Source organism: Leucoraja erinacea, chromosome 2 (genome assembly GCF_028641065.1).
Source record: "Leucoraja erinacea ecotype New England chromosome 2, Leri_hhj_1, whole genome shotgun sequence".
Taxonomy (NCBI): domain Eukaryota; kingdom Metazoa; phylum Chordata; class Chondrichthyes; order Rajiformes; family Rajidae; genus Leucoraja; species Leucoraja erinaceus.
In genome coordinates, this window is record NC_073378.1 from 75,226,144 (window position 1) to 75,347,656 (window position 121,513).

At 43.0% G+C, this 121,513-nt stretch overlaps 1 protein-coding gene across 4 annotated transcripts; it reads right to left on the reverse strand.

Annotated features, from left to right (window-relative positions):
• Window positions 1–575: 575 nt before the first annotated feature.
• On the reverse strand, window positions 576–87,193 carry lars2 (leucyl-tRNA synthetase 2, mitochondrial). 4 transcript variants are annotated; one of them, XM_055658747.1, is made up of 21 exons: window positions 86,902–87,193; window positions 83,649–83,902; window positions 80,215–80,343; window positions 66,420–66,511; window positions 61,982–62,042; window positions 58,853–58,942; window positions 56,595–56,738; window positions 52,964–53,071; window positions 52,532–52,691; window positions 49,883–49,987; window positions 47,340–47,455; window positions 45,934–46,217; window positions 43,372–43,470; window positions 40,999–41,136; window positions 37,885–37,988; window positions 36,000–36,182; window positions 34,385–34,554; window positions 32,425–32,502; window positions 22,775–22,886; window positions 5,659–5,786; window positions 576–1,659 (listed from the first exon to the last, which is right to left on the reverse strand). In XM_055658747.1, the coding sequence occupies exons 2-21, from the start codon at window positions 83,880–83,882 to the stop codon at window positions 1,483–1,485; spliced, it is 2,712 nt and encodes a 903-aa protein (XP_055514722.1). In that variant the 5' UTR covers window positions 83,883–83,902; window positions 86,902–87,193; the 3' UTR covers window positions 576–1,482. The 4 variants fall into 4 exon arrangements, with proteins under 4 accessions (XP_055514722.1, XP_055514731.1, XP_055514740.1 ...); XM_055658756.1 differs by having other exon boundaries at window positions 86,885–87,193; XM_055658765.1 differs by lacking the exon at window positions 86,902–87,193 and adding an exon at window positions 85,183–85,294.
• Between the last annotated feature and the right edge of the window lie 34,320 nt (window positions 87,194–121,513).

Below are 121,513 nucleotides of genomic sequence, written 5' to 3' on the forward strand. Positions count from 1 at the left end.
ATGATCTTATGATTGTCATCTGGGATGATTGAACTGACGGAGAATGGTAGGAACATTTAACAGTGTTTTACAGTAGAAAAATGGACGAAAGGATCATGTTTGGTATTCCAGGGATTCCCTAACAATCTATTGAATTCACATCAGTCATCAGAAAATGCCACGGTCAGATATAGATCAGTAAGAAAATGTTTATGTCACCCTCGGCTAAACACAGGAACATGAAACAACATTGAAATAAAGTAGTGGATATACTAAAGCAGTGGTCAGTCTAAAAAGAAGAGTCCTCAAACTGAAATGTTGCCTATCTATGTTTTCCTGAGATGCTGCCTGACCCCACCCCCCCCCCCCCCCCCCCCCCCCCCACCCCTGGCGCTACTCCAGGACTCAGTCTTCTTTTGGAAACCAGCATCTGCAGTTCCTGGTGAATATACTTAGCAGGTTAGGCAGTAATCTTCAGCAAGAGACAAAATAGATGATGTTTCACGGTCAATGCCCTGTCGTTTCATGCACTGTCCTGAACCATTAACTTCCATTCCTTTGAACCATTTTGATCCACAGATGCTGACAACTTGGTGTTTTGAGATTTTCTGTTTTTATTACCGATTTCTAGGACTTGTATTTCGTTTTTGTATAAAACACTGCTACATAAAACTTAAAACCAATTGGAGAGATGCAGTCTGAACTGCTGAGTTACTCCAGCTTTTTGTGTCTATCATCAGTTTATTTTAACCAGCATCTGCAGTTCCTTCCTACACAAATAATCACACATGTTATTTTTTCATTGAATGGGGAAAATGGGCTTGTTTGTGCATTATTACTTCTAAAAATTCCCGTCTTATTTTATTATCTATCTCATCATTAAACAAAAACTCCTGGGACTTTGTTTCGGTTGATGTTAATTCATTGCGTTTGCAAAATAATTGACGATGGATGGAACATAAAATGTGGAGAATTTTGACTTGGAGATCATATAACATTGTACAATATTTGTCCAAAACACTTTGATTACACAAACCAACAACTTCAGTTTTGTATATAAAGAATATACTCAGAAAAAAATCATTGATCTGAAACAGTAATGTTGCTTCTCTCTCCATTGTCACTTCCTGATATGCTGTGTTTATCCAGCCCTTTTCTGTTTTTTTATTTCAGATTTCGAGCATCTGTAATTGTTGACTTTCGAACTTCGGTCTTCTGTCCATTGCAGCAGTGTTCTATCACATGTCCTATACTCCAGCCAAGAGTGAATGATCAACATTATTATTGACAGCATTTCGTCAAGGAGATAAGGCATCATCTGTCTGCCTTGTAAGTCCCCACCTTTACTGAAGGTTTCCAGACTGGAGTAAGCAGCTGATAGCAACAATATACAAACCATCAAAACGACCTTGGTAATTTGAGGGTCCACCTCTTGATATCCTAGCAATGTTTAAAGTGACGACTTAACTCACACCTGTCACGAAGGTTGCATTCACAAGTTTATTATTCCACTAGAAAGTTGATGAGAGTGGCCCTGGGAGAAAGGATGGCTCTCTTGATGGGGCGACCCTGCAGCTGCCTGATCCCTAATTCACTCTGAAGGATCAGCTCTTGCACCCGCTCTGCATTCTTCACCACATGTTGGGGCACATTCACCGAGCCACAGACCTTGTTGTTGATCTGTTGGGGAAGAGTTGAGCAAAATTGGTCACAGACATACTTACATTGCATTATCACTCTTAACATCAGCAAATATAAATTAGATGTGAAAGATGCTTTTGAAATTATAGCCTTTTGCAGACAGATTTCTCCATGGATCATCAAAGCCACTTTCAAGATTCCCACTTTGTAACTATTTTGAGCAGGGCAGCTTTGAGGCCCAATTGTTGTGGTGGTCTAAGAGTTGGCTTTGGTGAATTTGAGCTCCGGTGAGGACGGCAAGCAGACACAGGTAAAGGCACAGTGGGTCTTTTTATTTTTCTCAGTTTTCTTCTAAGGGCAGTCAAGTTAGTCAGTGGAGTGGTGTGTACCTCCTGCCGGATGTGGGATATCAAGGACAAGTCAGGTGTCCCAGCCAACTCTTTTTGCAGGAAGTGTATCCAGCTGCAGCTCCTCTCAGACCCCATGGATCGGTTGGAGCACCAGTTGGTCACACTGAGCATTTAGGAGGCAGAGAGTAGTAGTATCAGGAAGGTGGTCACTTTGCAGGTTCAGTCAGGAAATTGGGTGACCATCAGAAGTAGGCAGATAGTGCAGGAGTCCTCTGTGGCTATACCCCTCTCAAGCAAGTACAGTAGTATCCAGTACCAGGAAATTGTTGGGGGAGTGAGAGGGGGAATAGCTTCAGGGGAAAATATCAGTAGCAGCGAGATCAATGGATCCATGTTTGGTTCTACGGTAAAACTGGGTAGAGCAAAGACTTGAAAAGCAATAATGATAGGGGAGTCTATGGTCATGGGAATAGATAGGAGATTCTGTGGCCATGAAAGAGACCATGTGTTGCTCCCTGGTGCCAAGGATGCCTCACAACTGGCCCAGGGCATTCTGAAAGGGAATGGTGAGCAGCAGAGGCTGTGGTCCATATGGGTACCAGCAACAGCGGTAGGAAGAGAGATGATGTCCCGTAAAGAGAATTTAGGGATTAGGTATGAAACTGATAAGCAGGATCTATAGGATTATAGACACAAAATGCTGGAGTAACTTAGCGGGTCAGGCAGCATCTCTGGAGAGAAGGAATGGGTGATGTTTCGGGTCGAGACCCTTCTCTCTAGGATTATTATCTCAGGATTACTCCCTGTGCCACGAGCTAGCAAAACCAAGGACAGGAAGATGCTACAAATATCAGCATGGCCAAGGAGCTAGTACAGAGGAGAAGGGGGGAGGGGGGGGGGGGGGGGAGTGGGGAGGCCTTCCCTCTCTCTCCCCCTGATGCCTATTATGAAATTAACACACAATAATATCTGTATCAGGATCTATTTCCACATGTGCCATACTATTGCTTTGCATCCCAACCCTTGCCAGACTACTATAAACCCTTCTGAGTACCTATCTTACTTGTGTTCTCTTTCAAGTAAGATATGATCTATACATGAGAATGGGTTGCATCTAAACAGGAACAACACCGATATCCTGGTGGTGAGATTTTCCAGTTGTACTCAGGTAGCTATTTTGAGTAGGGCAGCTTTGAGGCTATATGGGTCTGGGATATTATTGCCAGTAGAAACATGGATAGGAGAGGGGCAGAACTGGCAGCTCAGTGTTCCATCGGGCAGACACTACAAGATAGACAGAGTGGCAGGTAATAGAGGTGGCAGAGTTGTTTTTTTGATTTTGTGGAACATGACAGCAGCGCTTGGAAGGATATTTTTGGGAGATCGCCCAGTGAGGCAATATGAGTGACACTGATCATGACGTGTGCAGAGATGGCAAAGAGTTGATTATGCTTTGACGGGTTGAATCAAACTGTGGTGCAAAATGAGATGGTTGACGTCACGCTGGCAGTTAGAAATAAAGAGGTCTAGATAAGGTAGAAAGCCATTGTGGGGAGTCCCAGTGGAGACGGGAGAAGGGGTCATCACTGGGTGGTGACTCTTTTGAGGACCGACTTTTCCATATCGGAAAGGGGGTGGTCGGAGGGGCGATGGTTGGCGCTGCTCCCCATCTATATCTCTCGTTCCTCTCATCCCTAACCAGTCTGAAGACTGAGCTTTGCTGCCTTACAGCGCATGCAGCACCGGAGACCCGTGTTTGATCCTGACTATGGATGCTATCTGTACGGACTTTGTATGTTCTCTCTGTAACCTGCATGGGTTTTCTCTGAGATCTTTGGTTTCCTCCCACACTCCAAAAACGTGCAGCCTTGTCGGTTAATTGGCTTGGTGTATGCGTAAATTGTCCCTGATGTGTGTAGGATACTGTTAATGTGCGGGGATCACTCGTCGGTTTCCGCACTGTATCTCTAAACTAAACTAAAGGGTCTCGACCCGAAATGTCACCCATTCCTTCTCTCCAGAGATGCTGTCTATCTCTATTCTATAGTGTTTATAAGATTGAAATCTGTCCTCATTATCAATGGTGTAGATGCAGGAAGGAGTTTCGCATAGCTGAGGAGTCCAGAACTAGGGTCCAAAATTTCCAAAGAAGAGGGAAGCCATTTAGGACTGAATCAAGGGGCAGTACTGTTTTTCTGAGCAGAATTAATCTTTGTCATTCATTATCTCGATGTGCCGTGGAAGTATAGTAATTGATTTTACTGAAAACAAAGACACTAGATTTCTGGATTTTAGAGGACTATGAGGATAGAGCAGTAAAATAGTAATGATCAGCCACAATCGTACTGAATGTTGAAGCAGTCCTCTCGGGGCCATAAACGTCTGCTCCTGATTCTATTTCTTATGCTCTTGCAAAACCATATGGCGAGAAAATTAAATTCTGTCTGCTTCTGGTGATGTCGAAGCGACAATATTGGCAAAGACACTAGGTAGTACTCCCATGATATGCAAATAATGTCAAGGATATATTTAATATTCAAATGGGAGTCTTAAGTAGGGCCTTGGTTAAAAATGTCATCTGAAATATACCATTTGTGACAGCATGGTACTACCCTCCAGACTGCAGCAGAGCTCTGCCTGAATCTTGGACTCAAATCTCTCGATGGTGTCTTGAGGGAAATATTACTTTGATGCTCCTGGGGATTTACTAATTAACCCAACAAGTATATTTCTGTTGGTTTTAACCTCAAGTTTCTGACTTAAATGCCGAAAAGGAGTCCCATCTACTGACCCAGATAATACTTGGACCAAGGGAAGGGGCACTGTCAGCCACTACAGTTCAGAACTACAGCAGCAAAACTATATTTCCTTCCTATACTGAGAGAAAACTTACGAAAAAGCGATCTCCTTTCTCACTTTTCTTCCCAATTGCGATTATTACGATTCAAACAAAAAGTTACTTGCTCCATATTCTATTATGAGAATCAAATGGTGAATGAGAGCATTAGAAAATATCTATCTACTGTGTCTTAGAATCAGAGAATTGTGACCCACTCACTGATAGATCCGTGCCTCAATGTTTCCCTGTCTTCACAGAGACCCTCCACAGCAGGAAGATGGATATAGGAGGTTAGTCCATTGATCAACCATGGTAGAAAATGGATGAAATTAGAAATGAATGGCCTCTTCCAGTTACGCAAAGAAAAAATTGGTGCCAAAGACTTGTAGCTGTTAATGTCGGGCCCAATCTATCACCCACCTTGGAGATGCAAGGAGAAGACTGAGGTGAGAAAAAACGTTTTCACCCAGAGAGTTGTGAATTTATGGAATTTCCTGCCACAGAGGGCAGTGGAGGCCAAGTCACTGGATGGATTTAAGAGAGAGTTAGATAGAGTTCTAGGGGCTAGTGGAGTCAAAGGATATGGGGAGAAGGCAGGCACGGGTTATTAATTGGGCACGATCAGCCATGATCATAATGAATGGCGGCGCTGGCTCGAAGGGCCAAATGGCCTCCTCCTGCACCTATTTTCTATGTCTATGTCTATGGAACAAAATAAGTTGGAACGTTTCAAATATCCAAAGAAGAGCAATAAGTTCTGTGTAGTGGAAGAAAGAGGAATTGTACAAAAAGTAAGAGGTATATACGAGTATACCATGCGGAAGAGTTATTTCACATTTCTGCTCTTACCCTGACTATCATCTGCACAGTGTCTGGCTGCTGCATATACACTGGGTCCACCTTTGGCCATTGTTGAAGAAGTACATCAGTGTTCCATTGACAGAGAGTGGAAAACTTATTTTGAACACTGGAAAGACCTGAAAAGTAAAGAAACACGTTAATTTGTGCATTAATGTAAAGATAAAATTGTAATTCCCAAAAATACATCAGGTGGCGATGGTGGTGATGGCAACACCTTGAGGAAATGAATGTTTATTTGTCACAAGCCATGAGACAATGGAGAACCATGGTGCCAATCCCGTTCAACATTAGACAGAGAAATCCAGTCATATCAGGCTCTGAATTATGTGACTTTAATATAAATTATACTTTTGAGTGTTATCACAATTATAAAAGCAAAAACATACATTCCTTGAGTGCCTTTCATTATCTTTTACAGCCATGAAGTGCTTTTTATAAGAGAGTTGTTGCTGTAGACAGGAAATATAGCAGCTAATTTGCACAACACAAGCTTCCAGGTGGCATTGATTTATTAGCTTTTAATATTATTCCAAATAATAAACCAAAACTAACTGGTAGGATTGACCACTAAATTTCAGCAAACCAAATTTAGATATGACGCTCCAATAAGCATACCATTCACATGTTCCATGAACTATATTTTAGGATTCAGATAGGTGGATTTATATGCCCAATTGGGATAATATTTAAACATTTCTACTAAAACCTCACGTTAATTTCTTTGACCTCTATCTGCTTTACATTTTAGATTTATTTTTCACTCTTCAAAATGTCTCAGGTTTACTACGGTGAGGATGGCGCTGCAGGTAGGTTCTTTCAAGAAGTGGAAATTAAAATGGTAAATGTAGAGTTGTACTGCTTGAGTATTTACAAACCTCGTTTCCAGAGGAGTACCGGGAGGCAAGGTACAAGGTTTGCTGGAAGAGGCTACAGTGGGTGGGCATTTGTTTCCCACATAAAACATTCAGTGAACTATCTGAGCAATTCTCATCATCGATAAAATAAAAAGAGCAGCTGGAGGAATTCAGAGGGTCAGGCAACATATGTGGAGGGAAATGGACAGTTGTCATTTTGGGCCGATACCATTCATCTTGACTAAAGGATTATGGAGAAGTAGCCAGTATTAAACATAGAAACATAGAAAATAGGTGCAGGAGTAGGCCATTCGGCCCTTTGAGCCTGCACCGCCATTCAATATGATCATGCCTGATCATCCAACTCAGTATCCCGTACCTGCCTTCTCTCCATACCCCCTGATCCCTTTAGCCACAAGGGCCACATATAACTCACTCTTGAATATAGCCAATGAACTGGCCTCAATTATCTTCTGTGGCAGAGAATTCCAGAGATTCACCACTCTCTGTGTGAAAAATGTTTTTCTCATCTCGGTCCTAAAGAATTTCCCCTTTATCCTTAAACTGTGACCTTTTGTCCTGGACTTCCCTAACATCGGGAACAATCTTCCTGAGGAAATATTATGCAATAGAATTGCTCAGATAATAACTTTAGTGTGAGGAACTTATGTTGAGTCGCAAGAGAAGGGTTTGGGGTTTTCAGAAATACATGTCCCCACAAAGTAATAAAATACAAAGTACTCACAGGAGAACAGATGGCTTATCATAACATGGAAATGTTGATCTGAATAGGCATAGCTTTGTTTGCTTTGAAGCAGCTATAACGCTGTCAGAAGTTGTATTTGGTTTAGTTTGGTGTTTAGGTTGTTAATGGGGTCTCTTCCCAGGACATAGGCACCATTTGTTCTTTCTTTGTGACACATCTTTGAGCTCAAGTGCGTCACAAAGAAGGTTTGTGGTTGTTTATGTTGGGTCTTAGACAGCAAGGCTAGATAATCGTCTGTGATTTGGAGTCAGAGTTAAAGAGTTAAGTTATGGGTGATGGTTGTGTGACCTTTGTATAAGGATGATTTCTTATGTTTATAGAAAACTGAGAAAGTAACTCTGTTTTGATCTAAGCCAAACGATTTGGGTCTGCATATAGTAATCTTCCATTTGCTGCTGTGGAATGTTATTAATAAGAAGTCATAGAGAGGCCTTACATTCCAGAGATGAGCAAGGGGGAGGTTGTAATTCAGAATGAAACTAGACCCGAGCTTGGTAAGAAGCAATTATAATTTATCAAGTGTGACAAGTATATGGCCTTTGTGTGCTTGGAGTTGGGAATTGTGTGATTAGAAATAACTTAAGTCTTTACCACTTTGTAAGAATGGGGCAAAACTCATATTTAATCTTTGTAATCCATAAGTAATTGTATTTTAACTATGTAGTTGTAGGGAAATTATTTGTGTGTATGTAATGTGTGATTGCTGTATGATGTGTATTTTATATTCTGAGAGGTGGTCTTTGAGAATTGATTTAACATTTTTGTGGGTATACTTCATTGAAATAAAATTATTTTGAACAAAGAGGGTAACGTTAAACCACAGGCAAACGAAGGGTTGCAAAGAGGCCAGAAAAGGGAAAATCATGTGACTATATGTGTTGTCAATCACTGGAAAGGACTTAGTTGGTTAGTTAGTGCAAATAAGCTAATGTATGGTAAACCATAATGATTGGTTAATAGTTTGCCACACCTTCTGTACCATAATTGTCTAATACCTATATGATGCGTTAAGTTTGTACCAAAGTTACTAGTTCTTTGGATCTGTCCTGGAGCTTTCAGCTCTGTGTTGGAAGGTTTAGAGATTAGTCTCGGCGCTGAATAAAGAATCGATTTTAACAGCAACAATGGTTTGAATCAAGTTTTCTTGAATTAGACTGACAAAATAACTCAGTTTAACAATCTTTTTTGTGTCAATCTTCAGTTCAAAACTCTTTAGATTCTGGAGTCGTTCCTGAGGATTGGAGGGTAGCTAATGTAACCACACGCTAATGGAGGGAGAGAGAAAACGGGGAATAACAGACCAGTTAGTCTAACATCGGTAGTGGGGAAACTGCTAGAATCAGTTATTAAAGATGGGATAGCAGCACATTTGGAAAGTGGTGAAATCATTGGACAAAGTCAGCATGGATTTATGAAAGGTAAATCATGTCTGACGAATCTTATAGAATGTTTTGAGGATGTAACAAGTAGAATGGATAAGGGAGAACCAGTGGATGTGTTATATCTGGACTTCCAGAAGGCTTTCGACAAGGTCCCACATAAGAGATTAGTATGTAAACTTAAAGCACACGGTATTAGGGGTTCTGTATTGATGTGGATAGAGAATTGGCTGACAGACAGAAAGCAAATAGTAGGAGTAAACGGGTCTTTTTCAGAATGGCAGGCAGTGACTAGTGGGGTACCGCAAGGCTCAGTGCTGGGACCCCAGCTATTTACGATATATATTAATGATTTGGACGAGGGCATTGAATGCAACGTCTCCAAGTTTGCGGATGACACGAAGCTGGGGGGCAGTGTTAGCTATGAGGAGGATGCTAGGAGGCTGCAAGGTGACTTGGATAGGTTGGGTGAGTGGGCAAATGCATGGCAGATGCAGTATAATGTGGATAAATGTGAGGTTATCCACTTTGGTGGCAAGAACAGGAAAGTAGACTATTATCTGAATGGTGGATGATTAGGAAAAGGGGAGATGCAACGGGACCTGGGTGTCATGGTACACCCAGTCATTAAAAGTAGGCATGCAGGTGCAGCAGGCAGTGAAGAAAGCGAATGGTATGTTAGCATTCACAGCAAAAGGATTTGAGTATAGGAGCAGGGAGGTTCTACTGCAGTTGTACAGGGTCTTGGTGAGACCACACCTGGAGTATTGCGTACAGTTTTGGTCTCCTAATCTGAGGAAAGACATTCTTGCCATAGAGGGAGTACAGAGAAGGCTCACCAGACTAATTTCTGGGATGTCAGGACTTTCATATGAAGAAAGACTGGATAGACTCGGTTTGTACTCGCTAGAATTTAGAAGGTTGAGGGGGGATCTTATAGAAACTTACAAAATTCTTAAGGGGTTGGGCAGGCTAGATGCAGGAAGATTGTTCCCGATGTTGGGGAAGTCCAGAACAAAGGATCACAGTTTAAGGATAAGGGGGAAGTCTTTTAGGACCGAGATGAGAAAAACATTTTTCACACAGAGAGTGGCGAATCTGTGGAATTCTCTGCCACAGAAAGTAGTTGAGGCCAGTTCATTGGCTATATTTAAGAGGGAGTTAGATGTGGCCCTTGTGGCTAAAGGGATCAGGGGGTATGGAGAGAAGGCAGGTGCAGGATACTGAGTTGGATGATCAGCCATGATCATATTGAATGGCGGTGCAGGCTCGAAGGGCTGAATGGCCAACTCCTGCACCTATTTTCTATGTTTCTATATTTCTATGTTTAAACCAGCATCTGTAGTTCCTTCTTACACATAGTACCGTGGAACTGACAGGACGGACTTAAATCTCTGGGAAAAATTGAAAACCTGCACACTCAAGACAAGTTCCATGAGAGTGAATTTGCAAGTTTGCCACAATGAAACTACCTCATACTGGAAAGGGGCTCCTTGAAGCAAATATTATCGGAAAGGTAAGACGACAGTTGGATGCAATCCAGAAGAAGAAAAAGATGAGGATTCAAAGGCAGCCTTTTTGGATGTAATAGCATTGCTTCTATTGCCAATTATATTCTTGAACAGATTTGTGTCTTGTAACACTGCCTGAACTCAAGCATGGTGCTGAGTAAAATCTCTTTCAATATGCCTTGCAAAAGTAATTTGCAAAGCAGGATAGTATGATTATACAAGGTAGTGAAGGACATGAAATAATTGAAAGGAATAAATTCAGATTAGTTTATTGTTATATACACCAAGGTGCAATGAAATTCCTTGTGCACATGAAACTCAAAGTGAATGGCATCCACTAATGTCAGATACAACAATAAATAGAGCAAATGAAAAACAGTGTGAAGGTGGACGAGCCAGTCCTTACTGGATAGAGTTAAAACACATATTGGCTAATGGTTTAGCATTTTAGATATTCATTACTGGAAGGTCCAAATACTACTTCACAAATGCAAGGCACCAAGGCAGATTCCTTGTATGTATACATACTTGGCTAGTAAAATGGATTCAATTAAAAATATATATTCAATAAGCTTGATTTTCATAAGCAGCTTTGGCCTATCTAGCTATGTAGCTAGGCAACAGGGACTCGTACGTTAGACTATTCATCGACTATACTCTGCCTTCAACACCATAATCCAATCCAAACCTATCACACTAAATTATTAAACTCGACCTAGGTGACATGCTTCAATGACTACCCCCAACTGGTGGCACCACCATCTGTGTGATGAATTGCTTTGAGAGGTTGATTATGGTGCATATCAACTCTTACCACAATAAGTACAGGACACACATAATTTGTCTACAATAGATTAACTGGGAGGGAGGGAGGGAGGGAGGGAGGGAGGAGGGAGGGAGGGAGGGAGGGAGGGAGGGAGGGAGGGAGGGAGGGAGGGAGGGAGGGAGGGAGGGAGGGGGAGGGAGGGAGGGAGGGAGGGAGGGGGGGGGGGGAGTGCAATCTTGTTGGCTCTTCACTCTGCACTGGGCCAATTGGAAAATAAGAACGCGTAACGTCAGACAGGTGATGGCGCACATTAAATCCAGCCTTCCTTGATTCACTGCAGCTTGCTTACTGTCACAACATGTCCACAGCAGACATCATCCCCCCATCACTAGGAACGCCTAGGCAACAGGGACTCGTTAGACTCTTATTTATCGACTATACTCTGCCTTCAACACCATAATCCTGTCCAAACCTATCACTAAATTTCAGGACCTAGGAATCAACCCCACCTCTGCCACTGGATCCTCGACTTTCTGACCCACAGACCACAATCAGTGAGGATAGGTGACAACATCTGTTCCACAATAATTCTCCACACTGGTGCCTGAATAGGATGTATTTTCAGTCCCCAACAATACTCCCTATATACCCAAAACTGTACAGCTAAATTCGACTCCGATTCCATCTACACGTTTTCAGGTGACCCTGCTGCGGTGGGCAAAATCAGGAATGATGGGACGGAGTACAGGAAGGAGTTAGAGAACTTAGTAATGTGGTGTCAAGACAATAACCTCTGTTTCAATGTCAGCAAGATGAAGCAGATAATTATCGACTTCAGGAAGCATGGTGGGGTATAATCCCCAACCAGCATTAATGGTGCCAAAATGGTTGAGAGCTACAATTTCCCTGGCTTTAGTATTACCAACGATGTCGGGGACCAACCATATTAATACGATAACCAAGAAGGCCCACCAATGCTTCTACTTCAGATTCAGATTCAGATTAAGATTCAATTTTAATTGTCATTGTCAGTGTACAGTACAGAGACAACAAAATGCATTTGGCATCTCCCTGGAAGAGCGACAAAGCAAACTATTTGAATAAATAGGAATGGGGGGGGGGGGGGGGGGGGGGGATACAGAGATTAAGGTACGTTGTTGAGTAGAGTGAAAGCCGGGGAAGAAGCTGTCCTCGACCAAGGGTTCGGTCAAGGGAGAGTAGAATAGATCCTCCCGGATGGAGGAGGGTAAACAGTCCATGCTTGGGGTGAGAGCAGTCCTTGGCGATGCTGAGCGCCCTCCGTAGACAGCGCTTGCTTTGGACAGACTCAATGGAGGGGAGCGAGGAACCGGTGATGCGTTGGGCAATTTTCACCACCCTCTGCAATGCCTTCCGGTCGGAGACAGGGCAGTTGCCATACCATACTGTGATGCAGTTGGTAAGGATGCTCTCGATGGTGCAGCGGTAGAAGTTCACCAGGATCTGAGGAGACAGATGGACCTTCTTCAGTCTCCTCAGGAAGAAGAGACGCTGATGAGCCTTCTTGATCAGAATAGAGGTATTGTGGGTCCAAGAGAGGTCATCGGAGATGTTGACTCCCAGGAACCTGAAGCTAGAAACACGTTCCACCTCCGTCCCGTTAATGTGGATGGGGGTGTGCGTGCCGCCTCTGGACTTCCTGAAGTCTACAATGAGCTCCTTGGTCTTCTTGGGAGTTAAGGGCCGGGTTGTTGTCAGCGCACCATGCTGCTAAGTGCTGGACCTCCTCCCTGTAGGCCAGCTCATCGTTGTTGCTGATGAGGCCAATCACCGTTGTATCATCTGCATACTTGATGATGGTGTTAGTACCATGTACAGGTGTGCAGTCATAGGTGAAGAGGGAGTAGAGAAGGGGGCTCAGCACACAGCCCTGTGGAACACCGGTGTTCAGGGTGAGGGTTGAAGAGGTGTGCTTGTCTAACCTCACAGACTGGGGTCTGTTGGTTAGAAAGTCCAGTATCCAGTTGCAGAGGGAGGGGTCGATGCCCAGGTTACCGAGTTTGGTGATCAGTTTTGATGGTATAATGGTGTTGAATGCTGAGCTGTAATCGATGAACAGCATTCTTACTTCCTTGGCAGACTGAGGAAATTCAGCACATCTCCAATGCCCCATAGAAAACAAAGACACAAAATGCTGGAGTACCTTAGCATGACAAGCAGCACCTCTGGATAGAAGGAATGGGTCAGGGGAGAGGGAGATACAGAGATAAGGACGTGTGAGGTGTGAAAACGAGTCAAAGGGGATGAAGGTCAAGGAATATGTAGAATAAATCATTGTTAGCTTGGAGAATAACAACAAAGCAAACAAATAAAATGTAAATCAGGACAGTCAGACTACTTGGAAAAAACTGGGGGGGGGGGGGGTGGGGGGATGGAGCGGCAAGTGTTACTTGAAGTTAGAGAAGTCAATTTTTATACAGTGGTGTCAGCAGCCCAAGCGAAATATGAGATGCTGTTCCTCCAATTTACACTGGGCCTCACTCTAACAATGGAGGAGCCCCAGGACAGAAAGGTCAGTGTGGGAATGGGAGGGGGAGTTGAAGTGTTGAGCAACTGGGAGATCAGGTAGGTTTAAGCATACTGAGTGGATTCAGGTTGCATCATTGCTTGTTTAGATCAGTTCAAGACTGCTACAAAAATGCAGAGTTGTGGATGTAGCCCCAAACACATCACACCGACTGTTGACCACATCTACACTTTGCACTGCCTCTGAATAGCTACCAACATAATCAAATGCTTGTCCCATCCTGGTCATTCCTTCTTCTCCCTACTCCCATCAGGCAGAAGATACAAAAGCTTGAAAGCACGTCTCACCATACTCAGGAACATCTCCTTCCCCTCTGTTATCAGGCTCTGAACAGTTCTTCCATAAGGTTGGGTACAGCCCGATTTACCTCTACCCCATTGTGGACATTGGACTTTGTAAATGGAACTGATACACTACAATGCTGTGAACTATACTCCACACTCTGTCATCTTAGCCGTTGCTCAATCTATGGTACCTGAGTTTGGCCGGATTGTATTTATTGCGGTATCACGGTTGATGCCAGGTTCCACAACTCAGGTTTATTGATAGTGACAAGAAAGCCCACGTCCACATGGGGGTGCTGTCCGTCGTCGTCAGGGTGCATGTGAGGAGAAGCTGGCAATCTCGGGTTTGTCGCGGCACCTCATTCGTGGTCTCGAAGGAGGAAGCATGGAGATCTCGGGCTTCTCCCTGCAGTTCACCCTTGAGTGGCCATCTCAGGCTTGTCCTGGCAGTTCAGCTTCAGGGCTTCAAGAGGTCTCAGTCTTATCTTGGTGGCTCAATGTTTGCCTCTGTGTGGGCGCAGTGCTTCGTTGTCTGTGGGCAGGTAAGAGACACTAGCGGTCTTAGGCTTGCCCCGGCTGCTCAGTCTTGGCCTCAGCGGAGGCACTAGCTAGCTGTCTATGGCTTTTCCTGGCAGCTCAGTCTTGAACACACGGTGGTGTTGGTGGTCTTGGGTCTGTCCCAATGGTTTAGTCTTCCTCCAAACCTGCGACAGGGGAACACAGCTAGCAGGAAGCCACCCCACCCCACTTCTTTTTCTCTCCCTCTTTTTCGCTCCCTCTCTTTTTCACTCTCTCTCTCTCTCCCTTCCTTTCCTCTCTCCTGCTTCTCTCAAGTTCAATTTCAAATAAATTTGAACTCTCTCCCTCCCTCCCGTCCTTCCTTTCCTGTCTCCTGCTTCTCTCGCCCTTTCACTTCCCCCCTCTGGCTGGAACGCCTGCTTTTACAAACCAATATCAGTTAATTGCACACAGCTGTTACTTATATAATTGTGGCCTCAGCTCAAGGTTTGGCCTCTCCTGGCCTGTCTGGCAGTGATGGTGATCCGAGTGTCATCTGAGGGAGGGGGAGCTGTCACATTATAATATTACCTGATCTGATTACACAGCATGCAAAACAAAGCTTTTCACTGTATGTCAGTTCACATGACAATAATAATAAATCTGTTGTTCATCGATTACAGCTCAACGTTCAACACCATCATCCCCTCTAAACATATTATTCGATAAACTAAGGGAAAGGCACAAAATGCTGGAGTAACTCAGCGGGTCAAGCAGCCTCTCTGGAGAAAATGAATCGGTGACATTCTAAAAGTCCCGACCCAAAACGACACCTATACATTTCTCTTGAGATGCTGCCTGCCACGCTGAGTTACTCCAGCATTTTGTGCCTGTAAATTGCTCATTCTAAGCTTCCCCCCAGCCTAGTTTCAGTCAAAAACACTGAATCAAGCACTTGATCAACTAATCTTTATTTTGACGAAGCGCAATTACAGTTCAACTACTGTACCTATCCCACCGCAGGCTCGATCCTCGTATCAGCCTGATCAAGCCCTCTAGGCCTCGCTCAAACAGAGACACTCCAGAAGGTCGCGCAGTTCCAAGCGCTCTCCCAGAAGATCGTCGCTGGACCTCGTGGCAGCGGACTTTTATATGTCCCAGGACCTTGAGGGGCCGAACCACATCGGGGTGGTCTATTAATAATCCAATTACAGATATTGATTAACCCCATACATTACAGACATTTCCCTAACCCAATAATACAGCAGCTTAATACATTGTATTCAAACAGGACTTCTCAAGGAAGCCAACAGAAACATTTACCCTGATCTGCAAGAAACCCAGACAAGGCTCAATACCTCATCCAATCAACACTCGGCAATGTAGAACTCTGCAACATTATTTATAATTATTTACAAGGTGTATGTCTGGTTTGCAGCCATCCAATCCATTCAATGCATTTTGCACCTAATTGACAGGGTCTGCAGATGTTCTTATTCTTTTCTTGCAACTTGTATCTAGGCTCTCGACACAATGTCACCACTCCGCAGCTTGTCCCAGTTCTGCAGAGAGCAATTCCAAATTGACCAAATCTCCCAGCAGCCCTGAAGCTTTTACCCCATTTTAAAGTCCTAGCCTCTCCAATTTGGCCAGGATTAACATTCCCATCTGTGAACCAGCATCTGCAGTTCCTTTTTATTACATTAAACTAAAGGAACTGGGTCTCTTCTCATCCCCATGCAACTGGATCATTGACTTCCTTATCAGCAGACAACGACAAAGTACAAATGAGTATGAATTGACAACAATGTTTCCTCCTCAAAAAGGCAACTAATACCATCCTGTCTATGCGCAAGAAGGAACTGCAGATACTCTTTTAAACCGAAGATAGACACAAAAAACTGGAGTAACTCAGCGGGACAGACAGCATCTCTGGAGAGAAGGAATGGGTGACGTTTAGGGTTGAGACGCTTCTTCAGACTGGTTAGGATAAGGGGAACGAGAGATATAGACGGTTAAGTAGAGAGATAAAGAACAATGAATGAACGATATACACAAAAAGTAACAATGATAAGTAAACAGGCCATTGTAAGCTGTTTGTAGTGTGAAAATAAAAAGCTCGTGCGACTTGGGTGGGGGAGGGATAGAGAGAGAGGGAATGCCGGAGCTACCTAAAGTGGGGGAAATCAATATTCATACCCCTGGGCTGTAATATTCATACCTTGGCTGACACGATTGCCCAGTCTGCGTTTGGTCTCGCCGATGTATAAGAGTCCACATCTTGAACAACGGATACAGTGGATGAGGTTGGAAGAGGTGCAAGTGAACCTCTGCCTAACCTGAAAGGACTGTCGGGGTCCCTGGACAGAGTCGAGGGAGGAGGTATAGCGACAGGTGTTGCATCTTCTGCAGTTGCAAGGGTAGGTACCTGGGGAGGGGATGGTTTGGGTGGGAAGGGACGAGTTAACCAGGGAGTTGCGGAGGGAACGGTTTCTGCAGAAGGCGGAAAGGGCTGAGGATGGGAAAATGTGGCTAGTGGTGGGATCCCGTTGGAGGTGGCGGAAATTTCGGAGGATCATGTGTTGTATGTGACAGCAGATGGGGTGGAAGGTAAGAACTAGGGGGACTCTGTCTCTGTTACGACTAGGGGGAGGGGGATGGGGAGGAAGGGCGGAGCTGCGGGGTACTCAGGGCCTCATCTATGATGGGTGAGGGGAACCCAGGTTGCCTAAAGAATGAGGACATCTCGGATGTTCTAGCATGGAACACCTCATCTTGGGCGCAGATGCGGCGCAGATGAAGGAATTGGGAGTAAGGGTTAGAGTCTTTGCAGGAAGCAGGGTGGGAAGAAGTGAGGTCGAGATAGTTGTAGGAGTCAGTGGGTTTGTAATAGACGTCAGTCAATAGTCTATTGTGGTGGAGACTGTGAGATCAAGAAAGGGGAGGGAGGTGTCGGAGATGGTCCAAGTAAATTTGAGTGCAGGATGAAAATTGGTGGTGACGTAGATGAAGTCCGTGAGTTCTGGATCGGTGCCGGAGGTAGCACTGATGCAGTCATCAATGTAACGGAGATAGAGTTCGGCGATAAGGCCAGTGTACGCCTGGAACAGGGATTGTTCAACGTACCCTACAAAGAGCAGGCATAGCTGGGTCCCATGTTAGTGTCTATAGCTACACCTTGGACTCGGAGGAAGTGGGAGGAATCAAAGGAGAAGCTGGTGAGGGTGAGGACCAGCTCTGCTAGGCGGAGTAGACAGTTAGTAGAAGGAAATTAGATGGTTCTGCGGTCGAGGAAGAAACGGAGGGCCTTAAGGCCTTCGTGGTGGTGGATGGAGGTGTAGAGTGGCTGAATGTCCATAGTAAAGATGAGGGAGTGGGGGCTCGGAAAACGTAAGCCATTAAGGAGCCGAAGGGCATGTGAGGTATCTTGGACATAGGTCGGGAGAGATTGGACCAGGGGGGGATAGGATGGAGTCGAGGTACGTGGAAATCATTTCCGTGGGACAGGAGCAGGCAGAAACAATGGGTCTGCCAGGGCAGTTGTGCTTGTGGATTTTTGGGAGAAGGTAAAACCGGGCCGTGCGGGGCTGGGAAATGATAAGGTTTGAGGCTGTGGAAGGACAGAAGTGATTAAATCAGAAATGGAGTTTGAGATAATGGCCTGGTGCTAATCTGTGGGATCATGGTCCAAGGACAAGTACGAGGAGGAGTCTGAGAGTTGTCGCCTGGCCTCAGAGATCAGCGCGCCCGACTACCACGGCACCTCCCATGTCAACGGATTTGATTATAATGTCAGGGTTGTTGCAGAGTGAGTGGAGGGCTGTACGATCGGGGGGGGGGGGGGGGGGGGGGGGGGGGGGGGGGGGGGGAGGATGGAGTAAGTAAAGGGCCTGTCCCACTTTGGCGATTTATTTGGGCGACTACAGGCGACTGATGCAACATTTTCAACATGTTGAATATTTTTGGACGCCAGTGGTGACAATTGTTCTTGTCGTGGGTTGTCGTAGGTGGACGTAGGTGTTGTCGTGGGCGCTGTCGTCAGTTGTCGCCAGGTGTTGCAGGTGAATTCCATTAAAAGTAGTCCCTGGCAGTCGCCTAAGTGGGACAGGCCCTTAAAGGGAGTGGAAAAGGTTGATGTCACTGGAAATTAGAAATAAAGAGGTCTAGAGAGGGTAGAAGACAGTTCTGGGGAGTCCAAGAGGAGAGGGACTGGTGGAGATGGGGTCATCATTGGGTGGTGAGGACTCCTTCCCATAGAAAAAGGCACGGTGGAGGCGAAGGAAAAAAAACTCTACGTCGTGGTGGACCCGCAACTCGTTGAGGTTGGGGCGGAGGGGAACGAAGGTGAGGCCTCTGTTGAGGACAGACCATTCTGTATCAGAAAGGCGGAGGTCAGGGGGGATTGGGGTCAGTGGAGGTCCGGGGAGTGGACAAAGTCCGAGGCGAGATTTGGTGGGGGTGGGGGGGGGAGAAATGGTGGGTGCTCAGAGAGGGGGGGCGTGAGGACTATTGTATGGGTGGGGTGTGGTCAGGGTAACCTGGTTAAAAGAGGGAGAAGGGGAAGACCCAACACTACTGAAGTTCCCCGTAGGAGGGGGGAGTAGTAGGACCCAGCTGAGTCTGCATTGTGGAGACTGTGGGCCTGGTGCTGAGCCTGGGACTCAGGTGAGGCAATGGCTCCGGCACCGTTGGTGGGCGGTGAAGAGGCAAGGGTCGGTGTAATCGCTGGTGGAGGCCCGTGGGGGGCTGGAGTAGAGATACGGGTCGGTGGCAGCAGCATCGGTGGTCCCGGAGAAACAATGGAGGAGACCGAGAACAGGTGGTGATGAGAGTCGACGACAAAAGCGGTGGCCCCAGATGAGAGCCGGTGGCCGCGGCAGTTTTGGTGGTCTGGGCCTGGGTTTGGTCAGGAAGGCGGTGAAGTTCGGAGAGGCAGTGGAAATTGGTGCTGCTCCTTGTGGTAGCAATCTCAGCCTCACGGTGTTCGGGCAGGCGGCGTGGTCCAGCGGTGGGGACACAGGTCCGCGGGCGGCCGTGTCGAGGAGTGTCAGTGGAGGGACCGGTCTGGACACGGGCAAGCTTGTGATCCTTGGTAGAGACCAGGTAGGCGAGGAAGTGTTTGTTGAGGTTGTGGATCTGGCGTTGAATGAAGTACAGTTGGGGTCCATTGCAGGTGTGTGTGTGAGCGAGGCCCGGAGCTGCGGGAGAGGCACAGCAAGGGCCTGCTGGTGCCAGCGCATTGCAGCCAGTGTAGAATGCGGGGCACGGAAGGAGAACTGTTGCGAAAAGCGTCAAATTGACTGTCGGTACCTGTAATCTGGGTTGGGTCCGAGCTAGGTTGACTGGAACCAGAGCTGCAATCCCAGAGGTAGAAGATGGAGGCGCAGGCAAGCACCAACAAAACACACGTGGTTGTGGTAGCGAGTCTGGGTTAAAACGTGGTCATAGAGCAAGAGGAATCAGAGAGGGAGTAGCGAGAGAGGATGTTGCAGAATTGTCGTCAGAGAGAGGAGGAGAACGTCTTCAAAGTAGACACACCTTGAGGAGATTTTGCAGTGGAACAGACAAAATGAGTAAGAAGGAAATGCAGATGCTGGTTTAAACCGAAGATAGACTCAAAAGGAGTAACTCAGCAGCAGAATCCTGCCTGTGCTCTCATTTCACTCCTACCATCAGGATGAAGGTATAAAATCAGAAAGCTGTGACATCAAGTTCAAGAATTGCTTCTTCCCAATAACTATCAGGCTCTTGAACACTATACAACATTAAGCTATGAACAATGGCTGTCTTGTGTTGCACTAATGACTGGGCTTTTTGCACTACATTGAGACTTGATTTATCAAATTTTTGTTTATTACATATTATCAATGTGTATTTAGTTTACAGTCTTGTAATACTGCTGCAAATAAGAATTTAATTGTTCCATTGTAGTTATGACAATTAAACACTCATGACTCTTGAGAGTCATTTTTAAATAAGTATTTGGTGAACAAATGATTAGAACCTGTGCTCTTTAATTTTGATGATCACGCTAAGCCTATTAAATGTTCTTCAAATAATTAAAGCACGATTAACGGTTGGTAAATTACCAGGCTATTTGTGAAACAAAAGCACAGGTGATAGGAATATTCAAAAATTGAGTCTTCAGAAGAGATTGGGTAAACCTTATTGTCTCTTGATAAACTACTGATTAGTGAGGGTGTCAGGGGAGAAGGCAGGAGAATGGGGTTGAGAGGGAAAGATAGATCAGCCATGATTGAATGGCAGAGTAGACTTGATGGGCCAATTGGCCTTATTCTGCTCCTAGAACTCATGAACTACTGCAAACTATAAAAACACACGCTTGGACCGTGCTCCACTGGTGTGTCAACCTAGATTTTCTACTCAACTAAAGGCCAAGAATCAAGCTACACAGAAACAAAGTAACGTCCATGAATGAGCCTTAGCTAACACCTAATGGTGGTTGTTGCAGAAAGTATCTGAAACAAGCTGCCAGGGGGAGCTGTAGAAGCGGATACAATTACCAGTTTCAAAAGATATTTGGACAGATATATGGATTGGAAGAGTTGAGAAGAATGCGAGCTAAATGCAGGCAAATATGGCGAGCTCAGAATGCCAATTTGGTCAGCATGGACAAGTTGGGCTGAAGGGCTTGTTTTAATGTTGTATAACTAACTCTAGAACAAGATGTGTGGTTTAGAGAGAAAAGCTGTTCTATAATTTAATCAAGCAAATTGTCAAGTGATGCAAGGCAGACACTAAAATTGACCTTCAGTTACGAAGGAGGGAGGAAAATAAATAAATAAGCATTCATTGTTCCTGTTATTGTATGCTAGCCAGCAGCTGGAAGTCATCTGGAGAAACAATAGCCGTGATTGATTAATCTTAAGATAGTGTGGCTCCATTACGAGTTCATTAACATACAAGAAAATAATAAACACATGAATGTACCTCAGCACATATCACAGACCAACTCATACCAGCTATGGACTTAAATTTGTTCAGCATGGACTTGTGGACTGTAATTGTTATATGGTTATATGGTTAAAACGTATGTCCCTTCATCGTAATTGGGTCCAAATTCTAGAACACCCCAATGCAACAACTCTGTGGGAATACCTTCAACGTAGTGGATCAAAAGAAGGCTCAAATAGAAATGCAAAATAAATGCCAGGTTTACCATGAACAGCCACATCCAATGAAAAATACAGAAACTTGGGAGCAGGAAAAGGCCACCAACTTGGATGTGGAGAGGATTTTCCCATTGGTGGGTGAGTCTAGAACTAGCGGTCATAACCTCAGAATTAAAGGACATGCTTTTAGGAAGATGAGGAGGAATTTCTTTAGTCAGAGGGTGGTGATTCTGTGGAATTCTTTGCCACAAAATGTACCAGAGGCCAAGTCAGTAGATATTTTTAAGGCAGAGATAGATAGATTCTTGATTAGTACAGGTGTCATAGATTGTGGGGAGAAGGGGGCTAGGAGGGAGAGATAGATCAGCCATGATTGAATGGCTGAGTAGACTTGATGGGATGAATGGCCTCATTCTACTTCTATTCCTTATTACTTTAATTTATCAAATAGCATTCATGATTTCCATGACTGTAACGGCTTGTGTCTTTAGTAAATAGAACCCTTGACTGTCAACCCGAGTGTTTTTCTAGTTTAGTTTAAAGTATGAGCAGGCAAATTTACACTGCTGCACCAGCAAAAACATGTTTTGGTATGACCGTTGTCATTTCAATGCAGTATTCTTTATCATCATAGATTGTAAACACCTCGTAGCAATGAGAAACCAAATCCTTGCTGCTGCCGATAACATGAGAGCTTAATGCTCAACGTCAAAATGTCTAATCGGAACAGGTGTTTGGCATCCAATGGATTATCTCCCAATGCCTCAAAGACTTTTCACAATTCACATGGCGCAGGTCAGGTATGTAATAAAATAATCTTTGCATGCCTGGATGAGTGCAGTTCCAAAAACACGCAAAACACTCATCACCTTTTGGCATAAAGCAGCTCCCTTAATTGGACCCTCTTCAGCATCATTGACCTTCACACCCTTCAGTGCAGCTGCCAGAATGCAATATCTACTGAATCCACTGCATCAACTCTTTAATCTATTACTCAACATCGTGAGGTCTATCATCTGGAAGAAACAAAGGCAGCAGGTGCAAGGGGATCACCATCACCAACAATTTACCCTTCTTGTTGCACACGGTCCAACTTAGTAAATATTAATATTCTGTCATTATCACCGGATCAAAGTTCTGCAAATCCTTCTATATGCCACTGTTGGAGTATCTTCACCACACTGACTATAGAACATTATGAACGCAACTCAAAACCACCTTCACGATAATAGTTAGACAAATTCAAATTTCTCAGTGTTAAACTCAGTATTACTGTCATGGACTGGTTTTATAACACTTTTTGATCAACACGACAATTTTTTGTTGCAACACAAAAATTGATTTTACCTTTCCATAACTCTGATGCCAGATGTGGAGCCATAGGAGCCACCATAATGCACAAGGCCACTAGAGCCTCTTCATATTCCCTGCTATGGAGTATTACCCGAGGAGGAGCTTGCTGAAAGAAAGGTTAAGAGGAAGAAAAAAATAAAATCTTAATTTACAGCATGAATGGAGCCAATTCCTTCAAGAGCAGAAATCAGAGTTCACTACACAATAAACCGTAATTTTAATGGACTCCTTTATAACAGATTTTGATTCTAGGGGACGGACCTGTCGACACCAACCCAGCTCGCGTGGCTCCCCAGCCCTGGCTTCCAATGCCACGCCCGACTCACTCACCCTACAGTTTGATGTAATGAGGGTTAACTGTACTGCCCTTTCAGCCAGCTCTGTCTGCTACTTAGTAAGATCACAACTCATCTTCCACCTTCCTACCCATTTGCCATATCCTTTGATTACCTTGATGCTTAAAAAACAATTAATTTCAGAAATAAAAAGATTCATTGCCAGGATGTCGACGTAACTCAATGGTAGAATCTACAAAGATTTGGTACAATGGCAGAGCGGAAGAGTTGCTACCTTACAGCGCCAGAGACCCGGGTTCAATCCGGACTGTGGCTACTATCTGTATGGAGTTGTTGTTTGTAAATTGGTCCTTGTGAGTAGGACTAGTGTATATGTGATGGCTGGTTGGCATGGGCATAGTGGCCTGACAGGCCTGTATCTACGCTGTATCTCTAAATTAAAACTAGAATTTACAACACTTTCAATGAAGAATTTTACATTCTCTTGATTCCAAACACCTAAACCATTCATCTGAGATTCTCCACCCCCCACCACCCCCCTCATCCATCCATAACTAAAACTCTGATCTTGTTATCCTCCGGTTTGTGCGGTCTTTCTAGTTGCGCAAATACAGTTCACGTTAGTGCTACGATTTTTCGCCAGTTCACTCACCATTCTCCTATGCTGCGATTGCACCAAGTTTCATTCCGATCGGTTGAGTGTAGTAAAAGTTAGCGAGGTTTAAAAGGTCTTAAAAAACGCGCATGCGCAAATTGATCTCTTCTCCTGCTGTTCAGCGCCGAGCGGATTAGTGGCTTCCCCTATCACATCGTCTTTACTGGACCTGAAGATGGCCGGTGGAGGTTTCCAACCAGACACAATTTTCTGAGGGACCCGAAGCAGCCCAGCCCCAAATAGCCCAGCATCGGAGACCCAGCGTCGGAGACCCGGCCCAGCATCTGAGACCCTGCCCAGCCCATCCCAGCGTGGGAGACCCAGCCCTACATCGGAGACCCAGTCCAGCCCAGAGTCGGAGATGTCGCCGATGTCGCCAAACATAAAGCGGAGACTCTGATCCCGGTGGAGGAGAACTATCAGTGACCAGCGCCCGCTGTGAATCGCCATAGCACTGCCAATTCTAGTCACTACCCCTCTGGCCCCCCTCGTTGGCTCCTCCTCCCCTCCCCCGTAATACCCCCCTCTCGTCCATTGCTCTTCCCTGTCTTTTCTCCGAGCTCACTCCCCCCACAACTCCCCCCGCCCATAACTACCCCCCCCCCCCCCCCCCCCCCACAACCCCCCCCCCGCCGCCCCCCGCCCCTGCCTACACGGCAAATTTCCTGTCCTAATTAGAGCCAATTTTGCTTGTGTCAGCCCAATAACTCCAGAGTTGCCATTAATAACTAGCTTTATAATTCATGTTAATTCAATTATGTGAAGCAATTAATTGTGGGATTTCAACCTTATCCTCAGATTCTGAATTATTAGTTCCTTAACAACACCATAATTCTGCTGAAATATTAATCAATCTGCCCTGGTGCTAAAAACAGGGAATAGGATCATTTTCTTTGATTGTTAGGACAATTTCTGCACAGTAGGTGATGATTTTTCTAAGCTAATAATCCAATCAATCTCATTCTTTCACTCTTGGAGAGCCCTGCTAATTACTGCACTCCAGAAACAATTTCCTTTCTCTAGTCCTGATCAACTCTTCTTTGCTATTCTTGTAGACAGCAAGTTCTTAATCATAACCACTCACTTTTCTGCATCCTCCAATGGACTTTCACATCCAACTAAAGCAACTAGTACTGAATACTATTTCATTTGTGGCTAAATCAGTCTTTTATAAAGAATCTTTTTCTTTTGTATGCAATGCCATTATGTAGGCTATAATCCCAAACGCTTTATTATTTGCTCTCTCATCATTTTCAAAGATAAACATCGCAGGACCTGACTTCATATTACTTTCTTGTTCAGTTCCTGCAATTACACTCTTTGTTCACGTTGTCTTTTCTGGGGTCTTGTCTTTTGGATAATCGGGAGAATATTGTAATGTCAGAACCCACCCATTGCTGCTACTGATGAAGCAAAACCTTTGTACACGTGGCAATAAACTAAACTGCTCTGATACGTTGGGTTGCAGGGTAAATACAGTTCCCAGAGACTATTTTCACTTCACCGCCCCAACTATGCATATTACACCTGACACTGGTCCTATTGCCATCTTGTCCCTTGATCTTTTAGTGCCATTATTTGCAACACTTCATTCCAAAGATGGCCTCGATGCCCATACATTCTTCTCTAACTCTCCTTCTGTCATCTGTTTTATACTTAACCAAACACAATCCACCACCCTTCATCAACTCGTGTCATAATTTATTGCAAGGATGGAAGTGACTTGAGAGGCTGTTTGCTCCCTCTCTCAAAGTCTGCCGTCTTTATTGAAAGATTCAACTTTGTTTTTAAAAAGATGAAGATGTAGCGAGCAATATAGAGAGCCACGCATTGTGAATTAATGTAATCTTTATTGGCAAAATACAGAGAACAGCACACATGCGACTGGGGAGGGTACTCCCAGAGTTCTAAATATATATCAGGGCATACCCATAAACCATGACGACTCCTTCCTGCAAACAGTCACATGACCTTAAATACTGGTTCTGTTCTGTTGATCTGTTGTTTTGCACAATCCGCAGGCATTGCCACTTTCATTTCACTGCACATCTTGTATGTGTATGTGACAAATAAAGTTGACTTGACTTGAGTCCTAATGCCCAGGGTTCGCTCATTAAGTGGCCTAACCACAGGACCCCCCCCCACCAGAACCAGAGGCACGAAAACAAAACGGCAGACGAACGAGACGCTGCCTCCTCACATTCACCAACAGGGATTGAGTCCGGAGAAAATCGACACCTAACAACGGCTGGGAGTCATCGGTAACCGTAATGGTCCTGGTAAAATTACCGGGGCCAAAGATGCGTGGGACCGTACGAACCCTATACGTCCGGATGGAGCTACCATTTACTGCGGTCAGAGAGAGCCCCCGCTTGCCGGAACGAGTGTCGACCCCCAAGGTGCAAAATGCTAACCTCCGCACCTGTGTCAACGAGGAACTGTCGTCCCGAATGTCGGTCCCAAGCGCAGAGGCGGTGTTTCTGGCCGACTGCCGCAGCGACTACTGCCGGCCGGCCCCAGGCGTTTCCAGAATACAAGTAGGGCGGGCTGCACTGATGGGCCACGGGACCCCAGCACTGATGATAGTAACACCACTTCCCATTACCGGGGTCCCCTGGGACCGGCGGTGCAGTCGTGCTCCCGGTGGACGCAGGGCCTGGTCGCTGGGGTCTCCACCGCACCTCCGACACCCGATTGGTCGAAACGCCACCCTGCTGCTTAGACTGCCACAGGTCGTCCGCATGCTCCACAAGCTGCAGGGGGTCAGCAAAATCTTCACCCACGAGGAGCAGGTGGATGTCGCCGGCATCTGCTCTAGAAAGGCGCTGCGCGGTCACGACGGCCGAGCCCAAAGGTACGCAGGAGAAGCGCTTTGAGGCCCTCGTATTTGTCCTCATCCGGCAGTGCGCATAGGTAATTGACCAGGCGACCGGCCGTCTCCTGATCCAGTGCGCCGATCACATAATAATACTGGGTGTTATCAGCCGTGATGCGTCGGATGTGGAACTGGGCCTCGGCCTGCTGAAACCACACTTGAGGCTGTGATGTCCAGAACACGGGCAGCTTAAGAGAGACGGCATTCTGCTGGCATTATTCAAATCCAAAATAACCGTTGTGGATCGTCGGGGTCACCAATATAGCGAGCAATATAGCAAGCCAAGCATTGTGAATCAAAGTCATCTTTATTGGTAAAATGCAGAGAACAGCACAGACGCGACTGGCGAGGGTACTCCATAGTTCTGAATATATACCATGGCACACCCCTAAACCTCTTGACGATTCCTTCCCGCCAAACACAGTCACATGACCCTGCAGTCCTAGTGCCGAGGGTTCACTCAGTAAAAGCCTAACAACCAGGTGACGCCACAAAGAAATCATTTAGATCACAGAAAGAAATTACTTATCTGAATTTTCTCTAGCATTGTTCAGTCTGGAGACTACATTTCATTTGGAGACTACATTTCATTGGATTTTAAATGACTTTTCCCAAGCTGCAGTGGTGGTAAGTAATTGGTTCCAAAGTTAAAATTCAGCTGGTGTTTGCTGAAAACTGAAGTAACATTAAAAGACTGGCTGTTGTGATTAAGAAAGAACTGCAGATGCTGGAAAATCGAAGGTAGACAAAAATGCTGGAGAAACTAAGCGGGTGAGGCAGCATCTATGGAGCGAAGGAAATAGGCGCCATTTCGGGTCGAGACCCTACTTTGCTAAATCCAGTCTCTTTCTCACGCACAAGTTTATCTATTATTCCTTTAGTGTAATAAATTATTTGTACTGATTTAGACATAAAAATTACATCTGAGGTGTAGTGGGAATATTTATTTTCTTTCTCACAATGTAGCCTGTGTTTTTAATTAAACAATGATTTTCCTCCTCAGTTCAGCACTTCAAATTTGTCCTCTTGTATTCCAAAATCATTGGAAGAAGAGCTATTGAGCTGAAAGTGCTTGAAGCAAAAATGACTGAGCAGTGCAGATGGATCGAGGAGATTCAATGTGTTGCTAATTTTCAAACCGCACAATTTTGTATGGGTTGAAGCAAAAATATTCTCAATTTTAGGAAATGGATAATCTTTAAAAATATATAATGAAGGCAAGGCACAAAAAAATACAATGGTTTGATCAAAAAATATGAATGTATTTTTAACTTCAACCATGAAGGGATACTGGATATTTGAAATTCTTAATACAAAGCAAGAAATGGCAACAGACATTTTTGCGAGAAGCATTTTGATATTGTGGTCGGCTTTGACAATCTCAAAAGAATCTATTTATTGTAATGCAAAGTCCATTTAGGTACCACCCTGTGATAATTTAGAACAAAAGTTATCACCACAATGAAATAGGTTCTTCAGGTTGAGTTTTCAATGAAACAAATGTCCAAGGATTGAATTTAATAGGTACCTGAAAATTCAAAGGGGCACAGCACACTGGAAATCAAAGGCTACAGTTTTTATAGGGTCGGGAACATTTTGCCAAGTACAACACAAAAAATAATTGTTCTGTTAAATTGCAGAAATGTGTTCTCTTAGGGCCATAAAGTTTAACTCGTCTAATATAATTCATGTTTAAGAAGGAACCGCAGATGCTGGAAAATCGAAGGTAGACAAAAATGCTGATGAAACTCAACGGGTGCAGCAGCGTCTATGGAGCGAATGAAATAGGCAACGTTTCAGGTCGAAACATCTATGGAGCGAAGGAAATTGGCAACGTTTCAGGTCGAAACGTTGCCTATTTCCTTTGCTCCATAGATGCTGCTGCACCCGCTGAGTTTTTCCAGCATTTTTGTCTAATATAATTCATGAGTAAGTTCTGACCGAGGTCAATTCAATGGGGCAAGGAGGTCTGATGGATCTTACTTATCCAAGCGAAGAAAGAGGAAATGTATATTGGATTTGCGCTCAGTATAGGTAGAAAGTGAAAGACACAGTTGAAAATAGTTTTAAGATGGTTTGAGAGGAAGTGGCCAAGCAGAAGGAGCTTTGCAGTGTAAGGTGGAATAGTTTAACTTTGTGTCTTTAAAACCATGACCATCAGTGAAAAAGTGGAGAACCAAGGAGAAGCTAAATACAGAAATACAAAACAGACAGCACAGCACAACCATGGGAGATCGTATCAGTGAGACAGGACATAATCATGGGCGGGAGTGACGATCATTCAACTTGTCAACTTGTCAACTTGTTGGAGGTTATGGGGTACAGAGAGGAAAACAGTGAACACAAAATGTTGTCTGCAGTTTGAGCTATTCAAAATGAGTTAAATACAAAACAACACACTGCAATGTCCATCTTTGTACTTTCTCACAAAGAATGCTTCCTGTCTAAAAATAAATTATGTTTTCCCCCAGCAAGATCATGAAAACAACCCGTAGGAAATGGGACTTTGGAAAAATAATGAGGTTTGGCCTTAGGGAATGGGACTTGCATAAACGAGGATCTCTTCAAATAGAAACCAACTGAAAAAACTTGGAGAAACATATCAAAGGAGATTAGATCTAACAGCATCCACTGCAAAATGCCAATAGACATCATTAATGGCAACAGTCAGCTGTTCATTACCTACAGCTTTAATACTGCATCAAGGCCAGAAACCCAGTGCCTTGGAAATTTGTGAGAGGTTTCTTTAATTATTGTTGAAAAATCTAGTCATTATTCCTCAGACAGAAGCTAGTCCCAAATGACTACATGGCAGCAAATCAAAATTGCCTTTACAGATTTGTTTATTCAACTGCTGTGGTATTGATTGGGAAAGTAAACAAGGGTGCAGAAGATGCCAACATCGTTCTCATTACTTAGAACAGTAATTGTGTTGCAGCTTATTGCTAAGGCAACCACTTGAGCAATTTCCTTTTAAAGTGGCCCCTGAAAGCTGATAACTTTCAGCTCTATTGTGCATTACTCATAATGGAGAGCAAAACCTCAAAGGATATGGGGGAGATTTAAAGAATGAACCGGGGAAACATAGAGCAGGGGTTGGCAACCTCGTTCTGCATAGGGGTCAGGGCACATGTCTGTGAGCGGATGGCAGGCCATATGTATCACGTGTACACATTTTCCTGCCCCAGATGGCAGGCATCAAATCACGTGTTCACAGAAGGTACACAAAAATGCAGGAGAAATTCAGCGGGTGTGACAGCCTCATGCAATCCTTGCATGTCTCACCCGCTGAGTTTCTCCCGCATTTTTGTCTACTTTCGATGTTTCCAACATCTGCAGTTCTTTCTTAAACGTGTTCACAAAAGGTACGCAGCCGTGCCGGTCGCTTTGCGCAGGATGTGATGCAGCCAGAGCTCGGCGCCCAGTCGCTGCTGCTCGGGGCACTCGGCGGGCCGGATGATTACGGGGGAAAAAATCCACCTGCGGGCCGGATGATTTCAGTTTACGGGCCGCATTCAGCCCGGGGGCCGTAGGTTGCCGACCCCTGACATAGAGGAAAGAAAACAAAAGGCGTGCATAAACAACAGTGCAAGTTTCCTCCTAAAGTTGTTAAACTCACCCCTGAGAAAACTTCACTGAGTAATTAATTAACCCAAGATTAATTCCATCTGTTAATTTACAATTGGGTCAAATATAGCCACCACATGTGGCAAATACACCTGTAGGCAATTGCCTGAAAGGAGAACAAAGATAAACAGCATCAAACGGACTTTAGAAAAACAAAAGAGCAGAGGTCATAGAAACATAGAAAATAGGTGCAGGAGTAGGCCATTCGGCCCTTCGAGCCTGCACCGCCATTCAATATGATCATGGCTGATCATCCAACTCAGTATCCTGTACCTGCCTTCTCTCCATACCCCATAGGTCCAAACCGAAAGATCAATCAAAATGACAATAATTGAAATTGCAACTCAAGATTTTAAAAAACTGCAGAATGCAAGCTTTCTTTTATAATTCCAAAGCAGAAACACCAAAAAATAAATGAGAAGTTATTATAAAAGTCGATTTAAAAATGGATAGAATTTGCTCATTCAATAACAGATGTTCAGTCTTATATATTGAAGAAACTTGCTGTAAACAGAAAAGAAACTTACCAATGACAACTAATATTCTGCACATAACCGAGTTTAAATCAACTCAAATATTGTGCAGTTATGAAAAAGATATTTCACTTCTGAAATACATCAAATAAATCTTAATTTCTCCATTCCAGCCCATTCTTTCCTTTTAGACTTAAGTTTCGAGAGATCATAAGATCATATGAGATAGGAGCAGAATTAGGCCATTCAGCCCATCAAGTCATTCAATCATTGCTGACCTATCTCTACCTCCTATCCCCATTTTACTGCGCTCAACTCATAACCTCTGACACCGGTACTAATCAAGAATCTATCTATCTCTGCCTTAAAAATATCCACTGACTTTGCCTCCACAGCCATCTGTGGCAAAGAATTCCACAAATTCACCACCCTCTGACGAAAGAAATTCCTTCTCATCCAAAAAGAACTGCCTTTAATTGTGAGACTATGACCTCTAGTCCTAGATTTTCTCACTGGTGGAAACATCCTCCCCACATCCACTCGATCCTAGCCTTTCACTATGTGGGGGGACCTCACATCCAAATGTGAGGTCCCCCCACATTGGGATGGGTTTGATTTAAGGTGGGTGAAGGGAGAAACGGTGAAGAAGAGCATGACTTATAGAAGCTTAATTCTCAATCATTCTCATCACTTCACTAACACTGAACTCTGGACCTACGACTCTTTTCTGCATTTTCCTGTCCATTCATTTCAGAGATGCTGCCTTACCTGCTGAGTTACTCCAGCAGTCTGTGTTTTACTCAAGATTCCAGCATTCGCAGTTCCTTGCATCAGCATTTTCCTTTTGCTATCCTCTCCTCATTCCCATTGCTACCTCCAGTTCCTTTAGTTTGAGCTATCTACATAATGGGAATGATATCAGCATGTATTGGTTCCACCCAAAGATTATCAGGAAGACTCTTATCTAAACATGTATAACCTCTGCACCCTCTTTTTACTTACTTTACTTATCTTTACCCTCCATCGACTAACTTCAATCACACTCGGCTGGGACCAAACGCAAGACAGATGGTGAGTATGGTTGGGAATGTGGGGAGAGTGAAATGGGTTTTGTGTAAATGGATGCTAAACACGAAGTGTGGATTCGATGTATCAAAGAGCCTCTGTATGGCATGAATCTATCTCCCTCCCCCATCTCTATTCTTACTGGTCTGAAAGGTTTCTATTTTCTTTCAAAATTAAACTTGCTGGGCTCCTTAAAATTAATTCTGATTAAGTGCATTTTTGTATCTGCTACTGGTCACCTTCTTAACAACCTAGCAAAAGTTAGATGATTGAAAACAGTTCTTGCGTCACGTTCTCTTATAACGCTGCTGCAAGATCTATCACCTCCTGTTCCTCCATGTGGGAAGTTCCTGGCTCCCATTTGGCAAACAAAACATTGTTTACAGATCTGCACTGACAAAAGTACAAAGGTCATAACGCCATTCACTTCTGAAGTGCAAGTTATTTGACAACTATAAAAAGTGTTAAGAAATAAATTCATAAAAATGTAATTTAAATTCAGCACTAAATATTCTAGTTCTTAATGATATGAATATGCAAAGCTGCCCGACAGATGTTCTGTGCTTTCCCTGGCTGACTGAGATACTTGAAGCCCGTTGTACTCAGTAACTTCCTGTTTCTTAATGCTTAGAGATTTGTGGAACTGCACTTACTGATAAAGTGTTTGTAAGACCCATTAGCCGAGATATTGCAGCGTTCAGCAGGAAATCCTTGGTCAAGTAGCTGGTTACCTAAACACATTTAAGCAAGGGAAATAAGATTAAAAACAATTGTTGCAATACTTGGCTAGCCAAGTGAAAATTGCAGTCGGCAATCCTCTGATCGAGAAACAAAGGCACACATTTGGTGCAGTTTTACCTTGGTAACGAGATTTAAAATAATAGCGCTTGGTGTCAGCTGTGGCACACTTGGCAGCAGTCCCGGAGCTCCCGCAACGCGACTTCTCCAGCCGGTGTCACGGGGTTGGAACAACCCGGACCGGGACAGTACATCACCCGGCACGGCTTCATGGCCGTGGGACTCACCATCGCCCGTGGGGGTTCCAACCTTGGACTTTCAGACCGGGAGCGGGGCCGTAAATCGCCCCGCGCGGCCTAAAATGGGACATCATTTTTGGCATCGGGAGATATGGTAGAACAGGGGAGAGAAAATGCCTTCCATCACCTTCACTGTGATGGATGTTTGTGTGAATTTAAAATGTCCGAGGTCGTTTGTATCAGGAAAAACTATCGTTTGAGTTGTTGCCAATGATAATAAATTTGTATTGTATTGTATTGTATTGTATTGTATTGTTGGAATAAGAAAACGGATTTCTTAAATACCCTTCCAGAGAACAAAGACTGCACTGCTGGAATGACATTTTTTGTGAGGACTTGCCACATGTAAATGTCCAAGAAAGTCTTACTGCGTTTGTGAGGACTTGCCACATGTAAATTGTCTACTGCATTTTCTAAATTACAGTGGAATTCTCCAATTCCAAAGTTATTAATCGATTGTGAAACTCACAAGATCAAACTGTGGTTATGAAAGATTTTTTCGAAATGCAATTAAAAAGAGAATTGCATGTCGGAATGTGGAGCTTAGTTCACAAATATAACACAAACAAAACTTGAGCAGTTAATCGTTGCTCACAAGAACACAGATATTACAACTTCAGCTTGCTTAAGATTTTGGATGCTATTAACTTCTGTTTTGCATAATTCAGAGCAAGCTTCACCACTGACAAACAACTATTTATCCATAAATAGACACAAAATGCTGGAGTAACTCAGCGGGACAGGCGGCATCTCTGGAGAGAAGGAAAGGGTGACGTTTTGGGTTGAGTATGAAGAAGGGTTTCGACCCGAAACGTCATCTCTCCAGAGATGCTGCCTTTCCGCTGAGTTACTCCAGCATTTTGTGTCTGTCTTTGGATTAAACCAGCATCTGCAATTCCTTCCTACACTAACTAATTATCCATAAACTCTTAGCTAAAGGATCAAGGATCACAAATGATCAATGATTACCCCAATTTTTCCTCACTGTGTGATTTTTTTTCTATTACAAATCTCAAATGGTGGAGTACAGAAGCAAGTAAATAAATGATGGGTCTTTGTCCCACTGTATTTGCTTGGTAAAGAATAGTTCAAGACAGAATGAAAGCAGCCAACACACAAGTATCCCACACAGCTCCAATTTGTGCCTCATCACTGGGAATACACTGACAAGACCGAACTGATCGGCCCTAACCATAAGGAATAGCAGGAGAAGGACATTGTGTATTCATCTCAGTAAGCCAGTGGCTGATCCATTGCCTCCACATGATTTCCAAACATACATCAATCTCAACTCTGAAAAGTCAACAACTGAACATCCGCAGATGTGGTGGTGAGAAAATCCAAAGATTCATGGCACTGTCATTGAAAAGTTAAGATCGATTTCTTGCTAAGAGTGATTACACTCAAATAGAGAGAGATTTTACATGGAATTTCAACACTTATTTACCTAACAATTTACAGGCTTTTCAGCACAGAAAAATAATTGATCACCAATTGAAGGAGATGTCCCTTAACCATTCTGTTTCACACAAACCATATGAATTGCTATCTCACCCAGCAAAACACACGTACTTACTTGAGAAATGGCGTAGTTTTTGCTCTGCCACATCCTTTTGGCTTCTGATGTCTCCTTTTCATTAAGTAGGTCCGGATAGGGCAGTGCACCAGCGTTCCGAGCATCAATCAACTTTGTAACCAGGGCCCAGAGCCGCACTTGCCACCTCAGGACACCAGGAATGGCATCCGCTGAGGATACAAAGAGACAAACCAATAAGCAGCCTGCAGCATCTAGCACTCTCAGGGTCTGCTCACCATCCCTTTGCTGGATGCCATGCTGAGCCACAAAGTAGTTTTTAATTACTACTCTGGGAACTCATTACTGATGGAATAAGCTTTTAGCAAATTATCAGACTGAACGAGCCAGGTCCTGACAATCTCTTGAGTGCAGAAAGTTTTTTTCATCAGTCACCAATGACTCTCACTCTTCACATTCACATATTTGCATCTCCTCAAGTAACATCATCTGCAACTAATAAAACCTTTATCATCCCCTATCAGCCTCCAATGTGTTGTTTTATCTTGTGCCAAGTCAGAGATATTCAGTCTGAAGAAGGGTCTCAACCCGAAACATCACCCATTCCTACTCTGCAGAGATGCTGCCTGTCCCCCGTTCAGTTACTCCAGCATTTTGTGTCTACCTCAGAGATATTTGCCCTTTCACCTTCCCCCTTCTCTGCAACTTAAAACAATGTTTGATATTTAATTTTGCTCAATTGTGATAAAAGGTCAGCAATCTGAAATGCAAAATAGTTTTGTTCTTCAGAGATGGTCTGATCTGCTGAGCATTTCCTGGTTTATTTCAGACTTCCTAGAATTGGCAGTTTTTGTTTTTTTTTTGTCGATTTTGTGAGTCCGTGACTACTCTCATTATCCTCTCAAATCTAACCAAATCTACATATTTAATTCCCAACAATTTGCGGGATGGGAGAGTCACCAGCAAAAGCTGCTCATCCCTAAATGTTCTCAAGGTCGTGGTGTTGCATCTTCTTGAACTTTTTCCCTACTCTTGAACTCTTGCAGTCTGTGAAGATACAAATACATTCTTGTGATGAACTAATAAATTGTGACAACTGGCAATTGATTTCCTACTGATGTTGGTGTGTGATTTGGAGGACAACTTGCAATGTGTTCCCAGTCAACTGTTTGGTGTTCCTTTAGGTGGCAGAGATCACTGATTTGGAGGAGATCCTGTTAAAGTAGCCTTGATCTGAGGCAGCACAATGGCACAGTGGTAGAGTCCCTACTTTACAGCGCCAGAGACCCCGGTTCGATCCTGTCTACGGGTGCTGTCTGTATGGAGTTTGTACCTTCTCCCAGTGATCTGCGTGGGTTTTCTCTCCCACTCCACAGACCTACAGGTTTGCAGGCTAATTGGCTTGGTAAAATTGTAAATTGTCTGTAGTATGTGTAGGATAATGTTAGTGCACTGGGATCGTGGTCAGCACAGACTCAGTGGGCCAAAGGTCCGCGCTGTGTCTCTAAACTAATCTAATGCATTTTGCAGACAATACACACTATGGCCAAAGTAGTATGGTGGAGAGAGTGAGTGACATTTAAAGTGAGGGGATGTTCTGTGCTGGAAGATCTCAAGCATATAAAGAGTAATAAGTCGCTTGAGTTAAGTCACTTACTTTTAATGTCCCATAGAATGTCTTGCTCAGGAGGGGCAGCGTACAGAATGTACAGGCGCACGGTATCAATTCCATACTGCTGGACTACTATTGCTGGATCAACGCCATTATATTTGGATTTGCTCATCTTTTCCCAGGTGATCTGGAGTTTCTCAGAGGTCTGAGCATGGACTGGATCAGGGCCTTGAAAGAAAAATGAAAACAGTTAAATGTTAATTTTCCAAGCTCACTTTGTAATGTGCAAAAATGTGAAGGGTTTGGTTTAATTCATCGTCAAAGCCATCATATTGATTAGTAGGACTGGATGTTACAATCCCTAAGGTTTTTCACTACAATAGACATTTGGTATTCTTGGGGATGACCACTAGGTGATTTTGCTACCAATCAGACACATCTTCAGTTGAATTAACCATGAACAGAATGGCTTGTTTGGCCTTTTCAGAAGAATGGTCTGAGTCAACCATATTGCTGTGGTTTGGAATTACATGAAGGCCTAACAAGTAAAGGTGATGGATTTCCTTCATTAAAGAACATCTGTGAAACTATTTGATTTCTAAGATCATCCAATTAATACATGGTCACTGCAACTGACACTAATTTTTCAATTTAGGAAGATACATGTAATTAACAATATTTGACTTTGCCAAGTGCTGTGATGAGATTTTAGTTTCCGTCCCTTGCCCAGTTACATTACCACAATGTTTCATTCCACCTTTTCATGATGAAACAGAACTGGGTTGATGAATTACCATGGAACCAAATACTGTAGGTACACACATCTTAAGTAATACTGCTCAAACACACTTGAAAAATAGATAGTTTTTCAGGAAAAGTCAATTCAATTGGTTATATCATTATTCTTCAAGCCGACATAATGTATAGGTCATTCTCCCCTCTAAGCTTGCTTCTCAACAGCAGCAGACTAATGATGAGAACATTTATTTGTAAACACTTATTTATACTGGTTGTGAAATTGAACAGATCACAGCGGGGATAGCAATAAATAGAGCTGCTGGATACATCTGTCTGGAGGATGAAAACAGCTTTGGTAAAACAGGGGATCAGTCAAAGTCTCCATAGCTGTTCTTTCACTACGCGGAATCTGTAGCATAATCAAATCCAGTTGCCTTTGCTCCTTTGGCATTTAAACACTATCAATTCTATCAAAGTCTGTCAATTTTAGCAAAGTTGGGGGCAACCAATGGAGAGTGAAATATCATTTACAACAAAAATGTGTTAATTATTTAAAACAAATGCTTTTTGCCGTAGTCCAAACTGTTCAATACGAGCCTTGCACAACTGTATATTCAAATGCTCCTGATTGAGTAGCATCGTCATTTCAAGTTTTCGTCCTTATTTTTAAATTTCTCCATTATAGTGTCTTTTTTTCTTGTCTAATATTCACCTCCATCCCTGCAACTTTCCAATATTTCTTTTTTTTTCTAATTCTGGCCTCTTTAAGCAACCCTGAACTTAATTGTTTCTCCATTGACAGCCATGCCTTCAGCTGCCAAGATCCCAAGCTCAGGAATTTCTTGTTAAAGCCTCTCTGTCTAATTACATCTCCTTCCTCCTTTAGGATGCTTTTTAAAACCTACCATTAATCTAATATTTTTACACATCTTATGACGTTATATGGTATGGCATCAAATTCTGTGTTTGATAAACTTGAGAAGTTCCTTAGGATCTTTTTTCCTTCATGGTTTGTATTATATAAATCAAAGCAGTTGTCAAAATAACCTTAAACCATTCAGGCAATAGAAAATGATATGTCAGCGAGGAGCCAGTAATTTAATCTTATCCGTAATTTTAATTTTCTTTTAATTTGAATCTAATCAGTAATTTTCCTTATCCACCTTTTGGTACGTTCCAACTTGCTACCTACCACTGAAACTTATTTCTTCGTTTTTCAGATACCGGCCATTCGATGGCAATCGATATGTCTTCCCCTTCATAAGTCCATGAACAAGGAGTTTATGGAAAGGTTCCCTACAGACAGATCAGAGAATAGGAAAGCTCAGATTATGCAAAAGGAATCAAACAACCGGAGAGTGACAGATGTATTTACTGAAACTCCGCGGCAAGTACGAACACAGACCAAAAAACAAAACAATTACCCCCACTATGAAAAGTTGGTATTGGAATTGATTTTGTGTGAAGGAGATCAGTGCCAAAATAAATTAAATTTGAATAAGTTTGAACTGCACTTCTTTCAGCTAAAATCACCAGCAATGCATCCTTTCAGGTCTGCCCCTTTAGTTCCCCCTCCATTTCTCTGCATCTTAGACATTGTTTCATAGAAACAGTTTCCAATAAAAGATAGAAATTCTGTTGCAGGAGTACAGGTGCTGCCATTCGGCCCTTCGAGTAATTGCACCGCCATTTTTATATGATCACATTGTGGACTGATCATCCAACTCCATCGTATCGCCGTACCTGCCTTTCTCCATACCCCCTGATCCCCGTTAGCCACAAGGGCCACATCTAACTCCCTCTTAAATATAGCCAATGAACTGGCCTCAACTACCTAAGCTGGGTGGCAGAGAGGAGGATGCTAGGGATTCACCACTCTCTGTGTGAAAAAAGTTTGGCAGATTCTAAATGCATCTCATTTTTGGCAAAAAGGAAAGCAGACCCCCTTATCCTTAGGAAAAGCTGTGACCCCTTGTCCTGGACTTCATGGTACAACAGTCATTGAAAGTAATCATTCCTGCATCTAGCCTGTCTTTCAAGCCCCTTAAGAATTTTGTAAGGGATTTCTATAAGATCCCCTCTCAATCTTCTAAATTCTAGAGAGTATAAACCAAGTCTATCCAGTCTTTCTTCACATGAAAGTCCTGACATCCCAGGAATCAGTCTGGTGAACCGTCTCTGCACTCCCTCTAGGGCAATAATGTCCTTCCTCAGATTTGGAGACCAAAACTGTACGCAATACTCCAGGTGTGGTCTCACCAAGACCCTGTACAACTGCAGTAGAACCTCCCTGCTCCTATACTCAAATCCTTTTGCAATGAAAGTTAACATACCATTCGCTTTCTTCACTGCCTGCTGCACCTGCATGCCTACTTTCAATGACTGGTGTACCATGACACCCAGGTCTCGCTGCATCTCCTCCTTTCCCAATCGGCCACCACTGATTTTTCCCAGTTCCAATAAAAGATCCTCATTCTGAAACATTAACTCTGTTTCTCTCTCCACAGGTGCTACCTACACCGCTGAGTAATTCCAACATCCATGTTATTTGCAGACTCTTATACATTGTCAAGACCAAACACAGACTGGGCCATCGTTTTGCGGAACACCTTCGCTCAGCCCGCGTCAGAGGGTGAACCAACCTGATCTCCCGTTTGCTGGACACTTTAATTCTCCTTCCCATTCCTACACAGACTAATTTCTATGTTTCTGTCCTCAGTCTCCTCCATTATCAGAGTGAGGCTAAACGCAAATTGGAGGAATAGCATCTCATATTTCGCTTGGGCAGCTTACAGCCCAGTGGTATGAATTGTGATTTCTCTCACATCAGGTAGCCCCGGCATTCCCCCTCTCACTATCCCTCCCCCACCCAAGTCGCACAAGCTTCTCATTTTCACCCTACAAATGGCTTGTTTCCCTTATCATCTTTACTTTTTTGCAAATCTTTCATTCATTGTTCTTTATCTTCTATCTCTCATTTCCCTTATCGCTAACCAGTCTGAAGAATGGTCTCGACCTGAAACGTCACCCATTCCTTCTATCCATAGATGCTGCCTGTCCCACTGAGTTACTCCAGCTTTGTGTCTTTCCATGTTATTTTTCTTTCTTTCGCTTTGGCTTTCCACTTTTTAACTAATTCATTTATCAGTCTTGGCAGTGGCCAGAGATAGAATGGACAATTCCTTCGAGCATGGAAGGAAAACAAGGAGTCACTGGTTTGAGGCATTCTTTGGTCCTCAACACTTTTATACACTGCTCTAAAAAATGGTCTAAGTTTGTTATGTGGCTAAAGCAGAGAACAGCAGAAAAAGTAACCAAGCTTTTATTTTTAAATAACCTTCATCGTCATCAAATGGTCCAGTTTAAAAAAAAACATAATTTGTTTAAGTTAGAACTTCCTGTAAAGTTAAACTCCAACCAGATGAGCTGAGACATCAGAGTGCAACCTGTAGAGGTAGTGTACCTGGGTTTCCCCGTTCCATTTATTCAACAAAGTACCATGTAAAAGGCTGGTGCAGAAGTTTACAATTCATGGCACTGGGTGAAGTGTGCAAACATGAATTGAAAATCAAAGGAAACTGCAAACGCTAAAATCTTATCTCAAAACACTTTTGCCTGGGAGGGTTAGTGTGTTTGATAATCAGCACGGTCTCGGAGAGCCTGTTTCCATGCCGTGCTATCCTCTGGTTCTATGGCTCTTGAGAGCAGATTGAGCCTTATTTCATCTGAAAAAAGGTACTTCCTGCAGTGCAGCAGTCATTCATAAGTGACCATTAGTGCTAGCCAAGTGCTAGCCAAGAATATTATGCTAAATTTGTAGTCAATTGGAGCCCTCTTCCATCAGATAATCATCCTGCTGTTTATAGTGCCTCGTCAACAGGTGTTCAATTCATCCTGTGCTAATTTTAAAAGTTTATATTAGCCAAGGTCATGGCTGTTGAAAAAGGCACGCCCAAGATTTGTTTTGTCAGAAAATGAAAGGTCACTGCCAAATCATATCCAGAAGGACATCCATCTTCCCACTGGAAGGAACTTGTGGACATACAGCTCAACTTCCCTGCCTAGGGGACAAATGCCTGCTACTGCTACTACTAGAGAATTTAGTCCAAGCATACCACACTGACTCACACAATAACAAATTATCCTCTTGACACATCATGGTAGCTTAAAAAGAACACAGGCTCAATTCCAATGGCCTAGTGTGACACATGGGTTATTAAAATACTATAAAACCACTGGGGAAAGAAAACAATTACAGAGGCAAACATTTTTGGTGCTTGCATCTTTTCAGTAGAGATGGACTTGCCTGTATTTGACCATGTTTTGATCATTGCAGAAGTGACTTATGAATCTTGCATAGTATAGATGCATGACAGCGTGCTCTTTCCCTCCAATGTACAGATCTACAGGCATCCAGAAGTCCGCTAATAAGGTGTCAAAGGGCCTTGAAAGCAAGTAGTTAAAGACAGTTATATTCATAATAAAGTAATAATCAGATATGTGTTATTAAATTCTCATCCCGTTGCTTGGCAACCAAATATCCCAGAAAATTTGAGGTTGGGCAAGAAGTTGGGTCTGAAGAAGAGTTTCGACCCGAAATGTTGCCCATTTCCTTCACTCCATAGATGCTGCCTTACCCGCTGAGTTTCTCCAGCATTTTTGTCTACCTTTGATTTTCCAGCATCTGCAGTTCCTACTTAAACACTTCATAACAAAGGCATTGTTTTCCAAGTATACCTGCATTCATACGGCATATTCATTCCTTGGTTAAGCCAAACATCTTTTATTTACATTGCCCAGCCTCAAATTTTCCGGGATAATTGGTTCCCAAGCAACGAGATGAGAATTTAATAACACATATCTGATTATTACTGCTGTTGTTGTCTTTAGCGGGACATCCATTATATGTATTGTAATTGAATACATTTTACTGCATTGCCATTATACTTAAAAGAGATTTCAGGGAGGAAATTCATCTGCACCTAATATGACTTTAAGTATATCCACTTTGAAACCCAACAACACACAAGTGCCTAACCCATTCCCTAACCAAACACACAAGAATAAACGCCTCACCATTCCTCATTCAGAGCTCAGTAAATTATAGCGCTTCCTTTCAAGATAAAGACTCAAATGTAACCGAGAAACTAAAATGGACTTTCCTTTAACAGTTGGCACATCATTGGTTATCATTCAAGGAGGAGACCCCCCACATTTCTATCTTTCCCAACAATGTAAAGAGTTACTCTCTTATCCATCCTATCAGTTCTTTCTGATGCCTTGAAACTTTGATCAAACCACTTTGATCTTCCTCTACACCATCCCCCATCTACGCAGTCAACATAAAGGAACACTCACACCATTGTTTATTTGTTCTTCTCTCATCTTACAAAATATTTAAAAGCCTGAAAGCACGCACCGCCAGATTCAAGACAACTTTCCCCCCCACTGTTATCAGATTCTTGAATGAACCTCTAATATACTAAGGATGTATTCCCAACCAATCCACCCAAGTGTGGCTCATGCACTTTTTCTGTAGGTGTAACACTATATTCTCTTTTTGCACTACTTTACTCACGTATGGTGTACTATGATTTGCCTGAATAACGCAAAACAAAGTGCATGTGACGGTAATAAATAAATATCTAAATTTTAGGATATGTGTACTTTGTGTAATCTTTCTTCTTGCGATAGCCTTTGAAGTTGAGAATCATTTCAGTAAAACCGCCACAGACACTCCAATGAAAATATGCCCTCACTATGGTCTAACTTGACAATTGTAAGAAAAGAATAATATTGAATTATTTGATTCATACTGAAAAAATGCCCAATATGAATACTTTAAAGAGTGTCAGAAACAGGCTACTTTACTACTTTACAGGGACCACATCACCCCGATCCTGGCCTCTCTCCACTGGCTCCCTGTGCGGTTCCATATACACTTCAAGATCCTCCTCTATGTCTACAAAGCCCTCAATGGGCTTGCCCCCTCCTACATTAAAAGTCTTCTCACCCACCACTCCACCTCCAGGTCCCTCAGATCGGCCGACTTGGGCCTGCTGAATATCCCGTGGTCTAGGCATAAGCTTAGGGGGCGACCGCGCCTTTGCGGTTGCAGCTCCTAGAATGTGGAACAGCATCCCCCTCCCCATCAGAACTGCCCCCTCCATCGACTCCTTTAAGTCAAGACTAAAATCTTATCTATGCTCCCAAGCCTTTCCTGACGTCCACTGAGCGAGGGCTATATGTATATATGTATGTAGTTTGTTTGTTTATGCTATTCTTATAACAAATGTAAAGCACTTTGGCCAACGAGAGTAGTTTTTTAAATGTGCTATATAAATAAATGTGACTTGACTTGACAATGCGATAAAGGTTGTGCAGAATTTGCAGACTACATATGGAGTTCTGAACACCACACTTTGGTCAGTAATGAGTTAAATCATGGAACTCACTATCTGATAGAGTCTGGAGGCAAATCCTCACGACATTTTAAAGAAATCAACAGGTTTTGATCCATTTTAATTTTCAATTTAATTTCCATTTAAACATAGTCTCTTCTTGTGCTGTAAATTTTTATGATTCAACATTGACCTTGAATATTTACAGTACTAGCAAGGATGGTGGCAAAAGAGGGAAAATATATTTCATAATATAAGGATAGTCATTTCAAACTCACTTCTGACTGTTATGAGGATCAGTGTATCTGTAGTAATACCAGGCTGAATCCACAAATGTATCCATGGTGTCGGTCTCTCGTTTGGCAGCGCCCTTACACCTGCACAAGAAGAGACAAGTTGTAAGCTCTGCAAGTTTTGCAGCCAGCAGCAAACGGGGAAGAGTGCTAACTGAACTAAGCAACATTACGAGCTATGCAGCATCTCAGCATGAATGATAACTGTTCTGCTTTTGACCAACTTAACCTGCAGTGAATGATGAACACAGCCCAGTCCATCACAGACTCATCACTCTCTTCCATTCAGTCATCTTCACATGCTTTGCGAAGGCTGGAAGTATTGTCAAGAATACCTGCCACCCTGGCCATTCCCTCTTCTCTCCTCTACCTTGTGGGAGACATCCAGACTTGAAAACTGTTGCTGCCCAGAGTAGATGAATCGAGAACCAGAGAACATATGTTTAAGGTGGAGAAAAGATTTACTAAGAATCTGAGAGGTAACTTTATCATACAAAGGGTGGTGGGTGTATGGAATTAGGTGCCAGAGGAGGTAGTTGACGCAGGGACTATCGTAACATTTAGAAACAATTAGACATGTACATGGATAGGATAGGTTTAGAGTGATATGGGCACACAGGTCGGACTAGTGGAGATGGGACACATTGGTCAGCGTGAGCACATTGGGCCAAAGGGCCTGTTTCCATGCTGTATGTATTGCTATCAGACTTCTGAATCACCTTTCACTGCCCCTTTTCCAGGGTTGCTGCTCCTGCATTCAATTGTGCCATCATTGGATTTTAACATTTTTTGCAATGCTTCAGATTGCACTACAATGCTGCACTATTCTGCTGTTTTGTACTTGTCACATTTATCATAACTATATGGATACTGTTTACTCTGTGAGATTGATGTGAACAAGGAATATTATTGCATGTGGTGTTTATGACAACAAACTCATCTAAACCTGCAGCAGCAAGCGCCATAGAAAAGGTGGCAAATGATTGGGTCATTCACTTCTGAAAAGGAACATCTATTTAGAGCCAGAATCATCTCCAACAAAGATCCTTTATTTGTTACACTATTCAAATGCTCTCCAGTAATCAAATGTACTCAAAGAAAATAGCAATTTATACTTGCAGGACAATTCAAATAACTTGTTATCTGAAAATCCTGTTGATTTGACACCTGGCTGATTGGGTGCTGATTCCTGCATCTATTTTCACTCCCTCATAGGCCCCTGTTCCCACCCTCCTTTCCAGTAACAGGGTCCCACTTCCCTTCCATTACCAGGGCCCCACCTCAACACTTCCCTTCACTCGCCAAGGTCCAGACTGTTACGGAATAGCACACAGCCAGAGCTATACCCTTCTTAACAAATGGGTTGTGATTAGTTTTAAAAGACAGATGTGCAAGTCAGCAATCCCGAGGCTTGGTTTAGTGGGAGCAAGTTGCATTTGCAGGGTAGTACAGGAATCTGGGTGAGGTTAATTTGATGGCAAAATAATTACAGGCACTCATCCTCACTGGGGTTGTTGCCAGGTTTTAACTGTGCACCCAAGCTGACCTCTAAGCCAACCTTATTTCTTATAAAGTGGTGCAGTAACCAGTAGGTCAGGCAGCATCTGGGGTGGAAGAATGCAACCTTCACATGGCCGCCCTGTTTCGGCAAATGCAATCAACCCGGAGTGCACAAACAAATAAGATCAAATAGAACAAGTTGTCCTACAACTTTAGGCTGTGCAGGCCATACACAAGAAGAAGAAGGCAGCATCTCTGGAGAACATGGATAATTGACGTTTCGGGTCGAGACCCTTCTTCAGACGAGACACGTTCTGCAGGGATGCTGCCTGTTCCGATTAGTTACTCCAGAACTTTGTGCCTTTTTTTGTAAGTCATTATCTGCAGTTCCTTGTTTTCATCTATTTCTCAATAGCTATTTAATTTATTCTGCAAATCCTTTTAAAAATGATGGAGGACATGGTTTTAGCATCTATTACAGTTTCCAGTAAGACATTTCATTTGCTAACAATCTTAAGTATTTAAAAAAAAAATCAAATTTCCCTCTTTCAGCTTTTGATGAAGATTTTAAAACATTATACCCTCTAATTATTAATTCTTTAACCAGTGATAACACATATCTGCATATCCTCCAATGTCACTGAATAAGAATCTATTCTTGTTTAGGTACAACTTAGATTTTACTCCATACTTTCAGAATGTTCCAATTAAAAATTAAATAAGTTTAGTCAATGTCCAATGAGACAGGATGGCCATGAAGATAAGATTGTGTTTAGTTTTGGTTATAAAATTGTGTTTTGTTTTGGTTAATGACTTGATTTCCAAGCAAGCATCGTCAATAAACTGGCTATCTGACAATGTACCTCATGCAAAGTAAAATATTTTAATAAAATCATTTCACATTTGATGCCATGAGCAATCTTCTACTATCGATATTTTTTTACTTAATGCACCTGCTATGCATTTCAGCAATTCGTTCTTTTTATTTCAATAAACTATTATAGCAATTTGAAGCGAAACTTTTGAGGAAACAAAAAAAATACTTACTTAGGACATGTACAATTAAACCATTCGGAGGCTGTAGATAGTGGGGAAGTTCCTTTGGCTGTAAATGACTTGAGTTTGGGCAGAGGTACAGGAAGTTCTTCATAAGGAACTGGCACAGTGCCGCAAGACGGGCAATGGATGATGGGAATAGGCGTCCCCCAGTAACGTTGCCGGGATATCAACCAGTCACGCATTTTTGTACTCGTAAAATGGCCACCAATTCCAAGGTCCCTTGCATGCTTTAGTATGGCATGAATTGCAGATCGTCTATCTAGTCCTGTGAACTAAAGATAAAATAGTCTAATTTAACTAGAAATTTGTATGATTTTTTTTTTTTCCCCCAGTATCTGTGGTTACCCAATTTTTCCCCCATCTCTAATTGTTTTCAAGAATGTGGCATCTATGGAGAGAAATGGACAGGTGACGTTTCAGGTCAGAACCCTTCTTCAGACCAACGGAGTAGAGGGGAGAAAGCTGGCAGAAAGAGGTGAGGGAATAGAATGGACAATATGGACAAAATGGACAAAACGGTACAAGAACTGTTCGAGAGCCGCTGTCTGAAGAAAGCACAGAGAATTGCCAAGGACAAACTGCACCCCCTCCACGCACACCTGGATCTCCTGCCATCAGGCAAGAGATATCGAAGCATCAAAGCCCGGACTACGAGGCTGCTAAACAGCTTCCTACCACAGGCTGTGAGGCTGCTAAACAGTCAATCTGCACCCACAGTCACTTGACTTGACTCTGCGGCTGGCACGGACACTTTAATACTGGCACTGGCCACTCAAATCAGCGGCCCCGGACATTTTTTATGATTGGTTTATTGAATTTTAACATTGTGTTTTTTTACCTGCTTTTAACTATTTATACTGTTCCATCAGGGACTGGATTGTTTTTAGTGTTATTATGTGTGAAGTGTTTAAATTTCATGTGCGATGCTCCGCTATTCACTGGGAAACGTCTTTTCATTTTGCACTGTAACAACTGTTGCTTGCAAGATGACAATAAAGGTTGATTGATTGATTGATTGATATTCCCCATATTTGTCCAATATTCTCCGACTTCAAGGCTACTATGAAATCCACGTGATACCTTATCAATCAGTATCTGATTTAGTATCAGTATCCGTATCTGATCAGTAAACTCTAAATGTACATTGTATAAAATATATTTCCTTCTGCTGCTTCCAGATCTTTTAATGAAAACCTTAATCTGTGCCCTGCGCTCTTCCTCCGCTGCTAAAAATCGTTTCTTCAAACTGTACATATTTTTTTGGCAGAGAAATCTTCACATCACTGGTATATTGATGAAACTTTAAGCACTCATCCTTGGAAGCATTCTTGTAAATTTGTTCGGAACGCAGTTACAAGTACCACAAACACAGCAGGCTCAGCTGCAGCACTAACCTCACCAGAATTCCGTAATATTTCTGTACCATCAGGTAAAGTCTCAAAGACCTCTCTCCACTGCAGATCCAACTTTTGTGCAACTGCAGAATCTTCTGGATTTACACATGGAATACCTTTGTTAAAAAAAAAAACAGAAGGATTAACTGGACTATATATTAAGAAATATATTTGCTGCCATTTTTCTGCTGTGTAAATAGCTGCCACATCTCTTCACTTTGAACCACAAGACAACGGCATTGGTCGTGACCCAAGGCTCAGTCAGTAGTACTCCCACCCCTTTTAAATCAGAAGGCTGTGGTGTGAAATCCGACTCTGGAGACGCATATATAACCATATAACAATTACAGCACAGAAACAGGCCATCTCGGCCCTACAAGTCCGTGCCAAGCACTTATTTTCCCCTAGTCCCATCTACCTGCACTCAGACCATAACCCTCCATTCCTTTCCCATCCATATACCTATCCAATTTATTTATAAATGATAAAATCGAACCTGCCTCCACCACTTCCACTGGAAGCTCATTCCACACAGCTATCACTCTCTGAATAAAGAAGTTCCCCCTCATGTTACCCCTAAACTTCTGTCCCTTAATTCTGAAATAATGTCCTGTTTGAATCTTCCCTACTCTCAATGGGAAAAGCTTATCCACGTCAACTCTATCTATCCCTCCCAAGCAGGTGATTTTCTAATGAGACTCCAATACAGTATTGAAGGTGAACTGTTCTATCATAGGTGCCATCTATTGGTAAACAAGGACCCCATGAGTTTACCAAATGAGTTAAAAGACCCATGGGATTATGTCAGTAAAGGTAGAGGAGTCCTCCTCAACATCTCTGCCAATATGTATTCCTCACTCAATATTTCTGCAGCAATTATGTGATCAACATCACATTGTGGGTTACCAACCATAAATCAATTATTACAATTATAGACCTTGAGGTTAGCTGAACAATGCTATAGAAATGTAAATCACTCTTGTTCATTCCAACTGGCCACAGTATAATTAAGAACTCTGCAGTTAATGGGATTAGGCCATTTGCTCCTGTGGCTCTAAACACGCTAACAGAGGTGCTCAATGGTAACAAAGAATGACTCTCTTTCCTTAAGCCCCATGCCTGTCACAAGGGAAGCATCTTATTGTACTTAATGACTTCATACGTTCTCACAGTTCTTTCACAAAATGGATTGTTATGGACATTAGTGCTGCAAACAGACCATTCATTCTTCATTTCAAATTCCTCCATGGCCCTGTCCCTCCAAACCTCTAATTTCACCCAGACTTGCAACCAATCAGGATTTAAGCACTCAAACAATTCTGGCCTCTTGCGCATCTCCAAATTTTACTCTCCCCACCCTTGGAGGTCAAATTTGCAATGTTCAATCAACGGTTTCTTAACTGTCACGTACACCGGGTACAGTGACATACATTTTTTCATACTGATCAGCAAGACTATTCCCTACATAACTGTGTATATATGTACAAATTTCTGTGGATATTCCCTACATAAATGTGTATTCCCCCCCCCCGGTTCCTCTCACTGGGCCCTTCGATTCCTCCAGCGTCCGCCGCCATCAGTGTCTCCTTCCATAAGTTCATGTGAAAGGAGCAGAATTAGGCCATTTGGCCCATCAAGTCTATTCAATCATGGCTGATCTATCTCTCCCGCCTAACCCCATTCTCCTGCCTTCTCCCCATAATGCCTGTCGCTCGTACTATTCAAGAATCTATCTGTCTCTGCCGTAAAATATCGATTGAGTTGGTCTCCACAGCCTTCTGTGGCAATTAATTCTATAGATTCACCACCCTCTGGCTAAAATAAAGAAATATCCTTTAATTCTGGGGCTACGACCTCTGGTCCTAGACTCGCCCACTAGTGGAAACATCCTCTCCACATCCACTCTACACAAGCCTTTCACTATTCGGTACATTTCAATGAGAACCCCCCTTATCCTTCTAAATTCCAGCAAGTAGAGGCCCAGTGCCATCAAACGCTCATCATATGTTAATCCCCTCATTCTCGTAATCCTCCTCTGGACCAGAGGTCATCTCCAGAGACAGCATATCCTTCCTCAGATATGGGGCCCAAAATTGCTAACAATTTCTTCCACCCCTTCACCGATTCCCGATTCACAAAGCGAGCAGGGCCGGGGTCGGCGGTCTTTCCTCTCCGATGGAGCGGGGCTTGCAGTTGGGATAAAGCCTGCTGCTGCTGGGCCTCCAGTGGCCCTGTCTGCCGTCTAGGCCCTGGCCTGTTCCCGCTACCGGTCCGCTTAACGACCCTCGGTTCGACCTCCTCGTCTCTGGGCCCGTATGGGGTGAGCAGAGGCCGGGCACGGCAGCAACCTCTCTGGGCCCGTTCTTGTTGCTGCGACAGCGCGACACAGCTCGTTGGGAGGTGACCTTCTGCCGCGCGGCCCGCCCGCTTAGATAAACTACATTCAAAAATGATACAGGTCATCTAAGAAATTTACTGGAGATAAAACAACCTGGAACACATTACCTGATCAGAGAAAATTGAAGCAGAAACATATGCTTTACCTATGACAGTGTCGAGACGATCTTCAAACTCTTCCTTGGCTGAAATTATAAGAGGAATTTCTTGACCATTTAAAAGGTTTACAGCAGTCACTGGAGTTCGGCAATCTAGAATTCAATTAGTAATGAATTATGGTTAGGTCCTTATAAATCAATTTTTTATCCAGTAAGTATAGAACTGTGTTTCCATGAGTGGACCTCCTCAGAATCAAGTAGTTCTAGCTTTCAATAAATTAAAAGACTTTTGTTTCCCTTTGCAGACATACTGCTTCTATAAAAGTACATACTACTTCTATAGAACAAAACAACATTAAAATATGATCAGCCATTGAGAGTTGATGCCTTACGGCGAATGCAGCGCCGGAGACCCAGGTTTGATCCTGACTACGGATGCTGTCTGTACGAAGTTTGTACGTACTCCCCGTGACCTGTGTGAGTTTTCTCCGAGATCTTCAGTTTCCTCCCACACTCCAAAGATGCACAGGTTTGCTGGTTAATTGGCTTGGTAAATGTAAAAAAATATTGTCTCTATTGGGTGTAGGATAGTGTTAATGTGCGGGGATCGCTGGTCGGCGCGGACCCGGTGGGCCGAAGAGTCTGTTTCCGCGCTGTCTCTCTAAAACAGAAATATTTATGACTATACTGTAGTTTGACTGTCCCAAAGATTAGGGCCACTGGATTTTTTTTGGAAAATGGAAACCAATGCTAATTTGAACTGATCATCAAAAGTACATATAATCAGAATGGAATTTGACCCATTTAATCGTGTTGAGGCAGTAGCCAGAATACAGGAATAACAGATCTTTTATATGTTATATACAAAGTGACTAGCTTTACAGTGCCACAAAAACAGAAAGAAACTTGTAATGAGATGTGTAAAACACTGGCAAAATTTCCACAATCCAATGCAGATGCATTGTCTGTAGTTTGTTAATATGTGAGCAAAGACAATGTGGTGAATTACACGATGAGAAAGATTGCTGAAATTGTTTATAGGCAAATTTCACTTGGCTGATGTAAATATTCTGACAGGATGTTTTCACGGACCTCACAGGATGAAAGTAATTTTTAAAAGGTGCAGTCTGGGAAAACAGATTTCAGTTTGGTTATTTTTTCTGTCTGAACCATCCTGCTGGGACTGGAAAATGAATGCAGCTGCCGGTTATGGGAAAGCACATTACGGCATTGCCTTCCAAAGACGCAGAAGTACATTTCTATCAAAGGCACTTCCTGATGAAGACACATCTTGTGACAAGATTTCCTTCAGTTCCATATTTAGAGGGGAAAAAATGCATCATTTTTGGACAGTAAATTCTATTACAGGGAAACAGACACAATTGGAATTTACTGCTAAAACAACATAACCTTGTAAACATAACCTTGTTTCTAATTCTCACCCAGTGAATGGTATGACACATAGTTTCTTATATTAGCAGCCTTATTGTTCAATGCTTAGGAAAAAGTTGACTCAATGCTAAACAACTTTTCACCTACAAATCAAATGCCATCCGAGGGGCATTTTGTTGTCTCTGTACTGTACACTGCACAATGACAATAAAGTTGAATCTGAATCTGAATGGAATCTGAGTTCTTAGCATTCTAACCAAGTCAGTCCCTATAATATGCTAGAGAACTGTGAGCAAAAATCCTGGCCTGCTCGTCAGCACGATGTGTCACACTGTCAGATTTTCATCAACTAAGCTGCGGCCGCGTCTGTTTTTTCAGGTGCAAAGATCAAGGGAAATGTCACCAGTGTCCTGGAGTATTTTGTGTGTTACTTGTGCAGTAGGAGGTGCAGCAAAATCATCTATTGCATAAGGTGGTCACCTCCATGTCAGTAAGACCAAGTGCAGACTAGGCAACTACTTTGTCATGGCCACATTGAGCTCCCAATTCCCACACCACAACCTATCTGCCATTGGCCTCCTCTATTCCCCAAACTCCTCACTTTTTCATACTGGCGACCTCTTCGGCACTATTTCAGTCCAGAGGAAAGATCCCAACCTGAAACGCCAAATATCCATTCCCCTCTACAGATGATGCCTGACACTTTGAGATTGAGAGGGGATCTTATAGAAACTTACAAAATTCTTAAGGGGTTGGACAGGCTAGATGCAGGAAGATTGTTTCCGATGTTGGGGAAGTCCAGGACAAGGGGTCACAGCTTAAGGATAAGGGGGAAATCCTTTAAAACCGAGATGAGGAGAACTTTTTTCACACAGAGAGTGGTGAATCTCTGGAACTCTCTGCCACAGAGGGTAGTTGAGGCCAGTTCATTGGCTATATTTAAAAGGGAGTTAGATGTGGCCCTTGTGGCTAAGGGGATCAGAGGGTATGGAGAGAAGGCAGGTACAGGATACTGAGTTGATGATCAGCCATGATCATATTGCATGGCGGTGCAGGCTCGAAGGGCCGAATGGCCTACTCCTGCACCTAATTTCTATGTTTCTATGTTTCTATCCTCCAGCAATTGTTTTTATTGCAATATTTACAGTCCTTTGTGTCTTCGCAATCATTTTCCAGCTGATTTCACCTTCCCCAACTCTTAAGCAGCTTGGGGGTTACCAAGTCTAATTGTAGAGTCCCGGACCTGGGACAATAATAAATAAATTAAACAGTTCAGCTAACAAAAATATTTCCAGAAAACCTTACCCGTATCAGATATGAATTGCTCATGAAGCAGATGTCTCAGCTTACTGTCGCTATGTAGCAATCTATGACTAGGCAAGATGGATAGATGGGACGCTCCATAAACGGCCTCTGGAACGAAGGCATATGCAGCAAGCTTTTCACCAACCTTTTCACCATTCACCTAGGTAGCAAGATTCACACTGTTTGAATAATACAGTAACTGGGAACCTCACAGCTGCAAGCCACATTTAAATGTTTTACATTTCTATAGTCAATCCCCTTCCAATACCATAAAATGGCATTAATTCAACAGTTTTTACATGTATAAAACAAGCCCAAGATTCCCACAGCTGCAATACCCAGCCTATGATTTTCTATTTCTTGCGGTAAAATAATAAAAAACTTCAGGTGGGCAAACAAGAAAATGGAGGAACAGCCCAAAGTTGTTTATACCTTTAACTCAAAGTCAAAATAGCATCCAGTACAAGCACCAATCCAGTTTGCTTGCATTTCTTTGACACCGTACCAATCAGGAAGGCCTTCCAGGGCATCCAGCAAAGACTGTAAAACATAAAAGCCTGCTGAAATAACAGTTTGTAAAATAACAAATCACATACATTAACCACCAGCCCATCCTTGACCATGCCTTACCCCACATTTCTGGCCAAAGTAAAAATTCAATTTCAAATATATTCTATTAACAAGGGCCCTATTCAATTAAAAGCAGTCAAAAACTCAGATTTCATAAGAGGAAAGAGTAGTCTGGGGATTTGGAGATAAAAATGTAGATCTTGTAGACATAAGATCTTGTAGACACAAGATGTAGATACAAACAATCTTCCTGATGTACTAGTGGCCAGAGGATCTGGGGTGACGGAAGAACTGAAGGAAATCCACATTAGGCAGGAAATGGTGTTGGATAGACTGATGAGACTGAAGGCTGATAACTCCCCAGGGCCTGATGCTCTGCATCCTAGGGTACTTAAGGAAGTGGCTCTAGAAATCGTGGATGCATTGGTGATAATTTTCCAATGTTCTCTAGACTCAGGATCAGTTCCTGTGGATTGGAGGGGAGCTAATGTTATCCCACTTTTTAAGAATGGCGGGAGAGAGAAAACAGAGAATTATAGACCAGTTAGCCTGACATCGGTGGTGGGGAAGATGCTGGAGTCAATTATAAAAGATGAGATAGCCGAACATTTGGATAGCAGTAACAGGATCGGTCCGAGTCAGCATGGATTTACGAAGGGGAAATCATGTTTGACTAATCTTCTGGAATTTTTTGAAGATGTAACCAGGGAAATGGACAAGTGGATGTAGTGTACATGGACTTTCAGAAAGCATTTGATAAGTTCCCACATAGGAGATTAGTGGGCAAAAATAGGGCACATGGTATTGGGGGTAGAATGCTGACATTGATAGAGAAGTGGTTGGCAGTCAGGAAACAAAGAGTAGGGATTAACGCGTCCCTTTCAGAATGGCAGGCAGTGACTAGTGGGGTACCGCAAGGCTCGGTGCTGGAACCGCAGCTATTTACAATATGCATCAATGATTTGGATGAAGGGATTCAAAGTAACATTAGCAAATTTGCAGATGACACAAAGCTGCGTGGCAGTGTGAACTGTGAGGAGGATGCTATGAGAATGCAGGGTGACTTGGACAGGTTGGGGGAGTGGGCAGATGAATGGCAGATGAAGTTTAATGCGGATAAATGTGAGGTTATCCACTTTGGTAGCAAAAACAGGAAGGCAGATTACTATCCAAATGGCGTCAAGTTGGGAAAAGGGGATGTACTACGGGATCTGGGGGTCCTTGTACATCAGTCTATGAAAGTAAGCATGCAGGTACACCAGGCAGTGAAGAAAGCGAATGGCATGTTGGCCTTATAACAAGAGGAATTGATTATAGGTGCAAAGAGGGGTCCTTCTGCAGTTGTACAGAGCCCTAGTGAGACCACACCTAGAATATTGTGTGCAGTTGTGGTCCCCTAATTTTGAGGTTACGGAGGACAGCGTCTTGCTATGGATGGGAAGTGCAGCTGGAGTTTAGAAGGATGAGAGGATATCTCATTGAAACATATGATTGTTTGCAAGATGGGGGAGTCCAGAACCAGGGGCCACAGTTTAAGAATAAGGAGTAAGCCATTTAGAACCGAGAGTGGCGAGTCTGCGGGAATTCTCTGCCTCAGATGCTGAGAGTTCTATGGATGCTTTCAAGAGAGAGCTAGATAGGGACTTATACACTCTGGAGTTTAGAAGGATGAGAGGATATCTCATTGAAACATATAAGATTGTTAAGGGTTTGGACACACTAGAGGCAGGAACATGTTCCCGATTTTGTTGGGGGAGTCCAGAAGCTGTGATCTAGGGGCCACAGTTTATCTTACTGGAGATTGTATAATTACTAGATTTCTTAATAATGATTAACAGTGTCCAAATAATATTATAAACAATAAAACATGAGACAACTTCAATTTATAGGCCAAATGGAAGGAATTTAGTGTTCACTGTTTTTCCCATCAGAGTGAGTGAACGCGCTGGTTTAGAACATTTCATTGTGGATTTGCCCTCAAATGAAAAACCTACGGGATATAAAGAGGGCGAAAACTTTATATACAGGGAGAAGCCCCTTTTAATGGTACATACCTTTCTGGTTTGCTTTAAAACCCTGGGGCTGCGAGAGGTCGCGGGTTTAGAGAGTGATTTTTAAACTACTATAACTATTATACAAGGCCATAAAAACTAATAATACCTTTTGCGACGGGGTCTTTCAGCGATTTTTCGTTAATGGGATTGGAAAGGCAGGCCAAAACGCGCACACGGTACTGATTTCAGCGACGATTGGAGGTTTTGCAACATAGCTACTGATGGATGATCAGCCATGATCACATTGAATGGAGGTGCTGGCTCGAAGGGCCGAATGGCCTACTCCTGCACCTATTGTTTATTGTCTATTGTAGGATAAATGGGACTTAGTTAGCGGACTGGCTGTAGAGTTGGTCGATCATACGTATACAGTAAATATAATGCAAAAGCCAACTAAACGCATTTGGTGACAAACAAATCTAAAGATAACAAAAGCATAGAACAACATTTCAGCAGATGAGCCGAAATGGAGTGCAATGTCACTAAGATAGCAACAGTGAAAAACATCAGTGGATCCAAGTACTTGCGCAGTCATTGCCTGCAGCTCTTCTAAAGGTTCAATATGTATTAAGATATTGAGCAGCTTGGTTCCATTTTAGAAGGAGAGCAGGTGATAGGAAGGTGACAGTTTATATTGGGACTGTGGGGAAAAAAACTGTTCTTCCCTGCTGTTATCAGACTATTGAGCAGTCCTCTCATATACAGGTATACTCACAATCTCCCAATACACCTGTTTGCGGCCCTTGCACTTTCATACAAATCTGCGTCTTCTCTTTAGCTGTAACACTATAATCTGCACTCCGATATTTTACTCTATGAACTACTTATTGAACTCACGTATGGCTTGATTGAACACATATATACTATGATTTGACTGGACAAAATGTTTTTCACTATATCTCGGCATATGTGATAATTATTAATCAACGTTTAGGTGCTGAGAATCCATCCTTACTTATTGAGAATTATAGTGAAGGATGTTTTGCTGACTTAAGTTTAAGGTCTTGTATGTATATTCACCTGAGAGGGCACAGGACTTTAAATTTATCATCACAGGAATACTCAATGGTCTAACAGTGTCAGTCAAGAGTTTGTGCTCAATAACCTTTTTATTCAGAGGGAGAGCACTGTGAGGACCACCAGAAAATGTAGCAACAAAATATTGTGAAGACAAAATAAATATTTAATGCACATATACATATACTTTAGCTATTGTGTAGTCTGGATTATCATTCAGATTACTCAACACAAATTGTCTTAATTCACATGATTCAAAAAGATTACCCAATTGCAACTTTATTGTTCAAACCATAAGAAGGAATTTTGTGATCATTTCAAAAACAGCTGTTTTAAAAATAGTAAAAGGCAACTTGCAATGTAGTGGTGTTTATTCTGAGTTATCCTGGAACATTGCATCTTTGTCCCCATGATATGCTCACCTTGGCATAGTTTGTTGTCCTGATGAACCACTGTTTGAGGTACTTTTGTTCAACCTTTGCTCCAGAGCGCCAGGAGCAGCCATTTTCATCGACCTGCTCATCTGCCAACACTGTCTGATCCACTGGGTCCCAGTTGACCAGTCCCTGAAGAGCAATGGAAAATGCATTACAACATGTTGAGATTGAACACATAACTCATCCACACGCAATGAATTCAGTTCACTGACAACAAACATGTGCAAGTGGTAGGCAACCCGTGCTATGTGCAAGGATATTTTTTCCTCTCATAGGGAAAGGAATAAAATGAAAGGGTGGAGAGAATTTTACCATATATTTTATTTACACAGAATTTGCTAACATCAACCAATCCAGCAATGGTCAGGAGGCTATTCTGATCATTGCTGGTCTAACTATTATTAAATCCGCAATTCGTCTTATAATAGTTTGACCAATAGCTTTCACCCTGGCACTGCTATTCAGCTGTTTGCTTAGAGACAACAACATTTGCTGTTCAAATAGCGGTGGCGATCTGGAAGGTCTTTAAAGGCGGAACATTTTATCATTTGTTAAAACATTTTAACAAAATGGATGAACCTTGTTGCATTGTGGTTTCCAAGGCTATATATTTAAATCGGGGAACTGGGATGTCCTAGTTTTGTTCAACTGTGTGGACATGATGTGCTTTCCTTCCCTTCATGCCATAGGTTTCTAGTAACACGATGCATACTTTTAAATTTAAGATGACATTGGATTGATCCCCAGATGTGGATATTTTAATTTCAACCACTTATACATTGTCAAGATCACTTACAACAATCTCTGCCAAGCAGGTGAAATGTTTACCTTCCTAATTTTTATGTGTCTGTGTCTTGATGGCAACATTATGATTCATCAACACAGACATTACGACCCAATATATGCTGCACCAGCGGCCACTTGCAATTGCACGAATGATCCCTGAGATATACAACACTATCACAATGAGTCACAGATCATCCATCTGCTCTGCAATAACTAAGATGTGTTGAAAGATTTCAAAGATATAAATAACTTGAGTATTGGTTATGTTATATTTGCGTCACTCCTTTGGAAGTTACTGAACAAGTAGCCTGAGGAATGGATTTTAATACAAAACTACAAGATCAAATCTCACCACTGCAGATGGAGAATTATGTTATCGGCGTTGGCGGCACGACCGACGTCGCAGCGGCCTCTGCAGTCCGTCTGTTTTTTTTATTTTATTGTCCTGTTGAGTGTATAGTTTGTGGTGGGTTTTTGACTGTGTATGTGTGGGGGGCGGAGGGGTGGGTGGGGGAAACTTTTAGATCTCTTCCCTGTACGGGGACCCGACCGTTTCCCTGTCAGGTCTCTGTTGCCGTTGGGGCCTAGCACCATGGAGCGGCCTCCAACTGGAACCACCTGGGGGCTCAAGTCACGGAGCCTGTGGATCTGCGGACCTACCATCGTGGAGCTGGCTGGCTTCGGAGCGTAGACAGCTGCGGTGGCGCGCTGCTGCGACCCGACTCCGGTGGATGGTGACACCGGGAGCTCGCGGGTCCCCGGTGGGAGACTGGTTTGCGGGGCACCGGCAACGGCGACTTCTCTCGCTCGAATTGCGGGGTTGAGAGTGACCTGGAGCGGGGCCTTGCATCGCCCGGCGCGGCTTTAAATGGTCGCGGACTTGCTAGCGCCCGCCGGGGGCTCTGACATCGGGATGTGGAGCAGGGCCTTACACCGCCCGGAGCGGCTTTAAGTGGCCGTGGGACTTGCTAGCGCCCGCCGGGGCCTTTGACTTTGACTTCGGGAGAGGAATGGAGAGCAGGGAAGAGACAAGACTTTGTCTTCCATCACAGTGAGGAGGAGATTCACTGTGATGGATGTTTGTGTAAATTGTGTTGGGTGTGGGTCTTGGTTCTTTTCTTGTATGACTGCAGAAATCAAATTTCGTTTGAACTTCATGTGAGGTTCAAATGACAAATAAATGGTATTGTATTGTATTGTATTATAATTCCTAATTCAATAAATCAGGAATAAGAAGCCACCATCAGAAATTATTACCAAAAAAATGGTTTTCTAATTGCCACTGCGATTCCTCATGCCTTTTAGAAAAGGAAATATACAATTTTTTCAGCCCTGCCAGTGGTTGACTATTCTGAGGAGAAATGCCAAGTAACTTAATGCATGAGCAATTAGGGGGAAGATAATGAACCATTTGATTACAATCAAAGGTCAAATTTCATTAATCAATAAAAACTCACTTCTTTTTGGTAAGCCATGCCAGCCACAAACAGCTTGAGAAAGAGGAATTGTGTCCACTTGTAATAGTCAGACTGGCAAGTGGTCACTTCCTAATAGGAGAAAGAGAAGAACAGATCAAAATACAAGGAAAAAAAATGACAACCTCTTTCAAATTACATTGTTTAGTTTAGTGTAGATACAGCGCGGAAACAGGCTGTTCGGTCCACCGAATCCGCACCAACCAGCAATCCTGCATACTAATACTATCCCACACACACTAGGGACAATTTTACATTTATACCATCCAATGAGCCTACTAACTTACACGTCTTTGGAGTGTGGGTGGAAACCGAAGGTCTCGGAAAAAACCCACACGGTCACAGGGAGAACAAACAAACTCTGTACAGACAGCATCCATAGTCATCCATAGATTGAACCCAGGTATCTGGCGTTGTAAGGTAGCAACTCTACCGCTGCGCCACCGTGTCACCCATGTATCCACTTGACAATCCTAGTAAAATCATCTTCCAGCAAAAAATAAATTTCACCCATTACTTTCAAGCTGGCTTTTTGAAATAGCTCCTTGTCAGCTGTGCCTCAGTGGTAAACCTCCCCTTTGTCAGAGGGTAAGTATTTAAATCTCACTCCAATGAAGAAGAACAAAAATGTAAGCTGGCATTTGGGTATAGCGCTGAGATAGTGCAGTATTATCTATTAGCTGAGTGTCTTACTGAGACATCTTCAAATCACTCAGGAAAATAGTGACACATTCTATGGCAGAATAAATAAATATGTCTCTGTTCTATAAAGAATAGACATATATTGGTATCCAATGTTTACCCATCATTCAACAATTTTAAAATAAAAACTGTCAAGCAATTTGTGCTGGCAATTAATTTGTAGTGTAGATTTCGAGCATTATTGAGTGAATACAGAAGTCTGGAACTGTCGTCTGCTCCAAAAATAAACATTTAAAGTTTTCAATCCAGAAATGACCACTAGAATCCAAAGAGTAACATATGGTTCTAATCAGATTCCTATAGATTGCTAGCTTTTATCTATACATAACTAAAACTCTGATCTTGTTATCTTCTGGTTTGCGCGGTCATTCTATTTGCGCAAAATCGGTACACGATAGCACTACGATTTTCGCCAGCTTACTCAGTTTTCCTCTGCCGCGATTGCACCAAGTTTCGTTCCAATCGGGGGTCAAATGTAAAAGTTAGCAAGGTTTAAAAATCACGCGTGCACAGATCGATCTACTCTCCTGCCAGTTGGAGCCGCGTGGATTGGTCTTTTATCCTGTCACTCCGCGGTAGGCTCAGCCCCTTCCTGCACCATTGCGTCTTTACGGGAGCTGAGGGTGTCCGGCGGAGGTCTCCAACCAGACACAATTTTCGGAGGGACCGGAAGCGGCCCAACCCGGCGCGGAGTCAGAGGTGTTGCCAAACGGAAACTCTGATCCTGGCGGAGGAGAACGTCCAGAGACCAGAGCCCACTGTGAGTCCACATCGCCCGCTGTGAGTCCTCCAGTCCTTTCCCCTCTGGTCCCCCTTGCTGGCTCCTGCCCCCTTCCCCCGTGATACCCCGCTCTCCCCCACGACCCCCGTCTTTTCTCCAAGCTCTCTCCCCACACCCCCCACCTCCACACCCCCCCCCTCCTCTCCCGAAAGGAAACTGCCCCCACCCCACACATCACCCCTCTCCGGCTCCACAACGCTCATTGCTCCCCTCCCGCAAAATCCCCACTACCACCCACCCACCGCCAACCCGCTCCCCCCCAACGTACCCCACTCCTCACCCACCCCCCACACACACCCTGCCCCCATAACCCCCCCCAAATTACTATTGCCCCATATCTTGTAATAGTTCCGTAAACACCCCACACTACACATTTCCCCCCCCACACCCCTCCTCCCTGCTAGGAGACCCCTCATCTCCTCACAAACCCCCCTTACCCCCCACCTCCACCCATACAATTGCCCCGCCCACACCCCCTCACCAAACACCCCCCGCCTCCAACAAGCCCCCCACCCACGTCCTCCCCCTGCCCACACTCCCCTCCCCAAACCACCTCCGCCCACATACGCGTTGGGAATATTGCGTTGGGGAATGGGTTGCGTTGGGGGACCAGGCCTCCCGTGTGACTGGGACCCAACAGGTCCGACTTAGTCTAGTAATCTATATATGTGAGCATTAAGATCCTACACTGTTTTTCCATTATCTATCCTGTATGCTTAAAATAATTCAGAGTTGTACTTTTGTTTGTGGTTTTACACCATTTGCACCACAGTAATATATTAACGTCGTGGAAATTACATTTGAATAACTCAGCATGGCATCAAACCAGAAAATCGAGAAAGCAGCATCACGAGGCCACTCCTGTAAGTTTTACACTGGATTCGCAATTTTCATCATTTATTCTTCTTTTTTAAATTTATTTATTTATTTATTTTAAAAAAATTATTAGAAGTACAGTAAATTACAGTAATACACATCACATACATTACATTTTGTTGTACCATTTCATTTTTCGAGCTTTAAAAAAGGTAGAAATAAAAGAAGTAAGGAAAGTGAGCAAGAATCGTGAAGGTGCAGGAAAGTGTTGGGAGAAGAAAGCCCCTTAGGGAAGAAATTAGAGAAGGAAGTAAAGGAAATAAGACCCTAGAAAGAAAAGAAAAAAGGAAAAACAATCGCTTTCGAACATGTTTGAAATCCACATTTTTATTGTTGGTATTGGAGCATTTTTCCAAAATTTGAGTATAAGCATTATTAGCCCGTAATTAATTAAGTTCTTTTCCCGAAACACATTTAATTCGGGGTTACCTTCCGATATTCCAAAAATGATCCATTCTGCTTTTGGTACAAGTTTTATTTTAAATAATTTTGTGAAGATTTCAAATATTTAATTCCAGAATTTTTGAATTTTTATACAGAAAACAAAAGAGTGCGCTATGTTAGCTTCTTGTGACTGACATTTATCACAAATGGGTGAGACATTGGGAAATTTTTTATTTATTTTAGTTTTTGAATAATATAGTCTATGTAAAGTTTTATATTGAATTAGAGTACGTTGATCGAGCATTTATGCACATATCATCATTTATTCTTAAATAACAATTTCAAAACTAACTGTAACCAACGCTCACCTTATTCCAATCAAAGCACAGACCAAGTCTATGAAGTTGCTCTTTCATGTGTGCAATGTTACTGGAAGGAAACAGATCATATTTATTTAAAGTACAGTAATATTTTTTGTCAGAGTATATCCAAAGATACTTTGTTGCATGATGTAGAAATTAAAATTTAAATTTTAGATAATCTGGCACGTATTGAGTATTTCTTTAAAAGACAAACAACCAAACATAAACATAATGAACAGGAGACGCCCAACTGCTTCTGACTAGCTCCATTATGCACCTTAAGAACCCTTTTCCAACATTTCCTAGAACCATAATTCCCAGAGAAGCCAACGGAATATTTTTTGACCAGTCAGAGTTAGGGGAGTCCAAAGGTTCTGGGAAGATTTACAATCCTCCGAGTGAAGATCAATCTTTTCATTAAAAAAACAGGCACCAAGTAAGTGTGTTACGTCAGGATTGAGACTTGGGTAGGTTTAACCCCCTTGTCCCACTTTCCCGAGTTACTCACAAATTCTCCCGAGTTTTCCCCTCAATTCAAACTCGGTAAATGTCTGTAGCGAGTATCCGTAGGAGTCCGTAGCGAGTCCATAGATATTTCGTAGCAGCTCGTAATGCCAGCCGTAGGTTCTCGGGGCATCAGGTAAGTCGGGACGTTTTTTCAGCATGTTGAAAAATGTCCACGAGTAAAGAAAATAGCCCCGAGTACCTACGGCTGGCTATTACCGTAAATCTCAGAGTTTGAATCAAGGGGAAAACTCGGGAGAATTTGTGGTAACTCAGTAAAGTGGGACAGGGGCTTTACTGGTTAAGGAACCTATATAAACATATGCTGAAATCCACACATCCCAAATTAGGATAATTAAAGCCATGGATTTCCTTTAGCGTTAAATCAGTACACATCAATATTTGGCATTCTGCAGTGCATTACTTCCCTCTCAACTCCCGAGAGCCTTCCTTCTAACTGTAACACAGAAATTAGCATAGTGGGAAATATTCTTTGTTGACATGCTTGAGTGCAACAGCAACAACATTCAAGTAGTTTGACAGCGTTCAGAGCACTCCAGTCTGCTTCTCCCGCTAATCTAACTATTAACTGTTTAATATGTCTAAAATCGTAGCCGCAGTGTGAACTATCTAAAGGATGTGCTGTAAAAACTCAACAAAGCTTCCTGTGCCTTTTCTTAATGGATTGACTGGGCTTATATTCATTGGAATTAATGGATCGACTGAGCTTATATTCACTGGAATTTAGGATGAATGGGGATCTTATAGAAACGTATAAAATTCTTAAGGGATTGGACAGGCTAGATGTAGGAAACATGTTCCCGAACTTGTGGGAGTCCAGAACCAGGGGTCACTGTTTAAGAATAAGGAGTAGGCCATTTAGGACTGAGATGAAGTAAAAACCTTTTCACTCAAAATGTTGCAAATCTGTGGAATGTTCTGCCACAGAAGGCAGTGGAGGGCAATTCACAAAGCAGGAACAGGGTACTGATTCTGGATGATCACCAGTCTGAAGACTTGACATGCTGTCTCATCTAAAAGTTTGGTTTGTCCTTTTATTATACATTTCTTCTGTTTTCCTCACGTTTTAAACTGAACTTACAATCTTAAAACCCATCTCTTCTCCGTGACCTTTGATACCCGGTAAGATGTCGACTTTATTTACTTGATTTAATTTCTTATTTTGATTGCTTATTTGCGTGGTTATTATTTTTACTCATGTTTTATGTCTTTTAATTTATTGTTGTATTTCATATGTAATTTTTGCACTTTATGTGAGCTGTTATGTTATGTTCTGTTATGTTGTCTGTTTATGATGTATTGTTTATTCTTCTGTACAGCACTTTGGTCAACATTGGTTGTCTTAAAGTGCTTAACAAATAAAGTTGGATTGGATTGAATTGAACTGAAAACCAGGAAACACTAAGCAGCTCATGGCTGAATTATTGGTGAATCTTTTTTGAATGTGTGCTTGGTATACTTTTAGGATCACGGGGAAGCTTAATCCCCTGACTTTATGGTTATCTTATGCTTTTGCAATGTGCTATACTTGAAAGTAACTTGCAAGTAACTACACAGCAGAGGTGGTAAAACCAGCTGTCTGCACCTTGTTTTAAAAATTCATTCTGTCACTGCCTCGTTACACAACCTTTCATTATGTAAACTAGCTGGACGTGGCTCATTGGCAACAGCTAGATTTTTTAAATACTATCGAATGTCATGAAAATTATTCATTTGGGAGTCTATAAATGGTCATGTCACAACAAGATCATGCAGCAGACATTACAGTAATGTCATGAACATCTTTAGTTCGTTTTTTTTGGTCACGTGTACCGAGGTACAGTGAAAAGCTTTTGTTGCGTGCTAACCAGTCAGCAGAAAGACAATACGTGATTACAATCGATTCATTTACAGTGTATAGGGACACATGATAAGGGAATAATGTTTAGTGCGAGGTGAAGCTAGCAAAGTCCGATCAAGAATAGTTCAAGGATCACCAAAGAGGTTGAGAATAGTTGTATCTTTAATATCGGCTTCTGCTCTCTGTCTAATTACAATTCTTGCTCTTTTCTTATCTTTGCCATCAACATGCTGGAATAGTCTGCAGCTTTGTGCTCAGCTTACGTGTACATGTTGATGCCAAATAGAAATATTTAGACAAAGGTGAATCAGAAGTGAAAGGATCGCTGGCCTTGTCCAAGGCCTTGATTTCTGCTTCCCATCCTGTACATTTCATTGAAATATAGTATCTGGGCTTGGAGTGCACCAAGAATGTCATTTTCATTGTCATGCAGCACAGAAACAGGCTCTTCTTCAGCCCAACTCGAACATGACAATTACGATACTTCATCTAAACTAGTCCCACGTTTGGCCCATATCCCTCTAAAACATTCCTATCCATGTAAACTCATTCCTATCCTGTACATATCGTACAGGATAGGAATGAGATGTAATGTTATTTATTTGGACCACATTTCTCAGGTAGATAACTGTACAAAAATAGTGATTTACGTCTTCATCCGGATTTATCTTAACATACCCTGTAAAAAGTGCTAAGAAATGTCTTTGCTCTTGAACTCCAGCTGCAGTACACTAATCTATTCGGTAACCTTTTAAAACATCCACTAAATGATCAATTAAGGCAGCACATGGTCATGATGTACTTATTACAATGGCCTACGTTTAGTAAAGGTCCTGGTGGCACCAGTATCAATTATTGTGAGGAAATGCAGCTCTGCTAAGCATCTAACCAGAACTGATGTTTAGTTCATAGCTCAAGGTCACAGCTCACAAAAGCAATTTCCCCCACACAGCCAGAGGCAACAATGCATGCACAAGATTGCAACCAAGGGACTCCCTTCTTTTTGTGATCAGAGATGGAATGAGTCCTCCAACAGAGGAGCCTTCATCTTTGAATGGATTGAAAACGGGGAGGTGGTTGAATAATATGTGCAGCGAGGTCAGGCACATTATGTGGAATTTACAGCAGAGAAACAAAAACATTCAGCCCAAAAGATCATCTCAAGAGTCTGCTCACACAAACCTTTGAAATATCCGTCCATCACAAACAGAAAATGCTGGGGATACTTAGCAAAAAAGGCAGTGAGAAAAAGAGTTAACATTCACTAGAATTCTTGCTCTTTCCACATTACTGCCTGACCTGCTACATAACCTCAGCATGTTCTGTCTTTATTACAGATTTTCAGCATCTCCATTTTTTTTTGCTTTTTGACATATCCTTCCATTCCTGCATCATTCATACACGTCATCTCTGGAGAAAAGGAATAGGTGACATTTCGGGTTGAAATCAAAGTTTCTCAACACAAAATGGCACCTGTTCCTTTTCTCCAGAGATGCTGCTTGACCCGCTGAGTTACTCCAGCATTTTGTGTCCATCTTCGATGTAACCCAGCATCTGCAGTTCCTTCTTACTCATTCATACGCATGTTCGGCTTCACCATAAATGCATCAGTACTACTGTCACCAAGCAACTGCCAAAAGTTGCACCCTCTACTGAGAAGGACCAGGGCAGCTGATGCCTGGGCTGTAAACCCCCCTCAAAGACATGTATCATTATGTTGTTCAAGAGGGAACTGCAGATGCTGGAAGATCGAAGGTACACAAAATTGCTGGAGAAACTCAGCGGGTGCAGCAGCATCTATGGAGCGAAGGAAATAGGCGACGTTTCGGGCCGAAACCCTTCTTCAGACTGACATGTATCATTATCATCTTTTCATTGCCGCAGGATAAAAATTCTGGGAAATCCATTCCCAACCTTTGAGACCCTTTGCCCGACAGGAAAAAATGTCAAGGTGACAACTTATTGTAACATTGTTTCAAAGAGAATATACTGAAAATCTTATCATAAAACAGAAAATGGGGAATAGCTCCCCAAATATATTTTCGTACTAATTTATGCAATTTTATACACTTGCTTTACCTTTTTGTCCACTCTTCTGGATCCAAGCCACGCTCAATTGCAGCATTTTCTGCCGGCAAGCCAAATGCATCCCATCCCATTGGATGCAAGACCTACAATTGACACAACCAAGTTACAATCCCTTAGAGTTATTGAAGTAAGTAATGCTTTTCTTTTAAATGTCTTTGCAGTTCTCTGTGATGTACACAATTACAGCCAAGTTCTTTTACGAGAGTTTTATTGCTAAGATATTCTACACGAACCATATACACCCTTGAGTGAAGGAAATATGCTGTCCTTCCTCAGTCTGATCTACTTTGACACCATATCCATAGCAACAAGGCCAACTCTTAACTATCCTCTGAAACGACCTTCAATTCAAGAGAAATTACAGATGGAAAATAAGTATTGACCTTATTGGTTATGCCAACATTATACGAAGAACATTTTCAAAAGATCAAAATCTTTTAAAATGAAATTAAAACATTGCCTCAGACTTCACAGTATGATCAATATTTTCTTGCATGTAAATTTTGAATTCCAGAAATATGTATGCTTGGATGTGTTTTTACATGACAACTGTTGTATAAACAGAAGACAAATAATGGATTCCATGTTAATATGAGAGAGCAATTTTCTATTAATTACATCTATATGCGTTTCATTTAAGGGGAAGCACGGTGGCACAGCGGTAGAGTTGCTGCCTTACAACGAATGAAGCGCCGGAGATCCGGGGGAAGTGGGGCGGGGGGGAAATGGAACTTCGAAGGGCTCCAGGGGTCCTGCGATGTGTGTGAAGGAGGAAGTGTAGAAACAGCTGTTATATCTCCTGCAGTTGCAAATAGTAGTTTAGTTTAGAGATACAGCGTGGAAACAGGTCCTTTGGCCCACCCTGTCTGTACTGAGCAATGATCACCCACACACAAGCTCTAGCCTACACACTGGGGACAATTTATAGAGGCCAATTAACCTATAAAACCGGCACGTCTTTGGAATGTGGAAGGAAACCGGAGCGCTCAATGCGGTCACAGGGAGAACGTACAAACTCCACACAGACAGGACTCGTCAGGATCGAACCCGGGTTTCTGGTGCTCTAAAGGCATCAACTCTACTGCTGCGCCATTATTCAGCAGATGGTACAAAAACCACGGAAGGATCTTCACAGTGCACAGTGGGAGTGTTGTAGGGCAGAGGAGAGGAATATAAATACACAGTCTGAAGAAGGGTCTCGACCCAAAACGATTCAATTTCATTGTTGTAAGCTGCCCAAGCGAAATACGAGGTGCCGTTCCTCCAATTTATGTTTGGCCTCACTCTGACAGTGCAGGAGGCCCAGGGCAAAATGGTCAGTATGGGAATGGGAAGGGGAGTTAAAGTGCTTGGCAACCAGGAGATCGCATAGGCCAAGACGAACTGAGCGGAGGTGTACAGCAAAATGATCGCCCAGATACCGCTTGGTCTCGCCGATATATAGGAGTCCACACCTAGAACAGCTGTGGCAGTAGATGAGGTTGGCGGAGGTGCAAGTGAACCTCTGCCTCACCTGAAAGGACTGTCGGGGTCCCTGGATGGAATCGAAGGGAGGACAAAAAGGGACAGGTGTAGCATCTAATGTGGTTGCAGGGGAAATGTGTAAGAAGGAATTGCAGATGCTGGTTTGAACCAAAGATAGACACAAAATGCTGGAGTAACTCAGCAGGACAGGCAGCATCTCTGGAGAGAAGGAATGGGTGAAATAGGGTCTCAACCCAAAACATCGCCCATTCCTTCTCTCCAGAGATGCTGCCTGTCCCGCGGAGTTACTCCAGCTTTTTGTGTCTATGTTTGGTTGCAGGGGAAAGCGCTTGGGGAGATGGGGGTGATTTGGGTTGGAAGTGATGAGTGCACCAGAGAGTTGTGGGTGGAACCGTCTCTGTGGAAAGTGGAGAGTTGGAGATGGGGAGATGTGACAAGTGGTGGGATCCGTTGGAGGTGGCGAAAATGGAGGAGGGGAAACATAATCCTTTGACTGATCCTCACAAATAGTGAAAGGCCTGGAGAGAGTGCATGTGGAGAGGATGTTTCCACTAGTGGGGGAGTCTAAGACCAGAGGTCATAACCTCCGAATTAAAGGACTTTCCTTCAGGGTGGAGATGAGGAGAAATTTCTTTAATTAGAGGATGGTAAATCTCTGTGGAATTCATTGCCATAGAAGGCTGTGGAGGCTGTCATTGGATATTTTAAAAGCAGAGATAGATAGATTCTTGATTATAGAAGTATAGAAAATAGGTGCAGGAGTAGGCCATTCGGCCCTTCGAGCCTGCATCGCCATTCAATATGATCATGGCTGATCATCCAACTCAGTATCCTGTACCTGCTTTCTCTCCAGACCCCCTGATCCCTTTGGCCACAAGGGCCACATCTAACTACCTCTTAAATATAGCCAATGAACTGGCCTCAACTACATTGGATTAGTACTGATGTCAGGGGATAGGGGGAAAGGCAAGAGAGTGGGGTTAGGAAGGAGAGAGAGAGATCAGCCATGATTGAATGGTGGAGTAGACTAGTTGGTCCGAATGGCCTAATTCTGCTCCTATCACATGAGCATGACATTTTCGCCACCTCCAAAAGACACCTTTATATCTTGATTAAGAAAGCTTTTTTGGACACATTTAATAAATTCTACCCCATCCATGCCCTTTACATTATGGATGATCTCGTTAATATAAAGAAAATTGAAACCTCTCACTAATACGATCCTATTACTTTCACAGCTATCTGCAACCTCCCTACACATTGTTTCCTCTGATTTACGCTGACGATTGTGAGGCCTATAATATTATCGCATTAATGTAATTATTCCCTATTTCTATGTTCTATCCATATAGCCTCACTGGATGATTCTCAGAGAATATCCTTTCTGATACTTAGTTACTGTATGTCCTCCCTATCAAATAGGCACCCCCTGTTTCCTCCTCTATCTCTATGTGATGCATCTCTATCACATCTGTAGTATCTATACCCTGGAATATTGAGGTGCCATCCATGCCCTTCTCTCAACCATGTTTCTGTTACAGCTATAATAAAAAAACTACGTTAAAACTTAGAATAGAGTGGTATGGATCAGGTGCAGGCAGATGAGATTAGCATCATCTTCGACACAGACATTGTAAACTGAAGGCCGTGTACCCATGCTGTACATTTTCTATGTTATACAGTGCTGTCCATAATGTTTAGGACAAAGACACATCATTCATTTATTGGCCTCTGTACTCCACAATTTGAGATTTGTAATAGAAAAAAAATCACATGGTTAAAGTGCACATTGTCAGATTTTATTAAAGGCCATTTTTATACATTTTGGTTTCACCATGTAGAAATTACAGCTGTGTTTATACATAGTCCCCCCCCCATTTCAGGGCACCATAATGTTTGGGACACATGGCTTCACATGCGTCTGTAATTGCTCAGGTGTGTTTAAATGCCTCCTTAATGCAGGTATTAATGAAGCACCTAGTCTTCCTTCCAGTCTTTCCATCATCTTTGGAAACTTTTATTGCTGTTTATCAACATGAGGACCAAAGTTGTGCAATGAAAGTCAAATAAGCCATTATGATACTGAGAAACAAGAATAAAACTGTTAGAGATATCAGGCAAACCTTAGGCTTACCAAAAGCAACTGTTTGGAACATCATTAAGAAGAAAGAGAGCACTGGTGAGCTTACCAATCACAAAGGGAATTGCAGGCCAAGGAAGACCTCCACAGCTGATGACAGAAGAATTATCACTATAATAAAGGAAAATCCCCAAACATCTGTCCGACAGATCAGAAACAACTCTTCAGGAGATAGGTGTGGATTTGTCAATGACCATTGTCTGCAGAAGACTTCAAGAACAGAAATACAGAGGCTACACTGCAAGATGCAACCAACTGGTTAGCTGCAAAAAATATGATGGCCAGGTTATAGTTTACCAAGAGGTGCTTAAATGAGCAACCACAGTTCTGGAAAAAGGTCTTGTGGACCAAACAAATGCCTCAAAACTAATTAGCTGGCGTTTCATGCTACAGCAAGACAATGATCCCAAACCTACTGCTAAAGCAACAAAGGAGTTTTTCAAAGCTAAAAAATGGTAATTCTTGAGTGGCCAAGTCAATCACCCGATCTGAACCCAATTGAACATGCCTTTTATATGCTGAAGAGAAAACTGAAGGTGCCTAGCCCCCAAAACAAATATAGGCTAAAGATGGCTGCAATACAGGCCTGGCAGAGCATCACCAGAGAAGACACCCAGCAACTGGTGATGTCCATGAATCGCAGACTTCAAGCAGTCATTGCATGCAAAGGATATGCAACAAAATACAAAACATGACTACTTTAATTCACATGACATTGCTGTGTCCCAAACATTATGGTGCCCTGAAATGGGGGGACTATGTATAAACACTGCTGCAATTTATACATGTTGAAACCAAAATGTATAAAAATGGCTTTTATTAAAATCTGACCATGTGCACTTTAACCACATGTGATTTTTTCTATTACAAATCTCAAATTGTGGAGTACAGAGGCAAATAAATAAATTATGGGTCTTTGTCCCAAACATTATGTAGGGCACTGTATAGTCTGTGAAATTATTATAGAGGTGATCTGCTGATCAGATTGCAACAGAAAGGGACTCCAAGAAATAAGGAGATGTTTTTTTATTTTTTTAAGATGGCTATTTTAGCCTCCCCCTTTGTGGTTGCCTCTGCCAAACACCTCAGTATGAAGGTCCAGAAATTGGAAAGGTTGCTGGTCTCCGGAAATAAAAATTGTTGGGGAGGTTTCAAGCATCATAATGACAATTATACGTCACTATCCATGAAATTAGGTAGACTTTATAACCTGGTTACATCCAAATGTTGGATTTAGTACCACCTCCTGAAATTACTGACTAAGGAAGATAGTTACTGAAAAGATATTTTAAAATTGCTTGCATATACAGCTAAGCCTGTGCAGCATACAATAACATTAGCAATCAGCGCAAAAATGTGGCCAGATTCTCTGCAGATTATATCCTTTTGTTTTCCTCATTCTTAATAAACTCATTACACATATCCTTTCATTATCAAGCCAAGAGGCTTTCAATGCCTCTTGGCTTGAGGAATATGTTCTAACTTAAGCATTATTTATCATTTGGACCTGGCACAAATAATAAAGACAGAAATGAAAACAGCCTGAAGGCAAGTGAAGGCCATTGAGAGCCAGAGATTTCAAATGGTTGATTGACATTAATCCATATTATTAAGAATGATGCTAGATTACTTATAGTGCATTAAAGGTTGATGATATCATCCAATAAGCATGTTCATGTCATCAGAGTAGATTTAGGATCATCGAGTCTACTCCCCCATTCAATCATGACTAATCTTTCTTTCCCTCTCAACTCCATTCTCTTGTCTTCTCTGCATAACCTTTAACAGCCTTACTGATCAAAAATCTGTCAATCTCCGCTTTAAAAATACGCAATGACGGCCTCCACAATTGTCTGTGGCAATGAATTCCACAGATTCACCACCCTCTGACTAAAGGACTTCTTCCCCATCTCTTTTCTAAAGGTACGTCCTTTTATTTGGTGGCTTTTGGTCCTAGACTCTCCCACTAGTGAAAACATCATCTCCAGAGAATTGCTATCAAAAGTGCTACCCTTATCCAAGCACTCATACACCTCATCTCTGTGAGGCCATAAATAGGACAGTAGTTTTAATGCGCTCCTGACAATGACATAGAGGCAGGAAGGAGAATATTTAAATTACATTTTCTAATTTTTACATTTTTGCATATTACGTCTTGCAGTAATCTGCTGAATTGGTCATGGAGATTCAGCGACATGTACTGTTGTTTATTCCCTTCCTTCCTGTCAACAGTTTTAGTTAGCTTCCTATTGATAATCATTTGGGGTTTGGCATTGCAGTATTCTTGCTATAATACTTATCCATGCTAAAAACCATCCACTGCGTGCAGATATCCACTTTCAGAGCTAGCACTGCCCGCCATTTGTTTTTAATCACACAAGTTTGCAATAGCTGAACATGTCTTTTGCACACCCTTATAGTTTCTGCCAGCACATATGTCTATTTGCCTTAATTTTCCTACCTCCGCAGATAAGTTACTGGATTGAGATACACATTATCAGTGGGCATCCTCATTGGACAAATTACTGATAAATATGAAGCACAATAGCCAACATTGACTTTTGCTGGATTGCATTTGCAGTTGCTCCTCACATAAAACTAGGAGCCATAAAGCCATACAACATGGAAACAGGCCCTTCGGCCCAACTTGCTGATGCCGACCAAGACCTGCCCATGTTTGGTTCATGTCCTTCTAAGCCTTTCCTGTTCAAATGTCTTTTAAATGTTGTTCTAATGCCTGTCACACCTATCTCCTCTGGCAGCTCGTTCTGTATCCCCACCACCTTCTGTGTGAACAGGTTGCCCTTCAGGTTTCTAATAAATCTATCATAAACCGATTATCTCTGGTGCTTGATTCCCCTTCTCTGGGTAAGACTGTGCGTTTACCATATCTATTCCCCTCTTGATCATATATACCCTCTATAAGATCAGCCTCAGCCTCCTAGTCTCCAGAGAATAAAGTCCGTATCTGCCCAACGTCTCCCTATAGCTCAAGACCTCAAGTTCTGACAACATCATTGTAAAGCTTCTCTGCACTCATTCTAGCTTAACAACATCCTTCCTATAGCAGGGTGAACCCACTACTCTAAATGTAGCCTCACCAATATCTTGTACAACTTCTACTCAACCTAACCCAACTTCCATACTCACTACCCTTACTAATGAAGGCCAATGTACCAAAAGCTTTTTTGACAACCCGATCTACCTATGACACAACTTGCAAGGAATAATGTACCTGCACTCCTAGATTCTTCTGCTCCACAACACTCCTGAGGGCCCTGCCATTCCCTGTAAAGGCTATGCCCTTATTTAACTTCCAAAAATGCAGTGCCTCGCATGAGAATTCTGTTCTATCCACAAGAAATAAATCAGTTTCACATCCAGCCAAGAACTTCATTGGCAATCTAAAAAGCTTGGATTTTTCGTGTTCACCTTTGTGTGGAAAACAACTTAAGATCCCCAGCAAGTATAGACTATAGGAATAAGTGGTTTGCAAGGTGTGGATCCATTTCCTTTCAGTTTAAACTATACAACCTAATTTTTCTTGAGTTAATTAATGGAAACCTACTTGCATATGCAACTGTTTGATAAAATAGGCCAATGTCAGCAAGGATCTTTGAAGGGGAAATGCTTTGGAATTCTTTGAGAAAGTAAATAACAGGATGGACAAAGGAGAGTCAGTGGATGTTGTTTACCTGAAGGCCTTTGATAAAGCACGTGAGGCAGCTAAAGAAGATGAGAGCCCATTAGCGGGATGATACTAGCCTGGACAGAAGGTTGGCCGAATGGCAGAAGGCAAAGAGTGGCAATAAAGGGGTCTTTATGTGGTTGGTTGCCCATAACTAGAGATGTTCTGCAGGGGTCGGTGTTGGGGCTGCTACTATTCATGTAGTATATAAATGATTTTGATGAAACAATTGAAGGCTTTGTGGTCAAGTTTGCGAATGATAAGATAGGAGGAGGAGCAGGTAGTGTGGAGGAGGCAGGTACTCTGCAGAAGGACTTGGTCAGGCTGGGAGTGCGGGCAAATAAAATTGCAGATGGAATACAGTATAGCAAAGTGTGCAGCCATGCATAGACTATTTTCTAAATAGGAAGAGGATTCAGAAATCAGAGAAAAATCTATCCACACTTTATAGCTCTGTGAATCTATGATTCTAATCTAAAACCAAATTCTTAGAGATAATGTAGAATAATAAAATGTACAGATAATTCAATAACATTTATTAAGCAAAATTATACAAAAATGTTGGGCTGCATATCTTGATTCTACATAAACTTACACTAAAACTATGAGCGAAAAGCAAAAGTGCAGATCGTAGACATCTGAAAATATTTAGATGTTTACTCAAAATATTTAGCAGGCCAGGTGCTGTATGTGGAGTGTGTATCAGGGGCTTTCATTAGAACTAGGTAATGTTAGAAATCAAAAATGTTTTAAAATACAGAGAAGGGGAAGGATGAGTCCAAAAGAGATTGAATGACAAGGCATACAATGTCAGTCAATAAACTTCAGCTTATTTGAGCTGATCAGCTTCGTGCGATTTAGTCATAGTCATCGTGACATGGAGCATGGAAAGAGACCCTTCGGCCCAACTTGCTCATGCTGACCAAGATATCCCATCTACAATAGTTTCACCTGCCATATGCCTCTAAACCTCCCCAATCCAAGTAACTGTCCAAATATCTTTTAAATATTGTTATAGTACTTGCCTCAACTACTTTCTCTGGCAGCTCGTTCCATATACTCACCATTCTCTGTGTTAATATGTTGCTCCTCGGATTCTTATTAAATCTTTCCCCTGTCACCTTAAACCTATATCTTCTGGTTCTTTATTTCTCTACCCTGGGTAAAAGACATGATCGTATACACCTCTTTCAGATCCCCCCTCAGCCCCCTGCAAGCCAAGGAATAAAGTTTTAGCCCACCTCGCCTCTCCCTAGGTCTCAGGCCCTCAAGTCCTAGCACCATCCTCGTAAATCCGCTCTGCACCCTTTTCAGCTAAACAACATCTTCCCAATAGCAAGGTGACCAAAACTGAACACAATACCCCAAATGTGGCCTCGTCAATGTCTTGTACCATTGCAACACATCCCAATTTTTATACTCATTACTTTGGCTGATGAAGGACAATGTGCCAAAACCCTCCTTGACCACCCTATCTACCTGCGACACCACTTTCAAGGAACTATGTACCGGCACTCCTAGATGGCTCTGCTCGACAACACTTCCCATCAATGTGAGGGTCCTACCTTTGTTTGACTTCTCAAAATGCAACACCTCGCACTTATCTACATTAAACTCCAGTAACCATTCCTCAGCCCAGTTGCCCAAGTGATCAAGATCTTACTGTAATATCCGATAAAAGTCTTCACTAAGCCCTTTAGTGTCATCTGTAAACTTACTAATCATGCCTTGTGCATTCTCATGCAAATCATTGATCTTAACCACTAAATCCCCTGTCCCACTTAGGAAACTTGAACGGAAACCTCTGGCGATCCGTGAGGTTCCCGGAGGTTTTTGTCACTCTCCCTAATGGTCGAAAGTGGTTTCCGCGTAGTCGAGCTTCTTCTGTTCCAGTGATTATTTCAAAAAATTCAAAACCGGTCTCGACTAAAAATAGGTTTCCGTTTTTAAAATCGGTAATTTTTTATTTGAAGCCGGTTGCGAAGCTAGTTGAAGGTGGTTACTGGAGGTTGCAGGTAGTGGAAGGTAAGACCTCCCTGGTGGAATAAAACTGGGTGAAAAAAAGGTTAATATTAACATAAGCATGTGACCTCTGTCACTCCTGGGCGTGCTCAATCATAGTTGAAGAGTTCTTTTAGCAGAGAAAAGTTGTTTTTTCTTACAATAAAATGCCTCCCAGTTTGTTTAAAAAAAAAAATCATTCTGAACCATGAGAGCAGGGAAGGAACAAGTTAGGTGGATGTTACTAAAAGTACCTACTGCTGTCAGCAACAGCCCTTTTGCTTCATCAGCCTTTCAAGAAAGGCAGAAGGGAAAGCACAAGGGTGAAGAGGAAGCAGAAGAGGTGTCAGTGGGTGAAGCCCTTCTTGCAAAGAAGATTGATGCTTGGACAGTATGATAACCTGATGAATGTGCTGCAAGAGGAGGATTTGTCTGCATTTAAAAACTTTCTACGAATCACACCCGAGCTGTTTAATGAGCTGAAAGAAACTGTGGGTCCCCTGCTGGAAATAAAGGAGACCAATATGAGGAAGCCACTGGAACCAGGACTGCGCCTAGCCATCACACTCCGCTATTTGGCATCAGGGGATTCTTACAAGAGCCTCAGCTACAACTTTCTTGTAGCCCACAACACTATCAGTAAGATTTTACGAGAGACCTGTGAAGCAATCATTGACATATATGGGGATAATGTGATCGACTGCCCCAGAATACCAAATGATGTTCTGTGTGATGAAAGGCTGATGAAGCAAAAGGGCTGCTGCTGACAGCAGTAGATGTACTTTTAGTAACATCCACCTAACTTGTTCCTTCCCTGCTCTCATGGTTCAGAATTATTATTTTTTTAAACCTGGGACAAAAAAATTACCGATTTTTAAAACGGCAACCTATTTTTAGTCGAGGCCGGTTTTGAATTTTTTTAAATAATCGCCGGAACATAGAAGAAGCTCGACTACGCGGAAACCACTTACGACCATTAGGGAGAGTGACAAAAACCTCCGGGAACCTCACGGAAACCTTGGGTGGGGCGTAAGGTCTCCAGAGGTTTCCGTTCAGGTTTCCTAAGTGTGACAGGGGCTTTACAGCAATGGGCGCAGCACCGACTCCTGAAGCATACCACTAGTCACAGGCCTACGGTCCAAAAAAAACCTTCCACCATCACCTTTTGAAGAAGGGTCCCGACCCGAAGCATCACCCAACCTTTTTCTCCAGAGATGTTGCCTGACCCACTGAATTACTCCAGGGTTTTGTGTCTATCTACCATCACCCTCTGCTAATCCAGTCGGCTAGCCCTCACTGGATCCCACATGAAATAACTTTCCAGAGCAGCATACCATGCAGGTAAGTTCATTTTATAAGTATAAACAAGTAAAGAAACATCACAATTTTTCTCCCCACAGGACCATAAACAATAAATGCCATGGAGCGACAACTCCAAAAACACTTAGATGATTTTTTTCGGCGACTGTCATAGCCTTAGCAGGTAGCCGAAAACAGCCGACTGGACCCCCTGTACGATAATATCTACAACAAGTTACCTCCTAGTCGACGGCAAGCTACCGACAACCGGCGACCCATGGGATGTCCACCTACGACAACCTATGTCCACCCGCGACAAGCTACGACAAGGTAAGATAATTCAGTCGCCAGTACCTGTCGCCGGTTGATGTAGGTCGTCGCCAATGGAATTCACCGAAGTCAGCACCGGCAACAACCTACGTCACCCTGGCGGTAGCGCTACCTCAGGCTACAATCGTTGGTGTCAAGCCCATGGGCACCAACTGTCACCGAAAAGTTTTGAACATTTCAAAATCCAGCGGTGACCAGAAAAAAGGTACGATTCTTTGGGTGACTGAGGAGACCATACAGGTGTCACCCCGGCAACCATGTGGCGACAGCCTAGTCACCTAAAAAATAGGCTAAGTGGGACAGGGGCATCAGACAGATATTCCAGCGCAATTATAATGGGTGACTTCAATCTACATATAGATTGGGTGAATCAAACTGGCAGGGGTGCTGAGGAAGAGGATTTCTTGGAATGTATGCGGGATAGTTATCTAAATCAACATGTAGAGGAACCAACGAGAGAGCTGGCTATTTTAGACTGGGTATTGAGTAATGAGGAAGGGTTAGTTAGTAGTCTGGTTGTGCGTGGCCCCTTGGGCAAGAGTGACCATAATATGGTTGAGTTCTTCATTAGGATGGAGAGTGACATTGTTAATTCAGAAACAATGGTTTTGAACTTAAAGAAAGGTAACTTTGAGGGTATGAGACGTGAATTGGCCAAGATTGACTGGCAATTAATTCTAAAAGGGTTGACGGTGGATATGCAATGAAAGGCATTTAAAGACTGCATGGATGAACTACAAAAATTGTTCATCCCAGTTTGGCAAAAGAATAAATCAGGGAAGGTAGTGCATCCATGGATAACAAGGGAAATCAGGGATAGTATCAAAGCAAAGGATGATGCGTACAAACTAGCCAGAAAAAGCAGCGTACCGGAGGACTGGGAGAAATTCAGAGACCAGCAGAGGAGGACGAAGGGCTTAATTAGGAAAGGAAAAATGGATTATGAAAGAAAACTGGCAGGGAACATAAAAACTGACTGCAAAAGTTTTTATAGATATGTGAAAAGAAAGAGATTAGTTAAAACAAATGTAGGTCCCTTGCAGTCAGAAACAGGTGAGTTGATCATGGGGAACCAGGATATGGCGGACCAATTGAATAACTACTTTGGTTCCGTCTTCACTAAGGAAGACATAAATGATCTGCCGGAAATAGCAGGGGCCCGCGGGTCAAAGGAGGTGGAGGAATTGAGTGAAATCCAGGTTAGTCGGGAAGTGGTGTTGGGTAAATTGAATGGATTAAAGGCCGATAAATCCCCAGGGCCAGATAGGCTGCATCCCAGAGTACTTAAGGAAGTAGCTCCAGAAATAGTGGATGCATTAGTAATAATCTTTCAAAACTCTTTAGATTCTGGAGTAGTTCCAGAGGATTGGCGGGTAGCAAACGTAACCCCACTTTTTAAGAAGGGAGAGAGAGAGAAAACGGGGAATTACAGACAGTTAGCCTAACATCGGTAGTGGGGAAACTGCTAGAGTCAGTTATTAAAGATGGGATAGCAGCACATTTGGAAAGTGGTGAAATCATTGGACAAAGTCAGCATGGATTTACGAAAGGTAAATCATGTCTGACGAATCTTATAGAATTTTTCGAGGATGTAACTAGTAGCGTGGATAGGGGGGAGAACCAGTGGATGTGGTGTATCTGGACTTCCAGAAGGCTTTCGACAAGGTCCCACATAAGAGATTAGTATACAAACTTAAAGCACATGGCATTGGGGGTTCAGTATTGATGTGGATAGAGAACTGGCTGGCAAACAGGAAGCAAAGAGTAGGAGTAAACGGGTCCTTTTCACAATGGCAGGCAGTGACTAGTGGGGTACCGCAAGGCTCAGTACTGGGACCCCAGCTATTTACAATATATATTAATGATCTGGATGAGGGAATTGAAGGGAATATCTCCAAGTTTGCGGATGACACTAAGCTGGGGGGGCAGTGTTAGGTGTGAGGAGGATACTAGGAGACTGCAAGGTGACTTGGATAGGCTAGGTGAGTGGGCAAATGTTTGGCAGATGCAGTTTAATGTGGATAAATGTGAGGTTATCCATTTTGGTGGCAAAAAAAGGGGAAAGCAGATTATTATCTAAACGGTGGCCGATTGGGAAAGGGGGAGATGCAGCGAGACCTGGGTGTCATGGTACACCAGTCATTGAAGGTAGGCATGCAGGTGCAGCAGGCAGTGAAGAAAGCGAATGGTATGTTAGCTTTCATAGCCAGAGGATTTGAGTATAGGAGCAAGGAGGTTCTACTGCAGTTGTACAGGGTCTTGGTGAGACCACACCTGGAGTATTGCGTGCAGGTTTGGTCTCCAAATCTGAGGAAGGACATTATTGCCATAGAGGGAGTGCAGAGAAGGTTCACCAGACTGATTCCTGGGATGTCAGGACTGTTATACGAAGAAAGACTGGATAGACTTGGTTTATACTCTCTAGAATTTAGGAGATTGAGAGGGGATCCTATAGAAACTTACAAAATTCTTAAGGGGTTGGACAGGCTAGATGCAGGAAGATTGTTCCCGATGTTGGGGAAGTCCAGGACAAGGGGTCACAGCTTAAGGATAAGGGGGAAATCCTTTAAAACCGAGATGAGGAGAACTTTTTTCACACAGTGGTGAATCTCTGGAACTCTCTGCCACAGAGGGTAGTTGAGGCCAGTTCATTGGCTATATTTAAGAGGTAGTTAGATGTGGCCCTTGTGGCCAAGGGGATCAGAGGGCATGGAGAGAAGGCAGGTACGGGATACTGAGTTGGATGATCAGCCATGATCATATTAAATGGCGGTGCAGGCTCGAAGGGCCGAATGGCCTACTCCTGCACCTAATTTCTATGTTTCTATGTTTCTATTAGTTACCTGAAATCCACGCATTCTCTGGAAGTGGGCCATTGTGTCACTGATGGTGTACACTCGAACATGCCCCATGTGGAGCTTCCCAGAAGGATATGGGAACATGGAAAGCACATAACACTTTGGCTTTGATTTCTGGGAAGAAAATAAAAATGATCTATAAATTATTAAACAACAGTAATTCAGCACTAAGCTTATGATCATTCACTAGAGCATATGTTATTTTTCCAATGGAAATTAGGAATGGAATGTAGATTAAATAGCTACCACATAATAATGAAGCTGCTTCTGGCAATTTATTGTATACCTAGTTAAGTTGGGGCACCTCAGCAGATAACACTTCAGTCACAATTTTTATTTCCAAATAAAAATCCATAAGACACATAAACAGATATAATATTCAATTCAAAACAAAGTCAAACACAACTTAAAATGAACTTAAATCCCACACATTTGTAATTTGTAATTTTATTTATTTATGGGACTGTGCATATTAATAAACATTTACATGTAATACGCAAGATTGTAGCCAGTAGCTAATTTCCATCTTTAGTCCCTCTGGTAAACAGATCACAACACAATCAATCGATAAGAGAAGAGACAAAACAGAAGTCAAAAACAAAACAAAACAAACAATAAAGTAAAAAAGTAACAATAAAAGAGTATCATAGGATAATGTTAAGGTAGATTATGATTGCAGTTTTGATTTTGCAGTAACCATGTTTTTAGATGTTTGGTAAATGAGGTAAGGGTTGGCAGATCCCGTATGACGCATGGTATCTCGTTCCAGGTCTGCGATGCACGATATGAAAATACTGACTGCCCAAAGACACTTTTCCTAAACGGGACTATACAATCACCCCTGGAGGCTGCTCTTGTCGACCTATTTGTGTTTTTCTTTATGAAGTCCTTTAACGGAGGTGGGGCTAGTCCACGGAGGATTTTGTAAACCAAAATCAAGTCCGAATATTTTATTACATTTTCCCAGCTCAGCAGATCAAATTTCTTCAGGATGTTACAGTGATGGTACATTCTGGGCTTTTTGTCAAGAGTTTTTAGGGCTTGTTTATAAGCAATTTCAACAGGCTTTAGTGTGGACTTACATGCCAGTGACCAAGTTGTTATACAGTAGGTCATGTATGGCACAATCATTGCATTAAAATATAGTTTGGCTGAATCAATAGTTAAATTATTTCTAATATATCTAAAATTGGACAAATTAAATTTAATTAAATTTACTGTTCTTTTCACCTGTTGCTTGAAACAGAGCTGTGAATCGATCACGATTCCTAAATATTTTAACTCATGTACAATTTAAAGTTTTGTTCCATGTACAAACACATCAGGATCTCCATCAGTACTTGCCTTTTTGGAGAAAAACATACAGACAGTCTTTGACACATTAAGATGTAGATCAGAAAACTGCAACCAGTTTGACACATTAATCATAGCAGCTGATAGGTCTTGTGCAGCTTGATGTTTCTTTTTGGCATGTACGTACACAACTGCATCGTCAGCATACATCTGGCAAGTTACATTTGATGTACAGCTACTTGGTAGATCATTAATGTACAGACTGAATAATAGCGGTCCCAAGATTGAACCTTGAGGTACACCAAGTGGGTTTTTAGAAGTTGCAGATTTACTGTTGTGCACTCTAACACATGTTCTGTTGAAAGGTCATTGATTTAAAATGTTAACTTGAACAAAAAATTAATTAATGATGGAGGTACTGTACTGAATTAGAATGCTGATAAGAGAAACTGTTGAATTCAACACCAAATCAGGAAAGTATCCTGACTGTTTCATTGTGACCTGGAACAGCAGTTCCAACATACAAGTATGCAAGACGTTGCAGGGAGAAATGAACTGAACTCGGTGCCTCATGGACACCGCCCTCCCCACCCTTGAAAGCAGCTACATGAGCCTCATCTACCTTAAGGCGTCAGCATGTACCATTAAGGGCCATGCCACTTCTCGGCGTTACCATCGTCAGACAAGAGGCACAGGAGCCTGAAGTTGCCCACCACCAGGTTCAGGAAAGCTCTCCTACAACTATAATGTTTTTGGAATCAACCTGCACAACCCTAAACCAACCTCATCAAGGAAACCCTATAGACCATCCCGAGCACTACCATGGACTTTCTGTCCCTCTAATTGTGTTTCACAATAATGTCTTGTTTGTTTTTTTGGTCATTTCTTATTACGGTCTTGCAAAATGTTGCATATAATTTATGTATAATTTATGCTTTTGTGTGTTTGCGTCTATGTGCCTGTAATGCTGATGCACATAAGATTTTCATTGTACCTGTACCTCACTGTACGTGCATGACAATAAACTCGCCTTGACTTGTCAAAGTCTCGAAAGATGTAAAGCACCATCAGATTAGATGCAAATCAGCAAAGTGACATAAACTTTCATTGGTTTATAGCTTTATATGGTTTATATGCGCAGAAGGTTAAGGGGGGGGGGACTTGATAGAGGTCTTTAAAATAATGAGAGGGATAGACAGAGTTGATGTGGATCAGCTTTTCCCATTGAGAGTAGGGAAGATTCAAACAAGAGGACATGACTTGAGAATTAAGGGACAGAAGTTTAGGGGTAACATGAGGGGGAACTTCTTTACTCAGAGAGTGGTAGCTGTGTGGAATGAGCTTCCAGTGGAAGTGGTGGAGGCAGGTTTGATTTTATCATTTAAAAATAAATTGGATATATGGACGGGAAAGGAATGGAGGGTTATGGTCTGAGTGCAGATAGATGGGACTAGGGGAAAATAAGTGTTTGGCACGGACTTGAAGGGCCGAGTTGGCCTGTTTTCCGTGCTGTAATTGTTATATGGTTATATGGAACAGTGTCGGACGCCAAGGATCAAGATCAAAATGTAGTGGAAAATTCAAGTGACAGGCACTGGAGGGTCACTTTTGGGGACTGGACAAAGATGTTCGGCAAAGTGGTCACCCAGTCTACATTTCATTTCTCCAATGACCGTAACACCAATATTTGTATTGTTCTCTAACCACCACCCCCATTTTATCTGCAACCAAAATATGTTTTTTTTTGTCAATTTGGCCAAATATAATGGTTCAAATATAATAAATATTTATTCGGATCTTTCTGCGCATCGGATTTGCTGAGTTCTTTGCAGCATCTTTTTTTATAAATTTCTTGTCATATGGATCTTTGTCTTTTACATTGTCACTATCTGGTAACACTCTGGAGAAGAGAGAATTGATAGTTTACACATTGGCAAAACATTCAGCAAAATGGAGAAATTTCAGGACTAGTATGTCACTGTCATCAGTCAGTTATTGTTCATCCACGAGACTCTTAAATCTGTTGACCACTCGTGTTTCTATGCTTTTTCCTCCCTAAATCTCAGTTTGATACATGATTGTGTTTCAAATATACATACAAGTTGGATGTATTTGTAAATACTTACATCAGTTTCAGAAATAATTTGAAATTGCTCCTTTATTCTTGAATGCCAATACTCCTCTACACTTTTCCGTGTTTCAGGTCGATAATCTCTCTCCCATGTCCCTGTTTCACTGTAAATATTTCTGTTACATCCCAGTGCTTGCCTTCCATTTTGTTTCAGTAAACTCTGCCATCCACACAAACGTCTCTCCAAACAGGACGTGGAATGCTTCAGCATCCACGAGGCACGCTTCATCTTCTGTACAAATCAGGTGCCTTCAAGAAAAAAAAAATTATCATAACAGGGAAAAATGCAATCTTACTTTCATGATTAGTCGAGGTAATACCACTGATACATTTATGAGGATATCAAATAAGCAAATTATGGAGAAAGGAACTGAACAAAATTTATGGACAGTTAAAATAAATGTGGACGTACATGGATAGAAAAGGTTTAGAGAGATAAGGGCCTAACTCAAACCAGGGGGACTAGATGTTTAAGGAACCCACTGACTCCCACAGCTATCTGGACTCCACTTCTTTTCACCCTGCTTCCTGTGAGGACTCTATCCCTGACTCCCAATTCCTCCGTCTATACCGCATCTGCACCCAGGATGAGGTGTTCCAGACCAGGGCATCGGCGATGTCCTCATTCTTTAGGGAATGGGGGTTACTCTCTTCTATTATAGATGAGGCACTCACCAGTGTCTTCTCTATATCCCACAGCACTGCTCTTACTCCCCATCCCCCTACTCGTAACAAGGACAGAGTCCCCCTTGTCCTCACCTTCCACCCCATCAGCCGTCGCATACAACATATAATCCTCCGACATTTTCACCAGCTCCAACGGGATTCCACCACTGGTCACATCTTCCCATCTCATCCCCTATCTGCTTTCCGCAGGGACCGTTCCTTCCATAACTCCCTTGTCAATTCGTCCCTTCCTACCCAAACCACCCCCTCCCTGGGTACTTTCCCTTGCAACCACAAGAATTGCTACACTTGTCGCTTTACCTCCCCCCTCGACTCCATCCAAGGACCCAAGCTGTCTTTCCAGGTGAGGCAGAGGTTCACCTTCACCTCCTCCAACCTCATCTACTGTATAGGCTGTTCTAGGTGTCAACTTCTCTGCATTAGCGAGACCAAGCGCAGGCTCGGCGATCGCTTCGCCCAACACCTCCGCTCAGTTCGCACTAACCAACTTGATCTCCCGGTGGCTCAGCACTTCAAGTCCCCCTCCCATTCCGAATCTGATCTTTCTGTCCTGGGCCTCCTCCATTGCCAGAGTGAGGCCCAGCGCAAATTGGAAGAACGTCGCCTCATATTTCGCTTGAGTAGTTTACACCCCAGCGGCATGAACATTGTCTTCTCTAATTTCAGATAGTCCTTGCTTTCTCCCTCCTTCCCCTCCCCCTTCCCAGCTAACCCACAAGCCTACTGTCTCCACCTCTTCCTTTCTTTTTCCCGCCCTCCTTCCCCTCCCCCCAATATCAGCCTGAAGAAGGGTCTCGACCCAAAACTTTGCCTATTCCTTCTCTCCATAGATGCTGCCTCACCTGCCGAGTTCCTCCAGCATTTTTGTCTACCCCAGAGGGACTAGTGTAGTTGAGGCATCTCTGTTAGCATGGGCAAGTTGGATTGAAGGGCCTGTTGCCATGCTGTATAACTATGACATAAAAGATTGACAAAAGAGAAGATTTATGTTGAGCATAATTATCAGATTGAGGTCGGTGGACCATACCAAATGACCAGTTTCTTCACATTAAATTCTTTCTAATTCTGCTTTCACACCCCTGTATCCTGGATCGATCTTTCTGTTTTGCACAAGTATCAACTTATCTAGGTTGAAATACCTTAACACGCTATACATTAAGAAATATCATCTGCATACTGGAAGCATTCAGCAGGTCGGGCAGCATTTCAGATCATAGACCTGTCTTTAGAGCGGAAATGTCATCAGGCATGCATTCTTTATGCAGCGGAAAGTACTGGAGAGAAGAGGGAATATTTGTGGTAGAGCAGATACTGATGCTGTAGAGATAACAATGACCTTAAATGTCATATGGATACAGAAATAAAACAAATTTACAGATTTGTAAGGCCACATGTGTGTGTGTGTGTGTTAAGAGAAAGTAAACAAAATACCTGAAATGAGTAAATTCAATATTGCCCTGATGGTTATAAAATGCATAGGCAAAGCATAGTTTCTGTACTCAAACTTACACTGGGCATCACCAGAGTAACATAGGGCCAAAAACAAATAGGCCAGTGTTAGGTGAAATGGAGAATTAGATTGACAATAAACTGGAATATCAGCCGCCCTTAAAGAGAAACGTTCCATAAAGTATCTGCATTTGGTTTCTCTAACGTTCGGACCTGATCATGAGAATGAAATGCAATCAACTAAAAGAATCTGAGTGAATCGTGCTTTACCTAGAAAGTTTCAGTTGTACTTTAGTTTATTGTCACGTGTACAGAGGTACAATGAAAAACTTATGTCGCATGTTAACCACGTAACCTGGATCATTGAAAAAAAGGGATAAAAGACAGATTTAAACTATCATGTTGCATAGAGAAATGTTCTGGGGGATAATTGGGGGAGATGGAAATGTGGATATGGGAGTCGCAGTGGAAAGGATCGCTTCAAGCATAGGTCAGTCTCCTATCATTTTAATTCCTCATTCTAAACACATTCTGGTCTGTCTTGTGACTTCTATTCATTGCTAGTGATGCCCAACATTACTTGCCATTTTTATCCTGTAGTACTCAGCATTTAATAGAGAATTTAATAATTCCAGAGATAACACTTTTGAACTCATTTTTTGGTGTCATCAACTACTATTTTATTATTACACATAATTATTATTTTTATATTGTTCAGCATCCCATCACAAACATTCCCTCTATCCCTCCACCTATCCCCTATGTAACTTAAAACATCTGTTTTCAGATTTTTCTATTTAATCTATTTATCTATTTAATTTAACTTTGAATCCTGAAATCTGTAAGTGCTAAATTTAGGTGTTGTTCCACACAATTACTTTGAACCTTGGATCTAAAGTTAGATCCAAGGCTGGAGGTCAGAATGGGATGGAAATTAACGTGACAGGCAACTGCAAACTCAGAGTTGCTTTTCAAACATTTGCCGTATTCTTCCTCACAATTGTTATGTTTAGTATTCCGGTGCGAAATGTTACATATACAATACCGGACCTGTGAGCCAAGGGACTGAGTGCAAAATCTAAGTACAGTACTTGCCTTTCCTTAGCACTGACCTTTTGTTGATTTGGCGAGGAGCAGAATCGCTACTCATAGTCCAAGAACTAGCTGGGACGCAAGACAATTATGGGGGAGGCGAGAGGGAGTTGGCAATGAGAAATAAATAAGCAACTCAAATCTCAGGGGCCACAAAAATCCATTTGCTGCTGTGAAATAAAACACAAGAACTGGTTTAATAACCAATTCTCCTTTTCACAGTTGACATTCCCTCTCTTGGTCGTTGTTCTTTGATGTTTTAGCGGGTGTTTTGTGGCGTTTTGTGGCGTTTTGTGCCGTTTTGTGCCGCTTTGCTGCATCAACCACAGACACACCTCACACCTCACCCCCTGGGCGCCGCCATCTTCGCAACAATACTTTATTTAAACCGCTGCCGGAGCACAATCTTTATTGACAGAGGTCGGCCAAGTGCTGGCGCGCAGGCGCGTTGACGGGAACGTTGCGGCGCTGCCGGTCCCAGGGCTGAGCTCACGTGGTCTGGTGCTTCAGTGCAAAGCAAAGATGCTATAGCAGAGCAGCTATAGGATCTTTGGTGCAAAGGTTATCTTTGCTTCAGTGCATCAGGGCGTGCAAAGGAATGCAATGCATATTCGCGATAAAAACTAAACCATGATCCTTTAATATCATAAACTCTTACTTTGTATATGTGTCATCTGGAGAAAGATTTCCAATTGTGTTTCAATATAAGGTTTAGGGTTGTATTTGCTTGGGATGGGGTGTGTATGCTTCCCCAAGCGAAGCATTCTGGTGGTCCTGCAAGTTTGTTGTGAGCTTGACGGAGAACAAGAAGGAGATAATTTAGTAACAATAATCTCTCCGTCAATGTCAGCAAGACGAAGGGGCCAGTTACAGGGCTGCCAACATTGGGTGAGAGTTTTTCTAGTTTTTAGTGTCTATCTTCAGTTTCAACCAGCATCTGCAATTCCTTCCTCCACTATTTGTTAAGCAAAATAGGTCAATAGACAATAGGTCTAGGAGTAAGCCATTCGGCCCTTCGAGCTAGCACCACCATTCATTGAGATCATGGCTGATCATCCCAAATCAGTACCCCGTTCCTATCTTCTCCCCATATCCCCTGACTCCACTATTTTTAAGAGCCCTATCTAGCTCTCTCTTGAAAGCATCCAGAGAACCTGCCTCACCGCCCTCTAAGGCAGAGAATTCCACAGACTCACCACTTCTGTGAGAAAAAGTGTTTCCTCGTCTCCGTTCCAAATTGCTTACTCCTTATTCTTAAACTGTGGCCCCTGGTTCTAGACTCCCCCAACATCGGGAACATGTCTCCTGCCTCTAGCGTGTCCAAACCCTCAGCAATCTTAAATGTTTCGATGAGATACCCTCTCATCCTTATAAACTCCAGAGCCCAGCTGCTCCAGTCTCTCAGCATACGACGGTCCCGCCATCCCGTGAATTAACCTTGTAAACCTACGCGGCCCTCCCTCAATAGCAAGAATGTCCTTCCTTAAATTAGGGGACCAAAACTGCACACAATACTCCAGATGTGGTCTCACTAGGGCTCTGTACAACTGCAGAAGGACCTCTTTGCTCCGATATTCGATTCTTCTTGTTATAATGGCGAACATGCCGTTCGCTTTCTTCACTGCCTGCTGTACCTGCATGCTTACTTTCATAGACTGATGTACAAGGATCCCCAGATCCCGTTGTTCTTCCCCTTTTCCCAACTTGACGCCATTTAGATAGTAACCTCGCATTTATCCGCATTAAAGTTCATCTGCCATGCATCTGCCCAGTCCCCCAACCTGTCCAAGTCACCCTGCATTCTCATAGAATCCTCCTCACAGTTCACACTGCCCCCCAGCTTTGTGTCATCTGCAAATTTGCAGAGGTCCTATTCGCAAAATATTATTCACCTCAACTAAGTTTTTTCTTCACCTCTGTTGCTGCAGAGAATACAATCCCAGTTATCAAATCTTTCTTCAAAATGAAAAAAAAATTCCTGCCCTGCCAACATCTTTGTAAATCGCCCCTGGATCCTCTCCAGAGCAATTGCACCCTTTCTACAATGTGTCATTGTCTTACAGTATGGAAATAGACTCTTCATTCCAACTTCTTCATGCAGATCAAGATGCCCCATCTAAACTAGTCCCATTGATCTGCATATGGCCTATATCCCATTAAACCTTGTGTGTGTGTGTGTGAGAGTGTGTGTCAGTGAAGCGGCGACAACATCCGGAGTGAGCGGCGACTTGGCAATGCTCGGGGAGTGATTTCCTCCCCCTATCCTCCCGGGAATGCGGGCCAGCCCAGGTGTTCCTTGTCCAGATGGGGTCCGAGGGAGGTGAGGGTCAGTGACCCGGGGGTCAGGCATCGGAGCGGAGCCTTAGCCCGAGATTCATCCCCGCGACTCCGGATGCAGCACTGACGCCCCCACTCACCCAGTCCGCTCATGGCTCCGGGCCGGGGTTAAAACTCCATGGGGTGTGGACAGAGCGGCCGACGGACCAGCACCTGCATATTTTTGAGCGTGAGAAATTTGTGATCAGCGTGAGAGTGTGAGAATTTTGTGAAATGTGTGAGGCTCACGCTCAATGCGTGAGAGTTGGCAGCCCTGCTAATAATGCAAACACTTTATGCGTTCCAATTGTTTGGACAAAAATCACTTATTACTGCTTTATAACAGTTAAGTTACTTTAAGACCATTTCAGAAATTATGGCAGTCAACTAACAATCAGCTAACAAATTAATGCAAACTAAAAAAAAAGAACATGTTCCATTTCCTGACTCTAGCTCATAAGTACTTTAACGCTGTTAACAGAGCAAAGGGATATTAATCTCAAGATTCAGATTCAATTTTTTTAATTTTTTCAAATAAAAACGGGGAAAGCGGGGGCAATTTTGCTTAAATGGTAATTCTAAGCCCATTCAGATCTGCGTAGAGTCAGAGTTATACAACATGTACATGGCTGGCCCAATTTGTCCATAATGATCAAGTTGGCATTCTGCGTGCCCAGGGACTGGCTGCAGTTCCCAGATCAGCTCGCGTCCCAGGGACTGGCTGCAGTTCTCAGGTCGGCTCGCCTGCCCCGACACTGCGAAAACGAATTGAAAAAAAAAACACGTTTTTTCGGGTCACGGGCCCTATTCGACCTGTGTGCCATAGGTTGCCGAACCCTGTCCTAGATGTTTGGCCTCATTGTGATCCCCCCCATGTTTTACAACTGATTCACCTGGTTAGATCTGTCTCCGGCTGCTTCATGTTGTCGGCGGCTGCACATCCAACCAAGAAAGAAAAGAAGAGAAGAAACGCGACGTCACTCACAGCCGCCAACTGACGTCCTTCCCCAGACCGCACAGATCGCTGTGATGTGGCGCAAAGAGACAAACTGTGCAGGGACTGAAGACAGCGTGAGAATTCTGTCATCAGCGTGAGAACATGAGAATTGGTTGAAATGCGTGACTCTCATGCTCAAAGTGTGAGAATTGGCAGCCCTGTCTAAGGCCAGGATGTGACAACACACACACAGGGAGCCATACACAAAGGAAGTCACACACACAGGACAGACACACACACACACACACACACACAGGAAGACAGACAGACTCACACACAGGGAGACACACACACACACACACACACACAGGAAGACACACACACAGACACGCACACACACACACACAGCGTGGCACACACGCACATTGACACACACACACAGGGAGGCACACACACACAGGGAGGCACACACACGCAGAGACATGCACACACACACAGGGAGACACACAGAGACACGCACACACACACAAAGAGACACACACAGGGAGACAGCCACACACCTTTCCTTCCCCCTCTCTCACTCCTCCCCCTCCCTCTTTCCTCCCTCTCCCTTCCTCTTTCCTCCCCTTCCTCCCTCCTCCCCATCCCTCCCTTTCCTCCCCCATCTTTCCTCACCCTCCCTCCCTCTTCCCCCCTTTCCTCTTTCATCTCCCTCCCTCTTTCCTCCCCATCCCTTTCTTTCATCACCCGCCCTCTTTCTCCCCTTTCTCCTTCATCCTCTTTCTACCTCCTCTCCCCTGTCTCTCTTTGCTTCCATCCCTTCCTTTTTTTCCCCCCTCTTTCTCTCACTCTCTCTTTCTCCCCCCCTCTCTCTCAAGGACACCCAATGGGGAGACTGATGGGCACGGTGCAGCGTGGATTGGCGGCGCTGGCGCTGCCGTGTGAGTTGAAGGGCAGGAGAGAGGGAGGGAGAGAGGGAGGGAGGGAGGCTGCAGCGGCGGCCGGCATCACAGCGTTGCAGCCGGCACACAGAGGCTCTGACACCCGCTGCCCGGGACCGATGCACTTCCCCAGACCATGCAGATCGCTGTCATGTGGCGCAAAGAGACAAACTGTGCAGCAAAGATCGTATAGCTCCACTATAGGATTTTTGTTGTGCAAGGACTGAAGACAGCGTGTGAATTCTGTCATCAGCGTGAGGGCGTGAGAATTGGTTGAAATGTGTGATTCTCACACTCAAAGCGTGAGAGTTGGCAGCCCTGCAGTTATCAACTTGAGGAAGCTTGGAACATGCCCCAATCACGTCAATGGTGCTGAAATAAGAGGTGAGAGTTCCTTGTTGTTAAAATTACCACCAATCTGTCGTGGACCAACCTCATTGGTGCCACGGCCAAGAAGGCACACCAAAGGGGACTATGAGGCCATGAGGGAGGAGCTGGCCAAAGTTGACTGGAAAGACACACTAGCAGGGATGACAGTGGAACAAAAATGGCAGGTGTTTCTAGGAATAATACAGAAGGTGCAGGATCAGTTCATTCCTAGGAGGAAGAAAGATTCGAAGGGGAGAAAGGGATGACCACGGCTGACAAGGAACGTCAGGGACAGTATTAAAATTAAAACGATGAAGTACAACGTAGCAAAGATGAGCAGGAATCAAGAGGATTGGGTAATGTTTAAAGAACAACAGAAGATAACCAAAAAGACAATACGGGAAGAAAAGATGAGACACGAAGGTAATCTAGCCAAGAATATAAAGCAGGATAGTACAAGCTTCTTTAGGTATGTGAAGAGAAAAAAATTAGTTAAGACCAAAGTTGGACCCTTGAAGACCGAAAAAGGTGAATTTATTATGGGGAACATGGAAATGGCAGATGAGTTGAACAGGTACTTTGGATCTGTCTTCACTAAGGAGGACACAAACAATCTTCCTGATATAGTAATGGCCAGAGGATCTGGGGTGACAGAGGAACTGAGGGAAATCCACATTAGGCAGGAAATGGTGTTGGATAGACTGATGGGACTGAAGGCTGATAAATCCCCTGGGCCTGATGGTCTGCATCCCAGGGCACTTAAGGAAGTGGCTCTAGAAACCGTGGATGCATTGGTGATAATTTTCCAATGTTCTATAGACTCAGGATCAGTTCCTGTGGATTGGAGGGTAGCTAATGTTATCCCACTTTTTAAGAAAGGAAGGAGAGAGAAAACGGAATTATAGACCAGTTAGCCTGACATCGGTGGTGGGGAAGATGCTGGAGTCAATTATAAAAGATGAGATAGCCGAAGATTTGGATAGCAATAACAGGATCGGTCCGAGTCAGCATGGATTTACGAAGGGGAAATCATGCTTGACTAATCTTCTGGAATTTTTTGAAGATGCAACTAGGAAAATGGACAAGGGAAAGCCAGTGGATGTAGTGGACTTTCAGAAAGCATTTGATAAGGTCCCACATAGGAGATTAGTGGGCAAAATTAGGGCACATGGTATTGGGGGTAGAGTGTTGACATGGATAGAGAGATGGTTGGCAGACAGGAAACAAAGAGTAGGGATTAACGGGTCCCTTTCAGAATGGCAGGCAGTGACTAGTGGGGTACCGCAAGGCTCAGTGCTGGGGCCGCAGCTATTTACAATATATATCAATGATTTGGATGAAGAGATTCAAAGTAGCATTAGCAAATTTTCAGATGACACAATGCTGGGTGGCAGTGTGAACTGTGAGGAGGATGCTATGAGAACGCAGGGTGACTTGGATAGGTTGGGGGAGTGGACAAATGCATGGCAGATTAACTTTAATGCGGATAAATGTGAGGTTATCACTTTGGTAGCAAAAACAGGAAGGCAGATTACTATCTAAATGGCGTCAAGTTGGGAAAAGGGAAGTACAACGGGATCTGGGGGCCCTTGTTCATCAGTCTATGAAAGTAAGCATGCAGGTACACCAGGCTGTGAAGAAAGCGAATGACATGTTGGCCTTTATAACAAGAGGAATCGAATATAGGAGCAAAGAGGTCCTTCTGCAGATGTACAGAGCCCTAGTGAGACCACACCTGGAGTATTGTGTGCAGTTTTGGTCCCCTAATTTGAAGAAGGACATTCTTGCTATTGAGGGAGTGCAGTGTACAAGGTTAATTCCCGGGATGGCGGGACTGTCATATGCTGAGAGAATGGAGCAGCTGGGCTTGTACACTCTGGAGTTTAGAAGGATGAGAGGGTATCTCATTGAAACATATAAGATTGTTAAGGGTTTGGACAGGCTAGAGGCAGGAAACATGTTCCCGATGTTGGGGGAGTCCAGAACCAGGGGCCACAGTTTAAGAATAAGGAATAAGCCATTTAGAACGGAGACGAGGAAACACTTTGACTCTGACATCGGGAGGGGAATGGGGAGTGCAGGGGAGAGATAAGTTTTGTTACCTTCCATCACAGCAAGGAGGAGATGTCTGTGTAAATTGTGTTGTGTCTTGGGTATTTTTTTTCATGTGTGTATGACTGCAGAAACAACATTTCATTTGAGCCTCTGAGAGGTTCAAGTGACAAATAAATTGTATTGTGATATTGTGTTTGTGATTTTTCTCACGGAGAGTGGTGAGTCTGTGGAATTCTCTGCCTCAGAGGGCGGTGGAGGAAGGTTCTCTGGATGCTTTCAAGAGAGAGCTAGATAGGGCTCTTAAAGATAGCGGAGTCAGGGGATATGGGGAGAAGGCAGTAACGGGGTACTGATTGTGGATGATCAGCCATGATCACATTGAATGGCGGTGCTGGCTCGAAGGGCCAAATGGCCTACTCCTGTCTATTGTCTATTGTTCAACGCCTCTACTTCCTTAGCAGACTGAGGGAATCGGCATGTCTCCAATGATTCTTTACAAATTTCTACAAATGCCCTATTGAAAGCAAGTTGTCAAGTTGCATCACAGATTGGTTTGGGAAAATCTCTGTCAAAGACCGCAAGAAATTGCAGAGAGTTGTAGATGTAGCCCAGTTAATCACACAGACCAGACTTCCCACCGTTGACTCCATCTACAGTTCAGAAAAGCAGCCAACGTAATCAAAGACTTATCCCACCCTGCACATTCCTTCTTCTCCCGGCTCTTGTCTGCTTCTTCCCCTCTGTTGTCGGACTTCCCAACGGCCTTCCATAAGCTAGGATACTGTCTGATTCACCTCTATCTCATTGTGGACATTTGTCTTTGTCTATGGAACTGTTACAGTACAATGCTGAGAATAGTTTGCAGAACTCTATCCTTTGCTCTCTTTTACTTGAGTTTGCATCTCATCTATTTGGACAGCATGCAAAACAAAGCTTTTCACTGTACCTCGGATCACATGACAATAATAAACCTAAACCTCTGCTTCTAGCGAGCCAACGGCCATCCACACTTCAGTAGAAGTGGCGATCACTGTCGTAAATAGCATTGTAAGGAATGATGATAAAACACACACACCAAAATCCTATACTTCCAGCAGTGGAAGTCCGCAGGATCTGGAGAACAGAGATGTGTGGTGCGTCCGTCATTGTTCCCGTCGTAAACCAGCGCCACTGTGTCGCTAATGTTTTCAACGATGATGAATGAATCTGCCCACCCTAGTGCACCCGTTTCTCCCACCATCCTGTTCCTTTATTCCCCCATGCCCTGTCCCATTCCACCCATATGGCTTTGGCTTTATATTACACTCCTCCTCTCTCCTGATTTGACAGTCTTTTGTTTCCTTTTCATCTCCAGCCTTTGTCCATCCATCTACCAATCAAACCCCCTCTGACCTGTATCCACATCAATTGCCATCTTTGTTCAGCACTCAGCATTTTCCAGCTTCCCCCTCCCCCCTTCACACTACAATCAGCCTGAAGAAAGGTCCTGACCTGAAATGCCACCTCTACATTCTTTCCACAGATGCTGTGTGATTGCTGAATTACTCCAGCACTTTATGCTTCACATTAGGTTCCAGTCTCTGCAATTCCTTATCTCTCTCTCTCTATATATTCTATGCTCCAGCTAATGAAGGCCAGCATGGCTACTGCTAAAGAATTTTGGGCACTCAAGAGTCAGCAAAAAGTGTCAAGGAAATGCAAGGTACACAAAAATGCTGGAGAAACTCAGCGGGTGCAGCAGCATCTATGGAGCGAAGGAAATAGGTCATGCAAGGAAATGCAAGGTGTTTTCTAAGATGTATGACCCTTTTTACCTCTCCTCAAAAACTGAAACATTACCCATCATCATGCCCCTGGGCCTTAACAAAGTAAAAATACTGCTGCACAGGCTGGAAATCCAAAATAAAAGCATTGATTACCAATTTAGTCAAGTAACATCCTTGAAGGAAAATATTAATTATTATCCAGATTATAGCTCGGGTAGCGCAATGTTCTGTAAGCATATGGAAAACACAGAAGGAATTGTAACACATATGTTTGGCATTTTAACATAGTCATCTCTTGATCATCTCACTTCTAGGTTTATGTCAGTTAGGCAGCAGCAAACATGATGAAAGCACGCAAAATGCAATCTTAAAAGACCAACCATAAAAATGAAATTGGGAGAATTTTGAGATGGAAGAAAGAGAGGAAAAACTTTGACAAAGGATTCACGATGTTTACCACATCCACTGAAGTGCAACTGCTATGGGGTTATTTTTCCCTGTAAAGAAAGTAGAAAATTTCCATGGTTGTCAGAAAGGAGGAGGATGACGTGGAAGGTCAGTCGCAGCAACATTGTGGCGTTCTCCTCCATCTGTAATGATGTAACCAGGTAAGGACACCGCTTTGTCATCACTGGGTCAGAACCAAAGATCTTAGGTCAGACTGTGGATATCCCACCAGCAGGAATGCGGAACTAAGGTCATCAATCAGGTTCCAGAAACGGTGCTTTGCCAAGGCTGCAAGGACAGTAAATGAATAGTAAATGCTGGCATTGCTAGCAATTCGCAGACAAACAGATTAAAAAAAAAAATCCTACTGCTATCAGGCTATTGATTGTGAGTATCATAGCGCACAATTTTTGCAGGTGCCCTTTGAACAAACCGGATGTAACAGATGTGGAAGGAGGACATTGCATGTTACAAAGATATGTTGAAAATCGGATAAGGATTATTCTCTCTTAACATGACTTAATCTCATTGTTGCCCTAGATTTAAAGATTTAGCTTTTGGGTCATACTCATTTGGAATGAATCTTGTGTGTTGGTTTTAAAATGACACTACAGCGTTTTGTTTTTGTACATTTCATTGTCTTTAAAGGGACACTAGACGACCTGTGGACGCGTTGGGTCCCCGTTGTGATGCCAGAGATCCCCGTTGTGACGCCGGTCAAAATGGCGATCTAAAAATGGCGACGGGCCAGGCAACCCTCCCCCAAATGCTCACACGCAGATAGCGGGCCTGGCAAACCTCCCCCAACTGCGCAGGCACGGCTGACAGGGCCGGCAAGTGGTAGTGCAGTGCCGTTCACGGTATAAAGTAAATTAAAGTTTCCAAAGGGAATTACTTTGTCAAATTGAATGAAACTTGCTACTGCACACCGCAGGTGAATGGTGAGTAAGGTGGGCCTAAAATTGTTGCCCTATCATGTTCCCTTTTGTCTGTATTTTGGGAACATACATACAAACAAATATATATTCATACAAGATGAGTTTTAGTTATAAACTAGGCCAAATGGGACCCGTTAGGTCCCTGTCACATGAGAGGCCTGGTCCCCCAAAGGAACCCATTCCCCAACGCAATATTCCACCACTCACCCATTTCTCCTTGGGTCAGTGTCACACGTTAGGCCTGGTCCCCACTCACCCATTTCCCAACGCAACCCGTTCCCCAACGCAATATTCCACCATTCACCCGTTCCCCCATATTTCAGCACTCACCCATAGCCCCCAAATTTGTGGGGCAGTATCCCCCAGCACTGCCTCCCCCTCCTCTTGCTTCGAGGACTTTAACAAAATGCAATTGCCCCCTCCCCCTCCTGTTCAGCTAAAAAGTTGCTGGAAGTACTGAGTGTTCCTCGATTGCAACTTTGTTGCAAGCTGGGCCAGCAAGGATTTTAGCTGCTAAATTTTTCTTAAACTTGAATTTCTAAAATTAAAAACCATGAATAATTTGTAAAATATAACATCAATCTGAACGAAACTTGACACAGACCATGAATGGTGAGTATCGCTATAATGTACCGTTTTCGCATAGGTCCTTGCTCACACACATATACGCACATAGATAGATAGAAACAAACAAGATGAGAGTTTTAATAATATACTAGACCAAGTTGGGTCCCTGTCATACGGGAGACCTGGTCTCCCAAAGCAACCCGTTCCCCCAACGCAATATTCCACCACTCACCTGTTCCCCAACATGGGAGGTCTGGTCCCTCAACGCAAGCTGTTCCCCCAACACAATATTCAACCACTCACCCATAGCCCCCATGGGAGGCCTGGTCCCCCAACACAACCAGTTTCCCAATGCAATATTCCACCACTCACCCGTTCCCCAACATTGGAGGCCTGGTCCCCCAACGCAACCTATTCCCTCAATGCAATATTCCACCACACATCCATTCCCCAACATGGGAGCCCTGGTCCCTCAACGCAAGCTGTTCCCCCAACACAATATTCAACCACTCACCCACAGCCCCCATGGGAGGCCTGGTCCCCCAACACAACCCATTCCCCAATGCAATATTCCACCACTCACCCGTTCTCCCAATGCATCCTATTCCCCCTACGCAATATTCCAACACTCACCCATCTTACTTATGAAATATAACATCAATCTGAACGAAACTTGACACAAAACAAACACAGGACAATTGTGATTAAGGCAGTGCAATTTTTTTTAACACTATCATATATCATTTTGGCATAGGTCCAGGATCACATGGGCAAACATAGATAGATAGATTGATAGATAGATTTTTTTTCAGATTCAGATTCAGATTCAAACTTTATTGTCATTGTGCAGTGTGCAAGTACAGAGACAACAATTTTTGGGTGGGGGGGGGGGGGGGGGTGAGAAGCTGTTCCTCGACCTGCTGGTTCGGCAACGGAGAAACCTGTCAGCAAGGCCTAGAGTTACGTAGGGAGGAGGGTAAACAATCTGTGGTTGGGGTGAGAGCAGTCCTTGATGATACTGCGCGCCCTTCGCAGACATCGCTTGCTCTGGACAGCCTCTTTCTTTTAAAATCTTTTTATTCGCTTTTTTCAAAACCAAAAACAAGACAACAAAAAACTAATGATAAACATAACTATGATATTGATACATAGGGATCAGCGTTACATTACTAAATATGAGTCCAGTGTCAAAATACACATTGAATATAGACCTCCCGGTCTCTATGTAAATATAGATAAGTGTTTAAAAGGGAACTTATATGTATAAAAGCTAAAAGATAAAAAGAAAAAAAAGAAAAAAAGAGAAAAAACAAAAAAACAAAACCCCCCTAAACTAAAAAAAAAGCAAAACAGAATCCGGGCTGCAAAGAATTTCAACAATTTAAGTCCCTGTTTGTCGTCAAGTCCGTTCCACCGTATAAAGGTAAAAAAATTATTATAACGGTTGGAGAGGGGACAATTTATGTCGTATGAAAATGTTGAATAAATCTTCCCCAAGTCCTGTCAAATTTAACCAAATTTAACCTACAATGTCACTCCTAATTTTTTCTAAATTTAAACATGATATCGTTTCAGAATACCAATGGAGTGTGGTCGGAGGATTAGTGTCTTTACATTTAAATAAAATAGACCTTCTGGAAATTAATGTGGTAAAAGCAATCAGCCGATGAGCAGAACGGAAAAGATGAGTAGAATCTAACATTGGTAGTCCAAAAATTGCAGTAATAGCATGAGGTTGTAAATCAATACCTAAAACTACAGAAATAGTATCAAAAAATGATAGATAGATAGACAGATAGACAGATAGATAGATAGATAGATAGATAGATAGATAGATAGATAGATAGATAGATAGATAGATAGATAGATAGATAGATAGATAGATAGATAGATAGATAGATAGATAGATAGATAGATAAGATTCATTGTTAACCTGTGAGGCTAGGTCACATCTCTTTCAACAGAGAAAGTGAAAAATGCTGTGAAAAACTATGATATAGTCAGGGAAAACCAGATTACCAGAAGGATACATTTTAATATCTAGGTCATTATCAGCAAAAGTTTCAGAGCATCTTTGTCGATCAGGAAAAAAAAAATTAATTACAAGATTATGTCAGAAAATTAATTGTAAAAGATAATTGTATTCAAGATAATTTTTTTAATTAACATGAATAAAGATTTGAGAAAGCGAGTGTGAAGTTATACGGCAATGGAACCAAGCTTTTGGATGTCTGTTGTAGTACTGAATGCCTGTAAAAGCCAATGATTCAAATAAAATGATCATGTTGCTTAGTTTAGCGATACAGCGCAGAAACAGACCCTTCAGCCCACCGAGGACATGCTGACCCATCTACACACTAGCAACAATTTACAATTATACCAAGCCAAGTAACCTATAAAACTGTCCATCTTTGAAGTGTGGAAGCAAACCGGAGCTCCCCGGAAAAACCCAATGCAGGTCACAGAAAGAATGTACGAACTCCATATATCAGCACTCGTAGTCAGGATCAAACCCAGCTTTCTGGCACTGTAAGGCAACTCTACTGCTGTGCCGCGGGCAATGTGGGCCCACGTTGCTGAGACAGTTGAATACAATGATTTATTGGTAATGTTGCTTAGCTGAAGATGCAGCAATGGCATTGTACTGACCATAACAATGATCACTAATACCATCATTCAGTCCTGCCCATTATTCTTCACCACTTGACAGCTCATTATTTTGTCCACTCTACGGATCTTTGCACGAATAACTTCACATTGTCATCACACTACGTGCTATTCTTTATACCCATCAATCCACTTGTACTTGTACTATTTGTAGCGATAATTGAACTGAGCACTTGTAGTGGCCGCTATTTCTGGCTAATGTACCGACTGATCACAGTCTTCAGTGTTGAGTACTACTACAGTGATATATTGCTCTGTGTCTACCCCAAATCAGTCTCTCTGTCAGCTCCAAACTGCTTTTAACACTGTGCAACGTAACCTGTGTGATTTAAAACTTGTTTTAAATGCTGACAAGACAAAGCTTATGCTGTTCACTAAAGCTAAATCATAGCCCTCGGATCTCCCTCCTATCACCACTTGTAGGGCTCTGTGATTGAATCTGTGTCTCAATATAAATATCTGGGAATTATAATTGACGATTCTCTCTCTTTTAAACCTCATATCCAGCAACTTGTGAAAAAACTAAAGATAAAATTAGGTTTTTACTTTAGAAACAAATCTTGTTTTTCTTTTGAAGCCAAAAAAAGACTTGTTGCTGCAACGTTTATGTCTGTGTTGGATGGACGATGGTGATGTTTTATATATGAATGCATCTTCAAAATGCCTACAGTCTTTGGACACGGTCTACTACGGAGCACTGAGATTTGTTACTAATTTTAAAACCCTCACGCACCACCGCTCTTTGTATGCTCAAGTTGGATGGTTTGCCCTGTTCACCCGCAGACTCCATCATTGGCATATCCTTATTTATAAGACTATCCTCGGTGTTCTTCCTTCATACCTGCAGAAGTATGTAATTCGAAAAAGCACAGGAACTTATCAGCTCCGCTCTGAGGACTTGTTCTTACTAACTGTACCTAAAGTCCGTACTGAACTGGGGAAAAGGGCATTTAGTTATGCTGCTCCCTTCGCATGGAACCAGCTGCAGAATGAACTGAAACTTAAGGAGCTGGTTTCTATAAACAGATTTAAATCCCTTCTTAATGATGTTGAAGTGGGCTCTTCTGTCTGTACATGCTTTGTTTGATGATGTTCTGACTGTGACTCTATTTATATGTTCTCTGTTGTTTTTAAATTATTGTCTGTAACAGTGGAACTGTGCTGCTGCCTGTCTTGGCCAGGACTCTCTTGTAAAAGAGATTTTTAATCTCAATGGGACTTCTCCTGGTTAAATAAAGGTTAAATAAAAATAACATTAAAAAAACTACCGGCCTTATCTTACAAATCCGGCTGCAATTTCTCACAATCACCACCACATGCGACCTGCTGCTGAGTCACGGAAATAGTCCACCAGTTCAACTGATTGTTATCAAAACAATGAGGTTAATATTTTAAGCTTTTAAGCCATTGAGACTCTTCCAAATCAGCACAAATGGCTCACAGAGCAGATGTAATGGATTGGTGCAAGCTGTTGCCGAGACTGACTCTTAATTGGACTTGCTCTGAATTATATTTAAATCGAGCTTAAGATAACTTGGTCAGGCATAAAATAATTCCTCCGCTTATTGAATTGATAACTAGATTTTTTTTGTAGGAATAGTTTAAGCATTACCAAAGCTTCAGCTGTGCCCAGCTTGTTCTCTGATAAATCCTGGTAACAGCTATCTTTGTTGAAACTAATGGAGACAAGAATAGTCAAGTGAATTTGACAGAATGTGTAGAAAGGAACTGCAAAGATTGGTTTAAACTGAAGATAGACACAAAATGCTGGAGTAACTCAGTGGAACAGGCAGCATCTCCGGAGAGAAGGAATGGGTGACGTTTTGGGTTGAAATCCTTCTTGACTAGGATATCTTCAGACGAGGATTTCAGACTTCTAGTCGGATAACTATTCTGAAGAAAGGTCTCAACCCAAAACGTCACCCATTCCTTCTCCCCGGAGATGCTGCCTGTCTCGCTGAGTTACTCCAGCATTTTGTGTCTTTCTTTGGATTTGACAGAAATTCTTCTGCCAACTTCCTGTGGACTGCTGCCGCATTTTTTATTGTCTTCCTATCTTGAATTGCAAACCCAGAATGATCCTGCAGTGACTTCATTACAAAAGTCAGTTGGCTGTTAAGTAATGTTTGCATTTGTGCCTCCACTAATCTGTTTGGCAACCTATTCCACACACTAATCGCTGCTGTGGCAATCAATTCTAAAATGATCTATAAATTGTTTAAATCTCTGTACCTTCTCATTGCAGTTTCCTTCAGTGCAATAGTCATGCTTTTCATTTTCTGTTTCCTTGGCAGTTGGTCATATACCACCTTTCAAAGGTTAAAACACAAACTCCTCTGGCCAGCTTCTTATTTTCCACTCTTCTTAAACTTGAAGCTGTCTGAAAACTTGCTGCTCAGTTTACACACTCAGTTCTATTCACCCCCAAACTCTAAGCAATGCCTTAATTTAATAATTCTCACCACTCATTTCAAACCCCTCTTCGGCTTCACCCCTTTTTATTCACTGCAATTATCTCCAGTCAGTTGTCGCTGCTGTTACTTTAAATATTTTCTCCAAACTGAAATCATTGATGCAAGGGATTTGTCACTGTCCCATTTGACAACATTGTAATACACAACGCACATAATATGGAAGCAATTGATGAATTAAAAAAGGGCAGAGGGACTCAGAATCAGAATCAGAATGCTTTATTGTCATTGCATGTGTCACATACAACGAGATTACTGTGTCTCTCAATTTAAAAGAACTTCAAACATTCACATACTCATACTTTTTACACTCCCTCCCTCCCCAAACCCACCCATGGATTCACATTTACATAAATTAACACTGTCTCCCACCCCCCCTCCTTCCCCATAACCCGCTCCCGAGACAGAGTTCAGTTCCAAGATTGCTGATGGGTAAAAGCTGTTCTTGAGTCTGGCAGTGCGTGACTTTAGCGACCTGTACCGTTTTCCTGAGGGCAGCAGTGTGAAAAGGTGGTGACAAGGATGTGTAATGTCTTTCACGATATTACAGGTCCTGCTGCGGCATCTGGAGTGGTAAATGTCCTCCAGAGGGGGCAGGGGGAGTCCAATGATACCCTGGGCAGTTTTTATCACCCTCTGGAGAGCTGCTCTGTCAGCTGCTGAACATTTCCCAAACCAGGCAGTTATGCAGTAAGTCAGTATGCTTTCTACTGAACAGCGGTAGAAAGACTCCAGCAGTTTAGCAGACAGATGGGCCTTCCTCAGTGTTCTGAGGAAGTAAAGTCTCTGTTGCGCCTTTTTTACAACTATAGCAGAGTTCACAGACCATTTAAGATCCTCACTGATGTTGATCCCCAGAAATTTAAAACTAGGCACCCTCTCCACCTCCTCGCCCCCCTATCTCCAGTGGCCTGAGCTCCGCTCTATGTCGCCTGAAATCAGTGATGATCTCCTTTGTCTTTTTAGTGTTCAGAGAGAGATTGTTGTGAGCACACCACTCAGAAAGTCTGTGCACCTCCTCTCTATAGGCGACCTCGTTCCCATTTGAGATGAGCCCCACCACGGTTGTATCGTCCGCAAATTTTATGATCCTATTTGCGGGGTGATGGGGCAAGCAGTCATGTGTGTATAGGGCGTAGAGGAGCGGACTGAGCACACAGCCCTGCGGTGCTCCTGTGCTGAGGGTCAGGGATGTCGAGGTGTAGGGTCCAAGTCTCACCGTCTGTGGGCGTTCACTGAGAAAGTCCAATATCCACCGACACAGTTGACTGCTGAGGCCAAGGTCTAGCATTTTTGTGATCAGCTTGCTGGGTATGATTGTATTAAAAGCTGAGCTGTAATCAACAAACAGCATCCTGACATATGACCCCTTCTCCTCTAGGTGTGGTAGTGCAGCATGGAGGACAGTGTTTATGGCATCCTCTGTAGATCAATTAGCCCTATATGCATACTGGTGTGGGTCGAGTGAGGGGGGGGCAGAGATAATTTGAGGTGACCTAGGACCAGCCTTTCAAAGCACTTGGAGACTACAGATGTAAGAGCAACGGGCCTGTAGTCATTGAGGGAGTTGATGTTTTTCTGCTTGGGCACCGGGATGATAGTGGTGGTTTAAACGCAGTAGATGTAAAGTTACGACTGCCAGATGATCCCCAGATCAATGGAAGTGGTTTAGCAAGTGAAAGCCCCTAAACTCACTAAATGAATTCACTGGGCTGCCCAGCAGTGTTTTGCATTTATGGACGTGGTAAGCTACTGCAAGCAAAAATGTCATTGTTCCAGTACAGATGACAATTAAGCACTCCTTACTCTGCTGACTTTTGAACTTTGTCTCCTATGGTCATCTGCGCTACTCCACTCACGGGTAAGTTGCTGGAAGACTGAAGGGAAGCAAATGTGCCTCTATTTAAGAAGGGCTGCAGGGAAAAGCCTGGGAACTACAGGCCAGTGGTCGGAAAGTTACTGGAGAGTATTCTGTGGAATAAAATATACAGTGTATATGCATTTAGATGGACTGGGGCTGATTAGGGATGGTCAGCATGGTTTTGTACGGGGGAGATCGTGTCTCATGAATCTGAGTTTTTTGAAGATGTGAATAAAAAGGCTGATGGCAGCTGCAGACGTTGTATATATGAATTTTAGCAAAGCATTTGACAGTTCTGCATGGTAGGCTGCTCTGGAAGGTTCAATGAGAGATAGATGAATGGATAGAAAATAGGTTTTGTGGAAGAAAGCAGAGGTTAATGGTGGAAGGTTGCTTTTCATACTGGAGACCTGTGACTCATAGTGTGCCTCGGGGTTCGGTGCTGGGCCCATTATAGAAACATAGAAACATAGAAATTAGGTGCAGGAGTAGGCCATTCGGCCCTTCGAGCCTGCACCGCCATTCAATATGATCATGGCTGATCATCCAACTCAGTATCCCGTACCTGCCTTCTCTCCATACCCTCTGATCCCCTTAGCCACAAGGGCCACATCTAACTCCCTCTTAAATATAGCCAATGAACTGGCCTCGACTACCCTCTGCGGCAGAGAGTTCCAGAGATTCACCACTCTCTGTGTGAAAAAAGTTCTTCTCATCTCGGTTTTAAAGGATTTCCCCCTTATCCTTAAGCTGTGACCCCTTGTCCTGGGCTTCCCCAACATCGGGAGCAATCTTCCTGCATCTAGCCTGTCCAACCCCTTAAGAATTTTGTAAGTTTCTATAAGATCCCCTCTCAATCTCATAAATTCTAGAGAGTATAAACCAAGTCTATCCAATCTTTCTTCATAAGACAGTCCTGAATCAGTCTGGTGAACCTTCTCTGCACTCCCTCTATGGCAATAATGTCCTTCCTCAGATTTGGAGACCAAAACTGTACGCAATACTCCAGGTGTGGTCTCACCAAGACCCTGTACAACTGCAGTAGAACCTCCCTGCTCCTATACTCAAATCCTTTTGCTATGATAGCTTATTGTTTGTCATCTACATCAATGATTTCATCCATCTCAATGATCAATGGATGAGAACATGCAAGTCATAATTAGCAAGTTTGCAAATGACACTAAAGTGGGTGGTATAGTAGAAAGTGAAGATTGTTGTCAAAAATTGCAGCAGGATCTTGATCGGTTGGGCAGGTGATCTCAGGAATGGTCAATAGATTTTAATTCAGAGAAATGTAAGGTGTTGCATTTTGGAAAGTCTACCAAGGGCTAGACCTACAAGCTGAATGCAGGGCTCTGGAGAGAGTTGCAGAACAGAGAGACCGAGGAATGCAAGTACATAGTTCTTTGAAAGTGACATCACATTGGTCAAGAATGCTTTCGGCACATTGACCTTCATCAATCAGAGTATCGAGTGTAGGAGTTGGGCGGTCATGTTACAGTTCTATAAGACATTGGTGAGGTCACATTTAGAGTATTGTGTTCAGCTTTGGTCACCATGTTATAGGAAATGTTGTCAAGCTGCAAAGGATGCAGAGAAGATTTATGAGGGTGGTGCCAGGAATCGAGGGCTCGAGCTATCGGGAGAGGTTAAGCAGGCTAGGGCTATATTCCTTGGAGCGCAGGAGGATGAGGGGTGATCTTATAGAGGTGTATAAAGTCATGACAGTAATTGATTGGGCAAGTGGGACTTTTGTAGATGGGGCATGTTGGTCAGTGTAGGCAAGTTGCCTGTTTTCATGCTACATGACTATAACCCTTTATGACTCTTTTTGCTATAATGCTGTTACTGTTCCCCAGGTCCCTGAGGGAATTCCAGCAGCTACGCCAACATAGCTCTGAGGACCTCTCATGGGTCTTTTAAATGGACTCATGTCACTGATCTTTGTGTCCCAGCACTCATCTGCAGAAAGCATCAGCTCGTTTCTTTCATGAGAGATTTATGGCACCCTGTTTAAAGTACTTAATATTCTGTTTCGGGATAGTCCTTTGTTTTGCTTGGTGTTCATAAGTAGGCCCCGCTTGCTGACAAGGGACCACTATGGATGCTCCACTATGGCAACCCTGGAGGCAGTTCAAACGCAGCAGAGAAAGATGAACAATATATCTATGGGGACAGAAAAATTGCCAGTAGAAATTAATATAGTGAAGTGCTGCTCACAATTAGGGGTAATGAATGGCACATGTTTCGTGAATGGTGGTGTGAAAACTAATAATGAGTCTGAAAGAGATTAAGGAGTCTCATCAGATTGAAGGCTAGGCATGTTTATTGATTGCAGCACAGTGATCAACGAAATCAATGATGTGTTCAAGTATATACTAAACGACTAGAGCATAAATTTCGAGGTAATTGATCTGTTGTCCACTGAATTGCTAAATTTCTTCCTGTTTCTGCTAGGGCTTTCTCTCAAAATTTGCTCAGAACTGGAGTTCTTTCAAGGAATCTAGGACCATAAAGATCTCCTGGATGACTCAAAAAGATCAAGATGGAATTTCTTGGAATGTAACACACAGCGTCATTTTTGGAGTGAAATTTTAAATTGAGCTTTTGTCTATCCTGAAAAAAAGTGGAACAGGCCCTTCAACCCACCATTGCCATGTCAGCCACCAAGTACCTATCCACTCAATACCCAAATCACATTTTCAAGTATTTAGCTTGAAGTCTTGTATGCCTTTGCTTTTCAAGTATTCATCTAAAGGCTTCTTAAATATTATGAGAGTACTTAACTGCACCACGCCCTCAAGCAGTGTGTAAAAAATTTAGCAACTATCACGGTGAAAAATAAATCCACCTAAAATTCTTTCAAAACTCTCCTACCACTTAACTTATATACTTCGGTTATAGATACCTCAGCTAAGGGGCAGAGTTTTCCTGATCTACCCAATCTATCTCCCCTCATCTATCTATCTATATTACTAAAAGTCTGATCTTGACCGCTTTTGGCCCACTGTGCTGCGATTTCTGAGAGAACGCTGCCACCTATGGCCGTCATTTTTGGCCATCTCGCTCAGAGCCCAAGTCTGCCTTCCTGGACCAGAGGATCTTTCCCATCGATGAACAATCAGAGAGATATTAATATTTTTTTTTAAATCACCATTCTCTCTGCTGCCCCTGCTGGAGGGAGGGGGAGGGACTATAAAACCAGGAAGTGGTGTGCCTTACTCAGTCTCTGCAAGATGCAGGTCACGACTCTCTGAGCTCTGAATAACACTGAACACATGTCTATTCAACTGTGAGTGCCCTTAATGTGGTTTGAAAATGAAAATATGGTTGGTTTGAAGTAAAAAGGCACTGTCTGCAAATGGTTGTTTGGGGGGTTTGGGTTGAGGTAAAAAGGCACTCTCTCTCTCTCCCCTCCTCTCTCTCCCCACCTCTGCCTCCCCCCTCTCTCTCCCTCCCTCCCTCTCCCCTCTCCTCCCCCCCCCCCTTTCCCCCCCCCCCCTCCCCCCCCCTCTCTCTCTTCCCTCTTTTTCTCCCCCTCCCCCCCTCCTTCCCCTCCCCCCCCCTCCCCCCCACACCCCCCCCCCCCCCTCCTCCCTCCACCCCCCCCCCCCCTGCCCCTCCCCCCTCCCCCTCCCCTCCACCTCACCCCCCCCCTCCCCCCCCCCTCTCTCCCCCCCACTCAGCACCCCCCCTCTCTCCCCCCTCACCTCCCAACCCTCTCTCCCCCTCACTCTCCCCCCCTCTCCCTACCCCCCCCTCTCCCCCCCTCTATCCCCCTCCCCCTCTCCTCCCCTCCTCCCCTCCTCCCTCCCCCCCCCCTCCCTCCCCTAAACCCTCTCCCCTCCACACCCCCCAACCCTCTTCTCTCCACCCTCCCCCCTCCCCTCACCCCCCCTCTCAGCCCCCCTCTCTCTCTCCCCCTCACTCTCACCCCCTCTCCTCCCCTCCCCTCTCTCTCCCCCTCCCTCCCTCTCTCCCCTCCTCCCCCACCTTTTCCCCCTCACCCCCCCCCTCTCCCTCTTGCCCCTCTCTCTGTGTCTCTGTCTCTGCCCCTTCTCTCTCTGCCCTCACTCTCTACCCCCGCCCCCCCACTCTCTAGATGTGACTGCAAGTTGGGGGCTATGCGTCAGTAGATAGGGTGATTATGGGGTAAAAGGAGCAAATTAATAATAGTAATATAATATCAATGGGGGTAATTAGCGTGAGTGAGTGGAGGGGGGGGGGGGATAGTTAGTGTGTGTGACACTGCATGCCGCCTCCCCCCCCACAACCACACGTTGGGGGAACAGACCCAACGGGTCTGCACTTGGTCTAGTTATTTTATATTTCTCCCTCAGCCTTCTGCACTCAAGGGGAAATGAACCCAACCTATCCACTTTCTTCATAACTGAAATGTTCCATCCAGGCGAATCCTGATCAATCTCCTCAGCACCCTCTCCAATGCAAACATGCTCTTCCTCTAGCAAGGCATAACCACGAGTGCGCTCCGCACTCTAGGTTGGTGCAACAAATCTTTGGTGCTTTTTTGCCGCAAACATCCTACTTTTATATTCTATGTCTGAGATAATGGGGCAAATATTCAATATGCCTTCTTCACCACTTTAGATGGCTGTGCTGTTGCCTTAAAGGATAGTAGGACATACTGTATATACCCGGTTACCTCAGTACTTCCTAAGATCCTTCTAAATGACTACAACATTTTGGAGCAGTCTGTCACCTTCACCAGGCTTTACTGTAGTCCAGGTAGATCTCATGAACTCTGCTAAATCCATCTACATATTTAGTCAGACGATAGACACAAAAGGCTGGAGTAACTCAGCGGGACAGGCAGCATCTCTGGAGAGAAGGAATGAGTGATGCTTCGGGTTGAGACCATTCCTCAAAGAGAATCAGGGGAAAGAGAAATGAGAGATATAGATGATGATGTAGAGAGATATAGAACAAATGAATGAAAGATATGCAAAAAAGTAACAATTATAAAGGAAACAGGCCATTGTTAGCTGTTTACTAGGTGAGAATGAAAAGCTGGTGTGACTTGGGTGGGGGAGGGATGGAGAGAGAGGGAATGCAGGGGTTACTTGAAGTTAGAGAAATCAATATTCATACCACTGGGTTGTAAACTGCCCAAACAAAATATGAGATGCTGTTCCTCCAATTTGCATTTAGCATCACTCTGACAATGGAGGAGGCCTAGGACAGAAAGGTCAGGTGGCAATGGGAAGGGGAATTAAAGTGCATTATCTGGCCATGTTGTTTGAAAGATATCTCAATTTACAAATTGGCTGCTGTGCTTCCTCGATGCAGCACATTGATTCTGAAAGACACTTGAAAGGATTTAGAGATTTTTATTCCCATAAATTTGATCTGAGGTTTCATCTGATCTCTCACCTGTCTTAAAGCCCTGTCCCACTGTACGAGTTCATTCAGATTCAGATTCAGATTCAGATTCAATTTAATTGTCATTGTCAGTGTACAGTACAGAGACAACAAAATGCATTTAGCATCTCCCTCGAAGAGCGACATAGCAAACCACTGGCAGTCACCGAGGTACGTTATTGAGTTCAAAGAGTTCTCCCGAGTTTGCCCTGATTCGAACTCGGAGATTTACGGTAATGGCCACTCGTTGGTACTCGGGGCTCTCGTGGACATTTTTCAACATGTTGAAAAATCTTCATGAGTCTTCCCAAGCTTACCACGTTTCCCTAGTACCTGCCGTTAGCATTACGAGCTGCTAAGAGATGTCTCTGAGCTCCGACGCACCTGCTACGTTCATTCTATGTGTTTACCACGAGTTTGATTTTTTTTTTAAACTCGGGAGAGCTCTTGAATGAACTCGTACAGAGGGACAGGGCCATAAATGTTTTGATGGTGTGGAAAGCATACATATTCTGACAGAGAGTATCTGGGGCAGAATTGTTTGTAGTTGTCATTATTTATGTGGATCTCAGCTACAATTCAAACACATGAACTGAAGTGGTTCAACATTGAGTATAGAAGCTGGGATGTAATGTTAAAATTGTACAAGGCATTGGTGAGACCAAATCTGGAGTATGGTGTACAATTTTGGTCGCCCAATTATAGGAAGGATGTCAACAAAATAGAGAGAGTACAGAGGAGATTTACTAGAATGTTGCCTGGGTTTCAACAACTAAGTTACAGAGATAGGTTGAATAAGTTAGGTCTTTATTCTCTGGAGCGCAGAAGGTTAAGGGGGGACTTGATAGAGGTCTTTAAAATGATGAGAGGGATAGACAGTTGATGTGGACAAGCTTTTCCCTTTGAGAATAGAGAAGATTCAAACAAGAGGACATGACTTCAGAATTAAGGGACAGAAGTTTAGGGGTAATATGAGGGGGAACTTCTTTACTCAGAGAGTGGTAGCGGCGTGGAATGAGCTTCCAGTGGAAGTGGTGGAGGCAGGTTCGTTGGTATCATTTAAAAATAAATTGAATAGGCATATGGATGAGAAGGGAATGGAGGGTTATGGTATGAGTGCAGGCAGGTGGGACTAAGGGATAAAAAGTTGTTTGGCACGGACTTGTAGGGCCGAGATGGCCTGTTTCCGTGCTGTAATTGTTATATGGTTATATGGTTATATTTACAACTTTAGCTTAGACATAATGCATGGAAACTGGCCCTTCAGCCCACAGAGTCCTCGTCAACCAGTGATCAACCATACACTAGTTCTATCCTACTACTGTGGCCTCACAGCTCTGAGGACCTAAGGTCATAAGGTCAGAAGGAACAGGAGTAGAATTAGGCCATTCAGCCCATCAAGTCTACTGCGCCATTCAATCATGGTTGATCTGTCTCTCCCTCATAACCCCATTCTCCTGTCTTCCCATAACCTGTGACACCTGTACTAATCAAGAATCTATCTATTTCTGCTTTAAAAATATCCACTGACTTGGCTTCCACAGCCTTCTGCGGCAAAGTATTCCACAGGTTCACCACCCTCTGACTAAAGAAATGTCTCATCTCCTTCTTACAAAAATGTCCTTTAATACTAAGACTATATCCTCTAGTCCTAGACTCTCCCACAAGTGGAAACATCCTCTCTACATCCACTCTATTCAAACCAATTTTCCATGCAAACCTTGGACACTCTCTATGTGGAATTTGCAGGTTCTCCCCATGACTGCATGGTTTCTGCCAGGTGCACTGCTCTCGCCCCACATCCCAAACTCAGGCTGGTAGGCTAATTGGCCGCCGTGGGCTACCATTTGGTATAGGTGAGTGGCAAAATAATGAAAGGGAAGTTACTCACCCAAGCTACAATATCAGCACCCATGGCTTTTACTCCTGAGTATGAGAGAGAATAATTTGTAAAGATCCGGGGAAATGAGTGGGTGAATGAGGTCAATGTGCTGAAAGCCATCAGTGACCCAATGGGCTAAATAACTTCCCCTTTCACAGTGAGTCGTTCAATGTTAAGTTGCCTTCCAGCGTACTTATAAAATGTCAGCAAACTGAAATCACACTCCGAAAAGTGCATAGGTATGAATTATTTTGGACTGGCACTATCAAATATTTGGTTCCATGGTGACAAAGGAATCTGGTTAGAGAATTCATCTTTATGTTGCTTGAATACTGCATTTTCTGGAAGCTAATAGCATTAATTTCAAGAGTCAAGGCATCCACTTTATTCTCCAAGGTGCCTGGTGGTGACAATGATCATTCATCTCATTAGCAGTACACGTGTAAGAGTGACTCAGTAGGACCACAATGGATAATGTGTGGCATTACTGAATAATACATTGTATATATAATCAACACTCGTTATTGATACGTCTATGCGTACTGTTCAAAATAATAATCATGTTATGTGTGTCTACATGTGGTTTTTATGGTCGTCATATTTAAAATGTTTCTCTCTGCTCTTAACGATACCATTTAGTCTGATGGAGTATAATATGGGATCATGTGAGATTGTCAATTCTGGCAGAATAAAACAAAAAAGTGTGCAGGTGATGCCCAGGTTACATAAAGGAGATGCCCAGGGTATATAAAAGAGATGGCATCCTTACAATAGTCAGGGAGGAGGTGTAGTCTGGCTCGCTGTGGGAATCTGTCTAGCTATGATAACCCACCCATTGTCAAATTGGGTGGGTTATCATGTTAGTAAGGGTTAGATTGGTGAGGCTAATAGTCACTGAAGTTTTGCAGAGTAAGAAGAGTCTTAGTCAAAATATAAGATCCTGTGGAGTCTTTACAGGATAGATTTGGAGAGGACATTTCCTCTTGTGGCGGAATCTAGAATTGATGCTCACTGTTTACAATAAAGAGCCACTCATTTCGGCAGACAGGTGACAATATCTTTTTTGTCTCAGAGAATCCTTGCAACTCTTCCTCAAAGGTGAGTGAAAGCAGAATCTTTGAATATTTTAAAGGCTGAGGTAGATCCATACTAGATAAACAAGGGGATGAAAGATTACTATAGGATAAGTTCATGTTCACTAGTCATAGGAGCAGAATTAGGCCATTTGGCCCATCAAGTCTACTCCACCATTCAATCATGGCTGATCTATCTTTCCCTCTTAACCCCATTCTCCTGCCTTCTCTCCATAACCTTTGATAGATGGAATGTGGAGTTGAATATATAATCAGACCATCCATGATCTTACTGAATAGTAGACAAGATTGAGGGGACAAGCTATTATTTCTACTTCCAATTTGTACATATTAAATACAGAAGGAAACAAGGAAACAATGGTAAATTATCCCTGGATACAGACACACGTTGTTTTCTGATACAACAGTGCAATTGGCAGCATAGCCAAAATGTGTTGGTGTAAGTGGTGCTGCTTGCCTACCTTCTGAGTCCAATGGGCATTTGCTGGTGCTGGGTGGGGTTGGGGATGAATTACTTCCATTGGGAAACTTTTGTGGTCCCTGAACTGATCACCCGAATAGCTCTGTGTCGGCTCCAGTTGTCGTTTGAGCTTGCCCTGCTAACGAGGAGCGGCCTCCAACAGAAGAACCGGAGACAAGAGGTGCCGACTCAGCTTACCGTCGGGGGGCTGGATTATTTAGATCATTGTGCGGTCCCCCTGCATGTTCTTCTGCTGCTGCCTCCCTGCTGCTCTTACCAGAGAGATTTGAGCTGTGCATTATTTTCCCAAATGCTTCTCTACACTTGACGAATGAAAGTTAAACAGGTTTCTATTCATTATATAAATTAACTACACTCCAAAATCTTGTTAATTGTGAGGTGATATATTTGCAACAAGAGTGAAGAGGAAGAATGTTGGTGCAGTGACAGGTTACAAGGCACTGTATTTTGATTATGACTGTGGTGTATCTCTTACTTCAAAAATGTACAGGCTTGTCGGTTAATTGGCTTGGTATAAAAATGTCAATTGTCGCTAGTGTGGGCTTTGACATTGTGTTGATGTACTGGATCGGTGGGGGGTGCTGAGTGCAGTGGAGAGATAAGTTTTTACACGCCTATCATCACAGCAATGTGATGGATGTTTATGTAAAATGTGAATTATGTGTGTCTGTCGTCTATGTGAAAATAAAATGGCTGCAGAAAATCATTTCATTGACCTCCAGGGGAATCCAAAAGACGATCATTGTGATGAATTGACCAGTGACTAATGGCAAGGAAACTCCTCTGTAAATTTCACAATTTAGTACTCCGGTAGAAATTTCAGAGGCCTTGATTTTTTTTTGCAATTTGTAGCATCATGCCAGGCTTGGGTTGCATCCGGGTTACAGGGTCTGGGGGATGAAATCAAGGGCCGTCATATCAAAGGTTTTTCCAGCAACTACAGATAGCCTCACCATCCCTGGCAAGCTCTCCTTTCTAGGCTCTTGAAGGAATGAATGAATGGTGGTTTGTAATGTATAAAGTTTGTCTTGACTACGGACTCCAGTCATGGTTGCTGGCAGATTATCAGATGCACTGATGTTTAAACTTGTTTTGTGGCGCTGGTAATAGCACAGTGCGCGGTTGGGGAAGAAAGAGATGAGCTCAAGTGTGGAACAGGTTAGGCACGATCCACTACTTTGTCTCCCTGAATGTAATAACAAAATCTGTTAACTGAGCACATCAGAGCAGCCCGTCCAAATTAGTACTGGAGTGCAGGGAGCACGTCAAGCCTAGAGTTAGGGAGTCCAAATCACTTCATTGGAACTGACATCAACGTCTAGTTTGTTTGAAACTGATATCTGCCCAAATAATCAGCAACCGAATGGTTCACTTAAGATGTATTATGAATATCAGAACTTTTACTTCGCTGACAAGCATTCAATTATGTTAATCACATTCCACAGGTATAGGGGCGTGAAAGTAGAAATTCTCCCTTGATTAGATATGCTGAATGCATAATGTAGGAGCGATGTTGGGTGGTTGCACTCTGATTCCAAAATTTGGTTCTTTTGATGTCAGCTGAGGTTTTTTTTGGAAGAAGAATATTAAATGCAGCCTCCATCAAATATTTAGTTCAAATACAGATGAATGATTTTCCCTCCCAAGAAGGCTTGCTGCATTATATAGGACCTTGGAGAGACGAAGCTGGGACCATGCCCGTGGAATAATCTTTAAGATAGCCGGTCTAAAGCAGGGTCCTAAGTTGAAACATCGTGTGTCCGTTTCCCTCCGCAGATGCAGCCTTGCGTTTGTTAAAGATTGTCATTTGTTCAGCAGCTTGTTAAAGATTAAGGATAAGGGGGAAATCCTTTAAAACCGAGATGAGAAGAACTTTTTTCACACAGAGAGTGGTGAATCTCTGGAACTCTCTGCCACAGAGGGTAGTTGAGGCCAGTTCATTGGCTATATTTAAGAGGGAGTTAGATGTGGCCCTTGTGGCTAAGGGGATCAGGGGGTATGGACAGAAGGCAAGTACGGGATACTGAGTTGGATGATCAGCCATGATCATATCGAATGGCGGTGCAGGCTCGAAAGGCCGAATGGCCTACTCTTGCACCTAATTTCTATGTTTCTATAGCAGTTTTTGCTTTAGAGGGGCTGCAGTGAAGGTTCATTTGACTAATTTTCAAGTGGGAAAGATTGAATTTACTAAACCTATAATCTGCAGCTCAGTAATGATTGGTGGGATCATCAAATATTTGAAGATTCCTATGGACTGATAAGAATAGATACAAGGAGGATGATTTTCCCAGCTCTGCGTAACGGCCTCAGAGTACAGTTGAGCCATCAAGAACTCAGCTGAGGAGAACGTTTTTCATGCAGAGAATCTTTGGAATTTTCTTCACAGAGATGCAGTTGCTCTCTCTGGCAGTCCCTGGAAAGTTGTAATTGATAGATCCTTGGACACAGAAGGAATCATGGAATTTCAGTATTTTACAACAGATGGAATTAGAACTTCAAAGGTGATTTAATTGAATGGCAGAGCATACTTAAGGGATCTAATGCTCTTTTCCTGTTCCTATTCATTTTCTTCAAATGTAGCCAGCCATTGCAACCCATTCTGGCTGTAGACCTGAATGTTTTGATTGAGCCATGTTCCTCTCAAGATAGAAATAAACACAGCACTGGTACATCCACTCAATGGCCATGGCCACAACATGAATGGCTAAACCTGAAAAAGTATCCCCCATATTCTAGCATTATTACCCACTTACATGATGCTTTGTTTTAATAAATTTAGTTTGAGTATATACAAGGATATGTGAAAGGTGACAGATTATTTTTGGAATTACATGAATATGAAGGGTGAGCCAAATATCCTCCCCCTCTTCAGCTGTTTCTCTTCTTGTGAATCCCTGATCCACACTGGTTTTCAATTACCACTCTGAAGAAGGAGAACCAACAGAGTAAATCATTTATTTTGCTACTTTTCACAGAATTTTATCCCTTTCTCTCCTCACCACCTGTTTATTTTTTCAAAATATATTTAAATGTTTCTTCGTTTTTTTTCCTCGCCATCAAACAGAATGTTTCTCCTGAGAGCACCAGCAGGTGACTGAGCAGGTGTTAGAATGATATTCACAATGAGTTTGCAATCAAAGTGTGATGATCCTCAAGGCTTAAACTCACCGAGGCATCGAGTTTGGCACCTGTCAGCGATCTCTATATCGTAATCCTCAAAACCAGAACCCTGCCCTTATTTGCCAGTATAGAAACATAGAAACATAGAAATTAGGTGCAGGAGTAGGCCATTCGGCCCTTCGAGCCTGCACCGCCATTTAATATGATCATGGATGATCATCCAACTCAGTATCCCGTACCTGCCTTCTCTCCATACCCTCTGATCCCCTTGGCCACAAGGGCCACATCTTTTGCCTTTGAAGTTGGCACAATTTATATATCGTGATCAGATGAATAAATACATGGGAAGCATGCCTTTTAACGTTGATGAATGAGCAAATGCCAGGTTTTGATTGTATGGGTGTGTAGACCTTATCACACCCAATATCATATACAAAAATCATATAGAACAGAGGGAGACTATTTCAGCTGCTGTAAACAGGCCAGCAGTTTGAAAGAATAATCCAATTACTCCCATCCCCTCCCTCTATCCCATAATCTTGCAATTATTTTTCATGTGTTTCCCACACATTAGTGACTGCTCAGAATAAATTACCTTGGGTCTCCTTAAGGTACAAAGTGTTTTATTTATGGAAAATAATGAATTGAACATAATGTGATTTTACATCTACAGAAAACACAACCTTCCGGAGAAAATTGTTTACAATAAAGCAGAAAAAAATCAACATACTTAGTTTTAAGCTGATGTCTTTATTTTAAGCCTTTGAATCCTGAGGTGACTGAGCTGGGGGACTATGCCTAGATCTTTAAGTAGAGAGGTGGGAGTAGCTTTAAAGAGGGAATTTTACACCTTAAGGTTTAAACTTTTGAAGTGACTGTCACTGATGGAAATGCTCAAGAGCCCAAAATTGGAGAAACTGGAGATCTGATAGGGTTGTGGAAGCTGAAGACGACAAAGATTGGAAGGGATGAGTCCACAGAGGAATTTAAACATGAAGTAATCGATTTTAAATTAAAAACTGACTTACATTTTGCATTTTCTTTTCTAAAAACAGTGTGCGGGTGTCATTATGTGGAATGCCAACACTCCTTTTCTCCCAGCCATTAAAATTCATTTTCATTAACAATCAGAATATCTCGAGTGCTACAGATCAAATTCTGGGATTCAAAGGTTTCATTCTCCAAGCCTTACTCCAAACCCTCTTCCAAATTAGGAGAAGCACTTTGCACAGTTTATCCAAATAAATCTATATCATTAATCACACGAGCGTATACATATTGAATGAGATTTGTTATTGATTCGTTAGATTTTTTATTAACCTTCTTCCTGGATCATATTCCATTCCCCATCTCAGTGCTAACAATCTCCCCCCTCCCTCCCTCCTCCCTTCCCCATCCCCTTGGACACTTGGGCATATGGTGACATTCCGATGCAGTACCGTGAGTGCTGAACTTTTAGAAGAGCCATCTTTTACATGGGATGTTCAACTGAAGCCCTGTCTCCTCTGAGGTGGATATTAAAGATCGTGACATTACTTGGAAGATGATCCTGGGAATTAACCATGATGTTCTGGGCCAACGCATATACCTCAATCAACTTCATTTAAAAAGGTTAAGTGTTCATTATTCCAGTGTTGTATTTTGGGGGCTTGTCATCTACATTTAGCTTCAGATGTGAAAATTGTGACTGGATGGTTGGGTACAGAAAGACCATCCACATCACGGTCGTCTAATCCTTCTGTCAAATCTGTTTAATACCATTTAGCGAATTAGCCAGTACCACTGCACCTGCAGATAGAAAGATGCATAATTTTGGGAGAAAGACTGAGAAAGTAGTGTAAAAATAGATGGAGTTTATGGACACATCTTTCAGTATTACAACTTTTATTACATAGTGAGAGGTGTCCCGAAGGCACTGAATAGGCCAGAAAATTAGACGGATTTCACAGAGCATTGTAATCTTCATTCAACAAATTGCTCATGTCTGGGAAGTGAAATTCATCAATTCATTCATTCATCATCGTTGAAAACCTTAGCGACGCAGTGGTGCTGGTTTCCAACGGGAACACACATCTCTGTCCTCCAGTTCCTGCGGACAGTGGTCGCAACTTCTACTGAAGTGTGGATGGCCATTGGCTCGTTAGGAACTCATCCGCCCTTTGAAAGGTCTTGTTTTTGGTCCTCCTGGGGGTCCACAGCCCTCTCCTCATCTAGCAAACCAGGTGGGAGAGACGGTTTAGTCGTCGACTATCTGACCATGGAGCAGGTAGCACGGGATTACACGGTACCTGTGGTGGGGGGAACTCCCCCCGACCTGACCTGATAAATTCATCAGGGCATCTTGTTTTCATAAGAGATAGCAAAAGTTCCACTTCTTGTGCACTGTTGTAAATATTGAATGTTGGGAACCAAATTTTAAACCACAAAAGTTTGGAACTATCCAACAGGTCAAAACTGACAATTTTTTTTGATAGGCACATAGATGGGCAACAAATGGAGAGATATAGATCACATGCAGACAGAAAAGAATTTAGAGGTACAGCATGGAAACAGGCTCTCTGACCCACTGAGTCCGTGCTTACTAACGATCACCCGTACACTACTTCTATGTTATCCCAATATACCAAGTTTAGTTTTGTAAAGGATACTAGACGTAGTCCTTAGTCCTTCACTAAGTCTTTAATAAGACACTACATCCACACGTCCCAGCACTGACCACAACTGGTCTACACACGTACTGGAACCTACAGGGGAGGGTGCATGCAGATACTACAGTTATACTACATAAGGTGGGAGTGTCAATATGGTAATGAGATAACTACATATTTGGTTTCATGCATAACCATCTACAAGTTTAATTTGGCATCATGTTGGGCGGAGACATTGTGGTTCAAAGGGACTGTACCTGTACTGTATTTGTCTGTCTTCCATGATGACATCATCATTCTAAGAGGCCAACTTTCTCACCAGGGCTTACTTGGTTAAATCCATATTTGGAGTCAAACAACAAATACACTATCATATTATTGAGCATCTTAAATATACCAATGTGGCCCAGTGCACTTCTCAGAAGCATCATCAAACACAATTTGATGCCAAGCCAGGTAAAGAAAAAGTAACCAAAAGCATGATCAGAGAGATTGTTTTCAAGGTGCATCTTGAAGAAGAAGAAGAAGAAGAAGAAAGGGCAGTGGTGGACAGCTTTAGGAAAGGGCGGCACGTGGATTTTCTCCAGATTTTCTCCGGGTGCTCCGGTTTCCTCCCACACTCCAAAGACGTACAGTTTTGTACTTTAGCATCTGTATATTGTAAATTGTCCCAAGGGTATATGATAGTGCTAGTGAATGGGGATCGCTGGTCGGCGCGGACTGGGTGAGCCAACGGGCCTGTTTCCACGCTGTATCTCTAAAGTCAAAAGACAATAATTCCAGAGTTTTGGATCATAGGAGATGAAATCAGAAAAGTTTATTCTCTCTCCTGACATACTACTTGAATTCATGACTATTTTCAGCATTTCATTTATTTATTTAGATCCATTGTCCATTGCTAGGGGTCTTAATTAGGGGTGTGAATATGAGGAATACCTGATGCAGCTTAAACACAGCACACCCCTGATGGGTCAATCCCACTATTTGAATATGATACACACATCCTGTAAACACTGTAGCCAGCCCAAGTAAAAATCCTCCTCAACTGTGTTTGGGAAGGTTCGCAACAGTGGAAGGAAGGTGAAAGAACAGGAGGAAGGAGTCCATTGAAGTGCCTGAAAATTCAGGGAGGAGAACTATAGTCTGGTGTTCAAAGTCAGCTTTAATCATCAGTCATGGTGGTGCAGTACAATACGTTGTTAGTTCATCACTACCACTGGTGTAACTACATAATATGGGAAGTGAGTGTTAATATAAAGTGTACAGTAAGGTGGACCTAGTGTTAGTACAGTACTCTGATTGGTGCACATGCACTAACCAATCTACAGATATGATTGAGATTGAGGGGATTGGTCTCATCCATGCCGGGGCTCGAATGTGTGATCTGCAGGGGTCTATGCACCACACTTCCCCTTCTCACTGAAATCCTATGCACAATCTCTGACTGAGCGTATTTAGCAACTGAACATCAATCTTTTTTTTAATCCTTTGCTTATCCTTGGCCTTTGCTTTTCTCTTATCTGAAGCAAATGCTGGTGCTGGTGTGTGCGAAAGATGGCAAAGGTAGGAGGAAGTCCAGCTAGCCTCGAGGAGAGCAAAAAATGATCAACAGGAGGAAAGCTTCACTCATAGTGATGCAGCATCCCTGGAGCTTAGTTTAATGGGTACCTTGCATACTTTAGAGTGCAGACCAAGCACTTCTGGTCTGAAAGATTCAATAAGAACAAATGCAGAAGATGCAATCAAAGAGTCAGGTCAGGAATCATTACTGACACAGTCAAGGAAGTATTTTTCTAAAACATGTGGTGCAGCAGTAGAGCTGCTGCCTTAAAGCACCGGAGACCCGAGTCCGATCTTTTGTGTGGAGTCTGTACGGAGTTTGTACATTATCTCTGTGACCGCATGGGTTTTCTCCGAGTGCTCCGGTTTCCTCCCACACTCCAAAGTCGTACAATTTCGTAGGTTAATTATAATTTATCCCTAAATAGTGCTAGTGTAAACATAGAAACATAGAAACATAGAAAATAGGTGCAGGAGTAGGCCATTTGGCTCTTCGAGCCTGCACTGCCATTCAATATGATCATGGCTGATCATCCAACTCAGTATCCCGTACCTGCCTTCTCTCCATACCCCCTGATCCCTTTAGCCACAAGGGCCACATCTAACTCCCTCTTAAATATAGCCAATGAACTGGCCTCAACTACCTTCTGTGGCAGAGAATTCCAGAGATTCACCACTCTCTGTGTGAAAAATGTTTTTCTCATCACGGTCCTAAAAGATTTCCCCATTATCCTTAAACTGTGACCCCTTGTTCTGGACTTCCCCAACATCAGGAACAATCTTCCTGCATCTAGCCTGTCCAACCCCTTAAGAATTTTGTAAGTTTCTATAAGATCCCCCTCAATCTTCTAAATTCTAGCGAGTACAAACCGAGTTTATCCAGTCTTTCTTCATATGAAAATCCTGACATCCCAGGAATCAATCTGGTGAACCTTCTCTGTACTCCCTCAATGGCAAGAATGTCTTTCCTCAGATTAGGAGACCAAAACTGTACGCAATACTCCAGGTGTGGTCTCACCAAGACCCTGTACAACTGCAGCAGAACCTCCCTGCTCCTAAACTCAAATCCATTTGCTATGAATGCTAACATACCATTCGCTTTCTTCACTGCCTACTGCACCTGCATGCCT

Coding starts and splice junctions, on each gene's coding strand:
- lars2 (XM_055658747.1), bottom strand. CDS start 83,882: ATGAAGCGTGCCTCGTGGATGCTGAAGCATTCCACGTCCTGTTTGGAG. Junction 62,043..66,419: donor CCAGAAGAGTGGACAAAAAG/GTAAAGCAAGTG, acceptor GTTTCCTTCCAG/TAACATTGCACACATGAAAG. Junction 53,072..56,594: donor GGACAACAAACTATGCCAAG/GTGAGCATATCA, acceptor TATGTTTTACAG/TCTTTGCTGGATGCCCTGGA.